The sequence below is a fragment of the Cucumis sativus genome, chromosome 5, assembly GCF_000004075.3.
Source record: "Cucumis sativus cultivar 9930 chromosome 5, Cucumber_9930_V3, whole genome shotgun sequence".
NCBI lineage: Eukaryota > Viridiplantae > Streptophyta > Magnoliopsida > Cucurbitales > Cucurbitaceae > Cucumis > Cucumis sativus.
In genome coordinates this window covers 10,373,640-10,517,818 of record NC_026659.2, presented here as the reverse complement: position 1 = coordinate 10,517,818, position 144,179 = coordinate 10,373,640, and the positions used below count along the sequence as shown (strand labels likewise).

The window sequence follows — 144,179 nt, the reverse complement described above, 5'->3', positions numbered from 1 at the left end:
CCAACCTTTCAACTCAGCCTCCAAAGCTCCCGAGAACCGACGACCGCCGTGTTCTGGCGGGAAGTGACCAATGTCGGCAAGCCTGTTTCAGTTTACAATGCCACGGTCAGGGCTCCCCCTGGGGTAGAGATCACGGTAGAGCCTGCGACTTTGTCGTTCTCCTACCTACATCAAAAGGAGAGGTTTAAGGTTGTTGTGAAGGCCAATCCTTTACCGGCGAACAAAATGGTATCGGGTTCGATCACTTGGTTTGATCCTCGATATGTTGTGAGGAGTCCGGTTGTTGTTTATAGTCCGTCGGGATGAACATTGATGAGGGATTGATTATTAATGTGTTCAATGTATTAATATTCTATGACTTGGAGACAATTTTATATGTTGATTAAATATTTGCATTACATTCACGATAATTGGATAATGTTAGTAAGTAATTAATCACTTGAATTCTGTTATCATATTTGAGCAAATCATCTTTAATATTTCTCTAACAACGTGGAATAAATTATTATTTGATACAAAACTCTTTAGTAGAATTTAAGGGGTTTTTAAAAAATATAATAAACTGTCATAATATTTATACTTTATAGAACAATTTTGAAAACGGAAAAAACTCACATGTCCACAATGAAAAATACCAAAAATGTTACCGTCAACACACGATTAATTGATCACAAGTTCGCTTGTAATTCTTTCTCTAAATAATCATGATACGTGATCGTGTAGAAAATGATACACAATCGTGTAAGTAGTATCAACAACGGTCACGTGTGCATGTAATTCTTCTTCTAAATGATCATGATACATGATTGTCTAGGAAATAATACACGATCGTGTTGTTTTTTTTTTTTTTAACTATGGAAAAATGTTTTAAATCTAAACAATCATGCTGACCATGCTAAACAATCGTGATGACTTTGGTAAACATTCATTTAGATCATATATCCACACGATCGTGTAGTTCTTTTTTAAATGATGAAAAAATGGCTTCAAATCTAAATGATCGTGTTGACCATGCTAAACGATCGTGTTGACTATGATAAGCAATCGTTTAGATCATATCCACACGTTCGTATAGTTCTTTTTAAATAATGGGAAAATGACTTCAAATCTAAATTATTGTGTTAACTATGGTAAGCGATATATTCTTTAAATCATATCCATATGAACATGTAGTTCTTCTTAAACGATGCGAAAAAGACTTCAAACCTAAACAATCGTGTTAACAATGCTAAACGATCGTGTTGTCTCAAGACACCTCAATGGGTGAAGGATATGAGATGACATACTCCCTTTACTTCCATTGCTGGAAGTTTGATGTATGCAATGTTATGTTGTAGACCTGACATTAGCTACTTAGAAGAGATTTTGGTTGCCATTAAGAATATCCTAAAATAGTTTAGAAAAATCAAAAGACTATGTACTCGTGTATAGTGGTAAGGATGTAATCCTTACTGACACATTAACTCTTATCTCTAAAGATGCTAGTAATTGTGCATCATGGTGACGTTGTAGTAACCTTGATACTTGTTGGGTAAACTATGGCTATTTGGTTTACAAAGTTCTTCATGTCTAAAATTAGATAAGATTACTAAGTCTACGAAGTTTGTGAACTAGCACAAGTGGCAAAATGTTTGGGTGTATGCCCTAGTTTATTGTAATCATATATTCATATGTTTTATTCTCTCATAGTTTAATTCAATGTTGTTTTATCCCACTAGGGAGTTTTCGTCCAAGTGGGAGTTTGCTAGAATTTATGTTCTAAAACGGATAGTTTGTAGTTTACAATTATAGTTTATTCAATGAAGTGGTTATAGTAGACTTATTAGTGAAAATTGGATATTATAATCTTGAATCCAATAAACTAAGGTTCCGAGACCATATGACTAATATATATTAGGTGGATCACCTAGTCCTTCTTTTGACCCAACATAGGCCCTACCGAAACATCACTTGCGTCGCACATCAATTTGAAGGGCTTCAACAAGTTAGAAGTGATGAGAATAGGCACAGAGGTCAAACATGACTTTTAGGGTTTGGAACGCTTGGTGACACTTTTCATAAAAAACATAGGGTTGGTTGGCGCTTTATAGGTTACTCAGTGGTTTGGTAATTTGAGAGAATCATTTAATGAATCTTTCTATAGAATCCCAAGTGTTCCAAAATGCTCCGCAATTGTTTGATATCAGAATGCACCACTATCTTTGGTCAAAGGACAAAAATGTCATTTAATCAAAGTCAAACTTTGACTTTTTATCATTTTGTTCATCTTGACTAATTTTGACCTTTCGAGCATGAATCTATATTCATTTTTTGAAATTCAAATCATATTTGAATATATTGCAAGCCAATTTTTGACTTTTCAAACTTATAAGTCAACCATTTTGACTTTTTACAACTTTGACTATTTTCATTATTTTCGAGCTTCTGAGTATGAATCTGCATTGATATCTTCAATATTTAAATCCTATTTAAATATAAAGCTCTATCTCTAATCTGATAATCGACGGCAACATCACATATGCTTGTCGGTTTCTCTCTCCTCACCTAAATAGAACAATTTGACTCATTCTATCATACCATTCTAAGTTTATTCCATACGAGTTAGTAGAAAAACCTAATGGACCTATAGATTATGGGCTCCAACGATCAAAGATTAACTGGCTAAACTCTTTTAGACCGAGCTAATCAACATTCGTTAACTAACGGGTCATTCCACTAAAGACCCATAGTGGCAATCCCCTCACTATAGATATATATGTGTCTATTTGATATAACCATGATCGGTAAGTTAATCCTTCACAGATTGTTCATAAGCTCGACTGTGTCAAAATATTGTTTTACCCACGAAATTACATTTTTCTCCTTAAGTTTCACTAATCCACTATTGAACAATTGGTTTAAGGTCCAACCTATAAACCAAATCCCTCTCGGGTGAATGAGAGGGTGGGGCCCATTGTTCAAAACTTGGATTTAGTCCTTAAAGACTTGAATTCAGTCCTTAATAGAATAACCTATCTACTAACCCTAAAGTGGATATGAGTGAATTACGTCTTGTACCCTATGTCCCCAACTATTCACTCGATCTTACTCCTGAAATGGGAGGCTTATTGGGCTAGTGCTAAAGAGCTGCCCTGACCTATGCCTATGTAAGGATAATCTCGTGTGAACAGGAGTTTATAGTTAGCTCAAGAATAAGATTAAGTTACCTAAGTCATCAATAATCGAAATAGTTAGTTTTAAACAGTAAACAATCTTATAATGTAAAAGTAACTATTTCATGATTCAGTGCTATGTAAAATCCTTATATAGAATGCCCCAACTTTCATGTATCTACTACACGAACGAATCAGGATCACATCGTTTGTACTAATGAAAAGTGGGGTTTGCTTGGCTGCGTGATAATGTATATAAATACTCGTTATTATAGCCTCTTTTATTGAAATAATGAGGTCGAAACGTTTAGAAAGAGTATCAAAATGTGTAACTTATATTTTAAATTCATAAATACATCTTACATAAGCATCATGTTTGTTTTACACAATTACAATGTCTAAACACAAGTAAGTAGGAAAGAAAAAGCTAGTGAATCGCAAGAGACATCTCGCACAAAGGCCCTGCAATGGGAACTGGTCTGGCAAATAACATTTTCAGGAGGGCTCGCTAGAAGACAAGAATGGTAGTTGGAGTTGATGTGACTTCACAAGGCTGGAAGTGGAGCTGACAATCTCAGAAGAATATACGTTTCCCGTCAAAAGTTGCCTATCAAAAGACTTCACAGAGGCCTGTATCAGCCAGTGTAATGTCCGAACGAACCATGAAAGAGAATGTAGATAAAGCACAAGTGTAAAGAGTTCATTCTTCTTCTTCTATGGTTATGTTATGAGTGAGAGCTCGACGCTTGGGTAGAGAAGAAGGTCATTCCCCTCTGTCCCCTAACTTGTAATATTGTTTCATTGTCATGTCTTCCATTTTTGTATTCTTGTAATGTGTACTGTGCATATCGTACGTTGGCCTACGATCTACATTCTTTGTATATATTACATGTTTAGGCCTTTTCAATTCAACATTCCTTTACTTTGCACCAGTCAATGTGTTATTCATAACTTAGGTAGATGATGTTTTTTATAAGAAGTGCTGCTTATAAGTCTTATCGTGTTAGTCTAGCTATTCTCATCGCCTGGCCAGCATAAGTCGCCAACTACCCGAATCGGAAAAGTGGTTAGGACCTAACTAACACACTCAAGGAGCAGCTTCATCTTTCCTTACAAGATCATTTCCAACATTTGTATCCCAGAAGGAGAACAATTATGGACAGTAGGCATTGAGAGGTTGTAGTCCTATATGATTTATAAGTAATGCCTTATAGGCATAACTCGTCAAATAGTACTTAGTCATATGGATCTTCGAAAGTGACAATGTGTGGCATATAATGAATTCAAGAGAAGCAAGCCTTAATCACAAGTATGGTTTAGTGAGTTACATCGCACCGAGATTATCTCACTACTTATTCGCATGATAATGCGTAGACATTTCTTCCTTCATTTCTATGATACAAGTTAGTTTGTATTTCCTACCGCTTTCTTATCCCCTATTTACAGACTGTCGTAACTTAGTTTAGCCTTTGAGTTTAGTTTAACACCTCTTACATTTGTTATTCTTTAATTCTTTCACAGTGCCTAAACGATGAGTAATTCCTAAAACTAACGTCGTGAATCAATTTTCTATGTTCGACCTCGGATTACCAAGGTAAACCTTTTGTTTTGCTTGCACTTGGGCTAACAGTAAGAAGACATGTACTCAACAAGGACTTAGCTATTACACGATGAATAGGGATATAGTGAGCATTTTGCATGCCATGATCATGAACCATGACGTATCGCTTAGAATTAATCATACAATACAAAAAGATCTAGTGAACATCTTACACAATGAACCTACTTAATGACATATTGAAATTGCATTATACAAATGCGAAACTACTAAGTCCACACACAAACCAATTTATTCCATTAGGCCCAATCGAGCAGCCTAGACTGAGGCTGGTCGTACTAAATGCTAAAACATGCCTCGACCTAAAGTAACACTTTAAGTGCCTAAGACATAGCTCGAGAAGCAGTCAAGGCCTATCCAAACCCTTGCTAAATTCCCAATGGGCATGTTTTGTCATGCCTCGCTCCATATCACTATATGTGATGGAATGAAGATGTGACCGCCTAGACCTCCTATGCGACATTCTCCATGAAGTGACTTGTCGGACGCCTAGCAAGGGGAATTAAAAGTGATCACAAAAAAATTTAACGTTGAATTTAGAATTTGATGAAATTCTCAAAAACTTGATTAATATTCAAACATTAGCACATTTAGTGCTTTCTACAACGTTCACCCTAAAACTACTACACATGACCAAATCAAGACTCATACTTCCCTCGTCTAGCTACTATATGTTATACCAGTAGATAGTGCCCACTACTAAAATAATATGATCAAAGAGGCATAAGTTCAATATTGGTTGCTCGTCACTACCTTGGGGGGGGGGGGGGGGGGTAATAAAACAAAAACAATTGAAGGGTTACACTAAAATATCCAGTGAATGGGGTATCAACACCTTTAATAAATCAAGTTTTCCTTGGCGCAACATAGAATTTTTTTAAAATCAAGCGATATAAAAGACACTTGGGTCAATCATTACAATTTTTTAGTTTCAAACACTCATTCCAAGGCATTAAACATTTTTCAACATGTCAATTTATCAACAAGCCATAACTCTCAAGTGAGACTCACTCCTTTTATCATCCATCACATTTTATAAGGAAAAACATATCCATACTGCTTAATCATCTCACAAAATTGTTTTGCTTGTTTAATTACATCTTTGTACCTCTTTTTTCAACTCAAGCGTTTACCACACTCTTTTGTCAGGTTGCAACTATGCAGAGTAATCTCAATGCATTTAGACAATTCCACTACGCATAACGTATCTTCCGATGCGATATCACACAGGAAGTAAAAAGCATATCATACCAAATCACATAGAAAATATGAGGCATCCTATTCAAAATCACACAACATGAATTGTGTAACGCCCTAGGCTCAGGATTTGGACAAGGATTTGGAATTCGAATCTTTGACATTTTCCTGCATCCCTTGCGACCAAGCAGCATCATCCTTACTATTCTTAAAGACTTATTAGAGTGAAAGTTCTCCCCACAAAAACCAACACGAGTCCTTCCAGCATGCTTTGTCCTACTCACATGCATCCTAGAAAAATTTCCAGGTCACCCAACATAGAATTACCCCAAGCTAAGCACGCTTAACTTTGAAGTTCCTATGATCAAGCCAACGAAAAACAAGGTCACATCACTTTTCAATCCAAAGACAATCCACCTAGGTACCTTGTTTTTCGTTGCCTCGATCATAGGAACTTCAAAGTTAAACGTGCTTAGCTTGGGGTAATTCTTTGTTGGGTGACCTCCTGAAAATTTTTCTAGGATGCATGTGAGTGAGGACAAAGCATGCTGAAAGGACTCGTATTGGTTTTTGTGGGAGAACTTTCACTCTAATAAGCCTTTAAGAATAGTAAGGATGATGTTGCATTCAAATTCCAAATCATGGTCCTAATCCTAAGCCTGAGCCGTTACAAATAGGGCATTCTATTCCAGATCACATAGCTATGTGATCTTATCCCAAGTCACACAGCAAGGATATGGCCTCCCATACCAGAACACACAACAAGTATGAGGTATTACATTGCATAGGGTACAAAGATTATTTCATTTCGATCTTTAGTAGTTCTCATACATTCTTCAAAAAACATTATTTCATCACATCATTACCATTTACAATAAGCCCTATTCGTTTATAAATCATAGACATTTTTACAAATTTGAAGGCATAGGGAAAATCACATAATTCATGGTCTCAATAGAAAATATACATTGGACTTCAAACACATTTTAGAAATCCATTTTATTTAGAAACATTCTGTAAGAAGAACCACTCACAGTCAAAGTCGACTAGCTCCCTAATCTAGCTTTCTCAGCCAAGAGTTTCTCTTTCACTTTCTTGCAATTCTTGTCTGATTCACGCTTGTTTTGGATCTCTGAAAACTTCTAAAATCCTCTTAATTCTTTCTTAAATGAGCTCAAGATAAAAGCAACTCCAAGCTAATCTGAATACCTCTATTTATAGGTTTTTTCGATGATTCTACCCACGCCAGAATGATTATCTTTGCTAGTTGCGATAAGTGGTCCAATTTCGAAAAGTCATATATCTCTACCCAACCCTTCTTCTATCTTTGGATTGGGCAGTGATGTGGTATCAATTGTCGGCCTACTGACATCAAGGTCACATCACGGTTCCTAGGTGAAGTAGCTTAACTTGCTTAGTTATCTGCCATGTACCTCTCTTCGTGAAACATGTTCTACTATCAAAAATATCATTGCACAACATCCTTTTCATAGGGCCTTTATCGCGTTGGTGGCATGTGATTAGAGTCTTGCATGTTTTATGCATGCTTTGACCCAAAATAGCACTTTAAGTCCAAGATATAGCCAATTAAGACCCTCGATCAAGGTCGAGTCCAACTTTATCTATTCAATGATTGAAACATACTATGACTTATTTGAGCCATGAAAAAATGATAATGTAGGTTGAAAGTCCAAATCAACCTCCTCGCCCAAAAATGAGGCAGGATGAGGTTGAGACCAACCTTCTCCATTTGGCACCCTCTGACTCATTCAGCTTGAGAGATGACCTATTTTATCTAGAATTGAGTAACTCGTATCCTAATAGTTGAACAAACATAAACCCATTATCAAATACCCTATAAATACATTCTATTATGGTTTGATATAAGGTAACTTAGACTCCCGACTTCTTTATTCTGTAGTTCTCTCACTAACTTAACAACAGAGCCATTTTTCATTGTTTTTCAGGTCATGTCCCTCTCTCCCTCAAATTAGAAATTATATTGTTCTTTTCATGTTAGGGTTAACTACGTTTTTTCTTGGCCAAAATTTTGCATCAACATATCAAAAGGTTTGAATATTTAACTTAAAAATTATTTTCCACCCGAAAAATTGTGTTGTTTAATTTGAAATAGAAGAGAAAGAACTAAGAAACAATTATGGTAAATATTCTTTTAATGATGTAATATTAATTTTTTCTTCACACATTAATTGAGAATGTGTTTGAAATACATTTTCAAGTATTTAATTAAAAAATAAGTTAATTTGAAAAAGATTAAAGTATTTCACAACAGCCTAATATAGCTTTTAAAGTGCATTTTAAACCGTTTTTATCAAATAATTTAAAATAAAATTTAGTTTTTTGAAAAATAAGTTTTTTCTCCCCAAGATTAAAACATAAGGTTTTAAACTTTTTGGGGTAATGTGCTACTAATTATAAAATAAATAAATAAATAAAGGATTCAATTGATATGATTATAATTAATGTATAGCTTACTCTAATCTCAATCAAATATAATTAGTGAAACTATGGTGTTCGTTGGTCCAGATGAGTTGGGTTCGAGCACTTTTTAGATCCAATTCAATTAGTATCAATTGTTGATATAAGGAAATAATTGGCATTAATTAACTGAAGCATAGAACGAGTCACTTTCAAGCTAAGCTTCCCAATAAACTTCGAAAGTTGCAACAATTGAAACTTCAAGAGTCACTTGGACACCCAAAGTCATAACGAAATATAGAATTGCAGCTTCATTAACAGCTGTAATGAATTATGTACTTATTTAATGTTATGCATTTTCATTTATCATAGTAGTTAAAGGACATAAAATTAAATGTTGTAAAATATGGAGAACATGATTTGAATTTGAATGAAATTTCTCACCGATTGATAGAATACATGTTTAGGACTTTCAATCTAGTTTGGTCAGTTAGATAGTGTAGAGTTCAGTACAAGTTCTCTCCTTTCTTCTAAATATATCCTTTATCAATCTTTCTAAGTAAAGATCTATTTAGCTTTATTGGAGTTATTTACCTATTTTTTTTAAAATTGAGTTATTCTTATTACTATTGGGAAGATTCATCTCAAATAAGGGGAATTCTCAAATACAATTGAGTTAGTTTCCTTTAACATTAAACATCACATGAACAAATTGAGCTTGTTGAGCGTTACATTTATATCATAGAACTTCATATCATCTCGGTTGCCAACTACTTATAACTCTTCGTATTTGAAAGCTTAACTTGAAATTAAACTCTTTAATGATTCAGTTCATTTATATTGTAGAACTTCATGGCCTATTGTTGGTCTAACAACTCATCAGTTGTACATTTCTTGGACCCAATTTTTTTTTTAAGAAAGATTTAGAAAAATCACCTACTTTAGACAAGTTTTTCACTAATGTCCTAATATTTTATTTATTATTTTAACTAAAATTTCATATTTTTGGAACCATTTTAACATTCACATCAATATTAAATATAATTCATTTTCCAAAATATATAATAAATGTTACCTTAGTTATATTATACCAAATTTATTGTCTATTTTACAACTTCCATAATTATTATAATAAATAATTCACAATTATATTTACGATATTATTTAATGTAGATTTATTAAGTTGAAGCTAATATGATAATATTATATTTAGTCATTTTTATAAATTCACTTTACTCAATTTCATTCTCAACTCAATATCAAATTTTCACAAACCTATTTACTCAATTTCATTCTCAACTCAATATCAAATTTTCACAAACCTATTTTATGACGCCTTCCACGGTCTATGGTTACAATTTTCTTCGACGGTTTTTCGGTTTGGTATTTCAATTTTGTTCTTCCCCTTTCCTTCATTCATATTTCTTTATTCTTCTTATTTACATAAATTTTTCCATATATATATAGTTCATGTTTAATTTTTCCCTAAAGTGTCCGTAACTAAAAGTTCATTGAAGTCAATATTCTGGTCAATCTTCTTCATTTTTTTTGTTTCTTAAATGTTCTATCAACAATATATAGTATTATGTATTACTATATAATATAATTCTCTTCTTTGATATATTAGATATATACACCTGCATATTTTTAATAATACATAAGTTGTTACACAAACAGTTATATAATTATTTATTGTCGATGTATATTCGTTTCATTGAACTTATTTCTTTTCTTATTTTTGTTTCTTAAATTTACCGTCAATGGTATATTATGATGGTTTTTTCAATGATAATTGTAACAACTACGTTACTTTGTTATAGTGTTTCCGAAATATTAGTGAAATAACACATTTCTTTTCAAGACTTGTACAATCATCTTCTATCCAAGTTAGGTAGTTATATTGATATGGATATATTATTGATATATACTTCTATTCCTTTCGGTGCATATTTGTTTCATTATTATTATATACCACTACATATTTAAAACAATTATGTGTCATGACCTATATATATACTTGTATATTTAAAATAATACATAAGCAGTAACACATATAATCCTATTATTTCTTGTTAAGTATGACGAAAATTGTTGAATATTAAGATGGTCATCTCCTTCAATTAATTGTTTCATGTTATTAATTTTCTTTCTTCAATTATGTAATATAGTAAACAATATATAATGAACTTATTTTTTAAGTTTATGGACTCTTGACTATTTATTCTTTTTTATGATCAATGATGCACCCTGCGAACGTACATCATTGAAAAAATATCATATAGCTTACAATAGATATCATATATCATCAAGCATTAAGCATTAAGCATTAAGCAACACACATAGTATATAATTAAGCAACAAACACGTAATATTTCATATATGTTATAGTTTGTATTAAATATCATTAAGCATTAAACATTAAACATCACACACAAAATATATCTTTAAGTAGCAGACACATAATATATTATATACTATACCGTATATATAAAATATCATTAGTAATACATTTTTATAATTGTATTGATATAAATTTGTACTTTCACATAATGTAAAATTTGTTCCTAAATTAAAATACAATGTAAAATATGCACACATACGATGTTATCTAATATTATGTTAAATATATTGAGGTCATGATGATCTATTTAAATTGAAACAATTCCAATCATAGAAAGATTTTACAAATTAACTTCCACGATAAAAAAATGAATGCAAATTTAATGAAATATATTAATACGTGGAATAAATAAAAAACAATGAAAAACGAAAGAAAAAATGAATGGAGAGAGATTAGAAATTGAGAAAAAGATTGAGAGGGAAGAATATTTTAACAGAATCACAGAAAAAAAGAAAATTAAGAGGTAATTTTGATTATAATATTATCATAATAAAATTAATCACCTATCATATTTACAAACCATATCTAATAAATGTAAATCTTAATCAGGGTCCACTTTCCTTATTTTATTTTTCTATTTTTGAATATATTATTAATAATAAATATGAGTAAATTGGTCATTACTTGGACAAATATAAGTCGATTTAGGACATTTATTTGAAAAGTTTGTATCCATGTTATTATAACATGGTATATCATTTTACGCCTTAGTAATTAAAACCCTTTTCTTAATAAATAATGAACTCAACCAAACTCAGTCATGAAACATATGGGCTACCTTGGTTTTGGTTAAACTTTAGTCCAAAGATTAAGCAAAATATTAGCCCATCAGGTTGATGGAGAAAAAAATTATTTTGAGTGATCGTTGTAAATTTAGCAATTAGATTCAAAATAATTAAGTATATAGCAACATTTAAATTTTTTTACAAATATAGCAACATTTATCAAATTATATCAATGATCCAAGTTTATCATTGATAGACTATATTGTAAATATTGGTCTATCACTTATAGGTCATACGAGTCTACCAATTATACAAGTCTATCAGCGTTAGTTTTATTATATTTGTAATTTTTTTTAAATATTGTTATATTCTTAATTATTATTCCTCAAATAACCATCAATTACAATTATTTTTTTAAAATTAATAATAGGTTTAAGTTGGTTTGGATTGTTTCTCGTTAATAACCCATTAACCAAGCAAACACATAAGATTTTCATTTATTAATTTAGCCGAACCCAATCAAGATAGAGTTAATAACTAAACGGAAATTAAATTGTATGGATTGAATTGAGTTGATGTTTTTTGAATCATCAATTTTTTTAGACATGCCTTAAGAATAATTGTGTAAATGATTCCAAAAGCAAACAAAAAAACAGAAAGGTATTTCTTAGAATGAAGAGGATGAACAAAAGAATTGGGCACCTTGAATCCCGACATTAATGTCAGCTGGTTGGTATATATCATGATAACAAAAGTTCTTTAACTTCACTCTTACTATTAACTGCACCATATATACATATAAAAAGCTTGAAATGGACTCAAAGCAAAACTTCAACTATAAGGATCTGATCAAGTCTTTCTGAGGCCGAATGCCAACTAACTCATTTACACATTGTGTTGGTCCACACAAAGTTATAGGGTTCATTCTTCAACTCTCTCTCTCTACTTAGATCCCCTTCTTTTTCAAACCTAACCTTTATTTTTCTTTATGATACGTGTAGGGTGGGATCAAACCTCTAATAACTTCGAGATGAGATGATATATAAGTAAAATTATCTTCACTTACCAACTTAAGGTTTTGAGAACATACATAAATTATGTGCTATCAAATCACACAGCTTTACACTAAATTGATCTAGGTTCAAGTCGACTTTCAAACTTAAACCTCTGATTGCAACAGAAAATGATTTCTCATTTTTGAAACAAACTATAAATTGTAATTTCGGTTTTAATTGCACCTTCTTCTCTTAATTTTTTTAGTCTACATTTATTAGTGTCATAGGTTCAAACTTTAGTTGAGTCTTACTTAGCTTGAGCCATACTTGTTATATCTTTTATTCCATTTTCAATTATTGTGTTGATGGAAAAAAATGCACAAAAAACCATTCACAGTTATCTAAAATTAAAAAAAAAAAAAAAGAAGAAGAAAAAGTTACTCAATTCAACTCACTTAATAGTCTGGTTAAATATTTGCCCCATAGAAATCATTTTTTTCTATGAATATGGAGAGACATTAAGTTAATAATGGACTGTTACACAAATCTCCATATATATATATATAGACCCTCTTAAGTTATATAATAAGAAAAATAATTTAAAAAAATTAGCATGTGACAACTTATAATTAACTGAACACTTGGATAACAAGTAAATTTCATGTAAAAAGTAGTTTTATTTAGGTTTAACACCTCCCCTAACACACTAGAAGAAGTAGTAAGAAACTTATTAGTTTAGTATAAATTAAGTTAATTTTTTACATTCAACAATAGTAATCTCTCACACACACAAACACTAATTAAATGTAAAAAAAGTAGACTCTTTTTGTGAGGTACAAAGGAATTAGAAACCATCCAATATAAGTGGAAAACTTGAAGCAAAAAGTCTATTCAAATGAAAAGATAGTTGACTTAAGAAAGCAACACATGAGGAATGGGAAAAAAGGTGCATAAATTCTATTGTCATTTGAGACAGACATCCATTTTGGTGGGTTTTTATGAGATACATAATTTTATTTTTTTTAGTGGAAAGGCGTGCACTACAATACCACTAAAGAGAGATTTCTCAAACTTGTAACCTTTCAATGATTACTTTATTTTGTGCAAATTAATCGCTATTTGAAAAAGTACTTAAATATTGAGTTTGAGTTATGCCTTTTCTTCTTCAATTTATTTGTATATATATAGAGAGACGTCTCTTCATGCCAATTTATATATTCTTCTTCTTCTTAACTACACTATCTGGTCAAGCCCAGAACAGTGAGTAAAACTCTCTCTTTTTTAAACTGAAGTTTATTTGGTTGTGTTTTTTTTTTTATAATGATGCATCATCAATAATGTATAGAGTTTTCTTTGCTTTTTGATGTGTTTATAGTGATTAAAGATAAAAGATCTCTAGTAATATATGAGGTTTTTTCCTTCTAATGTCTTTCAAATGCATGGATGAAAATATTACGTTAGGATACAATGAATGTTTCTTTTTTTTTTCTCTCTAGCGTTCATAATTTATTCGTGACCATTTATTATCTCGATAGATGTGCATCATTACGAGTGTGGAGCTAGATGTAAAGTCACAAGGGTATCCGATAATAGTTGGAATTAAAGTCATGTTACAAATATTATTTTTCGTGTTCATTGGTACGATCTTAACAAATGTCTTGAGCATAGACAAATAGAATTCATTGGTGCAACATTATTGTGGATGAATTTCTAAGATGAACAACAAAAAGTGTTGACAATTAAAACTCAAATAGGCAAGAAGTAACTTGAAAAGCTCGATAACTATAAATTGGGGAAAATAATTATAAATTAGTGTTATCTACAGTTGTGTTCTATTAGGAAGAACAATGTTGTCTACTGGAGTTATGCAGGATGGGACTAAAAGAAGATATCGAACATCATACCTATTATTATTTCCTTATCTAGCCAAAGATGGAACCTTAGTCATTACATTTTCCGTTGTTGCAATTATGTTAGACCTTAATTACTTAAGAGTTCAAATAACACAAACGAACATAGGTTGTAATTTTAGTTTTGTTTTGCAGCTGCACAATGGGGTTTAGAGAGGTTTGGGTGTTGTTGTCAATAATGCTTGCAGTTTCAAGTGCTGTTGTGGATCAACAGACTTACATTATTCACATGGACGCCACAAAGATGGTCACCCCCATCCCTGAACAATGGTACACAGACATTATTGATTCTGTCAATAAACTCTCGTCTCTCGATGACAACGAAGAAGAAGCATCAAATGCTGCAGAGATTCTCTACGTTTACAAAACTGCCCTGTCTGGTAAGATTTAAAATATTGATTTTGACGGAAATTTGAAGTCATAATTATATAAAAATGACAGAATAGAAATACGGTGTTTCTATTAACTGACAATAGAAAGATCCAACCTCAGACTTCAAGGTTGATAACAGTTAAACTATGTTTATGTTTGCAAATATCAGTATCTAGCATTACTTTTATAAGAACATAATTATACAAGCTGTTGGGAAAGATAAGTAAATATACTTCCTCTAAAACCCTTTTTTAAGTATTTTGTCTGCACACTTCTCTAATTTCTCAAATTTATCTTGATTATGAAAGTTATAAAAATCCCTTTTAATACTAATTTGAAATAAGCAGTTTAGTGATTAGTACCTGAGAGTCGTTATAAAATCACTTTTTTAAGGTTCAAAATCACTAGAAACATACTTTTACTTGTTTAAAATTAATTTAACCTTTAAATTTACTCATTTTAACATACTTTTCATGTTGGAACATACTTTTTATGTTGAGAGGTTGAGCCTCCTACTTTGAAAAGATCAAATAGACTCATACTTCTTATAAGATAGATGAACTACTCTTTACATTATCAATTGATTTTGAGATGAAACTCGATACTATTAAATATGGTATTGGAAGCTCCAAAGCCGAAAGAAGCATACGTTAAGATGTTGAGAATTACATACTGAGAACACCAAAAGAAGGCTCAGACTCCTTATACATAAATAATTTTTAAAATGCATGTCAAAATCACTCTCAAACATATCATTCAAAATACTAAGAAGGCTAGGTAAAATTGAAACACGCACTTAATCGACATGATATGGTAATATTTTATTGACCATCATATTTTATCATCAATATATAAATATCATTCTTCTGTATACAGAAATTTAAGAGCTTGATTAATTTTCAGGTTTTGCTGCAAAACTCACCTCAAAAAAGCTTCATTCTTTAAGCAAAATTCCAGGGTTTCTAGCAGCCACTCCAAATGAACTACTACAACTTCACACCACTCACTCTCCTCAGTTTCTTGGCCTACAAAGAGACCATGGCCTTTGGAATTCCTCAAACCTAGCTTCTGATATAATTATTGGTTTGCTTGACACTGGCGTTTGGCCTGAGCATATAAGTTTTCAAGACGAGAGTCTTTCCTCTGTGCCCTTAAAATGGAAAGGCATTTGCCAAACAGGCCCAAGGTTCTCTTCTTCTAATTGTAACAAAAAGCTCATTGGAGCAAGTTTCTACATTAAAGGATACGAGGCGATCGTCGGTAGATTGAACGAAACAGGGATATTCCGATCCCCCCGAGACTCTAATGGCCACGGTACACACACGGCTTCAACTGCTGCAGGAAGCATTGTTAATAACGCAAGCTTTTTTAACCAAGGCATGGGAGTAGCCTCTGGAATTAGGTTCACCTCAAGGTATTAAATTTATGCAGTTGATCTTTGATATATAGTCAATATTACCGTATAGACAAAACCATAACAATGAACTTAAATGATAAGTTTAGTCTTTGAACTCTTAGGTTGTGTCTCTTAATTCTGTAAATTTTAATAACTTTATTTTCATACGTACTATAAAATTTCATAGATATAGGTTTATTTAGTCAACACGGCTTTAAAATTGTTCTTACACCGTATTTATTATTAGAAGGGATCAAAGTCGTTAAATACTTGTTAAACATAAAATTGAACTTTATAAGTTATAAATTTTTTAAATATGAAAACTAAAATAGACAGCATCACAAAATTGAGAACTTTATTCGAAAAAAGTTTAAAATCATTATACCAACACATCGCTAAACCATCTGACTTCTTAAATTTTTTTAATATAAATGAGAAGAAAAAAAACTAATTGATGCATTCTCATTTCTCTGATCTAAACATAGTTTACCAAATTTATAAATTTACTTTTCAAAGGAAAAAAAAATAAAAATTTTCCTTTTAGATTTGGGTGACTGAAACAAATACTTCTAGTCCTATGATGTCCAAGGTGTTTTTAAGTGTTGCCCATAAAACTATCAACAAAGTACTAGTCATATAAATCTAATACTTATCATAAGGGTCATTTATTTTTAATTATTGAAGGTGTGCATTCCATTTCCATTGACATTTAAAACCTTGTTTCACCAGAATCGTAGCATACAAAGTATGTTGGCCTCTAGGCTGTGCCAATGCCGATATTCTCGCAGCCATGGACAGCGCCGTTGCCGATGGAGTCGATGTTCTATCACTCTCTTTGGGAGGCGGTTCTAGTTCTTTTTACAAAGATAACATTGCCATAGCTGCATTTGGTGCTATTGAAAAAGGGGTTTTTGTTTCATGTTCAGCCGGTAATTCTGGTCCGTCACCCTCAACTGTTGGTAATGCAGCCCCATGGATCATGACAGTCGCTGCTAGTTACACAGACAGAACTTTTCCAACCACTGTCAAGCTTGGAAATGGGCAAGTTTTTGAAGGATCTTCTTTGTATTATGGCAAGAGCATAAATGAACTCCCACTTGTTTATAACAATACTGCTGGTGATGGACAAGAAACAAATTTTTGCATTGCTGGTTCCCTTGACCCATCAATGGTGAAGGGAAAAATTGTTGTATGTGAAAGAGGACAAATTTCAAGAACTGAAAAAGGCGAGCAAGTGAAGTTAGCTGGAGGAGCTGGAATGATTTTAATTAATACAGAATTTGAAGGTGAAGAGCTTTTTGCTGACCCTCATATTTTGCCAGCCACTACTCTTGGAGCTTTAGCTGGCAAAGCCATCTTAGACTATACAGCATCCTCAAAAACACAAGCGAAAGCTTTGATTGTGTTCGAAGGGACTAAATATGGAAGTCAAGCACCGAGAGTGGCTGCATTTTCTTCTCGAGGGCCAAGTTTAGTTGGACCTGATGTTATAAAGCCAGACGTAACTGCACCTGGTGTTAATATATTAGCCGCTTGGCCTCCAATTGTTAGCCCGAGTGAGCTAGAGTCTGATACAAGAAGAGTGTTGTTCAACATCATTTCAGGGACTTCTATGTCTTGCCCTCATGTTAGTGGTTTAGCTGCTTTACTTAAATCGGCTCACAACGATTGGTCACCTGCTGCGATTAAATCTGCGCTTATGACCACCGCCTACATTACTGACAACAAAATGAGTCTCATTTCCGACGTCGGTCAAGCTAATGGCGAACCGGCAACCCCCTTTACATTTGGTTCTGGCCATGTTGATCCCGAGAAAGCATCGGATCCCGGGCTCATCTACGATATCACACCCCAAGATTACATAAACTACTTGTGTAGCTTGAAGTATAACTCAACACAAATTGCTTTAGTTTCACGAGGGAATTTTACTTGTTCATCAAAAAGAACAGTTGTTAAGCCAGGAGACTTGAACTACCCTTCTTTCTCTGTGTTCATGAAGAAGAAGGCCAAAAAAGTTAGTATTACATTGAAAAGAACGGTGACAAATGTTGGTATCTCAAGGAGTGATTACACTGTTAAAATCAACAATCCAAAAGGAATAACAGTTATTGTGAAGCCTGAAAAGTTAAGTTTTGGGAGTTTGGGAGAGCAGTTGAGTTACCAAGTGAGATTTGTTTCATTAGGAGGAAAGGAAGCTTTGGATACGTTTTCTTTTGGATCTCTTGTTTGGATCTCAGGAAAATATGCTGTTAGAAGTCCTATAGCAGTAACTTGGCAATAGATAGAAGGATGATGTGGCTGCACTATGGTAATGCTCCCTAAGTTTAATTTTAACTAATTTATAAGACATAGACATAAAACCTTGAAGTTTTTAATGTCAACCCATGAAATTTTCACATGTTATGTGATAATGTAATGCTTGAGCCCAAAACTAGGGACAATAATACTATGACAAGGTTTATATAACAATATGGAATTTAGGCATAACCATTTATATTAAAATTCTTACGAAACTGTAAGGCATAATCTTCTTGCTATTGGTGAAATAATGGTTGCAAGCATATAATGAAACCCCAAATAAATAATCATAAAATATAATATTTGAGAGAAGAAATAAAAAACTTATTTGGAAGACTGCTTTAACTCTCTTTGTCTATTCTTCTTCGCACTTAGCTTGGATGCTTTACAATACAACATGTTAATCCTATTTATAGGATTGTCTAGACCATAACTTTGCATGACAATTAATTTCTTACTTAATCCATCAGCATATCTAATTTTAAATAATCTTGCCAACTATTCGTTAATTATATATAACTTTGACATTGTGTCCTAATTTTGTATGTAACTTAGTTCAATTAAAATATGCTTTTAACTTTTGAACATCCCCTTAAGCATCTTTTCTTAGAACTCCAAGCAAAGTTCTTAATCTGTTAAACACATCAGTTCTTAATCTATTAAACACATCCCCCTTGAGCATCTTTTCTAACAACTCCAAGTACAAGTTATTATCGCCTTTTAAGTCGAATATGGAACCAAAATGAGTGGTAAGTGTGCCAAAATGTGTAGTTTATGTTGTAAATACATAAATATATAGAAATACACTCTACATAAGCTTGATGTATGCTTTATCCCATTTTTAGTGTCTAAACACAATATTATTAACAAAAGAATAAACTAGCAAATCGCAGAGGAACTTACACAAATACAAAGAGAGAAGACCAAATCACCACGCGAGAAAGAAGTTTGCTAGAAGACAAAAGTGGCAAATGGAGTGATGTGACTTGACGAAACATAACGAACAACTTTCTTCGCTGACATGGTCAGAAATGTTACACCCCCTCCCAAGCCACCTACTCTTAGCCCAAGAGATCGTGAGCTAGCCAACAAATATCACATCTAACCTCAGTAATAACTATCGATCCTAAACTTACTTCTACTTAAAATGGATAACACAACGAAAACATAAACGACAACAACCACTAGACAACATAAAGTTACTAGGGTTAGATGCGATATAATACATATAGTAGCCTTACGACCTTATTATAGTTCTTGTATACATAACCCAACATTACATAATACTAAACATCATGAGTCTAATATAGACATATATACAAACAACTAGTATCAGAGTTAAGCTAAACAGACTACAAAACCCCATGATCAAAACTCCCAGCTTACATACAACCCAAAAGACTAACTCAAAACAATACATACTGAAAGGGACTCAAAACTATGCCATTAGCAGATTGACAATGGAGTCAGGTACCGGTTCCACGATCTCTACCTAAAATATTAGAAAACAATTTAAAAGCATGAGCTGGATAGCCCAGTGAGTGACTAATTTAACTAAAACATGCTTTTAGCATATGCTTGAGTAAAACAATTACAACTTTAATTAAGGTGATGCATTAGTGTAAAACATCTTTTCAGAAACAAAAGCTTTAAACTTCCTTTTTCTTGCTATATTGTATATCTTTATGTATCAATCGAGATGAATATACTAGGCATGGAAACCATATCTTGTGATACAATACTTACAGGACGAATAACCTAGGCATCAGTAGTGCCCTATTCTATAGATAACTAAAAGATGGAAAACCAGGCATCCGAAGAGGCCCTCATCTCAAACCTAGTCACAAATGGTGAAAAAGCTAGGTATCTACTGAATATCCTCACTGTAGGGCTTTTGTGTACAAGAACTATAATAAGGTCGTAAGGTTACTATATGTATCTCATAATCAGTTCGGTATAGACTTAAATATATAAATTGCATACTTATGAAGATCTCATTCATAAATCTCAAATCATGCTTAAAGCTTGTATACTCAAATCACTTTGCTTGCAAAACATGCCTAACACATAAATATTTACCTTTCAATACCTTTTGCATGGTAAAGCATTTCTAAACTCATGCTTAAAAATCATAATAATTTTCTCAAGCTCAAATAGTAAACATTTACTTTTAAAAACATATTTATAAATATTGAAGTTCAATCAGTTAAAAACCATTTTTAAAACATTTAAAAGTCACTCACAGTACTCAATTAGCCTCTCGTAGCCTCTCGGCCTATAGATTTTTCCAATACTTTCTTATCCTGAAAATTGAAAATTTAAACCTAAATTAATCTTCCATAATCAAAATTTACCCAAACAAACTCCAAAAATTTCAAAAATATCAAAATTGGGTGTCATGGCAGTATGGCCTGGGCGGCAGGCATGCACGCCCATGCGCAAACCATCAGAAAGTCTTGCCACGTGCTTTTCGTGCGTGCCTGGCCTTGCCGCATGCTAGGGTGTCGTGCAACGTTCACGGCCTGACCACACAACGTGAGCGAGAACGCACAACCCGTGCGCATAGCCTGGCGCACGCGCCCCTTGCCACCTAGTTATGCATTTGGCCATCTCGCTTGACACTCCAAACACCTAAAATAACCGATTTCTTACCTTGCGCGATGAACAATCTCTTTCACCCTGATCCTCGGCCGACCTCCACAATAATCCAGAACACTAAAACTTTCTAAAAAACTACTATTAATTTTAAAAAATTCATAACGTTTAGTCCAGAACTCAAAAGGAAAAACTTCCTACTTAAAACTTTCTTATAAATGAGATAAATATCTTATCTCAAAATCTCAGTTTCAAATTCGAAGAATTGAGTTCTGTGGCCTCCATAAACTCAACACTACTCAGAATCGTTCAAAATTTAACCTTCCTATGTTCTTCATCATCAAACTCAATCTTTCCTTAATTTTTTTCATTTGGCAGCTCCACACTTGAAAATGGACTCACAGAAAAAGCTCCTCCAATTTGAATCACTCAATTTGCACGAGAGAATTGAGAGAAATTTTGTTTTGAAGTGAGCCAATTTATAGAGTTGTCTGGAAAGTGGACTTAGTCACCTTCTACTTGCATGAACCACCATTTTGCATGCTAAGGACACCTGGAAACCACTTAACCGACTGTCTAAAATGCTTAGGAGCACTTTTAAATGGCTAACCTTCACTTCTTCCTCGCCAAGTGCAATGCCTCCTCACAAACTAACCTCTAAACTCCTTGACCACAAACCTCTTCTTAATCATATCCTCCTTGGGCAAGCCTAACCTCTAATGTCAATCTTCTCGCCTAAAATAGAATCATTTCACCAAGCTCAATGGAGGCTCAATGGAGGTTCTTCCACTTAACTTCAAGCTTGCTGCCCATACTTGCCACAGCACAAGATAACCTCTTTAGAGTTTCTTAACACACCATCTTGCCTAAGCCAACCAAAACACCTAACATTATGCTTAACACCTTGCACAAATAATCTCTCTAACACTTTGTTTTGGCCGTCAAGTTAAACCTTTTTACTTAGGTAAAATTCACCTTCTTCTTTCCACCTAACAGAGAATAACAACACTAAGCTTCTCATAACACTTAACACTTCATTTTTTTTAGGGAGTTCAAGAACCATGGTTTATAAGAACGATAAATTTCCTGCCTAAATATGCCTATATAAGAAGCTTCATCATCATCAAGAAAATGACATCCAAACTTCTAACCGGATCGACTAGACGCCTAAACGGGCAATGATCCCTCGTTTGAAGAGGAGGGTAGGAACCTAGAGAGCTAGTGGCAGGGATTAGCCTTACTACCATCTGTAAAGCACATCTTCATCTTCTCTAGTCAATCTGTGGAATGAAATCTTGTAGTCTGAGTGAAGAAGATCCCATCTTTGTACTGTTAATTTGTATTTGTGTTATTCGTAGTTTAGACTTATGATGCATGCTTGATAAGAAGCTCTACTTATAATGTTTATCGTTTAGCTGAGTTATTTTCATCACTTGGCCAGTATATGTCGCCAACTACCTAAGAAGGTAAGTAGAAAGGACGTGGCTAACACGAGCAAGGAAGAGTTTTCTCGACTTAGCAAGATAATTTTCATCATTTGTATCCCAAAAGGTGAACAAGTGTGGATAACAGGCGCTGAAGTTTCTATCCTTAAACGTGAAGCTTTATAAGTAATATAAGTAAATACTTATAGATATACCTTAATTACTTAACTTGCCTTAGTCATTTGAATCCCAAAAGGAGACCAAGTCTGGCGTTCAATAACTCTGAGAGGAGCACATCTTAATCATGAGCAAGTTTAGTGAGTTATATCGCATTGAGGTGGTTGTAAAGCTTATTCACCTGAAAACCTTAAACCTTCCTTCATCCCTTCCCTTAGTACAAGTTAGTTCATGCCCCGTTTGCACCTTCTTCTTTCTATCAACCACCTCATTAAGTCACCTTTGCAGCATCTCTAGGATACTTAGGTAGTTATGATTTTTATATATTCTTTTAACTGAGTTGTCACAATGCTTAATTGATGAGTAAACCTTAGAACTAAGCTTTGATATCAATTCCATGTGTTCGACCTTAGTTAATTTGACTAAACCTATTGTTTCGCTTACATTTGGGCAAGCAATAGGAAAACTTGTACAATAAGGACTTGGTAATAGGCGGTGGGAACATTGGGAGCGTTATGCATGCAATGATCATGTCAACTAGCATGATAATAGAGAGCATTTTGCATGCAATGATCCATATTCAATGACACGTCATATGTAACACCCCATCTCAGGTACCTGTTTGTCGTTCTGAGACGTGGCGTGAAGCCTGCCGAAGCCATTCGCCTCCTCAGCAACCTCAACTAACCCTTGACATAAATACATTAAACGTTTTAACAGTGAAAGTGTCAATAACATTCTTTTTGCAAATACCTTTAAACCCTAAGTTGATTTCTAAATCCAATCATTTATCAAATGTTTAAAGCAAACTTTGACGATTGAATGTTGAGTTTACTGATTTATACATATGTTTTAAATAGTATTAAAGTGTGTTATGGAGAAATGATTCCAAAGCATGTAATTATTGTTAAGTTTATGGATATTTGCAAAGCTATGATTTACGAGCATGTTGGAGTTTCTGAAATAGAAAAGTTCATTGTCTTAGAAAGTTGTTTAAAAGCATGAGTTTAAATAGAAATGATTTCAAAGCATGTAATTATTGTTAAGTTTATGGATATTTGCAAAGTTATGATTTACGAGCATGTTGGAGTTTCTGAAATAGAAAAGTTCATTGTCTTATAAAGTTGTTTAAAAGCATGAGTTTAAATAGAAATGTTTTAAAAGTTGATTAGCTCGATACTCTATATACTAAGTTTTTGATGGTCAATGTGCATAATCAGAGGTATAGGGCTACACTGACCAGTTAGCTGCTACCACCGAGTCCCAGCAGAATAGTAAGACCAAAGGTGCTGTCTTATCTAGACCGATTTTATCATGTAATTGAAGGGATAAAAGTCTTGGCAGCGGAAGATTTTACGGAACCATTCCTCAATTTAAATTGGAAATCTCAAAATACCAATACATTGGGCAAAATATAATTAAGAAACTTATTTTCTTATTAAGCATGCTTTAATAAAGTATAGATTTGAGAGAGAGAAACTTATGTAGTTTTCCGTCTCTGAATCTACTAAATCTCTAAATTTAGGGACATCACCTGTCGGATACATTCATATCCTGTGGGATGAGATTGGTTTGTGGGAACCAATTGGAGTGGAAAAAATTTTAGACAGAAAATTATTTTTGCAGAGAGAAAAAACATTGCCTTTCTCTTTTATTTAAGAAAAACTATTTTTCTTTTGCATATTTATAACTCCATTTCCTTCAGGGGTAGGAGGGAATGATGAAATTCTATTAATTTAAAAAATACTAAATTAATACAACTTTCAAATCAGTTAATTAATTAATCAATTAATATTACATTCTCAACCCAACCCATATTTTCGGGTTATTTGGGTTGGCAACCCGAATAACCCTAATTTAGTTTCCAACCCAACCCATAAAATATGGGTTGAGTTGGATTCAGTTGTCGGGTTGTATAGGTTTTTTTTTCTTTTGTTTCTAGTTATATTTAAATCAGATTGTAGAGGTTTGTTACATTTAAATTTCAAACATAAATAATTCAAAATTTCATACAATATAATAAATTCAAACTAAGCATTCATAAATTCAAAGTTACAAACATAAATAAATTCAAAATTACAAACACAAATAAATTCAAAGTTCTTAAAATACATAAATCCAAAAATTATCCATAAATGTTAATGAAGTTCATTTTTAATGATAAATGAATAATAAAGTTCAAGATACACCACAATCTAAACCTAAAAAAATAAGAAACCTAATTGTTTTTTTATTAAATAATATATATTATATTAATTCGAGTTGGGTTGGGTTGAACCGAATTTCTCAACCCTCCAACCCAAGACCCAACCCAACCCGAAAAAATCAAAAAAATTTAACTCAACCCAACCCATATTTAAATCTAATCCAACTCAACTCTTATAATATGGGTTAGGTAGTCCAGGTTATTCGGGTTCAAACTGTATTCTTACACACCTAGTTTAAAAAGCTAAACGTTCGATGGGTTGGGAATGAAAATAAAATAATATAACCTGACAACCGGTTGTAACTTTGAATTTGGGATGGGTACCCATCCTAACCCATCCAATATTTTACGAGTTGGGTTGAAAAACAATTTGGGTTATTCGAGTTGCCAACCTAACCAACACGAAAATATGGGTTGGGTTGAGAATGTCTCTCAATCCAACCTGTTTACACCCCTATTTATATTGGCTACACGATCGCTTACCATAACTCGCTTACCATAACAAACACAATCACTTACCATAATCAACAAGATCGTTTACCATGGTCATCACGATCGTTTAAAGTATATTATTTCGCTACACGACCGTTTATTCTAACCTAAACGATCGTGTATACTGATCTGGTGATTGTTTAGATTATATTATACGATCGTTCATGTCTAAAGCTTTCTCACTATTGTTTAGAGTTTATTATCTGATCGTTTAAATTTGAAGTCTTTTTTTACTATCATTTAAAATTAGCTACACAGTTGTGCATCATGATCTAAATCATTGTTTAGATTGTAGTACATGACCATTTAAAAGAAGATTACTCGTGTGCTTGTGGTCGATTCATCGCGTGTTCACTAAGGTATTTTTGGTATTTTATATTGTGGGCATGTGGACCTTTTCCTTTTCAAAAACTATTCTATACAATGTAAATATTTTACCGGTTTGTTAATTATATTTTTTAAAACCTCGTAATAATAATAATATATATATATATATATATATATATATATATATATATATTTATTATTATTGTGAGAGGTAGAAATAAACCAACCAATATATAAGTGGAGAATTGAACAAAAAAATTCATCTAATCAAAGAGAGAGTTGACTTAAGAAAGCAAAAAACACATTGAGACTTGAAAATAGTAAGACTATCTAATTAATTCCATTGTGTTTGAGACAGAAATACATTGTTGTGATTCTTTACAAAATGGAAAATCTTTTGTAGTGGAAAGAAGAGCACTACATTACCACTAAATGGGATCCCAAAAGCAGTAAGCACAACCTTTCAATTATTACTTATTATGTACTGAATCACACTATAAAAATAATCCTTAAATAATGAGGTTAACCTATTCGTTATGTTAATCAATTTTTTCTATATATAGAAAGTTACAAAGCTCTTTTTTTGCCAAATTTATACATTCTTCTTCTCAATCACATCATCCACCTGGTTCACATACAAGTATGACAAATCTCTCTCCCTCAAAAGTGAAGTTTTTTTTTTCTTCTATTGTTTTTCCTTCTTTATCCATCTTTGTATTTAAATTATACACTTGTAATTTTGTTCTTTAACTGAGAATAAAATAGATCTCTTTCAAAATAACAATAGTTTTTCTTCTAAAGTTTTTTCTGCATAACATTTTAAACGAGTGGGAAGCATTTTAGCTCAAACTAAAGGTAAAAGCCTAACCAAGAAAGTTTTGTTGTCTCTCCGTTCATTCTATCATATCGTTCTGTCGCGAAGAATGTTATATGTTGGTGGGAATCCTCATGTGCATGCAGAATAAAACAAAAGTATTGAAGATAGAGACATAGTACTCATTTGAGTACAAAAAGGAATATTATATATATTCAATATGATACAATGATAAAATGATGAAAGTAAGAGAGACTTGAAGGATTTTGTTTGAAGGGTTCAGCAGTTTGTCCCTCAATGTGATCTATGCTAATTTTGTTATATTGTGGTGGTTGTGGGAGAGTGTTTGAAAAAAAAAATCTACTCATTCTTTGAAAACAAAAACTAAAAATGCCCTTTTACTAACCCTTTTGTTAAAATTAAATCAATAGATACTATTTTCGATCTCCAAATTTTTTACTTTCTAACTTTACTTTTTAAATATGGCTTAAAAAACGAAAACGAAATGGTTATGGAAGGAATGGTAACTTCTTTTATAAAGAATGAAAAAACTTATTTTCATTTCTTAAACAGCTCCCTAAGAATTTAAATGATTGGTTTTGAAAAAAGGGTAAACCATTGTATATAAGTGGTAAGAAAATAAAGAAAAAGTAACGGAGGAAAAATAAATCAAATGTCTATTTAGTAATCAATTTCTTAATATTTTTATTTTCCTGATTCTATTTTTTGTTTTTTCAAACGTACTTTTGTAATTAGCATTGTTTTTTAGTTATTAAATTTTATAAAAATATCTTTGTAATTTGAAAAATAAAATTATGATCTTAAATATTTTAGTTGTTAGAAAACTAAGCCTATATACTTTTTTTTGCCCATATGTTTCAAAGTTCATACAAGTTTCAAAAGGTACCAAATAAATTGAAACTATTTATAAATAGTAAAAAAAATCATTAAATATTTATTAACTTTTTTTTTTGTTATATTTTATAAATAATTTCAATTTTTTTGTTTGCTGTTTGTAATAATGTCTGTCAAGAGTTTGTTTAAGAAAAATAAAACTAAAAAATGTAGTGACTTATTCTTTTAGAAATTTACATAAAAAAATAAAATAAAAATAATCAAACATGTTTTCTGTGGTTAATTTATTTTAAGAAAAATATTACTAAAAATAATTACCAAGCATGTTTTGATATTAAAACAAAGAATTAAAAACAATAATCATATGATTTTTTTTCTTTTATGAATAAGAACATAAGTTATAAAGCATACCAAATAGTTTGGGAACGGGCTGGAAAGGATTATCAAACAAAGTCTAAGAAATATATATAAACTTCCCTTTGTCTCAATACTAACTGATATGTTGTCAGTTTTCTTTTCGGTTTACAGCTACACAATGGGGTTTAAAGAAGTCTTATTACTTTTGTACATAACAATGCTTACAACTTCAAGTGTTGCTATGGATCAACAAACATACATAGTTCACATGGACACCACCAAGATGGACACCCCCAACCCTGAACAATGGTACACAGCCATCATTGATTCAGTCAACCAACTCTCATCTCTCTATGGCGACAACAACGACGATGAAGAAGCATTGAATGCTGCCGAGATTCTCTATGTCTATAAAACTGTCATTTCAGGCAAGATTTTAAATATTGATGTTCCTAAAAATTTGAGATCTTAACTTTCTAAAAGAGTTGGAAACACCTAATCAGATACCATATAACTAGGTGGATTTATGCTATTTATATTATATATCTATATATAAAGTTAATTTCAAAAATTAGTTTAGTAGTAAAATTATCTCTTAGACCAAGGTTGAAGTTCCACTCTTTAATATACTATTGGCCTATTTTTACTAATCTATAAAACTTTCTGGATCAATAATTTTTTTGGAAATATAGTATCAGTTTTGAAAATAGTTTTGTAAAAGTACATTTAGTTTTTTTACTTCCAAATTTGTAATAGTTTAATGATGATTGAATTTAAATCATGACTATTTAGTTTCTATAACAAAAATATCATTAAGATTTAATGAAATTTGTTATATATAGATGAATACAAAATTTACTGAATTATAAAGACTATATGATTGTTTAATGAAATTTGTGAGGTGATTTTGATAAGATTTGTGAAGATATATAGAGACTAATTTGTTAAGAATAATTTGTGAGATTAAAATTTTTGATTTTCAGGTTTTTCTGCAAAGCTCTCCTCGAGAAACCTTCATTCTTTAAGCAAAGTTCCAGGTTTTGTAGCAGCCACTCCAAATGAACTACTACAGCTTCACACCACTCACTCCCCTCAGTTTCTTGGCCTTCAAAGAGGCCATGGCCTTTGGAATTCTTCAAACTTAGCTTCTGATATTATTATTGGTGTACTCGACACTGGCATTTGGCCTGAGCATATAAGTTTTCAGGACAAAGGTCTCCCCCCTGTTCCCTCAAAGTGGAAAGGCATTTGCCAAACAGGTCCGAACTTCTCACATTCAAATTGTAACAAAAAACTCATTGGAGCAAGAACCTTCATTCAAGCCTATGAGGCTGCTGTCGGTAGATTGAATGGAACAGGGATATTTCGATCCGCACGAGACTCGAATGGCCACGGCACACACACAGCATCAACTGCTGCTGGAAATTTTATAAACAGAGCAAGCTTTTATAACCAAGGCATGGGAGTAGCCACAGGAATGAGGTTCACTTCAAGGTATTGAATTTATGTCTGATTTATTCAATATTTCTATAATACAATGAACTTAAATTACAAGTTTGATCCCTGAACTTCTAAGGTAGGTACGAACTCAAACTTTACAACTTTTTTTTCACTCTTTTAATTTAGAAACGCATATATTGATCTACATTCATATTTAAAACTTCGGTTCTCCAGGATCGCATCATACAAGGTATGTTGGCCAGAAGGATGTGCAAGTGCTGATATTTTGGCAGCCATGGATCACGCTGTTGCTGACGGTGTTGATGTTCTATCGATCTCCTTAGGCGGCGGTTCTAGTATAATTTACAGCGATCAAATTGCCATAGCTGCATTTGGTGCTATTCAAAAAGGGGTTTTTGTGTCATGTTCAGCTGGTAATTCTGGCCCATTCATCTCGACTGTTAGTAATGTAGCACCATGGGTCATGACTGTTGCTGCTAGTTACACAGATAGAACCTTCCCAACCACTGTAAGGCTTGGAAATGGAAAGGTTTTCGAAGGTTCTTCTTCGTATTTTGGCAAGAACTTAAAGGAAGTCCCACTTGTTTATAACAATACTGCTGGTGATGGACAAGAAACAAATTTTTGTACTGCTGGTTCACTTGACCCAACAATGGTAAGGGGAAAAATTGTTGTGTGTGAAAGAGGAACAAACTCAAGAACTAAAAAAGGAGAGCAAGTGAAATTAGCTGGAGGAGCTGGAATGATTCTAATCAACACAATACTTGAAGGTGAAGATCTTTTAGCTGATTCTCATGTTTTGCCAGCCACTTCTGTTGGAGCTTCGGCTGCCAAATCCATCTTAAACTACATAGCTTCCTCAAAACGTCAAGCGAAAGCATCAATCATTTTCAAAGGGACTAAATATGGAAGCCGAGCACCGAGAGTAGCGGCATTTTCTTCTCGAGGGCCAAGTTTTTTTAAACCATACGTGATAAAGCCAGACATAACTGCGCCTGGTGTTAATATATTGGCTGCTTGGCCGCCGATTGTGAGCCCGAGTGAGCTTGAGTCTGACAAAAGAAGAGTGTTGTTCAATATTATTTCAGGGACTTCTATGTCTTGCCCTCATGTTAGCGGTTTAGCTGCATTGGTTAAATCAGTTCACAAGGATTGGTCGCCTGCCGCCATTAAATCGGCGCTCATGACAACAGCTTATGTTACTGATAACAAAAAGCATCTCATTTCGGACGTCGGTCGTGCTAGTGGTGGTCCTGCGGATTCTTTTGCGTTTGGTTCTGGCCATGTCGATCCTGAGAAAGCTTCTCATCCAGGGCTCATCTACGATATCGCACCCCAAGACTACATAACCTACTTGTGTAGCTTAAAGTATACTTCAACACAAATTTCTTTAGTTTCAAGAGGGAAGTTCACATGTTCATCAAAAAACACGTTTTCTCAGCCAGGAGACTTGAATTACCCTTCTTTCTCTGTGTTCATGAAGAAGGGAAAAAATGTTAATAGCACATTCAAGAGAACAGTGACAAATGTTGGTATCCCAAGGAGTGATTATACTGTAAGAATTAACAATCCAAAAGGAATAAGAATTATTGTGAAACCTGAGAAGTTGAATTTTGTGAAATTGGGAGAAAAGTTGAGTTACAAAGTGAGTTTTTATGCATTGGGGAAAAGAGAAAGTTTGGATGAGTTTTCCTTTGGATCTCTTGTTTGGCACTCAGGAACATATGCTGTTAGAAGTCCTATAGCAGTAACATGGCAGTAGATAAGGATGTGATGTGGTTGCAGTTTGGAGTACAATTTCATTTCTCACAGCTTATATATTTTTGGATTACCTGTGTTTAATTCAACTAATGTATAAGAAGAATCATTCCATGAAAAAGTACACAATATTATGTGCTACTCTGATGTTTGAGCCCAAAACTAAGGACAATATATATACTTCTATTATATAACTTCATTGTTATTTGTATAACTTATGAACTTAACTATTAAATAATGAAATTTTAAGAGATCTCCGGTAATTAACTATCAAACGATTCATCTAATGTTGTGGATATCAATTAAATTATGTTATTTTATAGGTAGCGTCTTTCACCTATGGTAACATTGTATACCACACACTATGATAAATCAAGGATAGAAATATCATTTTCGGTATAAATATCGGTAACTCAAACTTATAGATATATCAACGAATATTTAGATATCGACAAATATTGCATAAAAAAAATCAGAATATGAAATAAATTTATAAAAGTATTATGAAATTTTTAGTGAAAATTTTAACAAATTTACTTAAGTAATAAATTGTGACTTTTAGCCTATAAATTGATAATTAGCAAAGCCAAATATATATGATCGATAATGAAATTATATATAATAGTGAAGCGCAAAAAAGGATTATGAATAACTAATATTTCATTTGTAAGTATGGATCATGCAAAATGAAGATCAAATACAACTACCACACTCTGTCCCGAACACCTGTTTTTGCTTTGCTCGAGACATGGCGTGATGTCAGCCAAAGTCCTTTGCCTTCGATCGAAACAACTTCACTGACACATGACATGAAAACATGAAACATTCAACAACAAAATTCTTTTAACTGAAAATACTTAAAAGGGATAGTTGCAAATTTAGCAATTAGATTCAAAATAATTAAGTGTATAACAAGGTTTTAAAAAATTTGCAAATATAGCAAAATTTGTCAAATTCTATCAATGACAGAAGTCTATCACCGATAGACTATATTGTAAATATTGGTCTATCACTTATATACCATACGAGTCTATCAGGGATAGTTTTGCTATATTTGCAATTTTTTAAAATGTTGTTATATCTTTAATTATTTAATTCGTCAAATGACCATCAATTACAATTACCCTACTTAAAATTGTAGTGTGATCCATTTCAAATTCCTTTTATTGAAACCAAGTGAAAAGTATATCAAACGTAAAAGTATAAAATCTTGAATAACAACATAAATATTTTAAAGTAAACCAATTCCTTTTATGATTGAAAACAAAGTTGGCCTGGCAACAGTAAGTTCAGCACGCGGAGATCCATAATCTGTACCTGAAAAATGAAAAAACATTTTTGAAAGGATAAATCGAAAAACTTAGTGAGCAACGACTTTATAAAATGATTTTCATAAACATTTTAGTATAAATCGAAGCTTAAATACATTTATCACTAAACAATCATTTTATAACATAAATCTTGAAACATTGAAATCTTTTGTATTTTCGAAGAAAGACCTCCATAACCACGGGCAATATGTATCCCTTCGTCCGAAGATGGGACGGTCAATGAGAAGTTATCCCCCTCCTTTAAGGCATAAATATATATACTTGTCTTGATGGCCCATAGTTAAAAATAGGTTCGTAAACCGTACCATCAGTATGAAGTTAACCACATGTATACAATAGGTCTTATGTTATATTCGGACATGAATAAAAACATTGAAATATTTCCTTGAATGTATTTGAAATATTTCCTTGATCATGAAATCATTCGACTTGAAAACAGTTTATAAATCATGACTTGAAATAATAACTTGGAAACCATGTTCATAAATCAATTTGTTATTCACAAGCTATTGGAGCTTGAAAACCATGTTTAATAAATCATTTTGAAATCGATGTGTTACTCACAATACTTTTATGTATCCTTCATCGTAAATTCCTCTTGAGTCTCCTTGATATGAAAAATTCATATTTATTCCTTATTTAGTCCCTTAAACATGAAAATATCCAAAAAAAATTCTTAAATATTCCCAGAATAACCTCTATAACATACCAATTTTGTCCATCTCGCCTAATTTCTCGTCTAGAATACATTATCCGACATAGCAAAATCATAAACTTAAAATCCATGACTCTTTTCATAAAACTTTCTACTATAAAGTTGCTCTAAAATATCTTAGCTTCCTTACCTCACAATTTCAGAACAAAGGGCTGAAAGATGAGTTAGGTAGCCTTTTAGGAGTGCACCTTGTTCAGATTCACTCGAGAACTGACCTTCTTGCCTTCTCTTAACCAAAATGTCAAACTTCTCGCATCCCAAATATCCAACAGCCCTCCTCAACAAACTAGACATAATTTTTGAGCTTTTAAAACTAATTTGAGTGAATTTGGTCAAGTGACTTATGAGAAATCCTTTGTTGAAGTTAGCTAAAACGTCTAACCTCTATGATCCTTCTTTCTTGTCAACCTTAAACGCCCAATACCCCTTTCTAACCTCTATAGCCATTTTGCCAAGCCAACCGAAAACATCTAGACACATCTCCGAGATGCCAAATAACCTCTTTAGAGGTTCTTTCCTTCTCTTTGCCGCCCAATGCTAAACTCTAAACACCTAATGTGCTACTCTTTGATACTCAGTCAATTTTTTTTTAACTTTGACTTAAACCTAAATTTTAACCTTTCCAAAGAATTTAACTTTCTTGATTCTTTAATATCAGTTTCTCTTATTCTTAATAAACTCCAAACATCCAAAAATTTGGGGTTACACAACTCTTACCCCCCTTTAAGAAATTTTGTCTTCGAAATTTTAAACATCAACCAACAACTTTTACATAAATGTACATTTTATTACTTAAGTCTAACATAAAACATACTTACAACTTAACATTAACAATTATATACAATTACTTAAACCACAATTTCTTAATCCATCAAACACTTTTTCTTTATGCCAAAAGACTCTTCTTTCTTTGATAGAGAATTCCTTGATTCATGACTTAATTTTGATTCAACTCGCGAATCATTTTGTTTCTCCCATCTTGACTGATTGCATTCCAGTTTAAAATGCACATATCTTTTGCAATAATAACAAACGTCTACTCCAATCAAACATTGACCTTGGTGAACTCTCCCACAGTTATCACACAAGAAATAACTTTTGCCCTGATACAATGTTCGTATCAGGCTAACTAAACAAGCAGAAACTATGTTAAGAGGAGAAGCAAGAAGAAAGAAATGAAAAGAAGTTTGACTATGGTAGAAATATCAAGTTGGACTAAATAAAAGAAGTTTGACTCTACTCCTAATATTTTGACTGCCTGCTTCTTGTAATCCATCGATCCTAATTCTCTTTGCATAATCATCGAGCAATTGGTATCAAAGCCATTCAATAAATAGCTTACAATTGTAATCAAATAATTCCAATTTCAATTTCTGGGGGAGAAGGGTTGACCATTTAGTTCTTGTCATTAAATTTTATTCTTCAAGCCTTTTTGTTGCTTCAAGAAATTAAATTTTGAAGCCCAGGTTCTATGTCCACTTGTACGTTCGTGTCTAAGTTTGTGGTCCAGGCAGCAACAATCAAAGAGGCGCAGTAAGCAGCAAGAATCAAAGAGGCGCAGTGAGACCGTTGGTCAGCACTAATCCGTCTTAGCACATACAGGTATAGATTCTTGGTCCAACAAATTTTATTTCTAGAATTAATAGAAATTTTTAAAAAATAAATATTTATAATATGAGAACTTAAAATTTTCAAATGTCTAATTTCCTGAGAAAAATTTTATCCTCTAAATCATCCTCAAAAGAACTTTCTCAAAAGGAAATTGAGGAGTAGCATACTCCTTCCTCATACGCAAATGAGGTTACTAATGAATTTATGCAAATAGCAAAATTAGAAAATGATTTTCTATGAATCTATACAAATAGCAAAATTAGAAAATGATTTTCTCAATTGGGGAATTCCTAAACTTGATTCAAAAACAATTTATTTTCAAAACACATTTAATTTTAAAGAAAATCTTTGTGTAAAAATTGTTGAAAGAAAAATTCCAGTTTACGAAAAAATCGATTCTATACAACTATTTCCAAGAAATGATATTGAAAAAAACATTAAAAGGAATTTTCTTTTCTTCATACAGGCATTGTACAACTAGCCTTAATTCAAATGTTTAGATCTGAGTTGGATACACCAGTTTTGGCTATTACGTGATAAACGCCATAAAGATTTTTCAAATTCATTGTTAGAAATTATTGAATCAAATTTGGCCAATGGCCCTGTCTATTTTAATTGTTTTCCAAATTTTATGTTGTCTCTTGACGATCCCCACATTCTTAAAACCTTGAGCCTTGATATCACTGGACAAGGTTTGAATTTTGAGGAAGGAGTTAAGAAATTAACCCTTGTTTATAAAATCACCTACAAAGCTTTAACCACTACCATGCATCCAAAGGCTTTAATGTCTTCTGCAAAAGGAAAAACCATGTTGATAGAAACCAACCTAAATAAATCTTCTGTCAGTGTGCCAAAACTCCTCTCTTGGGAAGAAGTTACAAAGAATCCCCATTGGATCCTTGAAATGCTTTCGTCCCTCAACAGAAAGAAAATGAGGTTTCCCATATTAGTGAACATCCTGATGGAAAAGTAGAAATCAAGTTTGAAAATGAATCACCTAGGTTCCCGATAGTCAAAGAAAACATAAGCTCATGAGAGTTTATGAGTTCAAGGCCAAGTACATCCAGTATTAGAAGTGAACCAATACCTAACCTAAAGAGGTCAAGCTCCCTCAAGATTAAATCTGTAAGATTAGATCAAGGAGTACCACATATTGTTTATGAAAAAGCTCTTCCTGATTCTCCAACTCAAACGAAAATGGATACTAGTTCTCAATTAAATGTAATTATTTCATAAACAAAGTTTGAGCTTGACAGAGAATCACTTCAAAATGAATTTATGTCAGCAGCAAATCGCAGTGAAATGGTTGCCTTTTTTAAAACCTACTCTGAAACAAAAATGAAGTTGTTCAGAGAAGCGTCTCTCGATACTCTTGAAACACTTCAAGAACATATTTCACTTTTTAGATGGTTCAACCAAAGGACAGAGTTTAACCATCTTTGTACAATAAAAGAAAAGGAATCTTGGAAAACTTTAAGAAGAGGAGAAATCAAACATGATTACCCTCCGTTAGAAGATATTGAATTCAAAAGTTTTTATAATGAAAACATTATAGCCAAACCTCTTCAATACCTCAAAGATTCGGAAGAAAATAAGGCTCCAAAAAATAAGGAAATAAAATGTATTCATGCTCAAAATAACTATTCTAACATAATGCTTTCTTCAACTGCCAGTCAAGTCTTCAAGCTGGAAGAAATCTTAAACCCCCTACTTTTAAAGAAACCCTTAACCTTTTTCAACCTTTAAACAAGGTTAAAATAAAAACACAAAAACAAAACTCCTAGATAAAATTAATAAGCGTCTCCACAACGTAAAACGTGAGAGTTCGATAAATGTTCTCAACGAAGAAGATGTTGCACAGTTTATGGAAAATTTTGAAAATATTTTCGTCAACGAAGAAGAAAAGCAAGTCAATAAAATAAATCTATGAAGGTTTATTAGCAAGAGGGACCAAATTAACTTTCATTCTCGACCTTCATTCCCTAGAGATGGTTTAGAGCAAAGACAAAGGTATGCAATCAATCCTGAATTCAATGGAGAATCAATATATGTTTAGAATATTGATGGAACTCCAAAGTATCAAATTTATGACATATTAAATAATATGTTAACCTGTTCCATAGCCTACGAATCCAACGATCATACAAACGGAGAAGTTGCATCGGTCTTAATCAATGGATTTAGTGGAAGCCTCAAAATGTGGTGGGATCATGCCTTAACTAGTGAGCAAAGAGAAGCGATAAAGAGATATAAAACAAAAGTAAAAAGGGTAATTAAAGTTGATGATGAAAATGTAACACCTTTAGAAATAGAAGAAGAATGTGAAGACGCTGTAGAAGTTCTTCTCTACACAATCAACAGACACTTCCTAAGCCGAAGTGTGACTTTGATATAGACTATCAGAGGAAAATAATCAAAACCCCCTAAAATGCTCTTCTATGGGAAATGTCAAGTGGTACAAATTTATGTTTTTATTAAGAATTTACATTTTTAGAGATTGTAATGTCAGACATTGGAAAGAAAAATGTTTATGGATGGAGTTCCAAGTTTCATGGCAGAAAGAGTTTAAAATTCTCTCAACAAAGCGTATCCAGTTCAAATACCTTGGGAGGAACTTACCTATGCTCAAATAACCTCTAAGATAATAGAATGTGGTCTTGATATCTGTAACGAGATAAAAATCCAGACCAAGGTTCAAAAGCATTCGAACTTTCATAAGAGAGAAATGAAGACTTTCTGCTTGCAATACGAATTTGAGAAAGTCAAAGAACCAGGTAAAGGGTTTTTTTCTACAAGTTTGCAAATTATAAAAGACCTGCAGAAAAACAAGTAAAGGGTTTTTTTCTACAAGTGCAGAAAAGAAAGACATTATGTCAATAAGTGTCCACAAAGAGGAATCCATGAATTAAAGGAAGAAGAATATTCTTCAGATTCTTCTTATATTTTTTTACTTACAATTACAGAAAATAGTAGACGACACCGATTCAGAGACCTCAAGTCAATCTTCTTCAGATGAAGGACCAAGAGTATGTGGATGTGCAAAAAGCCCATGTAAGTGTGTTTTAAATGAAATAAATGTGTTAACCTCTTAACAAGATTTGTTATTTCAAAGTATTAACCATGTTTCAAATAAGGATTTAAAAAAATATATTTTAGAAACACTTAGAGATTCTTTAACAGGACAATCTTCTTCAAAACCATTTTCGAAAAAGAAGACGATTTCTGAAGAAAAAAAGTCTTTCTAATATTCTACAAACTCCAAAAGAAGAATAGGTGTTGAGGATTTAAAATTTGAAATCAATTGCCTAAAAAGAGAAATTTCTCAACAGTATGAAATTTTGGAAATAAAAAAGGAAAATTTTCAAATGATCTGAATCCTGAAATTAATCTAATATCAAAAATAAGTTTTCAAAAATGGTATTGTTTAATTACTCTAAAAATAGAAGACTTCAAATTTACTTTGAAAGCACTAGTAGATTCTGGAACATATCAAAATTGCATTCAAGAATGTCTAATTCCTATAAAATATTCTGAGAAAACCACATAAATTCTCACCAGAGCAAATGGTAAGAGGTAAAATATCAAGTTCAAACTTTGAAAAGTACATGTTTGTAATAAACACCATTGTTTCAAAACATCTTTCCTTTCAGTAAAAGATCTTCGCCGAGAGCAAATTCTTAGTAAACCTTTCATTACTCAATGTATTCTTTAATGATAACTTAAAAGAGTTTAGTAGCAATGAAATTTGGGGAAGAGTTAATTTTTTAATTTATCTCTTCAATTTTGCCCCCACATACTTTTAGAAATTAATGTTTTGAAAAGTGAACAAATAAAAAGAAAACAAAAACAAATTAGGTTTCTAAGAGATGAAATTGACTACAAAAGAACGGAAGAAATTTTAAAAGAATTTTCAATTCAAAATAGGATAAAAGAAACTCAAATTAAAATTTAAAATAAAAGTTGCTCTAGTTTACCAAATGCATTTTGGATTAGGAAAAAACATATAGTTAATCTTCCCTATTCGAGAGAATTTAATGAATCGGACATTCCAACAAAAGCTAAACCGATTCAATTGAATTCCGACTTGCTAACACATTGCAGGAAAGAAATACAAAACTTAATAGATAAAAATCTAATAAGACCTTCCAAAAGTCCATGGTCGTGCGCCGCCTTTTATGTCAACAATGCCTCCGAAAAAGAACGTGGAGTACCAAGGTTAGTGATTAATTACAAACCCCTAAACACAGTTTTGGAATGGATTAGATATTTAATCCCCAATAAGCAAGATTTGCTCAAAAGAATTTAAAATGCAAAGATATTTTCAAAATTTAATAATATAATCAATTACGCTTATTGAAATAATAATAATAACATTTTTTTAATAAATAACGGTTAATGAATTATATTTACTATCTACGAGTTTTATGACATAAATCCCAACAATAGACACATCTAGATATGATCTTGTTAATTTTGTAAATGACTAAGATATGGGAATGCTCATAACCTTTTTTGTGGAAATGTTTTGTTCATAGCCATTTTGAGGCAAAAGATTAATAGGGATAAACTTCAATTTTGGTATACCACACATGTTTTTGGTTATATAAGATAGTTATTATTATTGTTAACTTTGGGATAGGACATATAGAAAATTTTAGTTGGCTATATTGGATTGGATTGTGAAATTGTTGATGACATTATTAAGAAGAGAATAAAATTATATCTTACTTTTTGTCCTTTTTTTGTTGTTTAACTGCTAGTTGGAGAGTTTGTTTTGTTGATAGATATGTCTTATTGAAACGAATGTTCGTAATGCAGGAAATGAAAAGTGAAAAATAAAAAATTTCAATATATTTAATATATTAATAAACGGTATACATGACGTTAAATACATGTCTCGTATACTATCTTATTTGAGTCAAATATACCATTTTACTTTATGGATAAATAGTGTCAACTATAGAATTTTACTTGACGTGTAAATAGGGTCAAGTATATGATCATACCTGATGTTAAAAAACTGTCAAACATCTTTGACATGTAAACGGCGTCAAATATACTACCTTACTTGACACAAAAATGACGTCAAGAAATAGAGTACTTTATGGTTTTTAGTGTCAAGTAATATGACTATACTTGATAGTCGTTTGACTCTTTTCAAAACGTCAAGTATAGGTTTACTTGACATTATATTAACGTCAAGTAACTAAATTTTTGTAGTAGTGCTCGAGAATAGTGGCCTCTACCGACACGCTTCTTATGGTATCAACGGAGGTGCTATTTCTTGATTTTTCTAATGTTGATGTCTTTTTATGCGTCGGGATAGCCCCAATTTCTTGTAGTGCTAAATTTGGTTTGCAGGCCCTTTTTAAATCGCTTGCACTTATCTACTTCATTAGTTACGAAGTCTAAGGCATACTTCGCCAACTCCGTAAATCTTTTGTCATACTCTAGAACGGTGACAAAATCATCCCATGTGATGGTATCTTCCTTGCTTGTCTTGGCCGCATGAAGAGTCCACCAATCTTTTGCGCCTTCATCCAACAAGAACATTGTTAATTTCACCTTCTTCTCTTCGAGGCAATCCATCGCCCTAAAACACTTTTCTATCAAGCTTAAGCACTTCTTCGCGTCAGCAGAATCAGTGGTTCTTGTAAAGGTGGTTGTTTCAAATGCTTTAAGCCTTTCGATGCTAGACCTTTTATCTATTTTCTGAGGGAGGTGATCGACTGTTTCTTCTTCAACCCTTCTTCAACCAAACCGTGTGAGTTACTAGACACTTTGTCCAGCGCTTGCGTTGTAACACCCCAAAAACTAAGGAACTTATTATTGGTGTTATATTAAATGGTATTGGAAGTTAAGGAATTTATTGGGTGTTAGATTAATTAAAATTAGAAGTTAAGGAACTTATTTGGAATTATCTGTTGAATTAATTAAATATATATACATAAGAGCGAGCCTAGTATCTCAAGCTGTTTGGGGATTAGAACTTTCGAGGACGAAAGTTTCTCAAATGAGGGAAGATTGTAATGCCCCAAAAATTAAGGTAATATTGAATTTCATTATCTTAATTTTATTTAATTATGTTGGAACTATCAGGCGATAATTTAAAATATTTTATTTAGATTTGATGGTTTTATGAAATTAGAATTAATCAAATACTTTTTGGTTGAATATTTAGTTAATTAGTAGAATTGGATTTTTGGTGTGGTTGAGATTGAATTTAATTAAATAATTTGGGTGTTTATTTAAGTAAATTGAAGGGTGAAAATTTTGGTTAAAGATTTGATAATTATATGTATATGTGTATATAAAATAAGTTACGGAAAAGAGTAAAGATAATTCTATTTGTGAAAAATTAATTAATGAAATTGCATCAAATGACAAAAACATTTAGAAAATATCAGCTCATGACACCTATTTTTTTGCATATTGCGAATATGACAAAATTAGTGTAATCCGGTAATCATAGGGTTATCGGCTTTTAAATTTGATACTTTTGTAATTTAGAAAATATAGTGACATGAACCCTATTATCATAAATTTTTTTGCTATTTTTTCAAGGGTCCCAATTAATTATTCGAGAAAAAATAATGAGAATAAAAATATATGAATACATTGGTATTATATATATATAGATAGATACTAAAAGGAAAAGAAAATAATAATGATAAATATTATTATTTTGGTCTATAAATAACATTGAAATGGCTAAATTGAAAAGAGAAACAAAAAAAGAAAAAGGTTCCATCTTCGAATTGATTTTGGTTGCATGCCTTTGGATAGTTCCTTTAACAAATCTTGAAAATTTAAATGACAAATTTTTCTCTCAATGTTGAATTGGTTTCAACAACCAAATTTTAATTTTATAATTAAGATACTAAATTTTTTTTTATGATTAAGATCGATTTAATTGGAGAATTTTTACTGCCAGCTAAGGAGTATTTTGTTTGACTAATCTCTCAAGTAAGAGATTTTACTACTAGACCTTCGAAAATAAAATTAAGAGTTTGCATGTATTTTTCATTATGCGTTAATATAGCTAAGATGCATAATGTGACTAATATGGATGATTGAGACATGATAAAGACGTTATGATTTATATTCATGTCAGATTTATGACGTTTATGATATGTTATATGCTATGGATGAATGTTCTGTTAACTTTGTCTATTAGGGTCGTACCCATATGGGTGTCCCTCGGGATCCCCACCTTTTTTTATGACCGATGTGAGTTTGACGGGACCACTAGCCTATCATGTTATATTTCATGACTTTTGTGAGTTCGACGGAACCACTATCCTATGTTGTAAGTATATTGTAATGACCAACTATATGTATATGTTCAATGATATATATGCAATTTGTTAGTTATTTGATTAAAAGTTTGGGTTGATTCAAGAAATATAAATAGTTCAATTGAACATGTATACCATTATTGGACTTCAAAACAGGTACAATATAATTATATTGGTATTTCAAATTGTACAATTTTTCATTTGGAAGAAAAAATAATCTTGACATGTAAAACGTGTCAAGAATAAACAAATTCTTGACATTTATAAACTGTCAATTATATATTTACTTGACACGTAAAAATAGTCAAACAAAAAACCTCATTATTCTTGACACTGGATTACTTGACGTGTAAAAAGCATAAGTAATCTTATATACTTGACGCTTTAGCCAGAAGTTAAACTTGACAGGTAAATAAAAACTATCAAGTAAACCTCACTTATTCTTGACACTGGATTACTTGACACATTGAAAAGCGTTAAGTAAATAGATACTTGACAGTTTTTAAGCGTCAAGTATTGTCTGTTTTATAGTAGTGATTTGTTAGACTCTCACGTCATTACTTTATGCGACATCACATGCATGACTTTACTTGAGATCGTTCCCAAGAACTTATGCTCTAATACCACTTGTCACGCCTCGTCCAAATATCACACCACGCAACTAAATAGAGGGCATGTCGCCTAGACAATCAAAGAATCTCTCTCTCGAGATGACATGCCAAACAACTAGTAAGCAGGACAACTTCATAATTTAAAATTTTAAATGCAGAAGATGAAATTGAAGGAAAGAAGAACACTTCATTAGCGAACAAATATAAGGGTACTTTGATCATTGGTATTCAAGACCTCTAAAAGTGACAAAATACAGACTCCACTTTACTCTCCTAGCCCCTACATGTTAGGCGGAATGACAGTGGCCACTATCAAAATGATGTGAGTACAAGGCACAAAAGGCAATCATGACTGCAAGTTCGATGTTGGATGTCATTCGCTACTTGGAGGGGTGGGAGTGGAAATGAAACAAATATTTGAAAGGTTAGACGAAAATGCTTAGTGAGTGAAATCTTTTAACAATGACCTTAAACAAGTCAATGTTGCCGTAAATCCATAAAATCAGCTATAAGAAATCAACATTATAGCAGAGTAACTGAACATTTCAAAGTTTATCATAATGTATGCCTCTCGCATACCAGATATTTGTTTCACATATTTGCTCTGAATATTTCAATCACACGCTTGTACCCCTTTCCTTGGCTCTGCATATTTCAAGTGTTTGACATACTCTTTTGCCAAGTTAAAGCTATTCGAAAAAAACTCAACGCGTATAGCAAATTCCATCAATTCCTCTCGAATTATACGTCTTCCAATGCCATATCGCATAGCAAGAAAAGATCACACAGCAAGCATGAAGCATCCTATCGAAGATCACACAGCATCAATAGGGCCTTTTATTCCATATCACACAACAAGAATAGAGTATCTTACACTAGATCACACAGTAAGGGCAAGACATCTTATTATCAATGGTGTAAGGTCAACTTACTTCGAAACATCACATTAAATCTCAACATTTTAATCAAAAGCAATAATATAACTATTCTTATCTTCCATGACTTAATTAATTATATACATATATATTTATAGAAAATTAATTAAAATTCTTAAATCTCATGAATTGAATTTTTACCAACTTCAATAATTAATTAAGAAAATTTTCCACAAACATCTAAAATAACACCCAATTAAGTCCAACATAAACTAAATTCAACCAAGATATTTAAATTTAAAGATACCTTAGTTTTTGGAGTGTTACATTTTAATCACTAAGTTTTTCGACTTTCTCTTTCAAAATGCTTTCCCCACTTTCCAAGTACAGATTATGGATCTCCGGATGTTGAACATATTGCTGCCAGGCCAACATAGTTTTCCTTTATACAAGGATTTTGTTTTGTTTCAAATTAGTCATGTGAATGTTCTAAACTTCATGGTTTATACAAATTCCATTATATATTTTATAACGATTTCATATGGGTTACACTACGGCTTAAAGTATTTCAAGATTAAAGACTTTCATTGTTGATTGTTTCACGTTGCCATGTCATGTGTCAGTTGAGGTGGTTCTGGAGATGAACGACTTCGCCTGAGATCATGTCACGTCTTAGGACGAGCAAGCAGGTGTTTCGAGCTGTGACATTAACAAATCACCTAGCGGGACTAGTAATGGGTCTCATACGCAGTATATTTTGTATACTCACCCTTTTGTATGTTTAATATTTTAGGCAAAGGTAGAGGATCTGGAAAGATGGTGAGCGACAGAAAGGGTGTGACGCATGCCATATGAGGACATAGTTCTACTTTCGCATCTATTTGTAAGTTTTTAGTATTACAAAATTTAGACATTTTATTTAAAGTTGTCTTATTTATTTATTTTTGTTTTCTTTAAAACTGTTAGAACTTGAGGGTCACTTTTTCAAATTATGTTTATTCGTTCTATTGATTTTATGTTTTCGAACATTTATTGATGTTAATTTTATATAAAAATTCTAGTTTTCCTATTTTCAAGAAATTGTCTTTTGTTACATGTCTTTTGAGTAATGACCTTTATTTAGCTTAAAAGTTTAGGTCGTTACACAAACTCTAAGCTCTCATCTTACAATCTAATTTGAGAAGAAGAAATTTCTTTGCAGACAGTGGAAATGCTACTCCTTCCCACCTTTCTCTAGGATTTTTGACCCCTTCAGGCCATCCTACCGATCCGTTCAGACATCTGGCCAATCTTAAATGGTGTAGGAGGAGATTTTTTATAGACACTTTTAAACGAAAAATTATTTTTCCGATTATGTGTACCAAAAGTAATCTCTGTAAACAAATCATGTCACTCCAACTACTACTTTTGTCTTCTAGTGAACTGCTTCTCGCCTCTTACTGGCCTTCTAGTTGAGTCTTTTCGCAAGTTTCTTTACAATTCGCCAGCTTCTTCATTTTGTTAGCAAACCTACGTTAGAATGATAAAAATAAGATGAAACAAGCATGAGACCTTATACAAGGTATATGTCTAAATACTTATGGATTTTCAACATAAAATACGATTTTTGATACACCTCTTTATTTGGCCTCGTTATATAAAAGAGGCTACAATAATTTGTATTTCTACAAATTATCATCTTTTCATAATGAAATGATTTCTTTAAGCGATAGAAGAAAATGGTCAAATCCTGAAACGCTACATGCCTCTATCAACTCTTATCCTAAACTTAGATTGTGCTATCAGGTCCCATCAATCGCCAACCTATTGGTATCGACATCACATCACCATCTCTAGGTGAAGTAGGTTAAATTGTTTATTTGATTGTCGTGCACCCTCTTCGTGTAAGGGTTCTTATCGCATAACTCATTCGTAAACTTTCATTTTACTAACAGGAGTCTCTTCACGCATTATTCTTATCGCAAAGCCTTCATCGTGTTGGTTGTATGCAATCATGGCCTTACAGGTTTGTGGGGAGAACTTTAACTCTAATAAGCCTTTAAGATAAGTAAGAATGATGTTGTCAGGTCACTGGAGATGTAGAGGAATGTCGGGGATTCAAATTTCAAATCATGGTCTGGATCCTAGGCCTTGGGCATTAATGGTGGTATCAGATATATAGGAACCTCTCCCAGTAAGATGTGGTTTGGGGATGAACCAAGCAGAACCTAGTAGACATATAATTAACTTCTCGAGTTTAGGAAGGGAACATGAATAAACCAGTATCACATCTGAATGAGAGGGATCTTGAGGACATGAAGTAAGGTTAAGAAAGACTTAAAAGAATTAAATGTTACTACCTATACCAACAAGGTGCGCATTCCTTTCGGTGGTTCGATTATAGGAACTCCAAAGTTAAGTGTGCTTAGCCTTAGAGTAATTCTATATTGGGTGACCTCCTGAGATTTTTTCTTGGATGCATATGAATGAGGACAGAGCATATTGAAATGCTTGTGTTGGTTTATGGGGAGAACTCTCAGTCTAATGGTTAATTAGGCTAGGCACTAATATATAATGTTCAATTAAATTTATCTTCAAGTATTAAAAGTTTCGACAATGTTGTTCCAAAATAAAATGGTTTCTTGTCTATATGTCAAGACACTTTCTTAGTGTCCATAGACTCAATAAAAAGATCGAAGGTCAATCTTTAACCACTTAAAAAATACTCACTAAAGTGAATAGTGACTAGAATGCTCCATGTTGGAATATGCACTTATAAATTTAGTTGGAAGACCCATACATGATATATATATTCCTCTAATATCAAGATATTTCTTCTAAAACTCTTAAAGATGTTACAATTCCAAATTTATATTTTGTTTATCTTTCTTTATTTTAAATTTTAGACTTGCTTGAATAATTTTTTTAATGAAAAAACACATAGTAATTCAATGGAGCTTTTTTTTAAAAAAAAAAAATAACAAACTAGGAAAATATTTATATTGTATAGATCGAACAATTTTGAATACAAAAAAATCAACAGACCCATAGTACAAAATAGCAAAAGTATTCCTTGATTAGATGGCTACACATGTACGCTAAAAGCTTGGTAGACGACCGTTCAGACATTGGTATACGACCATGAACCAAGATTGTTTAGATATTAGTACACGATCATTTACCAAGAGCTAAACGATCGTGTATCAGTATCTAAACAATTTTTGTACACAATCTTGGTCCAAAATCGTTTAGATCTTAGTACACGATTGTTTAGATTTGGAAGAGGAAATATATGAGAGATAATGAAGAAGAAATAAATATTTTCCGATGAAATGAATAAATCACCAACAAGGACAAGTGGGAACATGAAGAATTAAAAAAAGCATAGTTGTCCTCCCACTTCATATATGTACCTATTCGATAACCGATTCTAAAATTAAATTTTAATTCAAGTTCTTTTTTGTCAAAATATATTTATAAACTGTACAACTAGTTATAGTTATCCACATATTTGTAGGTTGAATATAAAGTATCACTAATTAAATTATATGAACTTGGTTGATGTTCATTTATCTTTTTATAATTACAATGATATAATATGACCATATATTACTTATTTTAATTGAATAAAAGAAATGGAGTTTATTGCTTCTATAGGTTTGGTGAGACTATATCTTGAAGATACTCGTAGCAAAAGAAGTACCACTAAAGTTGAAAGTTGTATATTTCGATTGAAATGACTGCAAATTTGGTCCAAAGATGAAAGGTAAGTGTGCAAAATAATTATTGAAGTATGGTTGGAGGAAGAAAACAGCGATATAGTGACGAACAAAGAAGACCCGCATGAGAGAGTATTCTAAAATATTTCCACTCAAACACAAAAGGTGTCTTTTAGGTGGATATGAATATTCAGATCCCAAATATTCTGTTTTGTTCGTCTTTTATTTGTTTCAACACTTTCCTTTAGGTATAATTCCATAGGTTGAATGAGTATTGTTAGTGGATTTCCATATCAAAGGGATTCAAAATTAGTGGCTCACTCTCAACAAATATTTGGTAGTGAGTTGTTTAAGGGCATTAGGTTAAGTTGATAAAAAAAACAAAAAGAAAAAAAGTAAGAGGATAACTTGTAATTTGAATTTTTTGGGTTAATTCTTTTGTATGATTTTAGACCTTATTATCTAATTATTTTTTAACGGAGAAATACTTTTTTTTTTAACATGTGAGTTTCTTGAACGAGTTTTAAAATTTACTATTTTAGTTCTACGTGGACCGTTTGGGAAAGGATCATCCCAAAGGATTAAGGATTATCCCCTTAAGTTCTTTCTCATATGGGGTTGCGGTAGAAAAAAATAAATATTTGCCGTAAATTAAAAAATATATATATATTTTTAAGGTATTGGATTTACGGATTAAATTAAACTACAAATTTGAAGACAAATGAAAAATTAAATAATACAATTTCTATGTAAATTGAATTTACGATATAAATTTCATAAACATATTTTACACAACTAAAAAAAATTAATACACTTTATTTTGTGTACTTGATTTAATGTTAAAAATGAAAGAAAAAACTATGGTACAAATGGAAAAAAAAAAAAAACTTTAATTTTCAAAGTATATTAGGTGTACGTTAAGTAAAAATAATATTTACAAAATAAAAAAAAAATCAATACAATTTTTTTGTAAACGCTTGGATTACGATACAACCTAACTAAAGAAAATGAATTTGAATACAATTTTTTGTTGTAAAGGTTTTACGATACAAACAATTTACACAAATGCAAAAAATATTAGCACATTTTTCATTTTGTATTGGATTCGTGATAAAAAACAATAATTTCATTTTCAGGAAAAAAATAATTATGTATTTTTATCATATTGGAGTTAACATACAAATAAAAAAAAATTACACAAATGAAAAAAAAAATACAATTTTTTTTTGTCACAATCCTTCCCCCAAATAATACTTCTCCCGAACAAGGATTATAATAATCATCCATAATCCTTTCACTTAATCCTTCCCCCAAACAAGGATTATAATAATTTTTTCCTCCCCTTAATCCCCCATTTTTCTTATTCCTTTTTCCCCTTATTCCTTTCCTTCAACCAAACGGTCCCTAAGTTTTAAAATGTTAAATTTCATAAATGTAATAAAACACCAAAATATTTAGGCTTGTTTAACAAAAATAAAAAGCCTAGGAAGCCAATAATATCGTTTTATAAATTTTTTATTTGCCTTTGATATTGTTTCTTTTATTTTTATTCGCCTTCTTTTTATTTCTTTCTTCATCTTCTCTTTCTTTCTTCCAGCTCTTCATCCAAAATATCAAGATGGTTTACATATCACTTTGATATAATTTAAACGATCGCTTACTTGGTTAACACGATCGTTTAGTATGGTTAACACGATCATTTAAATTTGAACCTCTTTTTCGATCGTTTAAAAACACAACACAATCTCGTTGATACTACCTACAAGATCGCGTATCATGACCGTTTAGAAGAAGAATTACATGTGCGTGTGTGGTTGATTATTCGAGTGTTGACTAAGGAATTTTTGGCATTTCTCATTGTGGGCATGTGAACTTTTCCCGTTTTCAAAACTGTTCTATACAGTGTAAATATTTTGTCAGTTTATTATATTTTTTAATAACTCCTAAAATAATTGCATATATAGCACAAAAAATAGTAAAAGACTAAAATACCTATGTCCAACCACCACTTTAGACGTTTTTTTTGTCGAATTTCTCAATTTAAAAACTATCACTGATAGCTGCTATAAGTGATATATGCTATCACTAATAGCTTTCAATTTGAAAAATGATTATTTCACACAATTCTTCTCAATGTTTTCACATTGAAAGCAATCACTAATAGCTACAATTAGTGAATATCACTAATAGTTGTTATCACATATGGCTACTATCAGTGATAATTTGTCACCATTACCAATATTTTTCTGTTTTTCTTAAGTTGAAAGCTATAATTGATAGCAACTGATAGCTTTTATATGTTGCTATAACTGATAGATGTTATCACTAATAACTTTTAATTTGAGAAATATGTTATCACTTGATATAATTGATAACATTAATCAATGATAGCTTTTATCAATGTTAGTCACTAAAGGGTAGAGTAACTTTTAATTTGAGAAATATGGTATCAGTTGCTATAGTTAGCTACTATCGCTGATAACTGCTATCATTGATAGCTTTCAATTTAAGAAATGTGATATCAGTTACTATCACTCATATCTTTTATTAGTGTTGTTGCTAACAATTGATATTCCTAATAGCTATTATAAGTAATTTTTCTATGTTGATATCAACGTAAAATGATATCACTAACATTATCTATCAATGGTTGATCAATTAGAAGGATATCACTAATAGTAACTATAAGCAATATCATTTGAAGGATATCTCTTTGGTAAACATATCAATTTTTAATTGATAAGGTTTAATTAGGTTAGCAATTGATATTTTTCTATTGCTATCACTTATAATATCTATCAGTGCTATGACTTATAATATCTATCAGTGGTAGCAACAATAGGATATCACTAATAGCATCTATAAATAATATCCATAATAGGTTACATCAATGATATGAATGTAATGCTACTATAAAGTGAAATTGTGCTTGTTTGTTTTTAGCATAAATTGACAAAAAAAAAGAGAGATATCAGATTAGTATGCTATTGGTAATACCTTTGAGTCACTAATAACATACTATCCTTATGATAGCTTCTATCATTGATTGTATAAATGAAATTAATATAGTTGCAAGTTTTGTTGAAATAAATTATTGATTTTAGGTTGTGCATTATTTATTTCATTTAGAATTCAATGTTCAAGTTATCAATGATAAATTCATGAAAAACATATTGAATATTAGACATGATATCATTAATAGAAGTCATCACTGATAGTATAATATCAATGATAAAAGTCATCACTGAAAGCATAAGAGGAATGAAACTAAATGGCAAAATTGGCATTTTAAAAAAATTACCATATGACTAGTAAAAAATTTCTCTTTTTGAAAATTTGGTTCCCTTGTGCTATTGATTATATTTATTTTCTAATTTGTGTAATTTTCCTGTTCCATTAGATGTACAAAAGTAGAAGCATGTATAGTACTATGAGTTTAAAATTTTGAAGTCTATAGCACAAATCACATATGTAGTTTTACAATCAGGAAAAAAAAAGTCCAACGCACATGATACACCTGTTATACCTTGATACCCCACTGATATATATATACATACTTGATACACTCCATGCACTACTAATATACATTTGATACGCTACTCATATCCACTTTCATACAGTTCATACATTTGTAATATACACTTTGTTGATACCCTCATAATAGACAATTGATATACCTGATAGTAGGGTTGTAAGAGCAATCTGACAATCCAAATAAATTGGACTACCCAACTCCAACCCATATTATAAGAGTTGGGGTGAGTTGGGTTAGTTTAAAACTTGGATTGGGTTTGGTTGTTTTGTTTTTTTTTTTTTTTTGGGTTGGATCTTGAGTTAGGGGTTGAAAAATCAGGTTCAACCTAACACAACTCGAATTAATTATATATTTATTATTTATTTATGTTTATATATTTATATTTATACTATTAATTTAGTAAATGAAAAAAAAGTAGGTCGTGGACTCACGATTCATCCTCACTTTGCTCAACTTTAGTCTTCACGTTGTGTCTCATTATCTCTCTAACTCACTCTCTCCCTCTCATCTCCAATGGTCATTGTCTCCTTCTTAGTCTCTGACATTCAAATGTTAGTGATTATTCATTAGGAATGAGAAAAAAGAATACAAACTGACAACTCAATCCATATTTTAAGAGTTGGGTTGAGAATACTATTCGGGTTGCCAACCCAACCAACCTATATATGGGAATGTCCCCTAATCCAACTCATTTGCACGCCTACTTGATATATAGTTGATATATGCATTTGCTACATGTAACGACTCAACTTTTTATACTAAGTTACACGGTCATTACTTTAAAGATAAATAACTATTTTGACAATTTATTAAAAAAAGAAAAACTAAATTTTCATTAAAAATACCATGAAAACATGCTGCAACAGGTTTTACAAATTTTAAAGATAATAAAAAAATAGATAAAAAAATATTTCAACTCAAAACACTTAAAACGAACAATGAAAAACGATAACAAAACTATGTCTCCATATGACATATCACAAATTCTTCATGTCGTTCGTCAGATTTCCTCAATCTTTACCGTTTCCTTTTCCTTACCAAATATGCATTCATAACAATTAATAATAATAATAATAATAATTTACTATTATTATTATTCTCTCGCCAAAATATATAATAAACATATATATTTATTTAAATCATTATTCTCTCTTAATTAAATTCATAATATTTTTTTGTCCAATCAAATCAATCATCTCTCCTAATTAATGGTCTTATTTTCGGGTAATTATATTTCATCATATAATTAACTTCACTTTTTCAACTAAATAAAATTCATCATCTCTTTCTTCAATTAAATCTTCCATCAAATCAACTTTTACCTTTCCAAAATAATTATCCTTTCCAAAAATTAAATCCACCTTTTTCATTACATCTCATCAAATTCAACTAACTTTATTCTTTTACCAAAATAATTATACTTTTACAAACAATTATATTTTTTTCAAAATATAATTATTTTCTTTTTCCTTTTCTAAACAAATATCCTCTCTCCAAATAATTATTCTCCCACAAATAATTCATCTGTCTTCTCTACAAAATACAACATTTTTCTCTTAAATAATTATATTTTAACAAATATAATTATCTTTTCATTTTCTATAATAATTATATATATATCCATATATCCATATATTTATCAAATCTTCAACGAAATTTTCACTATTCAATTTAATTAAATAACATCCAAATTATTTAATAAGTTTTAATTTTCACAAGACCAAATAATTTTCTTTGAACGAAATCAAATAACGCCCAACAAGTTAAACAAAACTAAGATAATTATCTTAAAAAGTCATTTTAATTTTTGAGGCGTTACACCATACATGAGTACACTTGATATACACTTGGTACACATTTGATGCACAATTGATATATTTCATATACGTTTGATATACCAAATACCAAATACGTTTGATATACCAAATACATACGTTTGTTAAATAATTGAGAATAAAAAATATATATTTACTATAAAATATAAATCACAGACACATACTACTATAAGGCAAACATAAAATATTTACCACCCTAAATTCAAACTATCATAACTAAACTATAATAACTCACTCCTTGGCTCAAACGACTCCTAAAAAAGTATTTCATATTTTTTTTTCCTAAAAAGTTGACAAAGATCAAGTTATTTACAAAATTTTCGTTTGTTTTATTTATTCAAACGTCATTAGAAATATTTAACTAATTGTTATTCAATTAAAACCCTTTAGTATTTTGTCATTTTCAACATTTATGTATATATGTATTAATGATATATCAGGTGTATATTAGACGTATCAATTGTATCATATGTATGTCGAGTATATCAAGTGTATCACACTTGAGGTAGATTTGTTATTTTGCCATATTTGTAAAATGAAAAGAATGTGTGACAAACTTGTAAATCCTCAAACTCATATAGGTACCTACTAAAATTTCCTAAAGTATAAGTGATGCAATATGTATTTGGAGAATAAAACAAAAATAAAACAAAGAACTGTCTCGCTCAACTAATTGAACACTACTTATATTAGTACATTGATTTTCAAATACATGTACAAGTTTAAATTTCAAACAGTGTTTAAAGAAATTTTCGAACATTTATAATCATAATTAATTTAACCATCACGATTCAAATATGATACCTATACATGTTGTACCAAACTTTAGGTTAAAACAACCAACTTTTTTGCTAAAGTTATTGACATTTGCTCAATGTTTTTTAAAATTTATTTTATGTAGCAAAAAAAAAAAAGTTTGTTGTAGATTCATATCGCATGTGTTAATATATAGTCTACGTTCTTTCCCTCGCTATCGTAGTTTTACTCTCACATCCAATTTTTTTGTCTAGTGGTGCACTAAATGTGCTTGACATTAGTAGTCATTATTCATTTTTGTATCACATATCATATCCAATGGAAACAGTCAATGGTTTTGAGGGAGACTTGGAGTGAAATATTCAAATCCAATACATATCTTGAGTTGGCTAATAAGTCATACAACATGAGCTCATTAAATGGTAGTGCACTATTTACAAGCCTATAGTTTCACACGCTTGTATTCCAAAAGGGTCTCAAGTAGCAACCATAGTGGGCCACTTGTTTTTGTCCACCAACAAGTTGTCAAATCCAAAAATCATATCTAGAGACAACACATCCTCAAGGATTATCTTTGAAATTTCTACCATTGTTACTTGCAAATGGTTAATATGGCAATTGCAAAATATTGTTGGACAAGGCATTTTCAAAAGCTTTTGAATGCATCAACAAAAAGTTGAATGCCACAAGACTTTATTGTAAAGAGAACAAAATTCGATAAGACTTACTTGGTGCGAGGTAGTGAGATTATTGGAGATGGCTTAATAATTGTATTCTTTTAGAAAGTAATTAACTATTGCATGGACAGTAACAATGACAAGTGAACTAGATTAAAAGTATAGTTCCTATTTTAAGTTAATCTCTTAAAATAATAAATTTAAAAATGAGTTTGTTTGGCTCGTTTTTTTCAATTTTACAATTACTAGGTGCCAAATCGGAGCATCAAGCTATGATAATCAATGCTTACGATTATGTTTCTAAACTAGAGGAAAACAAATTATCAAATTAGCCAAAACTATTTATATTTGATTAGATTGTTCTTAGTGTGACTCTGCCCTATTTAATTTGTACAAAAATAGAAGGTTTGAGAACACCCTAAACAATTTGTTTTGACATAGGTTCATTATAGGCTAAATTATATTAAAAAGCTATTTTTTTAATTTTCCACTTTTTCTCAAAAATATCTCTTAACTTTAAATTTTCAAGAATATTCTCAAATTCTAAATAGTTAAAAAAAAGTGTTTCCAATAGAAACCATCATTGTTCCATTCCAAAATTACCCAAAACTTGTTTAAAAAATGAAAAATTGTAGTTAAGTAGTCTTTTGAGTATAGAGTATAACAAATATAACGGATTGTTTTACCATTTCGTAAATATAATAAAATATTCACTCTTTAAAATACTCTCCATCTTAAATTTGTTATTATTCTCAAACTACTCTTCAATATTTTATTTCTTCTCCTCTTTTTAATACCCTAATCATCCCTTATTTCTTTTCTCACTTTTTAAGGCCCTAATCATTCCTTTTTATCCGAAAAAAATGATTTGTTCTTCCTGTCTTAGTCTTGATTTTAGGGTATCAAATAGTACATTAATTGCAATATGAAATATAATGGTTGTTGATCAGAATAATTTAAGTTCATTTTTTATTTTTCATTACTTTCTTCGATGTGTATTTTGAGTTGAATTAGATTTCAAATGATTTTGTTTTATTTTTTTAACATTGGTTTTGTTTTGGTTTTACTTTGTATAAGTTTTGTACATCTGTGTTGTGATGAACTTATATTATATGCATTATTTGGTTTGATAAACTTACTACGTGATTTTCATTTTTTCCAATTTTATGCAGTTCCTTATTAAGTGTATGAATGAATGTAACTCAATGTATCATTATTAAGTATATCAACAATATATTATTAAAGCATATCAGTATATTAGTAACACTATAAGAATTTGGGGTTCTCCTAACATAGGAAACGGTGTCGGCAGTAGGGGAAACGACGACTCCATGCATGACGACATCGTGAAAGGTTATTATTAAAAATATTATTTTAGTTTGCGACACAATGCAAGAGCACGTCGTCGTCCCCCCCCCCCCCCCCCCCCCCAACGATGACATCTATGAGGACGCGTCGGTGAATCCCTAATATATTATTAAAATGGAAGATCTATCGTGACGTTAACGGCGACGTCGTTGACCACGTCAGCAAATGTTCAACTTTTAAGCCATTATGACAAACGACGTTTTGATTGATTTGGAAAAGGTAATATTGATGTCATAAGTGGCAACATCAGCATTAGGTGGCTTGTAACAATGCCATAAGTGGTTGCGTCGTTAGAAGCTTGTGCTGGCAACGTATTCGTTTTGCATCGCGAGAATCCTGGTTCTTTTAATTGTGTTTATTTGAACACAGAAGGCTAAGAAGAAGAAAAAACGAAGGAGGAAGATGAAATTGAGTCGTCATTGTCCGTTAACATTGTTTCGTCTGTCGCTACCATCGTTGTCTGTCACCGCCCACCGACCTTTTACCGGTAAAAAATGTCATTTTGTATGTTAGATATTGTATGTGTGTTAATGTATGTATATTTTATGTTTAAGGTTTAGGAATTGTGTTAATATTGTATGCATATGTATATTGTAAATTGTATGTATGTTTAGGGCTTAAGGATTGTGTATTAATGTGTGTATATTGTATGTTTAGGGTTTAGGGTTTAGAGTTTGTATGTTTATGCTATATTAATAATATGTGCATTATGTATGTGAGACCTATTTTTAATTCAAGTATAGAAAGTAAAATTTTGCATGGCTAAAACTACTATAGAAATTGGTTTTTGAATATATGCGCAGAAAGGATTAAACGATAAAATATTTTATTGTTAGAATACGTTTTGCGATTATGAAGTTAATTTGCAAGGTAGTTTTAAGAAAAGAAAGGTTTGCAATAAAACCTATAAGTCTAAATGCTCTTAGAAGAAAGTTCGTAAGTTTTAAAACAACGAGGCGTTTGGGTAATCTTCGCGATAAGAACCAAGAGTTTAGCAATGAAAAAGTCTGCAAGGAAGCCTTAAAGTTTAAATTCAAGATAAGTGTTCTAAGCGAGTAAAAGTTGGTTAATTCGCAAGGAAGGTTTCTTGTAAAAATATAACTACGCGATAAGGCTATTCACGAAAAGTGTTGTGGTTAAAGTTATTTGCAGTATGGGGTTAGGCGAGATGTAAAGCCTCGTAAACAAAATGTCAAATCTCATTCCACAATGGTTAACGTGTAAGATTAAAAAAATGTCTCATCCCTCTCCACAAGAAGAGAAGGAAGAGTGGATTTTTGTTAAAGTGTGGTGAGTGATTTTCTTCTAAAATGTTTTGTGGTTTCGCTTTACTACTTTGAAAGATTATTTCAAATGAGAAAGTGTTTCAAAAAGAAATTGTAAAAGTGTTTCAAATGAGAAAGTGTTAAAGCTTGATTTGATGATTACGATTTCCATGCTATGAAATGGTTTTCAAACCATTAATTGATTCCTTGAAATGAGACCAAGTGAGAGAACGATTCGGAATCCTTGACGAAAGGAATAAATGTTAACCAATGTGTGTTTATGTGAAATTGTTACGTTATGAATATGTTAAGCATAAATAAAGGTTTATGTGAGATGAAATTATTTGATGTTACTTATGCGAAATAATGTTTATGCAAAGATATTGCAAAAAGGATTTCATAAAACCTCAGCCTTTTAGGCATTCTTTCAAAAATTCATTTTCCAGGATCAGGCATTTAGACCAAGTAGAGAAGAGGATTGAAGGATTTGCAGCAAGAAGACTCTAGATGTTTTGGAAATAGTTAAGTATTTGTTGTTTGGTCAAAGTGTTGTAATTTTGTATCAAATGTATGTTATTAATAAACGTCTTGATAGGTATTTTATTATACTTGGTGTTTAGGTCGACCACCTTTGTGTCTTAAGTTTTGTTGATAGCATAAAAGGGGTTGAGTATAATATTTTGCGATAAAAAAATTTCAAAGTTGTAAAAAACTCACATCCTATTTCTACTATTTTGGCATTTTCGTTGATAGTACGGTTTGGAGTGTGACAATTTGATATCAAGGCGATACGTTCTTCGGAAAAGAATAAATTCGAGTAGAGTGAGCTAAAAGTTGAGTATTTGTTGGATGATTTGTAATAATGATGAATTCAGAAGCTTATTATGTAAATCCTGTCGTTTTATTGCCACTACCTGAATGAAATTTTGGAATATAAAGGTTAAAAGTGTTATGAGCCACTGAGTTTGGTCGAACAACTAAACCGAAAGAAGCTGAAAAATGGTTACAAACGTTGGAGAAGTGCTTTCATGTTATGCAGTGTCTGAAAGAAAGAAGGGTGGATCTAGCTGCATTTTATTTTTAAGAAGAGGCCGAAAACTAGTGGGTCTTATAAGAAAGTAGACGAGAAAAGGTGACTTAGGAAGAATTCAAGGGAATATTTAATGGCATATATTTTCCGACGAGAAAAGGTGACTTAGGAAGAATTCAAGGGAATATTTAATGGCATATATTTTCCAGTTTCATATATAGAATAAAAGAGAGATGAGTTCCTCTATTTGGAACAGAGAAGACTCTCAGTTGCTGAATGTGAGAGGAAATTCACAGAATTGACGAAATATGCCTTTATATTAATCGTAGATAAGGGAGAAAGATGCAGTCGTTTTGTAAACAGTTTGCAAGAGGAGATTAGGACACCTATTGTGCCAATTTTAAGTAAGGAGTGACAACACACAATTGGTGGACGCAACCCTGTGACTGAAAAAGAGTTTGGGCTTAAAAAGATCAAGTTCTCACTTAGGCGAGAAAGGAGAAAGAGAAAGTCAGAAGAAAAAGAAATCTAAAATTTTATTGTTATAAGGTTGTAATTCTGAAAGTTGAAGTAACAAAAAATTAATTTGTTTTGTGTTATTTTCTTGCTGTTTAAATTTCGAGGCCGAAATTTCTTAAGAGGGGAAGAATTGTGAGACCTGTTTTTAATTCGAGTATAGTAAGTAAAATTTCGACTAAAACTACTATAGAAATTGGCCTTTGAATATATGCGTAGAAAGAATTAAGCGATAAAATCTTTTATTGTTACTATAAATTTTGCAATTAAGAAGTTAATTTGCAAGGTATTCTTGAGAAAAGAAGGATTTTCAGTAGAATCTATAAGTATAAATGCTATCAGAAGAAAGTTTGCAAGCTTTAAAATGACTAGCTGTTTGGGTAGTCTTCGCGATAAGAACCATGAGTTTCACGATGAAGAAATCTACGAAGAAGCCTTGAAGTTTAAATTTGCGATAACTGTTCTAAACGAGTAAAAGTTGGTTAGTTTGCGAGAAAAGTTTCTTGTAAAAATATACCTATGTGATAAGGTTATTCGCGAAAAGTGTTGTGGTTAAAGTTATTTGTGGTATGAGGTTAGGCGAGAAGTAAGATCTGATTAAGAAAATGTCAAATCTAATTCCACACGAGTTAACATGTAAGATTAAAAAAATGTCTCTTTCCTCTCTACAAGAAGAGAAGGAAGAGGAGATTTTTTGTTAAAGTGTAGTGAGTGGTTTTCTTCTTAAATGTTTCGTAGTTCCGCTTTACTATTTTGAAAGATAATTTCAAATGAGAAAGTGTTTAAAAAAGAAGCTGTAAAAGTGTTTCAAATGAGAAAGTGTTACAGCTTGATTTAATGATTACGATTTTCGTGCTATGAAATGGTTTTCAAAACCATTAGTTGATTCCTTGAGATGATGCTAACTGCTATGTGCACATAAAGAGTCAAGGCCGCCCTAGGGTGTACGGACCACATGGTGATAAGAAGCTGAGTTATGCATTGAATGGAATGTATAAAGCTTAGCGACCTGAGCAACAAGGACGAATTTGTATGTTCTCGTATGTTGTTGATACAGTAGTCAAACGCGAGGTAATGAAACCAAGCGTAGAGAATGATTCAAGATACTTGGCGAAAGGAATGAATGTTAACGAATGTGCGTTTATGTGAAATTGTTGTGTTATGAATATGTTAAGCATAAAGAAAGATTTATGCGAGATGAAATTATTTGATGTTATTTATGCGGAATGATGTTTATGAAAAGGTATTGCGAAAAAGATTTCATAAAACCTCAGTCTTTTAGGCATTCTTTCAAAAATTCATCTTCCAGAATCAGACGTTTAGGTCAACTAGAGATGAAGGTTGAAGGATTTGCAGCGAGATGACTCCAAACATTTTGGAAATAGTTAAGCATTGGTTGTTTGGTTAAAGTGTTGTAATTGTGTAACAAACGCCTGTTATTAATAAATCTTTTGGTAGGTATTTATTATACTTGCGTTTAGGTTGACCATCATTGCGTTTTAAGTTTTGCTAATAGTATAAAATGAGTTGAGAATAATATTTTGCGATAAGAAAATTTCATAGTTATAACAAACTGACATCCTATTGCTACTACTTCAACATTTTCGTAGATAGTATATGGCTTGGGGTGTGACAATGTATGTGTAAATTGTAAATTGTATATGTATAGGTGTATATTTGTAAATTGTATGTGTATATTGGAAGGATGTATGTATGTATATTATGTATATGTATATTGAAATTGAAATTGTGATTGTATATATGTTTATCGGTAGATTGTTTAAATAAAAATTGTATATTGTACTTCTGTTATAAATTGTAAATTGTATATGGTATGTATTTTTATTATAAATAATTGTATATGGTATGTATTTTTATTATAAATAACTGTATATCGTATGTATTTTTATTATAAATAATTGTATATCGTATGTATTTTTATTACAAATAATTGTATGTTGTTTTTATGTTTATTATAAATTTTAAATTAAAATTGTTATTCTTAGGAATGTTTGGAGAATGATGTGTCACTAAATAGTGGTGTAGAAGAGGAGACGACAAATATATTTTAGGAGTTATTAAACTAAGCATGTCGTGAGTTATACTCTGGCTGTTCATAATTTTCATCTCTTAACTTTTTGGTTACGATGATGCATGTGAAAGTTCTCGTAGTGTGGTACCAATGTCCCTAGCTCATTCTACGAGGAAAAATAAAAATTTCATGATTTGAGCTTGAGATATGTGATTCTTCATGCCTATAAGTACGACTGTGTATTGTACTTGAAGAAATTTGTCGATTTGCAACACTGTCTAGTTTGTGGTGAGTCTTGGAACAAAGTTCGTCCTAACAGAGGGAAAACAATTTCACACAAGGTATCGTGGCACTTTCAGTTGATACCAAGATTACAAAGATTATGTTTGTATCGCAAGAGCGCTTGTATAAAATGAGATGACATAAGGATAAACGAGTCTAAATAGAGGACGTGTTGAGACATCCAACTGATGCAGAGGGATGGAAGCATTTTGGTTCTAAATTTCTTGAGTTTGCTTCAAATCCACGAAACGTTCGTTTGTGATTAACTTCTGATGGATTCAATCCATTTCGGAATATGAGTACCGCCTATAGTATATGACATGTGATGTTAATTCTTTACAACTTGCCACCTTGGAAGGTTGTTCAGGTGATCTAAAATAAATGTATATGAGATGTACTCGAAGTGGAAGATGTCGAGGATCGACAACTAAATGTACTTGAAGTTGTCAGACATTGTGTGAGTGATCACATTGAGGATGACACCTTGTGCATATGCGACATTGACCCTACAATCGTGGAAAGTCCAATTGTGTGTCATGTCGTAGATGACTTCATTAATAATGATGATGAAAAATTATCTATTCAAAGCAGATCAAGCGATGGCGAATAATAACAATGATGAATCACGTACTGACATATATTTTGTTTTTTAGATAATAAGTTTCAAATACTCTCATATGTTTAATCAATTTCTTGGTTTATTGTCATCAGGTACTACTATGTCTAATTTTCCTCTCGATGTGGATGAGAATGATGATCTTACTATGTCTAATTTTCCTCTCGATGTGGATGAGAATGATGATCTTTTTACTTTAATGTCGTAGAGTTTAATAACATAGGACTTTCGTCGTCGGTGGGCGACACATTAGGTTAGTCATCGTGACATAAATAATTAATTGCATAAGTGTGGAGTTTAATTTATAAAATTATTATGCTTTCGTAGAGGGCCTACAACAGCTTACATGCTTAGGAGACGTGAACACTTGAGGAACCTGGAGTTGGAGCGATATGTTCCACAAAATAGAAAGATCCCCATATCAATCGCCCAAGACAGGATAAGTCAATCTTCCCACACGTCCTTTGCTTTAGCTATACCACCAGAGTGATAACGCATAATACTTTTCTAGATCACTTTCTTATGTGGACTGATGTTGTGCTAGATTATATCGAGCTCGTGAAGGGCTCTTTACAGGTAAGTTTTACAATCACACATACATATATGTTAATTATACCTACCACGTATATATATAGAATTTTAATCCGTTTGTACTTTTGGAGCAATTTTTCAACTGGATTTCACAAATCTAATACTTAATTGGTTTGTTGAGCATCAGATGCTCACCACCTGGAAGGAGTTCAGGGGGCAAAATCATCATCATTTCAAGAAGTTCAACGATCCTAAATAGGCATGTGCCAACCCACCACCCAAATTGAAGAATCGTGTAGAAGGTTGACACTTCTTATGCGACCACTATCTTACCCGACAATTTCAAGTGATTTAGAACTTATTAATGTTCTCAAACAATAATTCATTTTTTATGTAACATTTTGATATTGTTTGCATGTAGACGCAATCATCGATGAATAGGGCTGCTAGAGCGAAGCAGCCCTGTAGTCACAATAGTGGCGCCAAGTTGTTTATACAATGAGTGCATAAGCTCATTGAACGACGGGCTCATCCAATCGATCGAGTGGAGTTGTTCAAGGAAACGCACGTTCAGGATGGCCAGTTTATTTCGCCAGCAGCTGCAGAGGGTCATGTAAGTTTCTATTATGCTTTTTGTCTTCATTTTGTACATACATTTTATTTACACGTGTTTTATAACTTTCAATCAAAATTTTATTGCAGAATCAAATGATGGTCATCCAGTCTCAGCCCACTGCAGAGGGTTCTCAACCACTATCTGATGTAGAGATATGCAAGACAGTATTGCGTAGATGAACAGACTACTCAAAGGGTCTTAGTTAGGACCCTAGGCCAAAGTCCAGACACGCTGCTGGCAATTCTTTCTCAGTTACATTAGTCCACGAGCGAGATATGCACGTTAAGCGGGTTGACGTGCTAACAACTCGTCTTGGGGAAGTAGAAGAACAAAATAGACTGCAACACAAGAAAAGGGAATAGAAAATAATGGAAATGATGAAGATGATTGCGAAACTCATTGATCAGTCAGCCAGAGAACCTTGGTTTCTTCATTTAATGTAAGTAATTTCGAACTTTTACATTCTTTCATTTTTTTTTGGATGAGATATATATTTATACTTTAATTTCATGTCATCATAGGTTGGAAGACATGGGAGGACTACTATGTATATATGTATCTCTTTGATTAGTTTTTTCTCGTTTTGTTTTTAGTTGAGATTTATTGATTCATTCTTCAAACGAAACGTATGTTTTATTTTTATATTTTAATTAATTTTAATATATATTTGCTTTGACATTTTATTAATTTTATGTTACCTGTTTTACAATTTCAATTAAATTAAATCAAATTTGATTATAAAAATTAAAAAAAAAACTAGTGAAACTTTTCTCAATGTAGGCATCGCGTTGTGAATGGCATCCTCTTACGACACAGCATTGGAATAACATCGCGAACCACAACGTCAACCCCTTCTACAACATCATTCTTACTTGAAGCGTTCTAGAAGTTTTACAAGACATTGGTATGTGCAGTTACTATTTTGCAAGTTCTAGGAAATGGGTTCATCAACCAATCCCTTGAAACGTGTAAAAGCATTTATCTATTCTACTTATAGTTTAAATATCATTTTATCTTTTATCTTTAATTTTTTTATTATTTATGAGTGTCTAAACCAATTTACACGCATTTTATTCAATTTCACGAAACAACCAACCTAACTCTGAAACATTTATGCTATGTTAATGTTTCATCCAAAGAGTTTGAAAGCAAAAACATACAAGTAGAGAGTTATGTACTCTACTCCTTGTTTGGCCTAAAAGTTTTAAAAATAACATCAAACTTACATTTTTATTAACTCTTTGCAGGGTGGGCCTCATGCATTCACAACTTCACAACTCTTTACTCTTTACTATTTCATCCCTTACCCTAACCTTTTCTTAGGTGTTAAGATATTAAGTCCTACATATGTAACAATCATATATTCACATGCCTTCTTGGCTCTTTATCAAGGTCAAGTCCACCTATTTACCACAAAACTGACTCAGGATGGTTTTCTCTATCTAATTCGATTTTAGTCGTACATAAGAATGTTCACTTTTGGTCTTGTATTTTTATTACAAATCTTAAATCTACTATACTTCTAGATTAAACGTATTAAAAATACCAAGATTAAAGTTGAATATTTTAACGTATATCAACTAAAATTAAACAAATCTCAAAATACAAAATCAAAGATTGTATTTTAACCTAAAATTGTATTCACATCGCTAAAATGATTGATCAATAATGGTAAATGCATCAAAATATTTACTGATGCTTGGATAAAAACTGACTACACTATCTGTACAAATGCAAATACATATTGAGTTCAAGTTTAAAATATGGAAGAAACCTAATCACCAAGTAGACAAAGTGGCTGCCTCATGCTAAGCTCCATCTTCAGGGCAGGAAACTGCTCCAAATCATGAGAAATGCTTAAAATTTTCTGCATGTGAGAGCAAATCGCTATCTGAGTTTACTTCTGAACCAATGTGATCCCAAGGGAGATATCAAACGTTAAATATATATCTATATATATGTGTATGTATGTACACATGCAAAATTTAAGTGGGTATTGAAAGTCTTGTAATAAACTCTTAAGGTTAAGACTGCTTAATCTCTCTACTTTGAAAAGCTTTTAACAGGTCTCCAAATCTTAACTTACAGAAGGATTTTAAAATGAAATATTAATCTTTTATTCATAATTCAGATATGCAACATAGGACCTCTGATACAGAAGAGACTCATTACACAAAAGAAAAGAGAAAAACACAAAAGGACAATGTTAACAAAGAATATCTATACATAAATATGACTAAATAATAAGAAATCCAACAGTATCTAATAGATCTATTTCCATATAGTTCAAAATGTTTTTAATAAGTCTTGACTTTTGATTTTGTGCTTAATAGGTCTCTAACGTTAACCTTACCAATTGAATACTTATGTAGTATACTAATCACATTGTTGAAAGATTATATGGTGGTCGAGTTGGGGTAAGCTTTGACATTAATACTATATGCATTTCATTAATGACGTTAACAAGAATTTTAGTGCAGAAAAGATTAGAAGTACAGTGACCCATTATAAACCTCTTAAAATTAGGTACACATGATGCACACCAAATATGAGAATGAATTTTGTTAATGTTTAAAAGTTATGAATACGAGAAGACAGGTACTTTCAAAAACAAACAATTCATAATCTTAATTAATAAAAGAAACTAATCCTAATCCTAGTAAATGAAGGAAACTAATCCTTATAATAATTAATAAAAGATTCTAATCCTAATCCTAATAGATTAAGGATTTGACCATAATACCTTATTCCTAAACATCAACATTAAATCAACAAAGTAAACAATTGAAGCTTATTACACGCAAAATTTAAAGGTCAAAAACTTGTCAAAAACTTTTTAAAACCATAAGGACTAAATAGACACAACTCTAAAAAATCAAAATCCTATCAGAAACTTTTATAACACGACTACTACACAAACACAATCATGATAATTGCAACGACCACACTCATAATTTGACCAAATTTTTTTCTTCTCATATGGTACATAATTCAGAGCTAGAAATAGAGTTTGTTTAATATGCTTGATCATTCATGCAAATAAAAAATGGAGCTAAAGGAAAACTTACCAAAGCGGCAAGATGTGCATCTTCCAAAATATTCCCATCTACCTCCAATCTTGCAATTGGAAATTCTGGAAGATGTCCTGACTGCTTTTTACCAAGCAAATCACCAGGCCCACGTAAAAGAAGATCAACTTCTGCCAAATGAAAACCATCAGATGAATTCTCCAACACCTTCAACCGACTTAAGCTGCTTGTAGTAGATGCCACCAAGATGCACCTAGACTTCTTCATTCCACGTCCAACTCGTCCTCTTAATTGATGGAGCTGAGCAATTCCAAACCTCTCAGCATTCATAACAACCATCATTGATGCATCAGGAACATCCACTCCAACCTCGATCACTTGTGTAGAAAGTAGTATCTGCGTATCTCCGTTTCGAAATCTCCGTAACGCTTCCTCTTTTTCATCTTTCTTCATTTTCCCGTGCAACAACCCACAGTTATAGCCCTGAAACCTGTAAGAAATGGATTGAAGATCTTCTGAAGCAGCACGAAGCTGAGGCAGTTGATCAGATTGCTCAATCACTGGATATACAAGATACACCTTCCCTCCTTTATCTAACTCATCCAGCATCATCTATCATCATGTAAATCATTTTCATCAAACAAGAAGATGAGTATCCAAAATAAATAAAGAAAAGCCTCTCTTCCAGAGAGAATAATATACAAAAAAACAAAAGATTGATAATACTTCCACATAAAATAGAAGCATCTAATTCATTAAATAAGTAAGATAAAAAATCATGTTTCCACCAATTTACATTCAAGTATGTTTCAACTAGCAATCTTGTTTCCATTTCTAACAAAAGGCAATTTATGAAAATTTTAAAGGTTCAAACATACATGACAAATTAATTTTAAGAAATGCAAGTCTCAAATGTAGGGACAAGAAAAGACCTCATAAACTTTCTCAAAGCCTTCATCGTTACCCACAATTGAATATGTTTTGACTGGTACCCGTCCAGGAGGCAAATCAGTAATCTGTAGGTATCAATGGATCACTTCTGTCAACAATTAAAGGAACAACTAATATACAAAGAAACAGGCGTGCCTAAGGGCTAACAGAATAAACAAAAACCACAAAATCAATGGATCAATATTTCTGGTCATGTTGCAATCCTTTCATCTCACGAACCAAATTTCAACTCTGAGCTCACTGTTTCACAATATCCAAAAGAGATTTATTTTCCCTAGCTGAAAGGCTTCACCTTGAGGAGTTACCTATCTTTCTGCTTTCTTTTTTTTCCTTCTTTCAGGAGCTGAGTGCTTTTGTTTCAAGACTTTACTTTCCTTTGTTTATAGCCCTAATATTTGGTAATCGTGTCTAGAATATGTTTGTTACCTTTATAGATGACCACACTCATTTATTGCCTTTATAGATGATAGTGGCAGCGAAAAATTTAAAACCAAGTGGCAAGTCCATAAATTTTGACTCAGTGGTAACGTTGGTGTTGAATTTACTTTTCTCTTGTATTATTAATTTTATGTCTATATTTTTTCCTTATTTATTTTTTTGAAATAGAGACGAGCCTCTTTATTAACAATAATAATAATAATAATAATAAGAGAGACTAACGCTCAAAGTACAAGAGAGTTATATAGAGAGAGAAAGGGCCAAACCATATACAAACAATAGCTAATTCAAAATCAACAATAACAACGAGCTAAACAAAATCCTCTATCCTGAAGCACAGATGAAATCTAAAATGTAAAATAGGTACAAAGTAATTAATTACACCAGATGTCAAAAGGAATCCAAAGTAAGCTGACAAAATGCCCACACTAAGCTTCGAGATGAGTGAAGAGGGAACACCAAGACGACAACGAACAGCCTTGCTGAAACTTCACTAAGATAAAACCACAAAAACTGCTAAAACTAAAAAACTGTTCAACCGGTTGGAAACAGTTCTTGAGTCCAACTTCTTTGATTCTTGTGAGAGTACTAGTTCTAAATTAAGTGTTTTAAGAGACTTGAAACCCAATCTCTTTTATTGCAACCTTCAAACCACACAAGTTTCTCTATACAAAATCCAGTGCAACCAATTATAGAACCAAAAAAAGTGACTAGAGCCTGAAAGTCTGTGCCTTTAATATCTTCCTGTGTGAACATTTCATGAACGATTGGAGAACCTTCAAAATCTTCGCTGCTTACATTGAATGGTGAATGAAGCTCCAATTCTTTCTTTCTAAAAAATGGATGGGCCAACTGGGAGAACCGAGGAACAAAGGGAGCCATAAAAACCCAAGCAATATTGAAAATGGAGAAGAATCTATTCCAGCAGAAGGAAGAGAAGGGACATAACAAAAAGAAAATGGAGTATAGTCTCATTGGCCTTCAAGCACAAAGGACAAACCAAGGGCAGTAACACTTGTTGGGAGCCTTCTTTTGCAGAGTATCAGCACTGTTAAGGGACCCAAATCAGAATATTAACTCTCCGGGGTTATTTGACTTCCACAAGGCTTTAAATAAACAATTGTGGTCTTCAGAATCAAAAACTTTTCAGATGAGAGGAAGGAGAGTACTTGGAATTCTGAAAATAGCAAGCTGACCCCTTATACCAGAATTATGCCACAATCATTAACTAAAGACAGCAGGTCCTTAGTACTCTTCTTCCTTAAGTAGAAGTTTTAAATTACTCAAAGTAATACTATATTTGTTAACCAGTTGTATATTGGCTTTTGGTTATGTGGAAAATTACTTTTCATGTGAACTACATCAGCAGTAGATGTCAATTTGAAAAAAATTATGAACGTACATGAGTCAGCGACATTTCTCCATACAATGCAAGAGCAAGCGTCCTTGGAATAGGAGTGGCTGACATGGCAAGAACATGAGGAGCCATAGAGAAATTTCCACTTGAGGTTCCATCAGCGTGCTCTGCCGCAATTTTCGAACTTATAGAGTTGTTGAATAACTACAGTCAATAGTGATAACATACCATCAGTTTTTGGATGGTAAGATTAAGACAAAAAAGAAATTAAAAAATTAAGACTTTAATAAAAATAAAATTAAAAAAAAAAGGCAAAATCATTTTGCAGCAGACAGTAGTAAGAAAAATAAAATAAAAAATTCTACCCAACATAATTGAAGTCTAGTAGCACTAATAGATTTTTGCTTCTAACCAATATAAAAGTAATTTTGTAGACAATTAATGATTAAAACGAAAGAAACGGAGGAGAGATCAAGTCTGTCAATCCTAACAAACTAAATGGAGATTACATAAACCTTTTCCGATAGGTAATAAGCATAGAACGAGAGTATCTAAAATAAAAAGTGTGACATCCGGTTCAAGGTACTAAATTAAATAAAGATCTGTCATTCCTCCCAATAAATATGGCATGAAGAAAAAGAATTTTAGCTATCTTTGCAAGAGTGGCCCGCCAATGAAGCACAAAGTCTTTGGCACAACCAGAAGATATTGTCTCAGAACTGAAGCAATCCAATTAGTCTTTTAGACAGGACAAGAAGAAACATTTTTTATAACAAGAGAGAAAAACTGGAGGGAAGAAAAATAATGTAAATAAACAAAAGAGAATGAAAGTGAGAACTCAAAATGGAGGAGACTGCAAAACACAGAGACCAAGTCTCTCTTGGAAGATTTCTAGCAAAAGAGTGACCCCTTGAATATCCAGGGAATGAAACTACTTGGTCTCCGACTCTCCAGTTTTGAAGGTACAGTCGTGAAGATACAGAAAACTTCCTTGACAGAAGTCAAATGACAATTCTCGAATATGTTAAATGAAATTGCCCACTACTATTGCAATTAGACAAAATGGTTATAGATATGTTTGAATTTTTGTAAAAAATGAAGCACTATGTTACTACAGATGAGGCAACCACCTTACTACCAAACTTCCCTCTCTGGACTACACCAAAACGGTGCTGCTCATCCACAACTGCAATGCGTAAAGCAGAGAACTCCACTTTTTCCGATATTAGACTCTGAGTTCCAATAACTAAAGAAGTCTCTCCTGATTGCAGACCCTGAAATTAAAATTTCAAATTCAGGAGTAACATGAAAAAAAAGTTACAAAACAATTAGGTGATAATATAGACCTCGCGAATCATCCGTGATTGTTTTGATGAGGTAGAACCTGTCAGTAAAGCAACCGAAGGTTTATTCTCGACCCCTTCCATGTTCTCTAATAAACCAAGCAAGTGCTCATAATGCTGAATAGCAAGTAACTCAGTCGGAACCATGAATGCTGCCTACAGATAATAACAAGGAATCTCAGATTTTCACAGAATTTACCTAAAATGAGAAATGACTATTTTTAAATTATAAAGTAACCAGTATTTGTTCAAGACATCAAACAATGTATTAAAACATATCTAAAATATCCAGAAGATAAACCTGATATCCAGTGCCTATAACTTCCATGCATGCCAGAAAAGCAACGATTGTCTTCCCACATCCTACGTCACCCTGGAAAGCACCAAGATAAATGTCATATGTACATTACTTGCTGTAGAGCAAAGAGGGAATTTTATTCAAATGTAGATTACCCTCAAACAAAACAACACAGCCAATATCTATAGGTTAGAGTCCGAGAGTAATTCTTCAATTATAGAGTTTTAGTGGTTCCTTTTCACAGAATTTTGAATGCAAACTCCTTTTTCTAAACTAGTTTGCTGTATTAATGCTTCTTTTACCTGTAGGGATGTCCGAATTATTCTCCTCCAGAGGAGTAAGACAGGTTTTCAGAGATCAAACTCCCTGGACTCAGAGAGAAATTTTTTAGGACTTCTCTAGGTCAAATTCGGTATAGCAACCTTTCATGTTTCATACTTTTTGGACGTCTAGAGGCTTGCTTCTCAAAAATTAAATCTTCCTCGGTCTGGAAGAGAGAATTTAGATCAGTTTCTATAGGGTCCTTCAACCATTGATCTTCCTTCGCATCTAATCTTATCAAATGATCATCTTCCTCATTGCTCACACTAAATGGAGAGTCAAAATTTGAAACAAGCTTCTTTTCTGATGATTGGAGCAAAGTTTGGCTAGGAGAACCTCTCAAGAACTTTATCTTTGATTGGCTTCTTTATCAACTATATGCTATGAATGCCTTTCACAATGGGGATCTTCAAGAAGAGGTATCTATGGACTTGCCACCTTGTTTTGAGGTAGACCTCGGGATTAAAAAAGTGTGCAAGTTAAAAAGTCATTGTACAGTCTTAAATAGTCTCCTAGAGCCTGGTTTGAAAGTTTTGAAAAAATAGTCACGAGATATGGATTTAGTCAAAGTCAAGCCGATCATACTACGTTCTATAAACAAACAGGAAATGATAAGGTTATGAATTTGATAGTTTACGTTGATGATATCATTCTTAGAGGCAATGATGAGACAGGATTGGCTTTTGTGAAGAAAAAGTTAGCTGATGATTTTCAAATCAAGGACCTAGGAACTTTAAAATATTTCCAAGTTCAAAAGTGGCATTCTTGTCAACCAAAAGAAGTATATACTTCATCTACTTACACAAACATGTTTGCTTGGTTGTGTTAGAATTAGTGGATTTAAGCCCATCCGTAGATTTGCCCTAATATTCTTTCTTTGTTTACAATAAGCTATTGTTGTCTTTTTATTTTCCCCTATTGCATCTTTAGTGATTACTAGAAAATAAAAATAGAAAACAATACCGTGGTTTTTCTCCCTACTCTAGGGTTTCCACGTAAACTTGTGTGTTATTTCTTTTGTCATTACCTTCAATATGGTATCAGATCGTGATAACGACAAAATCCTATACGACACCACTCTTAATGGAACCCAAAAAGAGGAGACTACCAAAACAGTCGCCAACATTCGTGCCGTCGTCGCCGCCACAATGCACTCACCATGGACACGAGAATCGTCGCCGTGATGGACTTCTTCTTTTACCTTCAAAGCACGTTGATCAGCTCAGATTCTCAACCACACACGTTATCGACCTCTTCTACTGCCCTCAACCAGCCACAAACGTCCGTCCATGCGCCGATCTACTGTCCTCAACCAGCCGCGAACGTCCATCAACCTCCGATATGCTTTCCCTAGCTGCATCGACTTCCAATCTGACCTCAGCTGCTGTCCAGTGCCCAACCATCAGTCCCTATCCAGCTGCAAACCCTAGCCTCCTTTACCACCTTGCCGCAAACACTAGACCTAGTAGCTGCAAGCCCTAGATGTATCTCTAATTCAACCACTATCCAGCCACATCCTATGATGTAATATAGAATAAAGCTATGGTTAAACAGCTGTAGTTAGTTAGTAAAACAGTTTAAACAGTTAAACTGTTTAACAGTTAAGGCTGTTTCATAAACAGTAATTTCAACTAATTGTAACTACTTACAAATTCTCAATAAATACCCCTTATCTTAGCCATTATTGGCAGAGAATTCTTTTGAAAAATCAATCCAACTTGAATTACATCAAATTGGTATCAGAGCAGCCCCGATTCTTGGGACGGAATGGCTGGCCGAAGAGTTAACAACCCTGCCACGGGGGAAAACCGTGTGCAAGAAGCGGCGGAGGAAATCACCGTCCTCTCTCCAAAGACATCAACAGTTCGCTTGCTGGCTGTTGAAGAATCTTTGGGAGATCTCCACAACAAATTTGATAGGTTGATGGAAAGTGTCGAACTGTTAAACCGAAGAGGAGAATTCCCACAGCCACCACCACGGAATGAAATTAACTTCCAAAACGACCAACGTTTTGGTGAAGCAAGAGGCCGGCGAGCAAGGGGATACATTAGAAACATGAACAATCCACGAGGACTTCAAAGAAGGAGACCCGGTTACGCTATACAGCAACAGATTGACGAAGACCTTCAAGAAGATCAAGAAGCTTGGCAAGAAACCCAAGAAGATGATTCTTCAAGCGGGGATGAACAAGGAAACATGTGGAACTTCAATGATGAAGCACGAGCAGGAAGAAATAACCGAAGAATTGAGGCCAGAAGAGGAGAATACCACGATTATAAGATGAAGATTGACCTTCCCATGTATGATGGCAAACGAAACATAGAAGCATTCTTGGACTGGATAAAGAGTACTGAAAACTTCTTCAACTACATGGATACACCTGAACGCAAGAAAGTCCACCTAGTAGCCTTAAAATTAAGGGCTGGTGCATCAGCTTGGTGGGATCAGTTAGAAATCAATAGACAAAGATGCGGGAAACAACCGGTTCGCTCATGGGAAAAGATGAAAAAATTACTGAAGGCAAGATTCTTACCACCAAACTACGAACAAACTTTATACAATCAGTACCAAAACTGCCGCCAAGGTGTCCGGACAGTAGCTGAGTACATTGAAGAATTCCACCGCCTGAGTGCAAGAACAAACCTAAGCGAAAATGAACAGCACCAGGTTGCAAGATTTGTGGGAGGCCTTCGATTCGACATCAAGGAAAAGGTCAGACTACAACCATTCTGTTTCCTGTCTGAAGCAATATCATTTGCAGAAACGGTAGAGGAGATGATTGCAATTCGATCCAAGAATCTAAATAGAAGATCAGCATGGGAAACAAATTCGACAAAAAGCAAAACAAACGACCAACCTTCAACCTCAACAAAAGCAAAAGGGAAAGAGATTGATAATCAAGAAGTAGCCGTTGAAAGAAAGAAAGAACAGACGTTCAAGCCTAGTGGTCAGAACAACTACTCCCGCCCGTCATTAGGAAAATGCTTCCGATGTGGCCAAACTGGCCACCTGTCCAACAACTGTCCGCAAAGAAGAACCATTGCAATAGCCGAAGAAGGAGGACAGACAAGTGAAGACAGTATAGAAGCAGAGGAAGAAACTGAACTGATTGAAGCAGATGATGGGGAAAGGGTCTCTTGTGTTATCCAACGGTTACTAATTACGCCCAAGGAAGAAAAGAACCTGCAACGCCACTGTCTTTTCAAGACAAGATGCACCATAAACGGAAGAGTATGTGATGTAATCATAGACAGCGGCAGCAGTGAAAACTTCGTAGCAAAGAAATTAGTAACAGTCTTGAATCTAAAGGCTGAAGCACATCCAAACCCTTACAAGATAGGTTGGGTGAGAAAAGGAGGAGAAGCCACGGTCAGCGAAATCTGTACAGTCCCTCTCTCCATTGGAAACGCCTACAAAGACCAAATTGTTTGTGATGTCATTGAGATGGATGTATGCCATCTCCTACTAGGAAGACCTTGGCAGTATGATACTCAATCATTACACAAATGGAGAGAAAATACATATGAGTTTCAATGGATGGGAAGAAAGGTAGTCTTACTCCCTATAACGAAAAAGATTAACGAAGGATTTTCTTCAAAAGTTTATTCTTTTGAAATTGATTCTTTGAAGACGGCTTTAAATGAGATTGAAGGGAACGTCTCTTTTGGGTTTATGGCCGATGGAGAGATTCATCTTTTAGTGGCCATATTTGATTTTTTGTCTCGATTTTATCCCTTCGATCACAATATTTTTGTCCAAAATGTAGGAGGTTGGTTTGGTCATACTCCATTGCACCAGATGGATTTCAACTTTCATGACAAACTCGGGACGAGTTTGATGCTAAGGGGGTGGAATGATGTAATATAGAATAAAGCTATGGTTAAACAGCTGTAGTTAGTTAGTAAAACAGTTTAAACAGTTAAACTGTTTAACAGTTAAGGCTGTTTCATAAACAGTAATTTCAACTAATTGTAACTACTTACAAATTCTCAATAAATACCCCTTATCTTAGCCATTATTGGCAGAGAATTCTTTTGAAAAATCAATCCAACTTGAATTACATCATCCTACCACAAATCCTACCAGTTTGCCACAAACCCTAGATCTATCCAACACCACAACGAACCAAATCCTACACCACTACCCGACCTGATACTATACCTCTCCAGAAACTTTACCCAATTGTCACCCCGGTGTTGGTAATCCTCATGCCCAGTCGACATTTGAGGTTGGTGAATCCTCGACTTAGTCCAAACGTCAAGTGCAAGGCTTTTCTCAGGGTACCGCCCAACAACAACTGGACATGCTTAGATAACAAATTGTGGCATTCATCTGAAGAGAGTAAATGCAGTTTCCACGATTGCTAGTTCAGAATTTGTGCTTTTATAGTTTTGACGGGCCTTAATTTGTATTTCTACTGTTGAGTTTTTACTTTTCAGCTTTGCTTTTGTCTACCGTAGGAAGCTTATATTGTTATTTGGTTGTTATCTTGGCCTTTTCAAGACCTTATTATTGTTCTTGTTTTTTTGGATATGACGAAGGTACTAATGGGGTGTCAACCTAGTTGAGATGTCTGGGTGCACCTACTGATCCTCTCTCTCTCTCCCATTTCTAGGCTTCTCTATTACTCTCAATGTGTAACTCTCTTGTACTTTGAGTTTTAATAATATTGAAGTTCGTCTCTTTTTTTTTAAAAAAAAAACAAATTGCGGCATTTGAGGCAACACTAGGGGCTCCTACAAACACTCCTAGTCATGGCATTCCTCCAACCTTATTGATGTATTCCAAGAATCCGGTAACGTCGTTCCCTAATTTGTTTTCTTCTTATGTGTCTATTGGCATAGTCTACAGGATATTTTTTAGGAGAGAAACTGAAGGGCCAAAACTGTTTCTTGTGGTCCCAGTCTATGAAAATTGATCCTAGAGGGACGCCACAAATTTGGTTTTCTGACAAAGGAAATACCCCGTCCGCTACCAGAAGATCTCCAGAAACGCTAGTGAAAAGGGGAGGATTCTTTAATTTGGCCCATGTTAATCAACAGTATGTAGCCACAAATTGGGAAGCCTTTGTTGTATGCTGCGACTGCTAAGGACATTTGGGATAAAGCTAAGAAATTGTATTCGAAGCATCAAAATGCTTGTCGGCTCTACACACTGCAAAAACCAGTCCATGAATGCAAGCAAGGGGCAATGGATATAACATCCTATTTTAACAATTTTTTTCTGATTTAAGAGGAAATGGATCTTTGCAGAGAAATGGCATCGGACTATTCTAGTGATGGCATACGGTATTCTAGAATTGAAGAGACTAACAGAATATGACTTTCTTGCTGGCCTCAATTTGAAATTCGATGTAGTTTGTGGGCGTATACTGGGCATAGACCTATTCCTTCCCTAATGGAGGTTTGTTCTGAAGTTCACCTTGAGGAGGACCACACAAGCGCCATGAATATTCGACCACCCCCGCAATTGAATCCGTTGCCTTCAATGTGAGCTCCACTACTCATGACAGCGAGTAGCACAATGGCAAACTAATCCCTATTTGTGAGCATTGCAAAAAACAGTGGCACACCAAGGACCAGTGTTGGAAACTACATGGTTTTTCCTCCGACGGTAAGAAACGGCCTCCCAAACAAACAGAATTTGAGGCGGGCCTATATGACTAAGTCTGCTGGACCTTCTCAACCACCTATGAACTAGGACGATCCTAGTTTGACCACACTAGGAGCTATTGCCCAGTCAAGTATGCCTCAATCTTTCAATCTTATTAGTGTTGTATTAGATACCTAGATTTAGATAGAACTAAGGGTAGTTAGTTACATAAGGCAGTTCGATGGTTATAAATAGGAAGTTGGGGAGGGAAGAAAGACATGAAGAATTTGGTGAAGTTAATGAACTGTAACATTCCTTAAAAGAAAGGAAGGGCAAAGGATTAGGATTCTTTTACTTGTTTGTTCTTTAATATTGTAATTTTATGTTTGAGATATCAATAAAATAGAAACACTATATCAGTGTTCTATCAAATTGGTATCAAAGCACTCATTTCCTGGGAAATTGAAGGAAAATGGCAGTCACAAAAACTCTGGAATCCATAATAAAAAATGTGGAGCGAATGGGAATTCAAATCAAGGAGACCAACCAGCGGATGTTAAAGTGGATTGAAATGATAGAGAAGGAAGAAACAGAAAAGAGAGAAATCAAAAATCAAAAGCAGTTGTTAAAGGAGAAGGAAGAAGCGAAAAGGAGAGAAATCAAAGAAGATTCGCTAATGAAACATATTGAAGACGTGATTCCTGAGAGATCTACTACGAGCAAAATAGAAGATCCATTCAGCTGAATAAAGTTGCGTGAGAATAAGGTAGGGCAAGGTGAAGAATTCATATTGGAAATAATTGAATAATCGAAAAGGAGCAACAGTATTATTGAGCACTTAGAGGATCAAACGAAGAAACAGTAACATATTCAGTACATCAAAAGCTTGGCGAAGAAAAAAATTGAAATGAGTGTAGAAAGCACAGCATCGGCAAGTCAAATGTTGATGACAGACAATACAGTCGAAGGAAGAAATATACCGTCGAGAGAAACCAAGAATGAAGAACGAATGAAGAAGATAGGAATTGAAGAAGATATGAGTGATCCAAACGAACTCAAGAAGGTAGAATTACCAGTGTTTAGCGGCAACGACTTCGATTCATTTTTTTAGGTACCGAACAGAAGTTACAAAAGTATAAACTGGGTGATTTTGGGAAACTAATCGATGCAGCAATAAGGTTCGAGGAAACGCCATTAGATTGGTTTCGATCAAATAAGGTGAGCGAAGAACTGTTCTGCGGACGAATTTCAGCCATCAAATGGGAAACAACTGTAGAAGGTCAGCAAGAATTAACGATGAGATACGAAATGAAGATTCGAGTGAAAAAAAGTTGTTGCTTAAGGAAACAGATACTGGTTGGTTGCGATGGAGAATGAAGAAGCTGGAAGTGGTTTCGTCGCGATGGGAAAAGAAGCAGCAGAAGCTGGTAGTCGTCTGGATGCAAATGAAGAAGAAAATGACGGCAAATGGATGGGAAAAGAAGACGGTGGCAGTCGTCTGGATGTGAAGGAGAAAGAAAACGCCAGAAAATGGCGGTCCACGGTGGTCCGAGGAGGTGATCGGGAAGATGGGAAAACTGCGTGAAGAAGATGAAGTTGCACACAAAGGAATGCCAATGACGTGGCAGAAAGTGATAGGAGAGAAGGCTAGTGCAAGAGGAATAAACCCTAAAATCTTGGGCTTTATTTTTTCAGCAGGCTTCAACATTTGATAAATGGAGAGTCAGAATAGTGGAGGTCCATTATTGTGTGGAGGAAGTGGGTGGATATTTTCAAGAATGGGGAAAATGGAAAAAAAAACGTGCCTAAGGATGGGGAAAGGAAGAATGTTTTGGATCAGTAATAGGGGACTGGTTTGTGGGCTGAAGGCAGTGGATCTGTTTGGAGTCCAGAATTTTTTGAAGCTAAAGGGATTTTTTTTTTTTCCTTTTCAAACTTGATGAGCATATCATTGTGAAGAGTTGTAATTAAAAGAAAAAGGGGATCAATTTTTGTGATCATATTTGTAAGCACACCTTGAGGACAATGTGTTTTTGAAGGCCCGGGTAATGTTAGATACCTAGATTTAGATAGAGCTAAGGGTAGTTAGTTACATAAGGCAATTAGATGGTTATAAATAGGAAGTTGGGGAGGGAAGAAAGACATGAAGAATTTGGTGAAGTTAATGGGCAGCAACATTCCTTGAAAGAAAGGAAGGGTCTGGTTAAGGTTCTTTAATATTGTAATTTTCTGTTTGTGATATCAATAAAATAAAAACACAATATCAGTGTTCTATCATGTTGATGGGAAGACCCCTGGACTCTGGACTCTAGCGCCACAGATCATCTGAGAGGTTCTTCTGAGCATTTTGTGTCATATTTTCTTTATGTCGGTAATGAAAAAATTAGAATTGTCAATGGCTCCTCGGTCCCCATTGCTAGGAAGGGGTAAAAATTTTCCTTTGAAGGGCTATCCTTACATAATGTGTTGCATGTGCCTAAAATATCTTATAATTTGCTGTCTATAAGCAAAATTACCTATGAATTGAATTGTAAAGCAACATTCTTATCTGCTTTTGTTTCTTTTCAAAGCTCAAGGAGGATGATTGGCTCTGCCCGAGACAATAGGGGACTCTACCTCCTATGATGATGCTTCCTCCAGTAGAACCTCTAAGACTAGTTTTTTATCTTTGTGCTTTACCACTTCTAAAAAAGATTGTATGTTGTGGCATTTCCGTTTGGGCCACCCTAATTTTCAATATATGATACACATTTATTTCCTCATTTCTTCTCTAATGTGAATGTTTCTACCTTATACTGTGATGTGTATTCGGGAGAAATAGCATCGAGCCTCCTTTCCCTCACAACGATATAAACGGTGGCTTGTGACCTTCATTGATGACCATACTCGTCTTACAGGGATCTTTCACATCTTCGACAAATCCGAGGTCATCTCCATTTTTTGAGACTTTTATCACACCGTAGAAACATAATTCAATGCAAAAAATTGAATTTGTAGGGAGTGAAAATGGTCTTGAGTTTCAAAACCATTCCCTTAATGATTCCTATCCTTCAAAGGGAGTGTTCACCAGAGCTCCTATGCTTACACACCCAACAAAATGGGGTTCCCAAGAGAAAGAACCGTCACCTTCTGGAAGTAGCCCGTTTCCTCCCGTTATCTACTTCCCTTCCCTCCTATGTGTGGGGCAATATTCTTACCGCAACTCATTTTATCAACCGAATATCTTCTTGTGTCCTCCACCTCCAGACTCCCCTAGAATGTTTCAAAAAGTCTCATCCCTCTACTTGTCTCATCCCTGATGTTCCCCTTCGGGTGTTCTAGTGTACTATCTGCGTTCATGACCATGGCCCTTATTAAACCACCAATTCATCCAAAAGCTTAAGCTAGTGGTTGAAGGCAAATTTAATTATATATCACCAACACTCCCCCTCACTTGTGGGCTTGAAATATTTGAAAGGCCCAACAAGTGGAATCAATTTTACCTCACTTTTGGGTTTGAAATCTTTGAAAGGCCCAATAAGTGGAAATTGATTTTAATTGGGGAGGAAACGACAATGCAGTGGCTTGAACACAGGACCTCCCTAGACCACCTGCTCTGATACCATATTAAACCACCAATTCATCCAAAAGCTTAAGCTAGTGGTTGAAGGCAAATTTAATTATATATCACCAACAGCCCTAACCAGACAAAGTTCACCCCTCGAGCCCATGCAAACGTATGATTTCACGTACAAAAACAGCACCCACAAATTTTGCACAAAATGGATACCAAGATTACATCATACCCCTTGGATTTGCAAGTCTCTCAATAAAGTCCACTGTGAAGCATAATTACAAATGAGAAATTTCTAATATGCCCTGGTGTGACAAAAAAGCATGACCTAGTATATTTTTTTTCCTAAACGAAGGTTGTTTCCATGAAAAAAATGACAATATACAAGAAAAAAGTTGAAAGAGAGAAACCTGCAAGAGCCTATTCATAGGAATTGGTCGCTTCAAGTCCCATATAATTTCTGCAATAGCTTTCATCTGACTCACTGTAAGGGAATACGGAAGGGCTTTAAGGAACTTTTGGGTGAGGTAAGCCCAATCCTTCATATATGCAGCATTTAAATGAGGTTGACGATACTTGTCCAGCAAACAATCTTTCTCTATTCTTGTACCCAGACCTTCCAGCATTTGGAACAAGCGTGCCAACTGTTAAATCATAATATGTGGTCAAGTATCAAGAAATTAAAACAAATTATAACCAAATGTAACCATTAAAATTATCTGAACTGTTGACATTTGACAACATGTTTTCCTCCTTTTTCTTTTTCCTTTACTTTTTCTTTTTATTGAAACCATAACAGGGAACCCTTGAAGGATAGGCAATTATACTATTTACACTATTTTAACAATACTCAGACCAGCTCCTTCATTCAACTCTTCCACGGACAGATGAAGGAATACTAATGTTGAAGTAGATTTAAAATAACTTTACCTGCAGGTAAAAAAACTCGTCAAACATAAGACGTTTGCGAGCCAAATCAGCTTCCTTTATACTATTTGGCCGATGAATCCCGTTATATGCCTGCTTCATAAGATTCCCCCAAGTCAAAATGAGGGGGAATTCCATTAAATGATTATAAACAGATAAAGTTAAGAATGATAGCTTTTTAAACATGCACAGTAATGTGATGCACACATATTATACAACTGAAAATATTCTCTAGGGTAACAAACATTCCCAGATCCTACTAAGTGGTAATTGTATCAAATATTTTAGAAATACAAATTATAATGAGTATTATAAATATTGAGAGCCTTAAAATTCCAAGTATTTCAAATTAACTTATCCAAATTACTTATCGTCACCATCATTATGTAAAAAGGTGTAGAATATCTTCTTTCCTATGCTAATGCATAAATACCCTACAAATGAAAGAACAAAAGCCAACCACCAATTCCTAGTAGCTTTTTCTTTCTTTTTTAGCCATAAATAACTGATGAAGTACTCAATCGTGATTCACATCAAGGTCTATCAATACTAAGTAAAGCAATTATTTACTAAGGTATTGTCTATTTGTGATTTATATCTCAACAATCATTCCATGACTAACTGCTATAAATGTGTGATTTACATCTATTACGATAGATGTGTGGTGTTGAGATATTTTAATGGGCTTCACATGCTTTTAACAACGTTGGGCATATAACTCTACCATATTTGTAAATTGTTCTAGCTCCAGTTATATTTACCATTATTTTGTGGCATATTTCATAGATGTCAACTGGCCTTTGAGAGTGGGTATTCAAACTTTCAACCTCTTGGTAGAAATATCATTCTCTAACTACTTGAGAAATGCTCAACTAGGAAATACTATATTGTATACTATAACACGGTAGAAAAGAGAACACAAGGTTTAAGTGGAAAACTCAAGAATAGGAAAAAAAACCATGATGGAGTCTCTCTTTCTATTTTCACAGACAATAAAAGTTACAACAGAAAACAACTTTACGGGCTCTAGCAAGTCCTAATACAAAAATGGAAATAAAATTATGGTAAAGTAAAATATTAAAATATCCTCAAGGCTATAAACTATCAATAAACTATCCTTAAGAAATGTTACAACCATGAAGAAGAAGTAGTTTCAGGAAGAAGGGTGGAGCATTTATAACCCCGCTGATGAAGGGGATACCCAATGAAGACACATTTCTTAATACGAGGAGTAAACTTAGTTTGATTAGGGCCATGACTATGAATTAAGGCAGTACACCCAAAAACCCAAAGGGAATCAGGAATTGCACGGTAGGGCATGATTCCTGAAGGCATTCAGGAGAAATTTAAAGTTGGAGGACACGAAAAGGCATTTGATTAATAAGATGAGCAACAGTGAGAACTACATCCCTCTATAAGTACAACGTAAATGAAGTAGACAGCATGAGAGACTGATCAACCTCGAGGAGGTGACAATCTTTTTTTCACTACCTCATTCTCTTCAGAGGTATAGGCACACGAGCATTGGTAGACAATGCCTTTAAAAGACAGAAAGTCACAAAGGGATTAAGGAACTCACGACCATTATCACCCCACGAAGATATTCATGAAACCTCAAATTTATGAGTGAGGAGAAAAACCCCTGTGAGACAGATGTGATCATCAATAAAGGTCACAAACAATTGTTTCTCCGAAAAGGTGGTAATACTCGATTGACACCAAATATCACTATGAATAAGGATGAGGGGTTAAGAAGGTTTATAAGGTTGAGACAAAAAGGCGACTCCATGCTTTTTTGCACGAATGCACACATCACAGGACAGAGAAGAGACATCAACTTTATTAAATAAATGAAGAAATAAATATTTCATATATTGGAAATTTGGGTAACCACGAGGAAAATGTCACAGCATACAATCTTTTTCTGAAGTTGAAATATAAGAAGACAACAAACTAGTCCTATAACAATTCCTAGGGGGAGCATCATCGTCAAGGAGATAGAGTCCTCTATTGTGTCGGGTAGTGCCAATCGTAGAACAGGCAGAAAAAGTTTTGAAGTCTCTCTACCGTCACAACATACAATCTTTTTTTGAAGTTGATTAGGGACAATTTGTTTCTTTTTTTTTTTTTTTTTTGAAAAGGAAACGAATCTCATTTATTATAAAAAATGAGGTAGAGCTCAAAATACAAGAGGATTAGGGACAATTTGTTAAATTATGAAGTAGCATCCACGTCCCCTATTTGCACTCATGACCGTGTTTACACAGAGTGTAAAGATGAGACACATTCTTTTTTTAGAATATAATCAATAAAGATCGAAGCAGGGAGTTTTCTCCTTTCCAAATGCGCTTGTGAGGATCCCCTAGTCTACGTATTGGTATCTCACCAGTTAGATACCCAAACTTGCGATGCCCCTCGAGGACCATTTTAATGACCGAAACCAGGAGAAATAATTTTGACCATTCAACTTTTCTCACACAATTAACCCTATGAAATTTCCCACAGAGCCTGACAAATAGTTTGCAGAAATTAAAGTAGGAAAAGAGGTCACATCTGGTTGATACATGGGTAAACCAGAAGGAATGTCAGTATTTACTGTATTGGAATTTAGGTTTGTGGAAGCACGTAGGGCTGCCCCAAGAGCATCGATTTGTTGCTAAGAACTTGTCTCAAGATTAATCAATTATTGTTGTACCATTACCAGGGATAAACCAAGCAAACCTTGATGCTCATAACTAGGCAACGCATGATGAGAAAGACCCATTTGCCGCAAGAAGCTTGTTGCCGTGAAAAGGGAATTTACCTTTATGGTAGGCTGACGATTCACTAAACTCAATTTCATGGTGTATGTTTTGGCTAGGGTTTTCATCAAAGGGTTATGCAGTGCTAGAATTGGACAAATATGCAAGGATTGGAGATACAATCAACAGGTAGTGGCAGTGATGACAACGAAAACATCGATGGCTCCGACGGCAGCAGCAGTGGCTTGCAAGGTTGGTGCAAAACTAAGGTTATCTTGCACCGGTTGGTTTTCACCAATGGTGGCTAGGGTTCCGTTATCAAGTTCTGATACCATGTTAAACGGTACAAAAGAAAATAGAAGGTTTACGTCGAAAACCCTAGAACAAGGAGAAAAAAACCACAATAGAGAGTCTCTTTTATTATTTTCACACCCAATGAATGCTACAAGAGAAGACAAGTTTATAGGCTCTAGCAAGCCCTAATACAAAAACGGAAATAAATTTAGGATAAAGTAAAATATTAAAATATCCATGGGGCTATAGACTATCAACAAAGCCCCTTATTTCCAACATATACTAATATAACAAATTAGTCATACGGACCCCTTAAAGACCACCCGTCAAAAGATCTTTTTTTTTTTTCATGAATAAGAAACGATCTCGTTTAAAAATGGAAACCAAACTTTTCAACAATGAAATGAAAAAAAGACTATTACTTAAAACAATAGATCTTAAGAAAAAATAAAGTATTCAGATATCAACAAAATAGAAACATTCCAATTAAGACACAGACCCCAAATTGAGCAACAAATTTCTTTGATGATATGACCTAATAAATAGGGGAACCCCCAATATGACAAATCAGAAAGAAAAAAATACAGGGTGGAATAGCTATGGTGATAGATGCGAGGGAAACATTTACCAAGACACGACCATGTTAACTATAGCATCAAAAACAATCTATAAAAAGAATTCTCCTAATCTAGGAAGATTCACAAAAGATCATTAAGACTAATTGTAAAAGACAAGTAAAAATATTTAAACCAACCGTGAGTCTGTACAAAAATAGATTACAAAAAGTTTGAAGGAGAAATTTGTCCATGAAGATTCCGTCTTTCCTTTAATTCTTCTTTTATTTGAATTTAGATGCTAGTTTACGGCTCTGCATATGTATGGCTTAGGTAGATGAAATATTCAGTATTTTCTCTCAAACCTCCCCCATTTTCCAGTGAACTAAAGCAAAAGGACACTTACATCACGAAGACGTAACAGCCCAAAACCCTGAGTTATGTCTTCCGGAATGGGATCCACATTGATAGGCAATGCATCTATGCCTCTGCATGAAACATAAAAATAAATTTGGGCATGAAAAAAGAAGTTAAAATCAATTAACCAGTAGTAAACTGTTAGGTATTTAGTTCCCTGCACTCAAAAAATACTCAACAAGGACAATAATAGAGACAAACTGGTCTGATATTGATATTAGATTCAGTGTTTTAAAATGCCCAAGCGCAATGGCCCTTTGGAGCCTAGGTGCAAGGCGCACAACCAAAACATTGATGGATAGAAATGAGACTTGTCCAAAAAAACAAAAGATGTATAAGAGTTAAATAACAGTCATTCAAATATAAAAGAAACCACACTCCGGCTCCCTTTTTCTCCTCCGGCGTTTGTCATCTTTCTTCGGTAAGTACCCTAGAGCCCAAATCTTCTTGTCCATCCCTGTTTCAAGGGCAGTCTGATTTTGGTGAAAATGGAAGTAGAAAGATGCAAAGTAGAGAACACCCCTTACTGTATTTGGTTCAACAAAGATTACTCCCATATAGAAGACGTGGAAGCTCGGAAGATCTTGTCATTATAAAACACTAAATTCAGATGGTTCTTGATGGAAATTTATGAATTCTTGCGTGGCCCCGAGAATGGTTTTCTCCTTTGAAACGGTTTTCATGATTTTGGAAGTTCAAGGCTCTTAAAATTTAGGTCAAAAGTAAGTTGGGTTATGAGGTGCGTAGCTTGAAAGAGGAACAAATATTTATCCTTCATCCATATTTGTCTTGGTGTCTCTCGTCTGGGCTGGAAATCCTTTCACAAAATGTTGGAAAGATTCTTGATGAAGCATGATTATTCGATTTGGTACAGCAATCATCTCCAGACCTCTTTGCAGCCTCCTTCTGAGTCATTAAGAGCAAGTTATGCAAAAAAGGTGATGCTTAATGGACCTTTGTTCAAGATTTGGTAAAACAGAGTATTTCTTCCGTTGTTCTGACCTCAGATTTTCAGAGTGCAACTCAGTATTGGGTCATTAAAAATTCGGAAGTTTTAAAAGAAGACTTTGATAATCTATGGATTATTTCAAGATTATTTGCGTTTGAAGATTGGAAGAAAATTAGAAAAACCTTGGAGGATCTTTTTCAATCAAAAATAATCATTAATCCATTGTTTGTAAAGAATGCTTTGATTAAATTGGTTTGAAGGATCTGTAGAAGAGTTTGTTGGAAAAGAAGAGGTATGGCAAATAATGGGTTATTTCATTTAAAGTTTGAGAAATGGAGTAAAAGTAAACATAGCAAACCATCAGTAATTGAAGGCTATGGAGGATGGATTAAAAAAAAAACGTCCCTCTTGATTATTGGAGCAATCAAATGTTCAAAGTTATAGGAGATCATTTGGGAGGTCTGGAAAATATCGCTTCTGAAATGATCAACCTTCTAAATGTTTTCGAAGCAAAGATTCAAGTAAAAAGAAACAAATGTCGTTTCGTACCAGCTACATTAGAAATAACAGACTTTAACCGAGGGAAGTTTTTCTTACACTTTTGTGATTTTAAACAGCTTGAACCTCCTCCTTTAACCAAGGGTCACTTATCATTTGAGGATTTTTCAAACTCATTTGACTTGCAGAGATTAAACAAGGTTTTTAAGGATGAAGGAGTTGTTCATGATTCATTCTTCCCGGAGGAGTGGAATATCTCAAATCAATCCAAAAAATTCCTTCATATACAAGGAATCCTTTTGAAGCTTTGAAACGGTGAAGTCACCAACTTTTAGCCTCGTCGGCACCGGCACCGATTACCTCCCCTTAAGCAACAGTGATTTTAAATTTGGATACCAAAGAAAGTAGCATGACCTCGGTTGGATTTGAAGAGCTACACTTAAGAAGGAGAGAGATTAAGAAATTTTGTTTTGAAAGGAACAAGAAAAAAGTTGTTGAAGAGTCACTTTTAATGAAGAAAGAGAAAAATATGGCTGTCTTCTTTTACAGCTGGAAAGTCACCTCAACCAGCCAACAGCCCTCACTTTGGTGATCCTCCTTCCTCCAATCCTATGAACAAAAAGCTAAAATCTGGAATTATTTCAGCTACTATTTTCCGAAAGAAACCAACAGTTGCTGCCCCCTCTCTTCAACCCTTCATCTTCAGCTCCAATCTCCTCTTCTTCCCTCTTTTCCTCATCAAAAGGCTCCCAAGGAAATTTGAAAAGAAAGAACTTTTCCAAGATTTTTTTTTAAAAGAAAACAAGCTTCTTTATTATTAATAAACTCAAAGTATAAGAGAGCTATACAATGAGAATAACAGGGAAGCCAAGAAATGGGGAAGAGAGAGAGAGGATCAGTAGGTGCACCCAGACATCTCAACTAGGTTGACACCCCATAGCACCCTCATCATATCCAAAATACAAAGAACAAGAACAATACTAAGGTCATGAAAAGACCAAAGTAACAACCAAAATAACAATAGAAGCTACCTACGGTAGACAAAAGCAAGGCTGAAAAGTAAAAACATAACGGCAGAAATACATATCAAAGCCCATCCAAACTACAGAAGCACTAATTCTGAACTGGCAATCGAGGGAAACTACATTTAATCTCATCAGATGAAGGCGGTCCAATTGAGGCAAATGTCCTCTATGGAGTAATCTTTGAATTTTGCATTTCAAGAACACCAAGCTGCTGTGTTTTTTTTAGAAATCTCTACGATGTCAACCCAATCCCTTTTTTATCATAGAAGATGTGTTGGTTAGGTTCAAACCAAATCTTAGCTAGATACGCTTTTATCAAATTAACCCAAATTAGAAAAGTTTTTTTTTTGATAAATAAGGCCCCCTCAATAATTGGAGCACATTGGCGCTAAATGAACCATCAAAGACCCAAACTGATTTGACCATAGAAAATGTCGCCCAATTTATACAGGCCTTCATAGAACCCCAATATAACCCTTTCAATGTCGCAAAAAGACTTCGTTATCACCCCTTGCTCATCCACCAGTTCTGTGATTAGGTTTTTCCTCTTTTTTGCATTAACGAATCTGTGAAAAAAGCCAGAATTTTCATCTCCTAGAACAAACCAATTTAGTTTACTTTTCCACATTACCTCAAGCTATTTCCGAAGTATTTTATCAAGAAGAAGAAATCAAAGAAAATTTTGGCAAAACAGTACTTAAAAGCCCAGATTTTAGATGATCAAGTACCTGTTTTGCTTGAGAAAAATATTGCCCATTCTCATTTATAGTGTTTTAAAAGGCTCATTAAGGCGCGCGTCTAGGCTCAAGTCGCGCATATGGTGCTTATTTGTGAAGATGCAGGCATTTTTACTAAAGCCCGGCTTAGGCACGCGCCTTCCTTGAGGCACGCCTAGGTTCAAGTCGCATTAAGTGTGGGCTTCTTTATAACTAATGGGTTGGGCTTTAATAAAAAAAAATATATTATTATATAGGTTTAAAAAACCTATTACGTGAAAGTTAAGAAACGACTTTTTTTCTCCCGCACGTCTTCATCTACCTCTTTCGTTCCCTTCCTGCTTCTACTTCAAAGAATATTTTATACATTTTATAATATTTTATGCATTTCAAAGAGTAGTTTTCTGTTGTGTTTCATTTTTTGGGTAGAAAACTAATTTTATAATATTTTATACATTAGAGTTAAGTCTCAATTCCACTTTGGTTATATACTTATATTTTATACATTGTTGGTCTGCTCCTTTCAATTTTGTAGATACATGTGTGTGTATATATATTTTTTCTTTTTATATATAGTGCACCTTATGAAAAAAGCTCGTGTCTTTTTGTGCGCCTTACGCCTAGGCTCTAGAGGACCATTGTGCCTTAGTGCACCTTGAGCCTTTAAAAACACTACTCATTCATCATTCATCAGCTTTTTCCAGCAGCTCCAAGTTGTTTGTAGAGGCTAATCCTGATTTATTGGAAGTCAGTTGCACCCAAATACAAGCTCCAGCCCATTCTTCTTAGTCTTTTTCTCATCATCCTAACTCTACCCAGTTTAAGTACTCTGAGTTCTCTTTGCCTAACTCCAAGATAAAATTTATGAAGGGCTCTCCAAGCAAAACCCCCTCTCAATCAATCCAACGAGAAGGGTGAGCCTTTTTTCGACTCTCCTTTCAGCATTAGTAGTGAGAAATTGGAGCATTTGAATAGGTCAACCGAACTTGAAAGTCATAAACGTTTTTAGCCTCTAGAAACCGATCTCAATGCCCTATTTCAATGCGAGGAAGAGCCAGAATCCGCAAAATCGTCGTCTGCTACTCGTTCTTGTCCCCGATCTTGCGAAATACTAGATCATTTAAAATCAATAGTTGCTGATTGTGAACTAACTTGATTCTTCAGCAGTTTAATGTATTTTCCTCAATGTAAGACCATCTTTAGTCATTCTTGGATTTTCCATCATATGGGTGGCAAGTAAATCCTTCGCGCTGCTGCTGAATAGTGGAAGACTTCTTCGAGCTTCCTCTGGATTATGGATTAATTTGGTTAGGCAATTTCAAGGCAGCCGGTTGCATCTTCTTGAAAGTTTTTAGGTTAAATTTAGTTCTTTATGAGAGGATTTTGCATCATGGTTTGTAATTACATTTCTTTGGATATGATTTTGTTTAGCTTGTCTCTTCTATTTGGAAATTGTTTTGTAGCTTTTGTTGTAGAGGTAGACTGAATTTTCTCTTTTCTCTTGCTCTTAGGTATAATACTCTTATACTTTGAGCTTAAGGCTCTTTTATTAATAATAATTTAAGAGGCTTGTCTCCTTTTCGAAAAAAGTAATAGTCATTAACACAAAGTTAAGTGAAATGACACAAAAACAATCACAACTACAATTCTAAAATCCTAAAGATCGAAGTCATCTTCACTAAATAGGTCATCTTCATTCTCTCCATCAATTGACTTATAACCATCTATATCTTCTTCGTTCGTCTCAGAGTCATTCAAATTAACTGGTGTGGGGCTGGGCTAGGGCGGTAGTTGTGTGGAAGATGAAGATGAAACATAAAGCTTTAGTCTTAAACTTAGTTCTTGGGGAACCAGCTCTAGATTATTAGGCATGTTCTTTTGCTCCAGCAGCTCTTGAAACATCACTCCATGGTAAAGAATCGTCGTTGAAAACAAGAGCATCATCCTCCTCTGAATCGTCATCCATTCTTCCAAGCAACCATTAATTACTATCATCGATTTCTTTTAAAGAGATAGGGTCAATGATGTCCCGAATATTATATCAATGCTTCAGTGATCTATTATATTTAATGAAGACTAAATCATTTAATCGACTTTGAGCAAGTCTATTTCTTTCTTGCTATGAAGCTGTAAGTATATAACAAAGGTTTTATTGTTCGGTTTGATTACATCCACACCTAAAGGCACTACAAGTCATAGAATATACCTAATCTGTTCAAAAACGCTCTAATCACGTTCACATTCCAAGGCACTACAATCCGCTCAGTCAAAAGCCTTCTCAAGATCAAGTTTCAAAATCCAACCCTTTTTCCTTTTGGATCAAGAATTTGCCTTCCTTCAATGAAAGCACTTTGGAAGGGGCTGATGATGGAGTCCATGACTAATTTCAATCTTTTTTTTGAAAAGGAGACAAGCTTCTTTATTATTAATAAACTCAAAGTACAAGAGAGTTATACAATGAGAATAATAGAGAAGCCTAGAAATGGGGGGGAGAGAGAGAGTACAAGAGAGTTATACAATCACTAATTTCAATCTTTCTGCTAGGACTTTTGCAATTACCTTATAAGATAAGGTGGTGAGACTAATTGGGCGAAAGTCCTTCATAACTGAGGCATTCTCTTTTCTTTGAACGAGACAAATGAATCTCTTGAACGCAAGCATTTAGCCATCCATTTCTATGAAAGTCATCCATCAAAGGCTTAAAGGAGTCCTTTAAGCTAGACCAATGTTTGACAAGAAATTTCGTTGTAAAAACCATCCGGGCTCGGGGCTTTGTTTCTACCAAGAGCTTTTACTGCCAAATAAATTTCCTCCACTGTAAACTGAGAGGTGAGGGTTGTGTTCTGAGTTGGAGTTACAAAAGGCCAATCATTGAATGGGGGAATGAATCTGACTCCTGGGATCTTTGTGTAAAGGTTCTCAAAGAAACCCAATACAAGTCTTTCTATATCTTGAAAGGAATTTGTAACCGCCCCATTCTCATCCTTCATTTCTGAAATAAGGTTTCTTCTTGTCTTTGCATTCAGAAAATGGTAACTAGAAAGCCATACTTTACCCTTTTTTCTTTTTCTTTTTGAAACAGAAACAAGACTATCTCATTTAATTAATGAAATGAATCTAGTGCTCAAAGTACAGAAAAATAAACAAGGAGAAAAAATACAACCTAAAACCAAAAAGATAAACAACCAATTGAATTTGACCCCTGAAAATAGCTGGAACAAATGAAACAAACAAGAACAAAATGGAAGGCGATGCAGTACATACCTGGCTATAATATCTCTAAGAAATGTTGGACTCGATCCCCTTTTAGAAGGATATATAGGATATGGCCTCTCCTTTGCATAAAGTGGCACATTCTTTTCGTCTTGAAGAACATCAATGTTATATTCCCTCATCTCATAGTGATCTTCAGATGGCATAGTCCTTACCTAAGTGGAAAACAAAGTGTCAAGTCGTCATAAGAAAGGCTAAATAAAGTTTTAAAAAAAGAAAAACAAAGTTCTTAGAGTGCAACATAGTGCAGTATCTACCATCATCCATCAAAAGGTAGTAGTTTTAACTTCTATATTTTTGGACCTTGCTAATTTACAATAGTGGTAACTGGTACTTTGTCTAGCACAAAGGATACTACTAACTCATAAGCTAAGAAGCACAAAAATAAACAATTGACACAGATACGTACTAACATTCCGACACATCATTTACTTAAAAAGTAGGACACAAGCACATTGAAAACAAACTTTTCGTAGATTGATGAGTAGATAAAAAAAAATCAAGGAAACAAGGGAGAAAATACAAAAAAGAAAAAAAGAGAGGATTGCTTTTGCAGCATGTCCACAAACAAGAGAGGATTGCTTTACAGAATTCGAAATTGAGAGTTACAAGAAAGCGGCAGCAAAAGTTTTTAAGTGCAAAGAAACATAATGAGACGGAAAAATGTTCAATGATTAGAAAAAGGAATAAAAATCTTTAAAAGGTATGTTATTTAAGTTATCAGGCAATGAAACGGTACATACTTAAACCATAATAAAAATCAAACAACAGAAACTATACTTGAGATTCTAGAAATTTACCTTACCACTTACACAAACAACCTCTCCCTCTTTATGCTTCTCTCCAAGACTACTTAGAAAAGGCTTGAACGTAAACCGATTACCACGAAAAAATTTCTTCAAGTGCAAATAAATTTTCTTCTTTCCACCAGTACTATCATCAACTGTACAACCAGAATGTGATTCTCTTTCTGCAATTTCACAGCACACAACTACCTCAAGAAATGAAAAGGAGTAACTAGCTCTGATTCCCCTGCAAGAAATACATTTTTATTTATGAAAAAAAATTGAAACGGAGATTGTACAAAGTACAACAAGCGATAATGGAAATAAGATCAATAGGTGCGCCCAGACATCTAAACTAGGTTGACCCTCCACCCTCATCACATCTCTAGATAAAATCAAAAACAAGACCACCATTACAAAGATCATCTACCCTCAACTCAAACAATAGACATAAACAATTAGAATACAAGACCTGACTAATAATACATCAAAATGAAAGACATCCAGTTTAGACAACTGTGTTGCAACAATTAACTTCCAAACCCATTGGCCATTGACAACTTTCATTGAGAAAGAATGAAAGAATACACGGACATACAAAAAAACAAGCCCACCAAAACAAACCAACCACAAGAAAGGCTTCCAACTTAACATAATCTTACCAAGGAAATAATTACAAAAAGATTTCAAAACCAAGGCCCAAAGAGAAGCATGGAATCTCGCTAAGGACCAAATCTCTGAAGGATCATTCTCATGACCTCAAAAAAACTCGACAGTCTCAATAACTAACTAAGAATAGGTTCACTCCATTGTGGCTCAAATGTTGTAGAGTCGTGCGGGCTATCCCGTGAAACTAGTCGAGGAGCGCGTAAGCTGACCAGGACACTCACGGATATCAAAAAACAAAAAAAAAAAACCTCTAAAAACTCTCTTGTTCTTTTCACCCCAAATATCCCAACCCACAACGCACCCCTTGTAAGCCACAAACACCGGCCTTTCTATCTAAAAGAAAGGCATATGTAAGAAATATATATTTCATGGATGCACCTTAAATCTTGCTCTGGATCCTCTAGGTAGTCAGGTCTCCAAATAATTTAGGATTTCAGTAGTTAGTACTAGGTAAACTTAAAACAGTTTTCAAAAACTAAAAAAGAAAGAATTGGAAAAAAAAAACAGCTCGCAAATCTCACAATAAACAAAATTATGAAATAGAGGTATTCGAAATAAAATGAAATGTCACCTACTTGTCAATGAAATATACCAACTATTTCAGTTATTTGTACAAAAATATGACTTTTTTTTAAATGGAGACAAGCCTCTTTACTAATGCTCAAAGTACCAGAGTAATATACTAAGAGCAAAATAAGAAAAAGACAAAGTCAACCAAACAAACTAAACAAAGATGATCCCAGACAAAACATATGGGAAAACGACCAACAAACTATCACAAAATAGAAACAACGAAAGAACCAAAGCAACAAAGAGTTGAGACACTAGTAAGGATCTTAATACAAAGAAAAAAATAAACACTTTGATGAAAAGTGCCCACTTCAGACTGAAAATTTGAATACCACATGCTTCAATTTGCAAAGAGAAGGGAGAACCAAGAAGAGGCAATTGGTTGCTTCAAAACCATCCAACCCAAATAATTTTGTCTAGAAATCTCTGCCTCCACTGAAAATCATGATGATGTAGACAAAACATCCAAAAGCTAAGACTTTTAAGCTAACTGCATCAATTAGAATCTTTTGCTCTTTCTTGAATATGAGAGAACTAGTTCTGAATAAATGTTCAAAGACTTGAATCCCAACACTTTATCTGCAGCCTTCAAACCTTACAAAGTACCCAATTATTGGACCAAAAGGTGGCTGAAACCAGATCTCGAAAGAAAACTAATTTGCATTTTTCTACTATCGAGAAATTATCTTCATTAGCCTGGATGAAGAGGAAGGTTATCAAATTTTCATTACACCAAAATAATGCCACAATCATTGACTAAGGGCAGTAGATCCTTAGGCAATTCCGAGGGAACTTTGATGGGAACAACACTGGCTTCATCAAATAGAGAAGAGTGATCAGCCCCTTCAACTTCTTCATTATTCTTGAAATCAAAACTATTTGGAAACGCCAGGGACCCCTCACTACTAACTCTAAATGGAGACTCCAAGGTCTTGGAGGTTAGTTTGTCAATGTCGGCACGACAAGGGAAGCCTCGCAACAAATTAACTTTAGGGTTAAAAATGGGGAGTTTCGAATATTTGAAATGCTTGACAGGAGAACCTGAGTTTACTGACCTGGAAAGACAGTTAGAAGTCTGGATTCTGGAGTTGCAAACCTCCAAAAGGTCAAGATTGTTTGCAAAGATAGAAGGCTTTGACTTATGCTTCCGAGAAGGGGCTGAAAATGGTAATTTAATGTCACAACCTCCATTCAACTCAGACTTCAGTAAGGCAGTCCATAAATTATTAAAAGATGTATGCTTCCGAGAATAGTGCTTCAGAATTTTCGAAGCATGTACTTGGAGAGCTTTGTCACCTTGTGAAGGATTAGTTTTGTTGCAGAAACCAGAAACTGAAGGAGAAGGATTTGTGGAGGCCAAAATAGGAAGTTGCCATTGGTTGGAGGAAAAGCTGTAATCTTTAATTACTTTTGAGGAAATCTCATAATTCTGCATAATAGTAATTAAAGGAGATTTACCCTTTTTTCTCTCACTACTCAGATTTACAGCTGCCAAATTAATGGGAAGTTGGTTAAAATCTGTGGGCCCCGGTTTCTTTTTAATACAGCTGTGACCAATAGGGCTTTCATTAATTAAAAGTGGAAACTGTCCAGAATCCCGCCTAATGGAGTTGGTTGCCACCTGTATAACTGAACCTTTCATCTTCTTCGACATCGGAGTGCTGGCCGGAAAATGTTCCAGAGATTGAAAAGGGTTTCTATATTTTGGTAAGGTTGCAAAAACTGATCTTGGTACATTAAGTACAGGTGGGAAGGAGGAGAGATCACACCCCTCATCGAGCAAAGCTTCTCTTACCCTTAGTCGATCAATGGAATTACTGTAAACGTCTTGTACACTGGAAGATTATCTGGAAAAAGCAGGGTTTAGAAACTCAAAATCTCCAAAATGTAGAAATATGTTTCCCCTCTTTAGGTCTAAAATTTCGATCGTTGAAGGAACAAATCCACACTGGTTTTTCTTGACATTATTATGAGCTTCACTACAATTGGTAAAATTGAGGGTTTCAGTGGCTATTTCTATGAGTCCTCCAAAATGGTCTCCAATTGCTTCAAAAATACTTCTACACCAGAAATCAAGAGGAAGGTTCTTCACTTTAATCCAACCTCCATAGCCTTTCAACACCAGTGGCCTGCTATGTTTTGCACTGTCCCATTTTTCAAATTTTAGGTGGAAATTGCCCCATTCCTGCCATTTACCTACTGCACCAATGAAGTCACTAAGGAAGCCTTGATCAAGACTGATAAGGGCGTTGTCATCATAAAGAAGGTTAAAAACAATGCTGAAATGGAATTTTGATTTCAGAAATTTGCGGATCAATCTCCAATCATCATAAGCAAAAAGAAATTTGATATAATCCAAAGGTTATCAACGTTAAGCTTAGCCACCTCATGGTTTTTAATTAACCATTGTTTTCTAATTGAAGGTGGATGACAAACTGAGACCTGTGAATGAACTTTATGATTGGGAGTCAGGCGAGGTTCCATTTTTCCAAATCTAGGTACTGATTGGTAGGAGATTTTGGATTTAACAGTAGCAGAATAACTTTGTTTTTCCACCAAAGGTTGGAAGGGAGCTTTAATAGAAATGGTCGAGAACCAACGGGAGTTGTCTATTATGTCTACATACCTTTCCAACATTCTACAGAAGAAAGACCAACCTTACATATTGACTCTTGAGCAGAATCTAAGGGTAGAGTGACCTCGTGAATAAGGCCAAATGTCCAGCTGAGGATCCACCCCGAGTTGGCTTGGAACTTGAAGATCTTCATTCACCCTTTGTCAATTTCACCATCTTTCTTGAAGAAACGGTCTACTGGCTTATTGAGGAGATCAGAATTAGTATGAAAAGTCCATCGGAGTTGAGCTTCGGAGATTGATATGGATTTGTTAGCTTCCACATCTTCAATGATAAAATCTTCTCTCTTTCCAAATACAATAATGAGATTGATTAACTTTGCAACTGGCAATTTCCATGTTGAGGGGCTCTTCGAAGAGGCTTGGCTAAACCAAGGAGAGAGGTGAAGGAGGAGAGAGGAGAGAACTTACCTTTTTCTTTCTTTTTTCATTTGTACAAAAATATGATATTAAAATTCAAAATACGTTGCATGACGTTTATAATATATGGATTCATCAAAACTTGCTGCCCGCCTTTACCTTTCCCTCCACGAGTAATGTTAGCACGAGAAATTTAACTTTGGAGGGGAAGGTGAGTTGCCTATGAAGAATTTTGGTAAGACTTATAATTTAAAATTTTACAAGGAACCATTGATAAAAAATACAAATTGCTCATCCTATTGGGCCGTTAGAGAAGGGATACTATCTCTCCTTTTCTATTTGTCCAAAAAATATTACTTTAACCTTTTTGATAAGAAACAAAATCATAGATAAACCAAAGAAGAAGCAAAAGAGAACATCTTAAGGGAAAGCGGTTGAGAAAACCCCTCCCCAAAGCACTAGTTAAGAAAAGCTTTCCAGTTGTCAAAAATCATTGAAAGACTAATTACAAAAAAATTGGTATGGTTAGTGCACCAGCACCATCATGAGGTTGTGTGTTTGAACAACAATCCAAAAAGAATCAAAAGAAGCGTACTTATCTTCAAAAACTCTACTATTCCTTTCTTTCCAAAGGCACCACAAAAGAGACCTAGTAGCACATCTCCAAAGAATTTTCCCTTTATCCCCAAAGGCATTACAATCAAGACCATCCGGCAGCCAGTCATCCACTTTGTTTGGAAGGCAGCAGCCCAACCCAAAAGGTCTAAACAGAAGGTTCCACCCCTTTTTAGCAAAATCACGATGCAAAAAAAAGTGATCAAGAGATTCCTCAGCTTTCAAGCAAAGGCAGCACATGGATGGGCCAAGCATGGTGTTTGCAAATTTCCTTTGGAGCTTATCATGAGTGTAAGTAGATTTGGTAGTAAACTTTCCAGAGGAGTCAAGCTTCCAGTTAAGGCGATCATGACCATCCACAGGAGTCCATGCATTTAAGACCTCCAAGAGAGCCACGAAATCACCCATTTATCTATCCAAAACATCTCTTCCAAGGCCCAAATTCCATGATTGACTAAAAGCACACCAGCAATTCTTTTTTATGGGAAATTGGAGCCAAAACTCCAAAACTCAAATTATCTTTTTATAACCCATAGGAAAACATTCTATTGGTTTTTGATGGAGCCGAGTAAAATCTTTATCTTTTGATTGGTTAAAATTAAGGTTATGGTTTTTGAAAGTAGAAATGGATGGGCGGTGGAAGATTAAAATCAGGCAACTTATTTCTTCAAATTAATGGGCTACCCATCATTGATAATTAAAGGCGGCAGCACACCCTTATATGTAATTTACATATGAAGAAGAAAATTGCAGAAGGTGGGTGAGGGTACTTCTTGCCAGAAGAGGAGAGATGTGTAATAGACTGAAAATTGAAGACTTAAGGTCAAAGTTCTTTAAATTCCAGCATGTAATTTTAATTGTGGGCAGAATGAGTTTCTTCTTGGGTCGAGGGCCTCTCTTATTGTTTATTTCAAGTTACCGAGTTATGGTACTTGGATGCAAATAATTCGTCCTGGACTATTTGGTAAAAGAGAATTGTAGTGTGAGTTTGGGTGTCTCTGCAATCTCCATCATAGCAGAACCTACAATTGCAGAAGATTGAGCGTAGTTCCAAGTTTGGGGTAAATCAGTATATTTCTTTCTTTTTCTCCTACTCTTTAATATTTGTTATTTTATGGTGAATAAATTATTTGGCTCTATCATGTGAAGTGAGGGTTTAAGATATAACATAGTTTATTCCACATTTATTTATATCTCGCATAAATTTCCAAGACATTTTTCCGAATAAATTGAAGATGCCAGGGAATATCTGTGCAGGGATTGAGGGTCACACCAACTATCCACTGAAAATCTAATAGCCTACCGAACGCCAACAACAAACTCAGTAAATGAAAAAGACTGCTCTTTATTTTTAAAATGCCAGCCTAAAGTCTGGTTTTCCTTCTTAGAATGATTTTGAGGACCAAGCATAAACGTCAACACCATAAATAGCCCCAATAATACGTCTCCAAAGGGCATTCTCTTCCTGACAGAATCTCCAGAGCCATTGCATAAGTAGAGCATTATTTTTTTGACAAAGAGAACCAATTCTGATGCCACCGTAAATAGTTGGAAGAGAGGTTAATTTCCAATTGACAAGGTGGGAAGTAGGGTTGTAGCAACCCCATCCCAAACAAAATATCTAATGACCGTTTCAAGGCGATTAATATGTTAATAGGAGCTTGCATCAAAGAGAAGTAGTAGTTTGAACAAGCACTAGTACAAAAGAGGACTCAACATGTTATTATCTTCACAAAATTGAGACTATCTTTGCTCTCTTGACTCTCCTTTGAATGTTTTTTATGTGGGGCTATGGGATCTAGTTATAATGGCAATATTTCATCAGTACTGATCTTATTGAGATCTTGCTGCTTTTGTCATTGGGGCCCCCTTGCTTTGTTTTTGTCCTTTATGTTGGTTGCTCATTTTCCTCTTTTCTTCATTTGTATTTTTTGATGTTCCCGTTCTCCTTTGTTTGGGTATCATCCGCATCCTTCTGATGCTTTGAATTATTCCAATCATCAATTAAATGACTGTATTATTTGTTGTATTTGCTGTATTGTTTTATCTAATGTGAAACCAGCCTCATGCGGTTTCCTCCGTCTCTAGTGGCAATGAACTCCAAGCCTTCGCTCGAAGCCCAAGGCCCAACTCTCTACATGGAATGGGCAGGCCATAATCTACTCTGTAGGCTGGACCAACCTCCAGCCACCTTAATGCCCCCGTTCGAGTTACAAGCTCACACTACCCAGCTCAGCGTATTGTTTTATCTAATGGAAAATCAGTCTTTTTTGTTTTTGGTTTATTTCTTGTATTGTTTTTTTCTTCAGTTTTATTTTTCACTATTTTGGCTGTGTTTGCACTTGGCTGTATTTGGACATTTTATTGTCTTCGGATTTTCTTTGGATATGATGTTGGCAGGTGTCATCCTAGTTGAGATGTCCAGGTGCGCCTCACCTGATCCCTTCCTCTCCCCCTCTTTTTAGGCTTCTCTATTATTCTCATTGTATAATTCTATTTGTACTTTGAATTTTACATTGTCCCTATTTCAAAAAAAAAAAATACAACAAATAATACAAGTGGGGAAGATTAATAGGCAACAACATCATATCTAAAGACAAGAAAAGAAAAGAATAAAAGTCACAATCAGAAGCCAAAAAGGCCAAAACAGAAGCCAATAGGAAAGACTAACACCTTAAAGAACACAGCAAGACAAGAAAAGAATAAAACTCACAATCAAAAAACAGAGAACCAAAGAGAACTAACAAAATAATGAAACCAAAACAAAGGAAACATCAACAAACAACTTCCAAGCAGCTGAAGCAAACCAAACAAAAACAACAATTCACCCACTCCAAAAGCTTTTAGTGAGATTAATACATCTTTTGACAAAAAAGGAGGAAAATAACAAAAGCAAAAGGTTAGAAGAGAGGGGAGAAAGAGACTGACACCTTGATGACAAGACTTTTCCTATAAATATTATGTATTGTCCATCATCAATATGAACCTGAGGATTCCGTAAATCGGCATAGGTCCGAGGAAAATGATGTAGTAATTTGCCTAACTAGAAAATGAAAGGAAAAGAATTAGTCCAACACAAATTAAATGATTATATATATGTGTATTTGAGGCTTCATTCATCTATACTTCAAATTAGAGAAAAATAATAGAAACAACAAAAACTTGCCGTGTGAAAGCCACTATCTTCAAGCTGGCGCTGGTGCCTCTTACTTAAGCCAGATATGCAACCAACTGATTGGTCAAGAAATGACCTTCCAGATACTCCCTTATTTTCTGATTCTGACTTCTTTTTTGAAGAATCTCCATCTACTGTTGGATTACTCAAAATTGTTCCAGTCTCAATATTTATAGGCAGAAGGGATGAACCAGTGGGCAAAGTATATTCTTCTCTAACTGAAGAATTTTCTACATCTGGAAGGACAGGGTACAGAGAAGACAAGGTTCCATCCAGACTATCTTGTTCACACTCTTCACAAGTTGAATTCAGAAAAAAATTCTTGCCGCTTTTAGCTTCTAAAAAACTCACAATATCTGAATGGCATGTCGAGCCATCAAATAATTCAACTGGAGGAGAACTTCCCAACTTGATGGATGGAAATTTTTTACATGCTTTAGAAACATCACAATCTTCGTCTGGATCTGATGGAATTGAATTGGATCGATTGTTGTATTGTCCATTCTCAATACAATCATCATGAGCCATTACATCTGATATCTATACACAAACCAAATCCTAATATATCAAAGAACAGCTAGATATCAACTAGTGATATCTATGAAACAGTTTTTTTTTCTCTTGAACATCTATGAAACACAGTTGAACCAAAAGTTGCATAAAATAGAGTGTGGCAGAATCCTTTTCTTAGCAAATAAAGAAATGAAACTCGGTGATGTCAAAAATATGGAAAAACAGAGAGAAGTTTTATTTTCAACGGAAATTAAAATGTAATACTAAAATTCAAGTCCCAGAAAAGGGAGGATAATAATTAACCAAAGTCAATAGATAATAAAGAACTCCCTAATTCACTTGAGTTGCAGAAAAAGTAACTACACAGGTATTTAGGCAATATAAACCATTCAGAGCTAAGAATTCAACCAAATGCACAGCTTTATTGTACCTCTGAAATTTTTCTTTCTATCAACTGTCCATGCAACCACTGATTATGGTTCCCAATTTAGTTCTTGCTCATAAGTGGACCAATGTTGTCATGCAAGGTTTAGTTTTTCACTAAAAAGCTTAATAGGGTGGTTTAAAAGGTTTGGATCTTCTATGCGTGTTTGTGGCGTATCTATGCATTTCATTGTGTGTCTCATATTACTTCTTTTTTTTTGGAAAAGGAGACTGCCTCTTTATTATTATTTCATAATAAACTTAAAGTAGGTTGCAACTGTCTCATATTAAAAAAATAATAAAAGAAGGGGGTGCAGATTTTTGCATGTCAGTCCGTGCTTCATATGCTGCGACTACTCGAAATATCTGGGATACAGTTCAGAAATTATATTTTAAAAGATAGAATGTCTCTTGTCTTTACTCTCTGCGTAAACAGGCTCTTGAGTGAAAACAGGGGACGATGGATGTCACTTCATACTTTAACAAATTGTCCCTAATTAGGCAAGAGATGGGTTTGTGTTGTAAAATTATCTAGGATTGTTCGTGTGGAGAAGTCCAATATTCCAAGATTAAGAAAGTTGATCGTGTTTATGATTTTCTAGCTGATTTGAACTCCAAGTTTGATGTAGTGCAAGGTCGTACATTGGGACAGAGGCCTATACCTTCTCTTATGGAAGTGTGTTCTAAGGTGCATCTAGAGAAAGGTAGACTCAATGCTATGAACTTAATGAGTGTATCTGCTACTGATTTTGTTGCTTTTAGTGCGAAATTATCTGGTTCTGATAATGACAAGCAAAATGGGAAATGAAACCCAGTGAGTGAACATTGCAAGAAACTTAGACATACGAAAGAACAATGCTGGAAGTTACAGGGTAGACCACTGATAGACCTCCTATACTCCAACAGTACAGCAGAAGAGGAAAAAACGTCACCATGCGCACGTGAAGAGCACATGATAAGACCTAGTAATAAGGGGGGTTAGTTACGTTTTCTTTTATAAATTAGAAGGGGGTAGGAGGGAAAATCAATTAGGATCTTAGAAGTGAAGATTCTTTTCTGTTCTTCCTTGAGAGAGAGGGAAATGGAGAGAGATTTATATTGTCACTATTTTTCTATTGATTGAATAATAATTAAGGTACCATCAAATTAGGATGTGTTCAGAAGATGTGGAGAAAACAGCATTTAGAACTCATGAGGGCCATTATGAGTTTCTAGTGATGCCCTTTGGGTTGACTAATGCTTCGGCAACGTTTCAATCTCTGATGAATACTGTGTCTAAGCCATATTTGCGAAAGTTTGTTTTGGTATTTTTCGATGACATCCTAATATACAGCAGCGACCTCGTGACTCATTTAAGTCACATGAAGATAGTTTTGGAGGTATTGAGGAAGAATGAGATGTATGCGAACAAGAAAAAATGCAGCTTTACAAAATCAAAGGTAGAATACTTGGGGCATATTATTTCGGGGAAGGGAATGGAGGTTGACCCAGAGAAAATAAGGGCTATTAAGACATGGCCTCCTCCGGTGAATGTGAGGGAGATACGGGGGTTCCTAGGGTTGATTGGCTATTATCGAAAATTTGTGCAACATTATGGCACAATTGCAGCCCCACTGACACAGTTGTTGAAAATAGGGGGATTCAAGTGGACTGAAGAAGCTCATGAGGCTTTTATAAAACTCCAGCAGGCTATGATGACTCTTCCCATTTTGGCTTTACCGGATTTTAGTATACCATTTGAGATAGAGATGGATGCTTCAGAATATGGATTGGGAGCCGTGTTAATGCAGAATAAACAACCTATTGCTTATTAAAGCTATACTTTGGCAATTTGAGATAGAGCTAAACCAGTCTATGAGAGGGAGTTGTTGGCAGTAGTGATGGCGGTACAGAGGTGGCGTCCGTATTTGTTGGTCAGAAGGTTTTTGGTGAAGATGGACCAACGATCACTCAAGTTTTTGTTAGAACAAAGAGTGATACAACCACAGTATCAAAAATGGATATCTAAGTTATTAGGGTACTCATTCGAAGTCATGTATAAGCCTGGCCTTGAGAATAAGGCAGCGGATGCACTATCCAGAATTCCCCCTTTGGTTCAGTTGAATCAGTTGACAACACCAAATATAATTGATGTTTCGATGATTAAAGAAGAGATGAATAATGATGAGAAGCTGCAGAAAATTAGGAGGGAGATAGAGGAAAAAGGAGCAGACCCGATGATGTAATTCAAAGTTGGATTGATTTTTCAAAAGAATTCTCTGCCAATAATGGCTAAGATAAGGGGTATTTATTGAGAATTTGTAAGTAGTTACAATTAGTTGAAATAACTGTTTATGAAACAGCCTTAACTGTTAAACAGTTTAACTGTTTAAACTGTTTTACTAACTAACTACAGCTGTTTAACCATAGCTTTATTCTATATTACATCATTCCACCCCCTTAGCATCAAACTCGTCCCGAGTTTGTCATGAAAGTTGAAATCCATATGGTGCAATGGAGTATGACCAAACCAACCTCCTACATTTTGGACAAAAATATTGTGATCGAAGGGATAAAATCGAGACAAAAAATCAAATATGGCCACTAAAAGATGAATCTCTCCATCGGCCATAAACCCAAAAGAGACGTTCCCTTCAATCTCATTTAAAGCCGTCTTCAAAGAATCAATTTCAAAAGAATAAACTTTTGAAGAAAATCCTTCGTTAATCTTTTTCGTTATAGGGAGTAAGACTACCTTTCTTCCCATCCATTGAAACTCATATGTATTTTCTCTCCCTTTGTGTAATGATTGAGTATCATACTGCCAAGGTCTTCCTAGTAGGAGATGGCATACATCCATCTCAATGACATCACAAACAATTTGGTCTTTGTAGGCGTTTCCAATGGAGAGAGGGACTGTACAGATTTCGCTGACCGTGGCTTCTCCTCCTTTTCTCACCCAACCTATCTTGTAAGGGTTTGGATGTGCTTCAGCCTTTAGATTCAAGACTGTTACTAATTTCTTTGCTACGAAGTTTTCACTGCTGCCGCTGTCTATGATTACATCACATACTCTTCCGTTTATGGTGCATCTTGTCTTGAAAAGACAGTGGCGTTGCAGGTTCTTTTCTTCCTTGGGCGTAATTAGTAACCGTTGGATAACACAAGAGACCCTTTCCCCATCATCTGCTTCAATCAGTTCAGTTTCTTCCTCTGCTTCTATACTGTCTTCACTTGTCTGTCCTCCTTCTTCGGCTATTGCAATGGTTCTTCTTTGCGGACAGTTGTTGGACAGGTGGCCAGTTTGGCCACATCGGAAGCATTTTCCTAATGACGGGCGGGAGTAGTTGTTCTGACCACTAGGCTTGAACGTCTGTTCTTTCTTTCTTTCAACGGCTACTTCTTGATTATCAATCTCTTTCCCTTTTGCTTTTGTTGAGGTTGAAGGTTGGTCGTTTGTTTTGCTTTTTGTCGAATTTGTTTCCCATGCTGATCTTCTATTTAGATTCTTGGATCGAATTGCAATCATCTCCTCTACCGTTTCTGCAAATGATATTGCTTCAGACAGGAAACGAAATGGTTGTAGTCTGACCTTTTCCTTGATGTCGAATCGAAGGCCTCCCACAAATCTTGCAACCTGGTGCTGTTCATTTTCGCTTAGGTTTGTTCTTGCACTCAGGCGGTGGAATTCTTCAATGTACTCAGCTACTGTCCGGACACCTTGGCGGCAGTTTTGGTACTGATTGTATAAAGTTTGTTCGTAGTTTGGTGGTAAGAATCTTGCCTTCAATAATTTTTTCATCTTTTCCCATGAGCGAACCGGTTGTTTCCCGCATCTTTGTCTATTGATTTCTAACTGATCCCACCAAGCTGATGCACCAGCCCTTAATTTTAAGGCTACTAGGTGGACTTTCTTGCGTTCAGGCGTATCCATGTAGTTGAAGAAGTTTTCAGTACTCTTTATCCAGTCCAAGAATGCTTCTATGTTTCGTTTGCCATCATACATGGGAAGGTCAATCTTCATCTTATAATCGTGGTATTCTCCTCTTCTGGCCTCAATTCTTTGGTTATTTCTTCCTGCTCGTGCTTCATCATTGAAGTTCCACATGTTTCCTTGTTCATCCCCGCTTGAAGAATCATCTTCTTGGGTTTCTTGCCAAGCTTCTTGATCTTCTTGAAAGTCTTCGTCAAGCTGTTGTGTGTCTGTATAGCGTAACCGGGTCTCCTCCTTTGAAGTCCTCGTGGATTGTTCATGTTTCTAACGTATCCCCTTGCTCGCCGGCCTCTTGTTTCACCAAAACGTTGGTCGTTTTGGAAGTTAATTTCATTCCGTGGTGGTGGCTGTGGGAATTCTCCTCTTCGGTTTAACAGTTCGACACTTTCCATCAACCTATCAAATTTGTTGTGGAGATCTCCCAAAGACTCTTCAACAGCCAGCAAGCGAACTGTTGATGTCTTTGGAGAGAGGACGGTGATTTCCTCCGCCGCTTCTTGCACACGGTTTTCCCCCGTGGCAGGGTTGTTAACTCTTCGGTCAGCCATTCCGTCCCAAGAATCGGGGCTGCTCTGATACCAATTTGATGTAATTCAAAGTTGGATTGATTTTTCAAAAGAATTCTCTGCCAATAATGGCTAAGATAAGGGGTATTTATTGAGAATTTGTAAGTAGTTACAATTAGTTGAAATAACTGTTTATGAAACAGCCTTAACTGTTAAACAGTTTAACTGTTTAAACTGTTTTACTAACTAACTACAGCTGTTTAACCATAGCTTTATTCTATATTACATCACCCGAACAGTAAGTACTCAATGAAGCAAGATATGTTGATGTATAAAGGTCGTGATAGACCCCCAATTATACACCAGTACAGTAGAAGGAAAAAGAAGAAGGTTAACCGCACGTGCTAGGAGAATAGCCTTAGTTTTAATATTGTTAGTAGATGCTCCATAATAAAATAATAGAGCATAAGTAGGAGTTTGTTATGGAGAGAGAAAGTTAGTTAGAGTATAAATAGGAGTTGGGTATGGAATATAAATAGGAGTCTGTTGGGAGGGAGAAGGGTGAAGAATTAAGGCTGCAATATTCCTTGAAAGAGAGGAAGGGCAGGGGGTTAGGGTTCTTTATATTTTCTTTTACTGCTTTGAGATTGTAATTCTGTTGCAAATATCAATAAATAGAAACACTACATCAGTGTTCTATCAGGTCGCTTAGTGATTACGAAGACTTCCAAACTAATTCCAGTGATTTTACATACATATCATGACTCGGTATTTTGAGGGTATTCAGGGTTCTTGCAAACTTATAAAAGAATGACAGGAGAACTATATTGGGAGGGAATGAAGCAAGACGTCAAGAAATACTGTGAGGAATGTTTGATATGTCAGCGTAACAAGGCATTAGCGTTGTCTCCAGCTGGGTTGCTAACGCCACTAGAAGTTCCTAATAGAGTATGGGAAGACATTTCCATGGATTTTGTGGAAGGGCTGCTGAAAGCCAATGGATTGGAAGTAATATTTGTGGTTGTGGATCGCCTCAGTAAGTATGGACATTTTCTGCCACTTAAACATCCTTATACTACTAAAACTGTCTCTGATATCTTTGTTAAGGAAATCGTTCGATTACATGAGTTTCCAAAATCCATAGTTTCGGACAGAGAAAAGGTATTCTTGAGTCATTTTTGGAGGGAGCTGTTCAAACAGGCGGGAACACGATTGAACTATAGTACGGCATATCATCCTCAAACTGGCGGTCAAGCAGAAGTGATAAATCAGGGTGTAGAGAGTTACTTGCGCTGTTTTTGTGGGGAGAAACCAAAGGAATGGGCAAAATGGTTACATTGGGCAGAATTTTAGTATAACACTACCTACAACCGTTCCTCGGGGATCTCTCCTTTTCAAGCTGTGTATGATAGATTACCTCCTCCTCTGATCTATTATGGAGAACGGGACACACCAAACTCGTCACTGCATGAGCAGCTGCAGGAGAGGGATGTAGTGCTGGGGGTTTTGAAAGAACACTTACGGCTGGCACAGGATAAGATGAAGAAGTACGCTGACTTGAGAAGAAGGGAGGTCCAATATGAGGTTGGGGAATTGGTGCTATTAAAGGTGAGACCCTATAGGCAAACTACGGTGAGGAAGAAAAAGAATGAAAAACTATCGCCTAAGTTTTTCAGACCTTATAAAATTTTAGACAGGATTGGACCAGTGGCTTGTAAACTAGACTTGCCAGCAAGTGCAGCTATCCATCATGTTTTTCATGTCTCCCAATTAAAAAAGGTCATCGGCCCTCATACGGAAAATAGGGATGAGATTCCTATGTTGACCGAGAACTATGAGTGGAAAACTGTACCGGAGGAAGCGTACGGGTATCTGAAGAATAAAACGGGCAGTTGGGATGTAAGCTGGAAGGGGCTGCCTTGACACGAAGCTACATGGGAGTTGTATGAGGATATTCAGCAGCGTTTTCCAGACTTCCACCTTGAGGATAAGGTGAATTTGGAGAAGGAGTGTCATGATAGACCTCCTATACTCCAGGAATACAGTAGAAGAGAAAAAAACGTCATCACGCGCACGTGAAGAGCACATGATAAGACCTAGTAATAAGGGGGGTTTGTTACGTTTTCTTTTATAAATTAGAAGGGGGGTAGGAGGGAAAGTCAGTTAGGATCTTAGAAGTGAAGATTCTTTTCTGTTCTTCGTTGAGAGAGAGGGAAACGGAGAGAGATTTATATTGTCACTATTTTTCTATTGATTGAATAATAATTAAGTTACGAATTCCATTAAAGAAGAGGTTCCCATCAACCATCAATGGCAGAAGACGTCCTCCAAATGACAAGCCCAACCTTGGTCGGGCTCTAATGAATGCATCAACAAGTGAATAGTCAAAGAAACCATGGATAGTTGATTCAAGGGCTACAGATCATTTGCTGGTAATGAAAAGATTTGGATTGCAAATGGGTGCTTTCCTCCTATTGCGGACAAGGATCATATATCTCCCTTAGATGGTTGAAGTTTATAAAATGTGCTACATGTAACCAAAATGTCCTACAGACATGGCCCATGGCAGTAGCAAACTTGGTCAGACTAGGATAAAACTGACTGTAAAGGTTGCTGGTTGGTAAATTAAAACTTAGACACCAAAGATACAAGAAATTAAAAAATCAAAGCTACTCATAAAGACTTCAAAAGAATCAGAGAAGGTAATAATACAAGTAAAAACAAGAAAGGCCAGGAACATCAATATGTCCGTACATCATCAACACATTGAATAAAATTAAAAAGAAGAATCTGCCCTTCTATCACTCACATCTTGATATTCTTTGTCAAAAAATGGAGGACTTGGTATGAAAAATCTTCATTGAAGGTCTTTGTTGCAATATTTTGGAACAAGTTTTATATTTTTTTTAAAATAAAGTTGTGGCCTATTAGTTTGGACAGCAACAAAAGAACCTCAAATTTCACTACTAAACAGACCGTTGATAGGGTTATATGTTTTTACCTCTAGATAGTGTATTCATTCTAGGGAATTGTTCTAAATATTCTTCTCCTTCAAATGTTTTTCAAAAGGGGAAAATAACCAGAGTATCCTTCAAAAAACGATAAATTGTTTTTTCATATATCCAAAGGCCGAAAATGTTAAATCTTTCTCCAAAATCTCATAATCATATACTGGACATTGATAAAAAAAAAAAAAAAGATTGTGACCAAGCAACCTTCTACAGAGGAAAACTTAATGTTCATACCAACAAGGTAATTTGATGAAGTAAGAATCAAAACTGCAAACTGGAAACATAACAAAAGAACAACTTCACCTTCAATAGACAAAATACTACAAAGTTCAAAGAGATTACCTTAATGAGCAACTTCGGTCGAATCGGGATGGTTGCAGTGGCATATTTACCAAGTTCAAACAGATTACCAGCAAATTTGTGCTTTGTTCTTAGGCACAGTTTTGGTAGCATGGAGAGAACATAATGGGACCTGAGACAGAAGAGATGATGCGCTAATCTACTAGTCTGAATTTGGTATTTCGCCATAATTTCAAGCAGTTCATAGTAAGAAATGGTAATGCCTCATGGGTTCGACCCTTTAACCCACACCATTCTCGCACGCTCTCTCGATGGTCGATACGCAATACAAAAACTACACTTCTCTGTTCGACACCTTTCAAGGTTAGAGGTTAAATGCGTAATTTTCTATTTTGGGAAATTTTCAAAGTTAAGAAAACTCCAAAAGAATTTACCGCCCAGAAAAGAAGTTTTTAAAAATGTTATGATTTTAATAAAGGCCAAATAATGATAAATGGCAAATTTTAATATCATGTTTAAAAAATAAAGGAAGTTGGTATGGATGAGGAAAAAATAGAGGATAATTTACATAAATATATTCAAACCTAAAAATATTTATATGCCATGTAACAAAAATTTAAAGTTCATTTAGCCACCATTGTTTTTTTATAAATTATAGATTTATCTTTTATTATTTATGAATATTGCGGGACTAATCTTCATGTGAGATTCGTGTTTGGAATCGAAGGGTCATTTTGAAATCAGAGATTGATTAGAAAGATTTTGAAGAAGTTGTTTTTACAGAGTATGAGTTTTGAAGAGTTAGGCATTTCGAGGGATCGCGTGGAAGTTAATCGACACAATGAAGAAAGTGGCGATCAAGAATAAGTAGGTGTTTTGATGTTCAACGTGAGATGAAGTCAGGCGAGAAGAGTTAGGATTTTTCTGGAAAATTTTCTATTTTTGCTTAATTAGTAGTCCACGTGTAAGAATTAAGGTTAAGTATGGCTATGATAAATATTAAACTCACATGTGTGGCACTTCAAGTTGGAACTAAGAAAGAGTTTAGCCAGTTAATATCAAATCATTGGAGCCCATGATCTATAGGTCCATTAGGTTCCCTCGCTAGCTCATAAGAAATCAACTTAGAACATTATGATAGAATAATTTGAATTGTTTGAATTAGGTAAAGAGAGAGAAACCGACATATATATTTGATAGAACCGTCGTTTATAACTTAAGATAGAGTTTCATATTTTAATGTGATTTAAATATTACAAATATGAATATGGATTCATATTTGGAAGATCAGAATTGATGGAAAAGGTCAAAGTTGTAAAAAGTCAGAATTGTTGACTTTTAACTTTGAAAGTTCAAACTTTAACCGACTTTATATTCAAATGTGATCTGAATTTTGAAAAAATGAATGTGAATTTATACTCGGGAGGTCAAAGTTAGTCAAGACGGATAAAATGGTAAAAATTCAAAATGTTGACTTTTAACTTTTTTAAATGTCAAACTACCATATTACCCTTGGAAACACATTGGAGGTAGTTAACAAATGGCTTCATGCATGTGAGACACCTATTTGGTGATATGTCAAGTATGGAGAATGGAAGCTCACTACATATAATGTTTGCATGTAGTTTTCTTATAAAAGGAATGGATTGTAAATGAAAGTTCTGTTTTTTTTGTTGAAATTGATTTTTTAATTTGGAATTGCAAAATCAAACCAAAATTTATTTTCTCTCCACAAGTTCTCAAAGCCAAGTTCATCCTCCTAAATCCATCTCTCTCACTATTTTCTCCACCGTTCGAGTCCCACAACTCAGTTCTAAGCCCGGAGACTAGCGGGTCAATGCTATTGGTAGTCCTATTTTCAAATACGTGATGAGATTACGATAATAGAATAGCATCAAATGTGAGATTTCTATTAACCCTATTTTTGTTTCATTTTAGAGTTGTAATGCATGTTAATCACTAAAGTGTTTAGTTGCAATTAGAGTAAAATTCGATCTTTATTCCGCTACACATGTCTACCACACTACCATCATATTTAATGATTATTACAAGTACTATGGAGGCACAAACTTTGGAAGAACATCAAGCGACCTATTCATCACTACGCCTTATGATTATGATGAACTACTCGATGAATATGGGAACTCAAATCAACCCAAATTGGGGCATCTCAAACAACTCTATGCATCCATCAAATTGGAAGATAAGATCCTCACAAATGGCACTCGCTCGAACCAAGATTATGGTAGTTCTGTCACTTTAATGAAGTTCTCCAACCCATCAACAGGGGAGAGGTTTTGCTTCTTAAGCAACACAGATGGTAGCAATGATGCAACCATAGGTTTGTAAGCATATGGAATATATTTTTTGCCAGCTTGGTCTGTGAGCATTCTTGATGGTTGCAACAAGGAGGTTTACAATACTGCAAAGGTTAATTCCAGAACATCTATATTTGTGAAGAAAGAATGCAAAACTCACATAGACTTGGGCTCCGGAGCCCATGAGCAACACACTACAAGAAATTGGTAAATTTAAGGCACACACTCTTTTGGAACAAAAAATGCACTACAATTGATGTCAACGACTACTTATGGTACATGATAAATGTTGGAACCAATGCAACATCTTCCCCTCAGAATGCGACTCTTCAAGTGAACACAAAAGGTCACCCACGCTTTTGTAAATAAAAGGTATGTCGAGTCACAATAGAGGAACATTAGGAAAATTTTTGTGTTTAAGAAACCTATTATTCTAAAATCAAGAAACAACGTAATAACCCTTTTGAGTGCCACGGTCAAACTGAATAATTACGGTGTATTTTATGACACAATGCCAACATGAATTAAGGGAGGTCCTATTCATTTAGTTGGAGATGGAAATGCCACGATTGATTTGTCCTCAAGTTTATAGTCTTATAAGGTTGGATTGAATGGAGAAATGAAAAAACTTTACAACCTGAGGTTCTTGTAGAGAACAAAATGTTGAGCATTGCATAAAAATTCTATTGGAAGACGAATGACATGTTACAAAAATAGCTTCAAGACTCCTTTAGGAACTGACTCAATAACATTGGACATGCAATGAATAGGAAAAGGCCAAGCTTGGGTAAATGGGGTAAGCATAGATCGATTTTGGCCTTCTTTTATTGCCAACAATGACAACTGCAGTGCAAATTGTGACTGCAGAGGTGCATACAATCCTAACAAATGTGTTGGGAATTGTGGGAATCCTTCTCAAAAATGGTATTACGTTCCAAGATCATTTCTTTCAAAGGACATGAACACATTAATTTTATTCGAAGAAATCGAAGGAAATCCTTAAAAAGTGTCAATTCAAATGATTACTATAGAAACTATTTGTGAAAATACGAATGAAGGAAACACCTTAGAGTTGTCTTGTGAAGGAGGACATATCATCTATGAAATTCTATTTTCTAGCTATGAAAATCCAAAAGGAAAGTGTGGTTGCTTTAGTAAAGCCTTATGGGATGTGACAAAAAACAATCAATTGGTGGGAAAAGCTTGCATTGGTATGAAAAGTTGTACAATTAATGTATCTGCAATGACTTTTGGAGTAGACAGTGTTAATAACTTGTCTGCCAAACTAGCAATTTAAGTATTCTGCTGAAATAATTGAGCACTGTATGTTTGTATATATAAAGTGGCTTTGAAAATTTTCAAGGTAAAAGTAAGATTTTTCTTTTGGTCAATCAAGCATATACACAAAAAATTCTTTTTGTCATAGCTTCAACTATTAGCTACAATGACTACCACACTCCCTCCCAGATCACTTACTTTCAATTTGAGAGACGGTGTGAAGTCAACCGATATCGGTCTCTTCTGAATGACACCACCTAACACTTGCTACAGAACACTTTAAAAATACTAAATAACTTTAATAGTTTAAACTTAAGCAACATACCAAAACAATAATAATAGATTAAACAAACTTTTTTACATAATTTCTGAAAACAAGTTAAGGCTAAATGCCAAGAATTATAGGCGACGTTCAAAACAACTAAATCAAACAACTTAACTAACTTTGATTTAACATGTGTACATGACATGACTTGACTTAAAGTATTAATCAAAAGTAACAAAACCTATAACAAATTGGCACACCCGACTGGTGATGATGGGTCAGGATTTCGGATCACAATCTCTTCTTGGAAAGTTAAAAACATTTAGAAAGGATGAGCTAAATAGCTACGTGAGTGACAAGTTTTATAAAACATACTTTTAAAATAAATTAACTTTAAGATTAGTCTTTTGCATAAATAATTCATGAAACATAGCATGAAGGATAGAATTCTTAAAACCTCTTTCTCGATAAACTATTTCTGCTTTTAAATAAAAAATTTATCTTCCAATAACTCGTTTTGTTTATAAAATAAACCTTCTATTATTGTCTCTAATTGAGGGTTGGATTTCTGTGTGAAATTGGTGATACAACTATATGCATAGCTTGTGATATGTTGAGATGATGATTACTTGTATAGCCTAAGGTTTATTATATTAGGCTAAGGAGTAAAGGATAATTATTTTCACATGCATACAGTGGGAATTGCCTATGATTGCTGTGAAGTATGACGTTTGTTTACATATTTATTGTGAATTAGACTTTGATGGTTTACTATGAGTCCATTATTGATGAATTATTTGCTTAGCTTATGGGTTACTGTGATAATTGTTCAGGATAGTTATTTGTATAGCCTAAGGGTTACTGTAATAATTGTGATAGATAACTATTGTCTTAGTCTTGAGTTACTAATAACTTGTGAAGGGTAGCCATTGGTTTGCAACTTGAAGGCTACTATGGAATGTGTAAAGGGCAATAATTGTGTAACTTGTTGTAAATCTCTTGGTCTATTTTATTTTATTTTTTATGTGAAAGGAATAAAAGAAAAATGAAAATTAAGGGTATATATATATATATTATATTTAATGGTTTTTATTAAATAAAATAAAGAGAAAAGAAAAGAAAAAGGGAAGAGGATTTGTACATTCGGTGCTTTGCCTATAAAAGAAATCTCCCACCGCTAATCTTCTTTCGAACATTTCTTTACCATTTCTGCACAAATTTTTAGAGGGACTTCAAAGGGAAGAAGGCCGAATAAGGAATAAGAAGAAGTTCAAGAAGTGTTTGTTGAAGAAGACAAAGAGTTTGCAAGACCAACTTCACTATAGTTCCCTAACCCATCTCTGGTTTTTTATTGATTCTGAGCTACACAAACAAAATTAAGAGGTGAGGTTTAAATTTACTGAAAGCTAATTCATTTTCAAACAAATTTTATGAAGAAAACTTGAGCAAATTCTGATGTTCATTGGGTGAATTTGGACAAAGAAAACAGGGCAGATGGTTTTCATGCAAAATCAAGAGATTTCTAATTTGTTTTGTATTTCAGGGTGTACCGGTGGTGTTAGGATCTCTATTTGATATGGTTGGAAATATTATTAAATATAATACAACTTTCATGAAGAAATCATGAACCAAAAATGACTAAAAATAAGTTAAATTGTTGGGACAATTTAAAGGGGTCGTGGTACGTGCAATTATTGGAGTCGTTCAGTTTCGAGAGATACCTAAGATTATACACAGGGAATCAGATTTACATATCTTGAGGTAAGTTTTAGAGGACCTAAAAATGAAGATTTTGACATCAAGAAATCTCATTTTGGTTAAGTTGTGGAAGAGTTATGATCATTTGAATTTTGTGCTGCGAATGTGGAAAATTCTGAGAAATGTGTCGAGTATGATTTATTATTTTTTTAAGGATAGACTTCTTTAGCATTATCCTTATTGAGCCATGTCAAGTATAACATTTAATGATCATAATATTTAGGTTTCTAATACTCGGTTCTGGTTGTTTGATAGGCCAAGAGGAAATAGGTCGAATTTACACATTGGAAAACTAGTCTTAGACTGTGAGTGACCAAAACCAGTTTTGAAAATATTTTTTTCTCCTAATTATTAATTATGATTGACTGATCTACACGTTTATTTACAAGCTTTGAAAAGCATTTGAATTCCATGATTATTTTCAAGTATGATTTTCGAGACTAGATTTCTTAATGAAAATTTATGCTAGCACGTGATTATTGAACGTCTGGAAAGTATTTGAACCACTATGTTACAAACAAAGCATGAGTTACCAAGTTTTTTTTTTAAGAATTACAACTTTTCACGAACAATCTAAGTAAGCTTGAGCTTTACGAAAGATAAAGATAGCAGACATGTTTTAATGTTTTCATATGATTTTTCAGATGTTTCCATTATTTACATGATTGAGTTGTTGAGTCCGAGGCTATATGGTACTGTGTGCACACATGTTAGATTTTGTTGTTGACATTGAGTGTACTCTGTAACAACGATGTTGTCGTGAGTGCTGGGCAGACTCCACTACGACAAAGACGATGGGAGTGTTGGGTGGGCTTCACTACATCGTAGAACTTGTAAACGTTTTTTGTACTGGGTGTGTCCTACACAAAGTAGATTTGTTACGTTGGTTAAAATATTTTGATATACTTGATATGTCTTGCTAGATTTCAATGACGTATATACTGAGTATTTGAGGAAACTATTCTCACTATTATTTGAGGAAACTATTCTTACTATTATATGTCTATGTTCACAACTTGTATAAACAAATTTATGTGTAAGCTTTCACGTGCTCTTACCTTTAAATCTTTAGTTTTAAACTGAGTCACTCACTGAGCTTTATAACTTACCCTTCCAAAATGTTTTACCCACTTTCCAGGTAGAGATCAATTTTTTGGTGCCTGATAGACTGCCTTTGTTTGCTGAAGCTCAGATATTGATTGTCAGTATGTGGTAAGAGTTGTGCATAGAGTCTCTTGTGTTATTATGTATATATCTTAGTATGATATAGTTACTCTATAGTTTGTGTGAGCTTTAGGAGCTAGGGTTGTATAAACCTTTGTTGGTTATGTTTTGGTTAAGGTGTCTGCAGGTTTACTCGTGAAATCAGTTACTTTCGGCCTACACTTCGTGTATGTATATGATTATTCTAGGATCCGCTGTGTTATGTTGCATGTACAATAGTTTATATACTAGATTAGCAAGTTTATCACGTTAAAGATTTCAGCAAAGTCGACAGATACAAGTAGAGAAAAGTGTTGTCGATCAGTTTCACGTCGTGTTTCGGTCTAAGTTAGCAGGTAGTCCGAGAGGGGGTGTGACACTTGTGGTTACTTGAGAATAGTTATTGTGAAAAGTAAAATTGTTTGCATGCCTATCACATAATACTCTTTGGGCATAATTGATAATTTTATTAAATAAAATTATTAATTATTTTTCTTATGTTTAGATTAATTTGTGGTTTAATTTGTATGGAAGATTTTACATAGGATTTTAATTCTTTTTTAGGTAAGGGATTTCTACTACCGATCATTTGAATTAAGATTTAATTGTGTTGAATGGATTGACTTATTATGCATTGACGATAATTAAAATGCATTGACAGGCTTACATGAGAGTTTGGCTGAAATTGTGTTGATTTAATCGTGTGGTTGATATATGTAATTATGAAGTTTGTTGGATGATGTTCACATGTTATCCCTATTGTTGGACTAAGCTTGACTGTTATATGCTATTTGGACTGATATGAAGGATGTATGTTCCTACGAGATCACCAGACTAATATGCCTGATGTATGTTCCTACAGGATCACCAGACTGATATGACTCAAGGTACCTCCTAATAGAAAGTTAACGGTAAACCTAGAGGGATCAGTAGTGAGTCTCTTATCGGGTATTTTTATACTCACAATTTTTCTATGTTTAACTTTCAAGCAAAGGTAGGGAGAAGGTTAAGTTGGTGAGCGACAAGGATTCCTAGCCTATCATATATGACCTGTTGGGTTTATGCTTAATTTTGATATTGTTTTATAACGTTAATTAAGAGGTAATTAGATTAGTAATGATCCCAACTTGGTTATGAAAAATTTAAATCGTTGTAGAGATAATGTCGTGGTGTTACACCAAAAATCTAAACAAATCACATAGGATGGACAAAAAGTAGCACCATTGACATATATTATGCTCACAGTGAAATATGATAAATGACAACATACCAATCAACTTTTTAAGTTAAATTGACAAATTCAAACTAGCTCCATATGACAATTACATAATACAAGTATATATTAGAAAACTTCAACCATATCTAACACAATTAATGTGTTTGCAAATGATTCCAATAACAAGTCATGAAATAAAGTAATGCATTATTATATATACCTCCTAATTCAAAGAGGTTAGCCCATAGCACCACACAAACAAATAAAATTGATTTCATTTCTCTCATCATCATTTATTGTATTTGAAAACTGGAGAGAGAATAATGAATATTATTGAAGACATCAATTTTATTCTAAAATAACTTCTGCAACTTTATTCCCAATACTAGAAATTAGATTAAAGTAGGAAGAAATTGAACTATGACCCAAGTTATTTAGAGTAACTTTTCAAGTGCATGAAAACACACACTTTCAATTGAAAAGTAATTTCAAATTAAACTTGCTCCACACATGCATGCAAGCATTTATTTGGCATTAGATAGTTTGGTGTAGATTAATAATATAGCATAGGTAAAAGTTGTCCTGTTCATGCATATCTTCATTAATTGCCTCTCTGGAGATGAACATCAATGTCTTTGGAAATGGCAAGACAAAACTGCAGCATAGAATGAGAATCAGCAACTTTTTCATGAAGTTTCTCATATTCCATTGTCCAGTGAATCACACTTCCCTTTCCTTTTGGCACAGCTTGGATGGTATAATTGAAGGTTTTGTAATCCTTTAAAAGGTCTCCATCTATCACTTTGAAACTTATCAAATTATTTTCTTCATCCACAGCTTCTATCACATCCTTTCCCACCTTTGCCTTCCCATCTACAATTAATTAACATTAATTGGTTATCAATTTTGAGATTCCATTTGTGCATATTTGACATATGAAGTAGTTTTTAAGCCAAAATCCCATTATAACGTAACTCTCAATTTTCCCTTTTTATGTCAAACGGATGATCTCCAAATTTTAAGTTTGGTGTTCTTTTAATTAATAGGTTTTCATCCTATTTATACTTTTAGAATTCAGTACTATGTGATTAACAAAATATATATTTTTGGGTTGGATTACACATAATATTCAAATAATTATATCAAATACGGATTAGTTTCTTTTTTTTTTTTTTAATATTTAAAGTGGTCGAACCTATTAGAAATAATACAGAATTCAAAATCATTTAACCTTTAGATCTCATTTGAAAAATAAAGTGTTTAACCCTCTCTTCCACTACTTGATTTGTTTGATATGTTAACTACTTTTAGGAGTATTTTGAAAAACAAAGCTAATTTTGGAATGTTTAGTTTTTCCTTTTCTTTTTTCTTTGAAATTTGGCTAACTAAGAATTAAGTGTTTAATTATAAAAATTAACAATCTTATTAAAGAACTTTTGAGAAACCAAGAAAAATTTGAACAAACAAATTGTTGTTATCAAACAGGTACTTGTGAACGTTATTATTCACTTTTTTTAAATTGATAATGAACTAAATAGATATGGATTTCTGAGACAAACTTAGTTAATATAAATTAATATGCATAGTATAATTTGAACGAAAAAATAAGGCCATGTTTATTATATGATTAAGATTTTTGAAAAGAGACATTTTTAAATATAGTAAAATGAATTATAATATTTATAAAAATATAAAAAAAATTCAAATTTATGAGAGATAGACATATTGATAGAAACCAATTGAAGTGGATTGTTAATATCTCTTAGAATTTTAAATTTTGATACTTTTGTCATATACCATTATTCCTTGTTGAAATGGAAAATTGTCAAAAATATATATATATATAGAAATATGTAGAAAATATTTACACTCTATTTGCCTTTTAGTGGTTTCTTTTGTGAAATGTTTAAATAGTTTACTTTTATTTATTATTTGTGAAAAATCTCTATTTGAAAATTTGATTTACTTGTTTCTGATTTATTTAAAAACTATAAATGAAAACATGTGGGATAATTGTTTTTTGTTTAGGATTTTATAAAAATAGAACAAATCATAAAAATATTTATATCGTATAGAACAATTTTGAAAAAAGGAAAAAATCCACGGTACACAACGTGAAACAACAAAAATACCTTTAAGATTAATCGGTCATATATGCATGCGTGAAAAACGGGACTAAACATTAAACAATGTTGTATCCTTGTACTTAGTCTAAGCAATTTTTGTACTCAATCTAAACAATCTTGTACCAAAGTTAAACAATCTATTAGTGATAAATGTCTATCTCTGTATATCCGGATAGACAACTAATCGTTTAGATATCGATATACGATCGTTTAGATTCTGTACCAATTTCGTTCAGAATCTAAACAATTTTTTTTTTATTTTATAAAAAAGTTTGATATATCTATAATATAAAAAATAGTTCATTTTGAATCCAACAATTAAGATAATTAATCTAAATTACATCATTCCTCAAAGCAATAAAAGCAGTATAATTGTCTCCTAAACCCTATAAGGAATTACAATATGTGAATGCAATTCCTCAATCACATGACACCACAATAGAGTGTTAAGTGTAAGGCTTTAAAAATCTTTAGAAAATCATTCTTAATTAAAAGTAATAATAATAAAATTTAAAAAAAAAAAACTAAAATTGATATAAAAATGAGAATAAAACCCAAAAACAAAAATAAGATAACAAACCATGAAAGTAGTTCCAATAGATGATAGAACCAACTTTTCCCCAATCACCCTCATGCAATTCACAGCTTTGAACTTTGTCTCCAGAAGCTTTAGAAACATGGTGTAATCTCTTATGGAGCAATTCATGAAATTTTGAAGCTGGTGCCTCAATTTCTACATCAGCCTCCAATTTCCTAAGAACAGACATTATCTCCGTTTCAGCTATAATTTGTTGTTATATTTCAAGTCTTCGAAACATAATGGGGTTACTTCCATATATATAAACTGCCATTAATCACCGATAATTATTGCTATCAGTTATATATGCTATTATCGATAGCTTTCAATTATTTCACACACTTCTTCGCGATTTTTTCACTTTGAAAGTTATCGTTGATAGCTACAATTAGTGAACATTACTAGTTGTTATTAATTGTTATCACTGATAGCTACTATCAGTAATAACTTGTCACTATTACAAGTATTTTTTTATAGTTTTCTTAAATTGAAAGTAATATTTGATAGAAAATGATAGTTGTTATACGTTGTCATATCATTGATATATACTATCAATGATAGCTTTTAATTTGAGAAATATGCTATAAGTTGATATAATTGATAACAATTATCAACGACAACTTTAATTTTATCAATAATAGTCGTTGAACGGTAGATTAACTTTCAATTTGAGAAATATGATATCAGTTGCTATAGGTAGTTGTTATCACTAATATCTTCTATCAATGATGTTGCTATCAATTTTTATTCCTGATAGCTACTATAAGTAGTTTTTCTATATTGCTATTGATGTAAAATGATATCACTAACAATATCTATCAATGATTGCATTAGAAAGATATCGCTGATAGTAACTATAAACAATATCATTAGAAGGATATTTTTTATAATTGAAATCCCCTTGGTCAATATATCAATTTTGAATTTATGAGATTTAGTTAAGCTATCAATTGATATTTTATGTAGCTATTATACTTTATATACTCACCATTTCCATGTTTTACTTTTCAGGAAAAGGTAAGGGGAAAGGTAAGTTGGCGAGCGACAAGAAGAAGGACTCGTGACCGCCCGTTTGATTTTTATGCTTTCACTTTTGTTTTTAGAAAGTTAAGATAATTAGATTAGTAATGATCTCAACTTGATTTTGAAAAATTTGGGACGTTATATAAGTGTATCATATATGAATTTCAAATAGTTTTAGAAGTGTTGGCCCCGAACCCTAACCAGGGTGTGTCGACCTTAGTCTCGTCTTGCTATCCAACCAGTAATTGATCTTGTACTTGGTTATTCAAAGTATCATATAATATATTTAAGATATTTCCAACAATTAAAATGAACTTATGTCTTTGAGAGGCAAACCTTGCTTGCCATGGCTTTTGGCGGAAGTCAAGCCTTTTGCCTTGGACCATGTGCAAACCAATCCGTTTTTGTAGATGTAATTTGGTCACAAGTTGGTTGATAATCTAATTATCTTTTTTTAACTTTGTAATTTTTTTCTGCTTTTACTTGATGTCGATTATATGTTTTAACATGTTGAACTATGTTTAGATTGACACGATAGTTTCATATTTGCTGTCATAGTGCTTCCTCATTATAAGTAACTAATCGAACCTCATCTGATAATTATTTGGTTCTTAATTTTTGTTTTCTTTTTTAAATTAAATTTATAAACACTAGTTCTACCCATAAGTTTATTGGTTTACTATTGTACTGAACTATGAAGCACAAATAATTCATGTTAGTCAAAGAATCTGATCAGATACGTAGCAGATACTAATACTTCTATATATACTTCTCAGATATGTATCTGACACACGATTTGACATATTTCTTTTTGTTCTGGTGTATCAGACCCTAAACTTTAAACCCTAAACCCTAAACCCTAAATCCTTCTTCAATATATTTAACAATTTAATGAAGAATTTTTTTGTTTATATATCTTCATAGTTTTCCTCTGATCTTATTCTCTTCTTCTCTAATCAATTTGTCTCTTTTATCATTTCATTTTCTATTGATTGTTATACTTAAATATTTTTATAGTTGTTTGTTTTATTGTACCCACTGTTTGTATAGCATTTTTGTACCATTGTTATTAACTTGATATTTTATGAATTTTCCTAGATTTATGAATTATATTTAGTACTTTTATGTTAAATTTACATAAATCCTATATTTTTAAAGAAAAGAAAAACGAATCATATTTGAAATTGATGTAACGTCATATTTGATCATATTTGTTTTCGGTAGTGTATCGTCACTGTGCTTCATAGGTATTGAATATACACAGGAGAACACCATAATAAACTTCAAAACTATAAAACTAAAAACAATGTTACTAAAGGCACCCAAATTACATTATAATATTATACAATATTTTGAGGTGGATTATAAATATTAATGAAATAGATGTCCATTAGACATTATGCTCAGTGTCATTGTATGTTATATGTGTCATTTTCCTTCACATCTCATACCTTTGAAATGTGTCTAGAAGATACAAACTCTTAGTAAACATCTAATTCACCTTATACTTAACAAATTACTTACAAATGATTGTATTTAGTGGGTCTTCTAAGACACATATTTGAAAAATATCTAAAGAATCCGCAGAAATTGGATTTTGTTGAGAATTTTTCAGTTTCTTATATTCTATTCATTATTTATTTTATTTTATTGGGCTCTTTTTCTAACCAATAGAAAAAAATAAATTATTTAAACTATATAAAAAAATTATAAGAAATATAATTTTTGATAAAATATTTACCTTAAGTTTTATCTTTTAACGATTTTGTTGTATGGACAACTGGTTTGTGAACTTTTTTTTCTAATTTTAAAAATAAATCTAGAAAAAACAACTTAAAAACAAATTTATTATTATATTGGTAAATATTTTATCCATTATTTTATATTTTTTTGACAATTTTCTTAATTTATTTATATATTAATTATTAATTATTTCAGCCTTATTTTTACATGAAAGTGATATTAATGAGTTTTCTTTAACAAACAAAATTATTAGATATTAATGAGTTATTATTGCTTGAAAATTCGTGATGATTTGGTATAAATAATTCATAACTATATTTCTGCTTAGCTTATGTTGTGAGTTGTGAGTCAATTATTAGAATTTAAGCACTTAGCATGTAAACAATTTAGACTATAATAATTATTTCCCCATTATAATTAAATTAAAGATATAGTAGTCGTTGTTGACTTGTTGTCGTCCTCGTCGTCAATTTAGACTATAATTATTTTCTATCATAATTAAAGATAGTAGTAGTTGTTTATTTTTAATCAGTATCATTTGGGAATCCCAATATAATCAATGATATTTGATAAACAAGTGATTATATCATTGTTGTTATTATTGTAAAATTACAGTAAACAATAAATTATAACAAAATTTTAGATCTTACAAGGGATAGTCAATTAAATACCGATAAACTTCTATTAATCTACCAATGTTTTAGATTTTATCAATATTTATCGATATATTCTAAATTTTTATTTAATATTTTGAAAAAAAAAAATAATTATTAAAAATATTTATAAGTATAACAAAATTTAATGGTCTATTAGTGATAAACAACTATAGATATCTATGGGTGTTTATTAATATTTATGAATGATATTTTGCTATTTTTGTAAATATTTTAGTTCGTTTTACTATGGTTGAAAAAGAATTCTACTGGAATAGAGATGGACGAAGTTTTCATGTATACAAACACTATGTATGAAGATTTCTAATAAAAATGTTTTGCAGTACATTCAGATTAGGTTTTGTAACTATATTACTGATACAAAATGAAAATTTGAAACCAAATGAAATTGGTAGAATGAATCACAACGACGTGAATGAATTATCAATCTATCACCAAATATGTTGGGTGTTGGGAATGACTTTGGGCTTATGATCGATAGGGAAATGAAAACGTAGTTGTCCCACGTTCAAAGGTTTGTGTTTGACAAGTAAATATATATCTATAGTATATACAAAAGCTTCTATATGGAGAAGTTTTTTAGTCCATTTTACCCTTTTGATTATAAGTATTCTTACTATTTATTTGATGACAATTCTGTCCTTCAACTTTAATGCATGAATAGGGTAAACCTTTCCTTCTATTTCTCTAACCATTTTAATATTTGATTGAAAAATATTTATTACCTTAATTAAGTTTATGGTGAAGGAAACATTCTCTTATTTTCTATTTGTTTGAAATTATTTTTCTTTTTGTTATTTTTTTCTAGTTATATAGATGAGTAGAATGAAAATTTTTCTTCCATATTATTTTCTATTATATTTTTCCTTTTATCTTTGTAGTTAAAATGAGAATGTAAAATGACACGAGACCTTATTTTTTACCATGTCTTTTATCTTAAATTAGTATATCTCTTTGTTATGCTTTTCTAGATCAATATTCTAAAATTTCTCACACTTTTTTTTTTTTTGGAGATTGTGTTTTTAAATTTAAAAATTAGTATTATTTTAGACGATAAAAATTTAATATTTAGACATAAGCACGAAACCAAAATAGTTGAAACTGAAATATGGTGAAACTAAATTCAAATTAATGATTTTAGATACACATTTTCAAATTTTTAGTTTAAAAATATTATATGATCTTTATATTACGTATCTATTATGAATTACTTATCAATGTTTGTTACAAACATTCGAATTCTAAAATAGTAAAAGACAATAAATTAATAACTTAATCTCATAAAAACCTAACATTCTATATATACAGATATTTTCTACATCAATTCTCCAGGAGTCATTGCTATCATGTTTCTGTATATTACTTAACTCGTTCTCTTTTTTTTTTTTTTTTTATTATAACTTTTACTTCTTTCAATAATCTTCGATAATATAATTTAAAAATTTTCTGTACTTTAGAGAGATAATATTAATTTTTAAAAAAGATAAATGAAATATTATCACATTTTGATTCATAACTAAACTTGATATAAAGAGACTAACTAAAAAATAAAATTTTGTATCCACTATTTTATAGAAATTAATTTTGAAACATCGTCATTCATTATAATTAATAATGAAATATTAATTCTAAATAGAAGTTAAAAATTGAAGAGATGTAACTTTAAATTAGATAAAAATTTTATAAAAATAAGAAAATATAATTATTAGTCAAATGCTATTATAACTTATATTATTAATTTTACATTTTAAAAGATAACATGCATCTACGTGCAACTTACGTGAAAAAAACGAGTATATATATATACCTCTCAAATAAGTTTTCAAATTGTGGTGGTGGTGATAATATAAACCTCTCACCACCATACACGCCGTTGCTGATAGATTGAGAGGTTTGTATAATTGTGCTTTCGTGAAAAAAGAATTAATTTTTTACTACATTTTCTTTTAGTATTTTTCTGTTTTATTACCATTGAAAAATTTTAATTTCCAAAATAAAATTTTGAGATATGAATTAAATATTGATTTAAGATAAAGAAAATTTAGATATTGTAATCTATGTCAACCATTTCTTTTATACTGCAAATATGATAATTACAACCATCATTATCATACAATAATGTGTATAGCTAACAACTAATAATAGATCATAATCACATCAACCAAATAACAATTGATATGATTAGAACAATAATAATAAATGTCAATCAAATAATTATTAAATAAAAAATTAAGTATAAAGTAACCATCAATATCAAATTTAAATCAGATATTAATTAGATACTGCTTAATATCATTGAAAATTAGTATATCATGCTGTAAAAGAAAGAGTGATCCATATGAAATGAAAATCAGATAGTAGCGAATCAAATTTCAATCCATTTTAATTATTTAATTTATTGATAAGCTCTTATTCTCGGGCCTATTTTTTATTTTTTCGAAAATTTGTTATATTCACGTTTCATGCCTTTATTTTCTTAAGGGTCATTTGAATCACAAATATTGTTTCATGAGTATGTTTAAATGGTTGATATTCAATTCCATTGAGGTGATTTTGCTACGTTTTGAAGAGATCAAGGACTGTAGATTTATCAAGAAAAAATCCCCTACTTTGTGGACACATATACAAAAACGGTAAAATATGTGAGTTTTTGAGTTGGAGTTTCGTTGACGGTAAAAGATCATCAAGAGAAGCCTTGTTTGATGTACAATGTACATATAAAAACTACCATATTACTTGATGGGCATTGCTCATCAAGTCATTGTGGAAAAACAATTTGGCACCAAAATGCTAGGTTTTCTTGATGTGTATTGTCACACTCTAATTTGCAAGACAACCAAAACACGGAAAGTAGTGCGAATAAGACGTAATTTAGCTTAACTTTACAATTGATCCTATCACTAAGGTTAATTTCAACTCCTTTTAAACTATCAAACTAAGCTTAAAATGCAACGACAATCAACTTTAAATGCCAAATGTGATGAATAACTTAACCAAAATATACATTTTATTAATAACAGGCGTTTGGTAAGATCAGATAATTACAACACATTGACAATAAATAAATAACAACTCTTAAACACATGGCTTTCTCAACTTTCTGCAAACCCTTCAACCTTTTCTTCTACTTGGCCTAAATGTCTGTTTCTGGTAGATGAGATTATTAAAACGTAAGTCTATAAAACTTAGTGAGGTTTTATGAAATCCTTTTCGCAATGCCCTTAAATAATTCCTTTTTGCCAAATCATAAATCCCAACACACTTTAGTTTATCAATAAATACTTCATTTCGCAAAACATATCAAAACTTGTGTAACCATTTTTATAATAGAGTTTGATCAACTCACAAGTCACATCAACATTCATTTCACATAAACACTCATTAGTCAATTATTATTTTTTTCAAAGATTTAGAATCGTTCTCTATGCTTGGTCTCATTACCTCGCGTTTAGACTATTGTATCGACAGCATCTTAGTATATACAAATTGGTCCTTGTTGCTTAGGCCGCTAAGCTTTATATGCTCATTTCAAGGCAAAAGCCAGCTTTTTATCACCATATAGCCTCGTTCACCCCATGGTGGCTTTGACTCTTTATGTGCACATAAAAGTTAGCATCATCCCAATGAAACAACTAATGGTTTGAAAACCATTTTATAGTATTGAAATCATAATTATCAAATCAAGTTTTAACATTATAAACTTTTCATAGAAATCTCTTTTGAAACACTTCTTATTGGAATTCTTCTTTCAAATCAACAAATAGAAATCATAATAAAGTTTTTAACATAAATTCATCTGAGAGAAAACATTCACATAATTTTGAAAGAAAAGCACTCACCACATATTACCAAAGATCCTCCTCTTCCTTCTCTTTTTTGCCGAGCTTTCTGGCGGAATAAACCGCAACACTTAACACTTTGTTTTTCTTCTTTTCGCCAAAGGAAAACAATAGCATTTGAACTTTTTTTTAAATAAAATATTTGTGCTTACTTAATGACCAAGTCCTCTATTTATATAGCCCTTAAACTAACTTAGTCATACATAAATCCTTTCTAGTTTGCCAGCTCTTGCTTAAAACTCTACACGTGTAAATTTAATATTTAACTCGGCCATGCTTAAATCCTTAATCTTACCCGTTAACCCTTGTCAAATTAGATTTGACATTTTTTTCGTCAGTCCTTTCTTCTCGCCTAACTCAATTCTGTGAATAAATTCAACTTTTTTCTCGCGAAGACTCTTTCTCTTGAGAGCGTCTAGACTTATAGATCCTACCCTAAATTCTTCTTTTCTCATAATTTTCTCGCGAATTAACTTCTTAATTGCAAAAACTTATAATTAACCATAAAAGATTTTATCTCTTCATCTTTTCTCCAAATTTAATTAAACTCCAACTTCTTAATTCTTAGCCAACTTTTACTTCTTAACATGAAGTCTTATTTCGAAACACCTCTTCTTATCCAAAATGCAAATTTTCAAAATATTTAACCAATTTTTAAATTCTTATATTCAGATTAGAAACGAGTCTTACATGTATAGCCCATCAACACATAACGTTAAGTTGACACAAGTTGGCCATCAAGCAAAAGCAACTTTTCTTTTGTTGATGACCTTAAAATGTAGGACTAAAAAGTTGATCCAAAAAGGTCATCGCATTCTTGAGCTTTGCCCATCAAATAATAAAAAATATTTAGAAAAAACACCTACTTTACATATGATTTTACACAAATATCTCAAATTTTTATTTATTTTCGTAAATAAGATTCAAGACTTTTATTGACCATTTTATCATTCACATTAATTATAAATAATATTTATTTTTGAAAAAATATATAATATAATACCATAATTATATTATATCACATTTGTTATGTATCTTATAACTTACCTATTTAATATATTAAATAAATAAATATTATTATTTTCATTTAAATATAAGATATTATTTATTAGAGATCCAATTTAAATATGGTATAAAATTGAGTCAATTGGTAATAATATATTAAAGAATTTCTACAAAATTAACAAATTTCTCTCGACTTAATTTCATTCTCGGCTTCCTAATTTCACCATCCCCGTCCACCTTTTTGGTGCCTTTCACCAATCACTTTAGCTGTCTGATTTATCACCTTTTCGATCTCTCTCTATTCTATCTTTCTTATTCCGGTCATCTCCTTCAAGTTATCCAGTCAGTGCATATTTCTTTCATATTATTAACTACGTTTATTAAAATTTGACTTATATAATTTCAGGTTTAATTTTCTGTTGAAATTTTCAGTCAATAAAACTTACAGTGAATGATTTTTTCGATCATCTCCTTCAACTAATTTGTTCATGTTTCCATTTCCACGTTTTATATTTTTCATATACCTACATAATATTATATTTTTTCATATACGCTAATTTGTTGATCGCAAAGTACACAATATACTATATATTTTTTATATACCCTAAAAAATTTTCGAAGCATGAACTGCATAATATACTATATATACTTCATATACTCTAACAACTTTTGTATATAACCATAAACCCTTACTCATCAAAAAAAAAATTGAAGGAGAGAGATTGAAAAGTGAGAAAGAGATTGGATAAAGAAAGTTGCACCTTGTTAGTATAAGTAGTAACTTTTGATTCTTTTAAATCTTTCTTAACATTACTTTCATATCCTAGAATTCCTCTCAGTTAGATGTGATACCGATTTATTCATGTCCTCCTCTTAAACTCGGGGTGTTACATGAATCACTAAGGAAAAAATCAATTTATTTTTAAATTGTTTTTCTGGATGGAAAACAACGATCAATGAAAATCTTTCTTGATAGTTCAAGCCCATCAAGAAAAAAAACCAATTAATTATCTTTCGAAATCCCTTTACCTTTCCAATTTCGATGAATTTTTCATAAAACCTCAATCAATTGAAAAATTGTTGTCATTAGAAAAAGCCCTACCCTTAATCGAAGTTTTGCCGCTGGCTGTCTCCCCTTTGAAGTTTTCTCCCTACCCTTAGACTTAGAGAAGTTCGTCATTGCCATTCGATTGGTTGTTTGGTGTCAAGTGTCACACCCTGCTCCGCAAAGCATATTGAACCTCGCGATGCGGCACGCGACACAACATGAGTAGCCCTGACGCCTCTAAAAAGAAACTCTAGAACGCTCAACTTAAGTCCTTGAACTTTAGTTTGATCACCTTGTTCCAACTGAAATAACTTAGTTAAAACTAGCTTGAACCTTAAATTACTAGGTAATAAAGAAATATACAATGCAAGATATCAAACTCCTCATTTTTACTACTTAACATTATGCTTTCCAAATACACATGTTATACACTTTCTTTAATATATGAACAATAAAATAAAGCTTAAAACACCCTAGCACACCTTCACACTTAAATGCCTTGCTCACACCTTAACGCGTAGTAACTTGCCTAGTTACCTGAAGGAAATAAAACTTAAACCATAAATCAACTACTTAGTGAGTGATATTTTTGGAAAACATTTTGGTACATAAAATACGTAAAATCATTTTCATAGAACAAGCTTCAACACCTCATTCAATAAATTAAAAATCACACATTAGCTTTCATATTCCTTTAGCCAAGAACATGAACCATTCTCATGATAGACTACTATGATGACCTTTTCATCAATATCTGGTTCATTGATAGAATTTTCTGATTCATTTCCCATTGCTCAGGCCATTAAGCTTAATAAGCTCATTTTACGCATTGGCCAACTCCATTCCGCCATGCAATCTGTTTCTACATGGTTGCATTTACTTAATATAAGCACATAATAGCCAGCTCATTGATAGAAATAAGACTAATGGTTTACTTGCAAGCATAGCATACAATCATCAAACATGAAACTTTAACTTGAACATAACATAAAAGTTTTTTAAAAAAACCATATTTCTCATAAACATTAACGTGTAAGACAACATTACAAGACAACATGGAACTCTAGAAAGGAAACTTTTGTACTCTTCTTCTAGTTGTATTAATCATAAGTTGGATTAGTCACCCTTTAAGTACTCTTAAATCGCTAACTTCTACTTAAAATGCTACACGTCGGTTAATTAATATTTTTTTTTTGTCATGATTGACCTTAACCTTGACGCTCACTAATTAAGTTCAATTAGGAAAATTTTCAGAAAATTTCTAACTCTTAATGCCTAGTTTCATCTCGCATTAAGCCATTAAAACGCCTAACTTGCTTTTGATTGCAGTCTCCTTCATCGTGTCGCCTAGCTTCAACGTGAAGCATCAGAACGTCTAACTCCTCAAAATGCCTCCTTCAAAACACGAAAAAATCCTTCTAATCAAACTCTTATTTCAATAAAATCTAAAAGGGCTATGAAAAAATATAAAATAAATCTAAGCTTGCTTAATAAAGAAATTAAAAAAAATCACCATCTCTAGATCAAGTTTGAAAGAAAGCTCTCAATCATGTTAAAACAATAAAAAATAATCTATATAGTATCTAAATCTAAAATCTTAAAGGGATTATGATTTTTTTAAAATTTCTAAATCAAGTTAATGGAAAAAATGATTATATATAAAAAAAAGACACTATGATCAATAATTAATAATAAAAAAACCACATTTTATCACTAATAAACGTTAAAATGAAAAAAATATCATATTTTATCTAGAAGCTATAACAAAATTTTGGATTCTATCTCTGATAGTCTTCTATTACAATAACATATCAGTGACTATCGGTGATAGAATTTGCTATAGGTCGTAGATATTTTGTAAAATCTACTATTTTTTAAAATTTCCCTTTTATCTATATAATTAATATCTAAAAATCTACTATTCACATAACATAATATATTAAAAAATTATAAAGAAAATGTTTTAAAATAGTAAATTTTACGATCTATATAGCAAATTATATCATCGATAGTCATTGATATGCTACAGTAATGATAGAAGACTATTAGTGGTAGAATTCAAAATTTTGCTATAACTTGTAAATATTTTATTTTATTTTATTTTTAAAAATGCTCCAAAATTATATCTCCATTTTTATTATATTAAAAGGGAGACTAAGGGTGGAAAATCCTTTTGCTTCTCTCTTTGCCCATATCTTTTTTTTCTAGTTAATGCCCAATTTATCTTTACACTCCCATCTCATGGCAAAATTCTAACAAGTTATGTTCTTTGGTTGCAGACTCACATCTCATGCAAAATCATAACTAGTTCTTTATAAAATGTTCACAATCAAATCATTTTGAGTTAACAACACCAGTTTTGCAAATCTACAAAAGAGGACTGTATCTCTTCTAATAATTAGGTAATCACTAATTTTTGTATTTTCTTTTACGAATTTTGATTTTTATACATGTTGAGATTGAAATTGTTTACTAACAATAGGAAATAAAAATACAATACAATTACAATCTAAATCACACACTTTTACTCTCTTCATTGTTTCTTAGGTTTGTTGAGTTCAACTGCTTTGTTATTCTAATTACATATATGCAAATTAGAGTTTTTGGGCACTTAAAATTAATTTATGTGTAAATGTATATATATAGTTTATTTCCTTCCAATCACATTATGAACAAGATAGGAAAATGGAGATATAGAGGGGGGAGTTACAAAGTGTGCAAGGAGAAATTATTATATTACTTTAATATTATGATTTTTCTTTTTTAGAAGCTTATTTATATTTATTATTATATTTAAGTAATTGTTGATAGAATAAATTTAATTTATGATTAATCAATACAGATATAATAATGAGTTTTCTAAAAAATATTAGAACAAACCCGCAAAATATTTATAATGTATAAAACAATTTCGAAAACAGAAAATGTCCACAAACTCATAATAAAAAATACAAAAAACGCTTCCTTGATATGCTACGTGATTAATTAGCCACTTGCACGTTCGTAATATATTTCATTTAAAACACATTTGCATGGGTCTTTGATACAACCACACGCTCTTGATCCCTCGCTTGAGGAAGATTGGCTTGAAATTTCTAAATTGATTTCATTAAGGACAAGAATGATTCAACAAGTAACAACTGTTATCAAGTACTGGTGCAAGGACCTCGACTTTCCTAACAACCATATTCTCTAGGTTGCAATTCCCTTCTTACCCTATTTTCCTAACAACCATATTGTTTAGGCTCCAATTCTCTTCTTATCCCTCCTACTGTACGTTTTGGTGATTGGTGGCCAACCACATGAAGTGAGACATATTCAAACAATTAGACAGTATGAAAGAAATATAGTAAGAAATATAACTGTCCTTTATTATAAGACAATAATTAACCAGATCCATCAACTTTAACCAGTCAGTGCACAAATTAAGATCTTGAACCAAGCAAGCACTAGTGTTCTTCTCCAACAAAGCTCTAATAATCTCAATATCCCCATTATTTAGTGAACTCAAGGTGGCCATGAGCAATTGAAACGTGCAATAATGGAGTCTCAACTGTAGTGGAAAATGTATAAATAAAAAACTTATGAATGAGATTTGGATTCTGTTCTATGAGAGTTTTCAAGATTTGTACACATCCAATCTTTTTAATATGTATTCGTTATTGACGTTTTAAAACATCAAATAATATCTATTAAATTTTTAATATTTTAAAATGTCAAGAATTTTTATAAATTCGACATTCTTGATGTTTTTTAAACGTCAAATGATATGTACTTTTTTCATATGGGTTTTTTGGGTTAGAAATTTGAACCTCACGTATGAAGAGGTTAGAAATTAATTCTCCTTTCCCCTTCACGTATAAAGTTGGGGAAAGTCTTTATATCACACGGTGCTTTGGATTCTCCTTACAAATCCAATGGAGTTGATGATTGATAGAAGAAAATACAGATTGATTAGAAGGAGATACGGCTTATACAGACCGCATTTTCCCTACTGTCACACAGTAGGTGAGTTATTACGTAACCCATCTGTTTTAGATCTTTGTGAATAATGTAACTATTTTCCATTAACTTTCGCTACCTTTCTATTTCTCTTGACTTATACGGTTGTATTATGGTTGAGAAATGTTTTAGTACGAACGAGAGATAAAAGAACATAAAGTTGCAAAATATAGCTTACAAGGGAAGTCTCCAATCTTGAGTATTGATCCCTCGGTTCACATATGTTAACCGCAGAGGATTCACGTTAGTGACCTGCTTTGGAAGCTATGTTCGACCCCCTCCTCCACTATCATTCCCTACTGAAAACTGCTTCATTGTCCCAACCATTTGAGAGCACTGACAAGTTCCCCACCACTGCGCCTCACTATGCCCACAGTTCGAACAAACCCAAGAAACTTTACTCATCTTCTTCAATCCCACAAGCTTCCCCGAATTCGGGTTGCAAGTCAACCTATCTTCTAAACCCACTTTCCTCACAGTCTCCAATGTCTTCTTGTTTAATAAATCCTCTGCCCCATCTCCATTCTGAACTCCAATGCTCGGTTCGGGCTCTTTCCCATCTCTAGTATTATGTTAGTTAATGATTGCATTTAAGGAAGTGTAGTTATGAACACGTTATTTTTATCCCTAAAGAGAGCAATTGCAGCTTCCTACAGAAGAAGATAATAAAAGGAGAATAAGGGAATAATTTAATAATAGAAAAAAAAAAGGGTATAAAAATAGATGGTGCCGTGGAGGACCCATTAGCAGAAAGTGGAGGTGGGTGTGGGTGGCCATTGAGTTGAGACTTGAGACTTGAGACCACACTATCACTCCTACTTAATACTGCCTTTCCGGCCCCACTTCTTGACACGTAGGACCTTCTTACCTTTGTGGGTCCTCTCCCTCCCCTACTCAGTACTTATTCCCTTTCTCCATGAACATTTTATTGAAATATCATTGTTGAACAATCAGACAAACTTCGTGGAACATATTATATAATTTGTTAATGCTGACTTAGTTACACTCTACTATGTATAATCATTTATATAAACTAACATAATTTTTAGATTTGAGGAAATGAGAAAGTGCTTTCCATATTTCTCAGTGACTTCATGTCTAAGAGCTGTATCAAAGAGGGTTTGAAGGTTTTACGAAGACGGAAGGAATTAAGGTATAATCACCCGCCAATTTCCATTGCAGCACCCTCACGCGCTTCGATTTCAGAGGTTTATGTTTATGCCTTTTATTCTAATTTGCTTTTGCCTTGTTATAAAAAATGTCTCCATACTTTGAAATGTCTTTGAGCTTTTAAAATGGTCTTTTTAACTTTAAAAAAGATTCAAAAATACCTTTTTGTCAGTCTTTCAATAGGTATATATCGGTACAATTTTGTTTAAAAAATATCACTGAATTGTAATATTGACCATAATCATGAAGTTTGCTATGATTGACTTTCGTGTTATCATAAATATAGTCACTTGCGTTCTTGCGTTCCATTCATACTTCCATTTTCATGTTTCTTATCGTTTGATAATATTTTTATTTTTAAAATTTGATAAGAATTCACATGTCTTAGAAAATATAATAGAAACATACCGTAGAAATTGAAGGGAAATATTAGCAAACGGAAAGGTTAATAAGAAAAGAGTAGCAGCATGCTGTAAATTTCATGGCATTAGAAAGAGGCAATTCCTAACCTGCTTCATCTTAGATGGATTTGTTGCCAACTTTACACTTTCAAGCCGTGTTCCGAGCAGAAAGTTTGAATTAGAAGCTCTTAGTCCTTTTTTCTATGCTTTTGCTTAGCTTATTCCCATACTGATTTTGAATAACTTGTTCTTTGAATGACTTCTTTTATTATATGGTTTGCTTAGTTTCTTTGTGAAATGGTTTTGAAGATAAAAACTATTAATAAGCAAGAACATCTAACAACGTAGAAAGGTTTTGCTTTCTTTGTTTTACTAAGAACCTAAGACTAGCTCAGTGTGGTGTTCAAATCCACACGATGTTCACCGATTTTCTTCCAAAGAAACACGTTGTTGTTGCATTCACCTATTTTCTTCCAAAGAAACACGTTGTTGTTATAGCAGTGGGTCCCTTAATGAGTAATATGTCTATACTCACTCTTTATATGTTTAATTTTTCAGGCAAAGGTAGAAGTAGATGAAAGCTGACAAATAACAAGAAGTGATTGTAACTTGCCATAGAAAAAATCTTATTAAAAAAAGTTTTTATTTATTTTAATAATAATGTATAAAGAGTTGGGTCTCAGAAAAACTTATATACACAAAAAGAAAAAAAAACATAGAAAAATATTTAAATTAACAAATAAATAAGTTCAATATCTGGAACAAGCAAGAGCAAAATTGTGACGATGAAAAAGTGGAGAGGGTTTGAGGAAAATTGAAAGCTTGTTTAGCCCAACAAGGAAAGAAGAAAGTCCCTATAACTGCCTGATGTTTCAGAGTGAACAGCATCATGGAGTGTTTTCTTATACTTCTTTTGATATTCTGTCTTTATATATTGCATATCTATCTCTGTCCTTGTCACTATTATCCTTATCAGTGTTGAGTCATCTGTTCCCATGCCTTTCATTGCCTTATGCAAAACCTACCATACTCAAACAAAATATGTGTATTCAACCATCTCAATGAGTAGAATTCTTTAAAACTTGAACCTATCTCCAAACATTTTACCATCTCTTACTTAATACATGTTTGAGAGTCAGTCTAAGTCTTCGCATATAAGAGAAAACTAAGTGTAATTTTGAAGAAATTTTCATGGTACGAGTGAAATTGTTACGAATTTGACCCAAAAAACAAAAAGGTGGTATAGTTGACTCATTTGGTTAGATAAAAACATTTAGAAGGAAGTTTGAATGTGCAAAATAAATGTAAGAAGTAATTTATTTAAGAAAGAAAGAATATGTTATATAGAGCAATACCTTTGCAAAGTACAAAGCTGGATTCTCAGCACAGCGCACAATGGTTAAAAGGCCATACTCAAAATAACCAGAAGTTTCACTTTTTATTGCCTGCAAAAGTTTATGGCCTTCCCTTAATTTTAAACCCTTCATCTAAATTAAACACTCTTACAATATAGCTTTAACTACATACTACTGATCAAATAAAATATTTGTGTTCCAAAAGGCTAACATGTACGTACACCAATCAAACAAATAATACATCAAAACAAAAAGTAAAAAGAAGATAAGAATGGACATTTAGATTTAGATTTCAACAATAGTGTGTTACCTACACACCCATGAAGCAGATCGAAGCTGATTATGATTGAAACATAAAATATTGAAAATGTAATCATAATGTACCTTTTCGAGAGAATTGGAATATGATTGTTTATAAGTATAGGCAACAGCAGCAAGATGAGCACGACTACTTTCACTAAAAATTTGAATAAACTTTTGTTCATCAGTTCCCCATCTCTTCTCTCCTGCTTTATACAAAGTTTTTGCATCTTTCTCTACTATGTTTCTGTCTATTTCTGGGCCTTCGTATCTTGGTTTACTTACATAAGCCAATAGCAGCTGCATATCCAAAAATAATTATATAAAACAAACTCATCTTCCAACATATATATAACCCCAAACTAAAAGATCATTGAGCAATAATTGAAACAAATTAGTGGAGTAAACAACAATATTATTACTATTATTATTAATTATCAATGTTTATGATGATCAGAGAGATAACAAAAAGCAAGAATATATTGTAAAAAGAAAGTGAATGAATGAAACGAACCTTTTTGTGATCACCAGAAGCACTTTTTTCAATATCATGTTCAATATATGATTGAAACATAGACAAGTAAATTTGTCTTACGTGTTGAATTTGAGTTGAAGTACGAGAACATAATACTTCTGTGGCTCTTCTAAGATGTATTGTATCTCCACTTAATGCCTCTTTTACTATTACTGCGTCTCGAGTTCCTGGATCATACATCCATAATAAAATTGCTTTCTGAAAAACCAAAAAACATTTCACATAAATATTATTCAATTATTTTTATTCTAGACATTAAATTAAATTGAAAGTATACAAATATATTCACCTCAAGGTTGCCACTAAGCTCAGATTTCAAGTGTTTGATGAGGTCCTTGTGATACATGGCTTTATACTCACGTTGAATTAGAGAACGTTGTGCTGCATCTCTATGTGCTAAAATATTCACAACTGCACCATTGTCACACCCAAAACCTATATATACACACATATGGATCAACAATTTTTCTAAGTAAGCTAAGTCATGATCAAATAACCATAATAAAAATTATTTTTTTATTATTAAATTATCAGTATAGTCAAATATGTATTTAATTGGTTCTTAAACTTCTAAAGCAACGTACTATATATCTAATACATATACATGAACTTCAAATTATTTGTCAAGTAGCTTCATTGTATATTTATTTAGTTATGAATAGCTCCATGGAGTTTTATGTCTAAATAAAGTTCTTTGACTTTCTTTTACAAGATGAGTTCATTAACTATGAATTTGGGATTGTGTATGAGACTAAAATGTAATTAATTACTTGAAATCTAAAGACAAATTTATATGACAAATTTACAATGTCAACAAATATTTAAAAAGTTGGCTTTTTCTGTCAATAAGCATATACCTTGACATTGAAAATCTGTCACAAAAATATTAATAATGGAACATTTATAGTGTCAATAAACTGTTTTTAACGATCGAATATTTATTTTGAAAATGTCAAAAACCTATCTTTTCATGTTGGATACCTATTTGTTTCATAGATGTTATTACACCCCATACTTCCTTAAATATCAACATCAAATATATACACAAACATAAATATATATGAACTTTCATATATAACCGTAGAGTTTCTAAAGTTTCTACAATCAAGTTATAGACCACGAAACCGATAACCAAACTTTAGTTTAGTTATTTACAAATAGAGTAATTACAACTAAAGTGTTGATGTTACAAAAAGAAAAAAACATTTTTATATATAATTAAAGTTTCAATTGAAAATTAATATTAATAATTATTATTATTGAGTTCTTCTAAAATCATTATACTTTTTATGTGTATATATATATTAGAGAGAAAAAATTTGATTATAAGGGTTTGTTTTACGTGGTGGAGTTCTTTCTTCTTTCCAAGAAAAAACCTAGATTTCTTTCTCTTTAAGCAAAACATTTTTCTTTCTACATGGCACAACACTAATCAACGTTTGTTTTTTCAATAATATTAAACCAGAGTTTTCATTTGCATAATCGTTTTAGAGACAAATTCATTTACTATGAACGAAATTAAAATTTCTAAACTCTTCATCATCTTGATTCAAACATGAGAACATTAAACAAAAGCATTGAATTGGTTAATCAATTAATTTCTGAAAGAGAAAAACACAAAATCTAAATTCTAACCTTTGAAGGCTTTATGAAGTTGGGCAGCATCATCTTGTGGAGAAGTAAGAATAGGTGGAATAATCAATGAAGACATTTTCTTTTTTCTTTTCTGAATTTGGAACAATAATGAGGTGTTAATGGGTTTTTCTGGGCAATAAAATGAGAGAAAAATTGAAACATAGTTGAACATAAACACAAGGGTTGAAGAAAAAATATATATTCTAACCCTTTTTCTCTCCTTCTTACTCGGCAACTCTTTCTATTGTTTGCCCATAATTTTCTCCCATTTCTTTACAAGAATGTTTTCAATCCATTCTTTTAGGCATTTATTTCCAATCATTAATTTAGTAGTTTTCAATTAGGCATTTGTTTAAAAGAACTACTTGAGAGTTTAGGTGTTTTTTCTATATTTTGTCGAGAATACGTCTCTTTGCTATGCTAGTAATATACTAGGTTTAATGGGAGAGTGTTGTACTTCGTATAATAAATGTTGAAAATTGTGCTTTTAATTCGAATAAATAAACCCTAATATGAAGTAAATTGGTGTTAAGGTAAATTTTAATTTTCAACTTGAAAAGTATGTTATAGTGTTTGGTAAGTGAACACTACAAAATTTTTGCAACTTAGATCATGTATAATGACTAGATTAATCGACATGGTATAAAATATTAAATTTTCATCCATGGCCTTTTATATTTATAATTGTTTTGGTATGATATATGTATCCAATATACGAGATTTCAACCACAAAAATGTTGTTGCACTTCGGTGGAGCTAAGTATTGCAGTAGGAAAACCTGCAAAATAGAATCACGTTAACAAAATGACCGAGTCACGGATCTTGCTCTTTTTAAGAAGTTTCACGGCTCTGCTTGAATGTGAAAACAAATATAAAGTGTCTCATCCCTATGATAAAACAACTTCTAATTCGTCAGCATGAACTGCACTGGAACCAATCAATATACCAGCACTTGCTAGGTATTTAGTTGCTCGAAAAACTAAAAAACAAAATGGGATAGAGTACGAGAGACAGAAGGAAGAGAATGAGAGAGCTTGTGTTTTCGGTTGATGAAGAAATGAGAAGGGAAGACACACATATATAGCGGATGAGGGAGTCTTGCAACGGTAAGGTATTTATGATGGAACAGAAAAAAGCAGTCCCTAAAAAACAGAATGGGATAGAGTAAGAAAGAAATAAATCAAGAGAGAATGAGAGAGCTTGTGTTTCCGGTTGATGAAAAAATGAGAAGGGAAGACACATATATATAGTGGATGAGGTAGTCTTGCAACAGTAGGGTATTAATGTCAAAATAGTAAAAAATTGGTCCAACGGTCGAGATATTATGATAGTCAAAACAGAACGGTCCAAATTCAAAAATATTATTTACCTTACCTTGCCATGTTCGACCAATCAAATGAACAACAACATGCCCGTGAAGATATTGACAAAGCCACTTTTGTCTATCTTCTCTCCCTCTCCAAAACATGGGCATCCCTTGGGACACAAGCCCACAAATGAATGTGTGGGTATTTGAAGAAGCTTTCACATCACTAAGAAAGTAATGTGGGAATGTCATCTTAAATAAAATAATATTTTGTGCTTTCTAAATAATTCTTCAATCTCCTACTTGAATTTTTTTTACTAACAATCCCCCACTTGAAAATTTTAAAACATTTTCATCGAGTGTTATCTATTTGTGTAATATTGTGCTTAAGCAAAGGTGTCTTACGATTTGAACGTCCTTTATGTAGTGACAATGATTTAGAATATTGTAAAGTTACCATTGGTTATGAATTTTACCTCTAACAACATTGCACATACAATATTATTCAAGTAAAGTTCTAAATGGTCATGCTTTAAGACCTTGCATGTATATCCTAGTTAGTGGATGCTCTAGAGAATTTTTCTAGAAATTCATAGGAAGCGACACTCATTTCTACATACAGAAAGGTGAATCTATCAAGAGTACTATTGTAGCTAGGTACCCTACTTGATATCAAGTATATAATTCATTAAGAACATACCAACTTCAGCCTTTTCATTCACTTCAATATGTCATGCTAATCACTCGATCAGAAGATGAAACTCCTAGGTGTTTTAGCATGATTCTGTTCATATCACTTGCGATCAGTTATTAACCATTAAACTTGTTTCTTTGGAGCTTCAATCTTTAAGTTGTGTTTACCTCACAGGTGATTCAGTTTTCTATAGCTTAAGTTCCATTCTTTCTAATGTTTTGAAATCTTTCTCTCTTGCTAGTCTCTTTTCGTAAAAAAATCAGCCAAGTTATCATCAGTTCGTACGTGATCCACTATTACAGCACCAGTAGTGAGAAACTCTATAATGGTACTATGTTTATGACATATCTGTCATCTCTTGTCGTTATAATAATGGTTCTAAACTTTTGCGATAGCTGCAGTACTATCATAATGGATCAATATGGCTGGTACCTGTCTTTCCCATGTGAGAATCTCTAATAGCAAGCTTCGAAGGTAGCTTGCTTCTTCACTAGCAGTAGCTAGTACTATCATTTCTGACTCCATCGTAGATTGGGTTAAAATAGTCTGTTTCTTGGATTTCCAAGCAACAACCACTTATGCTATATTAAAAATATGGTCACTTGTAGCCTTTGAGTCATCCAAGAGGGAGTTCCAATTAGCATTGCAGTAACCTTCTAGGATAGTGCAAAACTTTTGGTAATGTAATCCTGGGATTTTCTTAAGGTATCTAATTATTCTTTTTACAGCATTCTAGTTTTTTAGGCTAGGTCTACTAGTAAACCTACAACATAAGCTATATCTGGCCTAGTGCAATCAACAGCATATCTCAGACTACCTATGATGTTAGCATACTTAGATTGATTAACACTATCACCTGTTTTTGAACAACTTAACACTAGGGTCATAGGGTGTACATATTGGTTTACTATCAAGGTAGTTGTATTTCTTTAGAATCTTCTCTATGTAATGGGATTGATCCAAAGAAATTTCCTTTTTAGTCATAGTGATTTTGATACTTAGGATTACATTAGCTTCGCCAAAGTCTTTTGTGTCAAAATTTTCACTCAACATTGATTTTACATAATTTATGACGTGCAAATTTGATCTAAAGATTAATATGTCATCTACATATAAGCATATGATAATGCATAAGCCATTCTCAAATTCATATAGTAGATGCATTTGTCACTTTCATCTACTTTAAACCCTTTAGACATTATTAGTTTATCAAACTTTTCATGTCATTGCTTAAGAGCTTATTTTATACCATAAAGGAATTTATCTAGCTTACAGATTTTAGATTCTTGACCATGAACTATGAAACCTTCAGGTTAATCCATATAGGTCTCTTCGTCTAAATCATCATTTAGGAATGTAGTCTTAACATCCATCTGATGTATTAAGAGATTGTTCAGGACATCTATAGAACTCAACACTCCAATTGAGGTGATTCTAGTCACTAAGAAGAAGGTGTCAAAAAAGTATATATTTTTCCTCTATCTAAAACCGTTCGCTACTAGTCTAGCCTTATATATTTAGCTGTGATGAAGTTCACGATTTTATCCTATAGCTGCTAAACTTAGAGAGAAGCTGATTGTTGTTGTGGTTGGTTTTCTTGCACCACATTCTTCCCTTTGTCACCATCTTTAAAGATAGAAGTTTGATTCAACTCAGTAGTTTTACGAGTCTGCATTTGTCCTGTCAATGATGAGATTTTGTGGTCTCGTTCCTCAACATCTTTCATCAGAAGATTCATTTTTCTCTCTATCTTCGCCATGGTAGCCTCAACCGTTACATCAATCATCATGACAGATATCAGGTTAGGGTGTGCTTCCCCCTTTGACCTGCTAGAGGCAAAATCAGTGTTATCATACAAGGGATTTTCCTTAATGACAATCCTAGCTTTAGGAGACTCCATCAATTGCATAAGGATGCTCTGAGCGATGACAAGACCTTGAATGACTACAGGTGACAGGCATCGTGTAAGCAATATAAGATTTAGATTCACCTTTCTTTAGTGCCATCAGTTTGCTTGTAGAATTAGATGGCGAGAGAGAAAGATGAGAGGTAGAGAAGTCCCACCAGACATGCCAATCTGTTCACATGAGATCTTTAGAGAAATTTAATTTGTGGAGTTGAACTTGTGATGATGTTGATTCTGATGCGATGTAGTTCGATCTCTAGTGCTTGATCTTCCGATTTTCTCTTACACTACAAGAAAATATGTATTTTCTGACGCACAACACGAATGTCGATATAAGTAACGTTGGGAAAAAAGATTCTTTTGACGTCGTAGATACTATGTGGCAAAAGGTTGACAGTTTCGACACAACATAAGATGACGTTGATATAAGGTCATTTATAAACAAAATTATAAACTTTTTATGACACCGTTATGCATACCTCAACAATCCAATTTCGACACAACACCATAGAAAAAAGTTTATTATATTTAACTTTGTTTGACGCCATGCATAACGGCGTCGGTAAAAAATTATAATTTTCTTATTATATTTAACTTTTCCCAACGTCATGCATAACGACGTCGAGAAATGTCTATAATTTTTTTATATTTAACTTATCCCGATGCCAACACTAATGCGTTGGGAGTTCTCCGTTAAAAACTCACATCCCATCTGTAATTCACATTTTTGTGAAGGAGAGAATAAATTAAGGGGATGCAAAAACTGAAGGGGGAGAAGAAAGGATTGCGAAAATGCACCACCGACCGTGCCATCCCCGTCCACGCCGTCGACCTTTCTCTTTCGGTGCTGCCACTGCCATCTCTTCCGGTATGTAATAAGTTAGATTTATAATTTTGTCCTAAAAATCTCTTTTTCCTAAAATCATGAAAAAAATTTCCTAAGGTCATGGCTTAAAGTCACTCTGATGCTTTTCCTTTCAGTCTCTAAGCACCTTACTACTCATCCTTTGTAGTAGAATGACATTGGATCGTTGATTTTCTTACTCTACTTGAACTGGTTTTGAAAGTTAATTTATGGTGTATGTGGATTCTGATGCGTGTTAATGTTTCGTATGAGTTAGTAGCATGATTTATCACATTGCATCTTTTTCTGGTAGTTTATAATTTCTTTTGATTTTGATAGGATTAGATAAAGATGAAGTTTTCTTCCGATTTCAATGGAGATTCGATAAAGATGAGGGGAAGGTTTTTTTTTTTTAAAAAAAAGATCTCCCGACGCTATTATGGATGGTGTCGGGATATACTCTCCCGACTCTCATCCTGACAAACTTTTTTGCGTCGGGAGATCCTTTTCCGATGCGTTTTCGTATATCTCTCAACGCTTGTGTGTGTAAGAAGATCCCAATTTTCTTGTAGTGTTGGTTGAATGCTTACGCTTGATTTGAAAAAGTGGAGAATATGATGTTCTTGAAGTTGAAGTCTTGGAAGAAAGATGGTCAGCTTCAGAAGTTAGGGAGTCTTCTAGTTCTTGAAAGAGTTCCCTCTAAACCTTTTAGACTAAATTTTTTTCTCTCACAAATGAAGAGAACTTCCCTATTTATAGAGTCCTCTAGTGGGGCTTTATGAGCTTGAGCCTGGTTGGTTCATGGATCAAACTCATGGGCTCAACCACGTGGATTTGGATTATATTTAGCATTTGAACTGAATTAAGTTTTTTGTTTTTTCTTAATTAACTTGATCAAAGGGTCATATTGAAAATATGTGTCTTTATGAGAATTGGTCAATATAACTTAATTCTTCACACAATTCTTTTAGAAGAAAATTATTAGGACAATAAATGTTATTGAAATCTACGTGGGGCTTAGGGAAGAACATGAGATTTTATCATTGCGGATGGAAAAAAATGTTGTTCATTTTGTTGAAGAAGGCAAGGGACAAGATTCATGGGGATAGAAGAGAGCATGTGAATTGATGTTAATAGGAAACAATAGAGTGTGAATGGCCGATTAGTAAGAGGAGACGACTCTTAGTAAGAATTATTTGGTTGAGACTTTTTGTTCTATAGTTTTTGGGTGCTAAGAACTTAAACAATAGTTAGCATCTAATGCTTCTATTTAGTCGGCCACAATTCTATCATACCTTCAAACATCCTGTCTTCAACTTTGCTTTCATACCACAGTTCCATCATACAGTTCAAAAAACTTGCCAAGTGCCACCAAAAAGCTTAGAAGAGTTGCCATTCACTTAAGAGACATTAAAAATGTCTTATTAAGTACACAACTTAGAGTGAGGTGATTTGAACTTAAAACCTCTTGTTCGAAAGAAAATACAAATGTCATTTGAGCTGAGTTCATGTTAGCAATCTTTTCATCTTTTAATAATTAGTAATTAATAATCTTAGAAATTTTTTTGCTATTTTTTTCTCTCCAAACGAATCTTTAAATTTTGTTATGGGATAGTTGCAAATTTAGCAATTAAATTCAAAATAATTAAGTATATAGCAACATTTTTAAAAAATTGCAAATATAACAAAATTTGTCAAATTCTATCAATGATAGAGTCTATCACTGATAGATCATATTGTAAAAATTGGTCTATCATCGATAGATCATACGAGTCTATCAGTGATACAAGTCTATCAACGATAGTTTTGCTATATTTGTAATTTTTTTTAAATGTTGCTATATCCTTAATTATTATTCCTCAAATGGTCATCCATTATAATTACCCTTTTGTTTATTTTCCTAGTCACTCATATTAATATCACGTTCAATTTAGCCCAAAAATAGGTTTAATTGGCCCAAACCCTAACCAAGTAGAATAAA

At 33.1% G+C, this 144,179-nt stretch overlaps 6 protein-coding genes across 8 annotated transcripts in view; 3 read left to right on the top strand and 3 right to left on the bottom strand.

Annotated features, from left to right (window-relative positions):
* LOC101222470 (subtilisin-like protease SBT4.14) overlaps window positions 1-350 on the top strand; it is a 7,000-nt gene extending 6,650 nt beyond the window's left edge. Inside the window, exon 9 of the mRNA XM_031885454.1 lies at window positions 1-350. This exon is cut by the window's left edge and continues 236 nt beyond it. Coding sequence (XP_031741314.1) covers window positions 1-306 — 306 coding nt within the window. The 3' untranslated portion in view covers window positions 307-350.
* Window positions 351-13,633: 13,283 nt separating this feature from the next.
* On the top strand, window positions 13,634-18,692 carry LOC101210266 (subtilisin-like protease SBT1.1). The gene is made up of 4 exons (XM_004140392.2): window positions 13,634-13,787; window positions 14,573-14,817; window positions 15,713-16,223; window positions 16,935-18,692. The coding sequence occupies exons 2-4, from the start codon at window positions 14,580-14,582 to the stop codon at window positions 18,484-18,486; spliced, it is 2,301 nt and encodes a 766-aa protein (XP_004140440.1). The 5' UTR covers window positions 13,634-13,787; window positions 14,573-14,579; the 3' UTR covers window positions 18,487-18,692.
* Window positions 18,693-26,261: 7,569 nt separating this feature from the next.
* On the top strand, window positions 26,262-31,220 carry LOC101222234 (subtilisin-like protease SBT1.1). Of its 2 annotated transcripts, none has more exons than XM_004140429.3 (4): window positions 26,262-26,364; window positions 27,922-28,178; window positions 28,734-29,244; window positions 29,425-31,220. In XM_004140429.3, exons 2-4 carry the CDS (start codon window positions 27,929-27,931, stop codon window positions 30,971-30,973), a joined length of 2,310 nt encoding a protein of 769 aa, XP_004140477.2. In that variant the 5' UTR covers window positions 26,262-26,364; window positions 27,922-27,928; the 3' UTR covers window positions 30,974-31,220. The 2 variants fall into 2 exon arrangements, with proteins under 2 accessions (XP_004140477.2, XP_011659836.1); XM_011661534.2 differs by having other exon boundaries at window positions 26,269-26,364; window positions 27,903-28,178.
* Window positions 31,221-63,718: 32,498 nt separating this feature from the next.
* Window positions 63,719-108,313, bottom strand: LOC101221994 (ATP-dependent DNA helicase homolog RECG, chloroplastic). Of its 2 annotated transcripts, XM_011661536.2 has the most exons (15): window positions 108,020-108,313; window positions 99,243-99,791; window positions 99,007-99,119; window positions 91,244-91,475; window positions 90,435-90,598; window positions 83,972-84,053; window positions 79,980-80,069; window positions 79,460-79,693; window positions 69,587-69,658; window positions 69,289-69,441; window positions 69,073-69,216; window positions 67,988-68,146; window positions 66,129-66,212; window positions 65,236-65,808; window positions 63,719-64,034 (listed from the first exon to the last, which is right to left on the bottom strand). In XM_011661536.2, exons 1-15 carry the CDS (start codon window positions 108,203-108,205, stop codon window positions 63,942-63,944), a joined length of 2,928 nt encoding a protein of 975 aa, XP_011659838.1. In that variant the 5' UTR covers window positions 108,206-108,313; the 3' UTR covers window positions 63,719-63,941. The 2 variants fall into 2 exon arrangements, with proteins under 2 accessions (XP_011659838.1, XP_031742292.1); XM_031886432.1 differs by lacking the exon at window positions 99,243-99,791 and having other exon boundaries at window positions 108,020-108,312.
* A 7,892-nt stretch (window positions 108,314-116,205) lies between these two features.
* Window positions 116,206-118,953, bottom strand: LOC101221765 (MLP-like protein 31). Its single transcript, XM_004140427.3, has 2 exons — window positions 118,722-118,953; window positions 116,206-116,888 (listed from the first exon to the last, which is right to left on the bottom strand). Exons 1-2 carry the CDS (start codon window positions 118,906-118,908, stop codon window positions 116,617-116,619), a joined length of 459 nt encoding a protein of 152 aa, XP_004140475.1. The 5' UTR covers window positions 118,909-118,953; the 3' UTR covers window positions 116,206-116,616.
* A 15,431-nt stretch (window positions 118,954-134,384) lies between these two features.
* Window positions 134,385-138,644, bottom strand: LOC101210015 (annexin D5-like). The gene is made up of 6 exons (XM_004140391.3): window positions 137,449-138,644; window positions 136,103-136,248; window positions 135,793-136,011; window positions 135,363-135,578; window positions 134,979-135,068; window positions 134,385-134,644 (listed from the first exon to the last, which is right to left on the bottom strand). Exons 1-6 carry the CDS (start codon window positions 137,618-137,620, stop codon window positions 134,450-134,452), a joined length of 1,038 nt encoding a protein of 345 aa, XP_004140439.2. The 5' UTR covers window positions 137,621-138,644; the 3' UTR covers window positions 134,385-134,449.
* Between the last annotated feature and the right edge of the window lie 5,535 nt (window positions 138,645-144,179).

What these genes read in the sequence shown, in the direction of transcription:
- LOC101210266 (XM_004140392.2), top strand. Translation starts at nt 14,580, where the DNA reads ATGGGGTTTAGAGAGGTTTGGGTGTTGTTGTCAATAATGCTTGCAGTT. An exon ending in TTACAAAACTGCCCTGTCTG is followed by an intron (nt 14,818 to 15,712) that starts GTAAGATTTAAA and finishes ATTAATTTTCAG; the next exon opens with GTTTTGCTGCAAAACTCACC. An exon ending in GGAATTAGGTTCACCTCAAG is followed by an intron (nt 16,224 to 16,934) that starts GTATTAAATTTA and finishes TTGTTTCACCAG; the next exon opens with AATCGTAGCATACAAAGTAT.
- LOC101222234 (XM_004140429.3), top strand. Translation starts at nt 27,929, where the DNA reads ATGGGGTTTAAAGAAGTCTTATTACTTTTGTACATAACAATGCTTACA. An exon ending in CTATAAAACTGTCATTTCAG is followed by an intron (nt 28,179 to 28,733) that starts GCAAGATTTTAA and finishes TTTGATTTTCAG; the next exon opens with GTTTTTCTGCAAAGCTCTCC. An exon ending in GGAATGAGGTTCACTTCAAG is followed by an intron (nt 29,245 to 29,424) that starts GTATTGAATTTA and finishes TCGGTTCTCCAG; the next exon opens with GATCGCATCATACAAGGTAT.
- LOC101221994 (XM_011661536.2), bottom strand. Translation starts at nt 108,205, where the DNA reads ATGGCGAAATACCAAATTCAGACTAGTAGATTAGCGCATCATCTCTTC. An exon ending in CTTAGAGATATTATAGCCAG is followed by an intron (nt 84,054 to 90,434) that starts GTATGTACTGCA and finishes TGTTTCATGCAG; the next exon opens with AGGCATAGATGCATTGCCTA. An exon ending in AATCACGGATGATTCGCGAG is followed by an intron (nt 69,217 to 69,288) that starts GTCTATATTATC and finishes TTTTAATTTCAG; the next exon opens with GGTCTGCAATCAGGAGAGAC.
- LOC101221765 (XM_004140427.3), bottom strand. Translation starts at nt 118,908, where the DNA reads ATGTCTGTTCTTAGGAAATTGGAGGCTGATGTAGAAATTGAGGCACCA. An exon ending in CTATTGGAACTACTTTCATG is followed by an intron (nt 116,889 to 118,721) that starts GTTTGTTATCTT and finishes AATTAATTGTAG; the next exon opens with ATGGGAAGGCAAAGGTGGGA.
- LOC101210015 (XM_004140391.3), bottom strand. Translation starts at nt 137,620, where the DNA reads ATGTTCAACTATGTTTCAATTTTTCTCTCATTTTATTGCCCAGAAAAA. An exon ending in ACTTCATAAAGCCTTCAAAG is followed by an intron (nt 136,249 to 137,448) that starts GTTAGAATTTAG and finishes GTGTATATATAG; the next exon opens with GTTTTGGGTGTGACAATGGT. An exon ending in CTTCTGGTGATCACAAAAAG is followed by an intron (nt 135,579 to 135,792) that starts GTTCGTTTCATT and finishes TTGGATATGCAG; the next exon opens with CTGCTATTGGCTTATGTAAG.